A 144179-nucleotide genomic window follows, 5' to 3' on the forward strand; every position below is an offset into this window, starting at 1 on the left:
ATCCTTCTTTACACTCCTGTCTTACTGTAATCCTTTTTTTCTGCCTGTTTCCTAGATCATTATAGCTAAGTGCAAAAGAAGAAAATATCAAGTTTCTCAGCTCAGTTCCTGTTCCTGCATTTTGGTGCAACACAGCTACCCTGAGTGTGATACACTACAGACAAACCAAGCAGGAAAGAATCCTTATAGTCTATAAGGTGCCACAGGTTTCTTTGCTGCTTTTACAGATCCAGACTAACACGGCTACCCTCTGATACTTGAAACCAAGCAGGAAGGACACCCATTATATCAAAAGGGAAGCTGAAAGCCTTGAATGTCAAATAATAGAAAATTGTCTCTATTTTAATCATTTTCAAACTGAAGAGTGAAAATAATTTCAACGTACATTTTCTAAAAAGTCTCACTGTTCCAATTAGACCTCTTTGGGAAGTGCTAATAATTATTCTTTAAAGGAGGGAGAAAAGCTCTCTCATACTGTCATCACTAACCTTGATTAGTCCTTAAGATAGAATAACTGTTAAAGAAATGTTTTAGACTTTGGTTTCATACAAAATTAATTCTACTCCTAATTGGTAGTCTTTAATAATTTATAAGTGTTTTCTATTTTTAGTGTCTTTTTATTCTACTTTTTATTGACAAGAGCCAGGGATCAGAGTCTGAAGGTAGGCTCCCCTCATGAGTCTTATGACCAGAATTTTTTCCCCCTTTGCCAGAGCTGCCCTCGTCCTCTGTATAGAAGGCTTAAACATTAAGTCACCTTCTTGGGAAGTATAATTCCCTGGAATTACTGAGTAATAGACACCTCTTTATTGGGATGACTCATCTGCCTAAAGTCAAGAGTGTCTCCTTCATCAGGGGGCCTATTAATTAATGGACAGATTCTGAAACCCCTTGCTTGCAGCATGAATAAACCACTCACTGATGTGAGTATGGGGTTCAGAGCCTGGCTCAAAGAGGCAAATTCTACCCTGATTTAACCCTGTGAAATTCCTTTGAAGTTGGAATGGAAATGCATGGAATATAAGTCAGGGAAGAAAGGCCCTGATACTGCAAGCAGCTGTGTGGGCGTGGAGCTCTGTGCTTGTGTGGAATCCCATTGACATCACTGGGGATCCACAAAGGCACCGGGGCTGCCTGTTCTGAGCAGTTTGCAGGAGTGAGATCTTCTTGCACAATTCCAAATCTGTTTCCTATATATCAATATTATTTGCAAATGAATTGGGGCATTTTTGATACATCCTTTTGCAAGGAAAAAACAGGTTCTTCCTCATCTAAATGACAAATGTGTTTGTGAAACTTGGGGATTCATGTTGAGCCCTGAATGTACCAGCACTAGGGAGAATTGGGACTGTGTCTGAGTCTACGCACACCCCTAACTTCTGTCATCGTGATACAAAGATGTGGTTGTGGTAGAGTTTCTTAATGCTTTTAAAGGGTAGTCAGTAAAATACAAAAAACAAACAAAAATCCATTGTATGCAATGAAAGCTCTCTAAAGAAAACCAGCCAAATTAATCCATATTTACTTTCTTTGCTATTTAATTTAGGCAACATCACATCAATAACAAGATTTCAGCCATACATGGCTTTAAACATTGACAGTATTGTGATATTGCCTAAATTAAATAGCAAAGTCAGTAAACTTTGATTAGTACAGCTGACTTTATTAAAAGAAGGTGTTTGTGTGTGTGGCTGTCCATCTGTCCTAAATTGGTATGCTTTGTTTTTGTTCATTTGTTTCCAAAACTCTTCCTATATTCTTTTCCTAAGAGTCTGCTTGCTTTTCCTTAGTCTCCTTATCATGAGTAGATATTCTCATCAAGCACTATAAATGTGAGATTGCCTCATTTCTTTCCATTTGTTTAGACTTAATGGTCATTTGCGGAGAGCATACAGACATGAATGTCTTTCCAAGATGTATACTTTCTATTAGAATAACTTCAAAGGGGGGAATTGAGAAATATGTACATAAGAAATTGAACACTTTTAATCTCTTGGTCACCAGTTGAACTCCAGCTCAGTACAGTTGTGAATGATTATTTCTATCAGTGGCCAACAAGTCAAAAGGGGCTGTGTGAGTTCAGTTTCTATTGGACAGGTGCAATTTACTTGACAATGTATGTCTTGTCTATAGTCTCAAAAGAGAAGCTAAAGACAGAACGGGCATCTTTTCACCTCAGAGGTGCAATTCAGGATTTATGTACACTGGCAGGTCAGCATGGGTAAGCTTATGCTGCTGTTCTACCTATTCTATCCATAAATAAAATTATAGTCTCAGGATTTTCAACACAATTCACAACTGTAAAGTTTCCTGTATAAATTTGTATACATATTATATTTTTCCCATTAGTGAATATTTCATTAATGCATAAATTGTAAATGAACCAGGTTTAAGATGTGAAGAGTTTGCTTCCTTAAAATGTTTAAAACAAATGAGAGAAGAAGAGTGATCTTGTAGTTACAGTACTGGGTCTGAAGAGAACTGGATTTCATTTCCTAACAGGGAACTTGAGTGATTTTTGGGAAAGTCACTTATCTTGTTTCTCCATCTTAAAAATCAAGAAAATACTTCTTTCTTCAAGTAGATGTATCCCATGTATGTGTGTGCATGCCCAGCACATTGGAACCAAAGACATTTGCCTAGTGGTACTCATAGGGGGTGGGAGTGGGGTTAGAGTGGCTCTCATGTCTCATGGCCCATCCCGCCCTCAATTTCTTCTCACTGTCTGTGGCTGGAGTTGGACCTCTGTGTGGTCTTAACCTCACAACTTCTCAATTAGTTTTATTTAGTTTTTTCCCTTGTTGTATGCAGTTGGTAGTACCCTTAGTGTTAGTTAGAATAGTGTTAGTTGTAGTAGCTTGTTTCCTTGTGATGGCCTCACCGGGGTTTAAACATTGTCCTTTGTGTGGGGGAGCGATCCCCAACAGCAATCCCCTGTCTCTGAGGCCCCCATCTGTGTCTCAGTGAGGCCCACGTCAAAGGGCATTATGTGACCTGCAGATCATTTAAGAAATGGATTCAAGTGGCTTGGGACCTTCAGATGAAGCAGCACCTCTTTGAATAAGCCTTGCAGCCTGCTTTGGTCTAGGGACCTCATCAATTCAGAGATAATCCTTGGGTTCTAAGAGTGCTGCTATTTCACATTTCAGAGAAGGTGCCTCTGCAAGGAAATGGAGAAGGCATTCCCAGTTGACTGTGCCAAGGAAAAGGTTGCATAAGACCAATCAAAACTGCTCCAGATCTTGGGGTGACTTCTGCTTTCCCCAGGAAAAAACATGGTCTGGCATGGAGTTGGTGGCGGCACATGGGACGGTGCAGGTACCTCTAACCATTCCATTGTACCGAGTAGGGAGGTTAGAAACTCTGTATTGTTGACTCCAGTTCTGGCCTCTGGCACCTGTTGAGTTAAGTACCAATGAGGGAGATGCCAGTGCCAACTGTTTCTATGTCAGCGGCATACTGGGCAGCTACACACTTCTTCTTTGTCTTGATCCTGGCCTCTCCTTTGGTACAGGACTTTGCCTAAGCTGCATCATATATAGCCCTGGCAATTGAACAAGCTGCTGAATCCTTGGGTCTGTTGGGATGGCACCCTAATATTCCACTTCCACACATTATGGAAGCAGGTCTGGTACTGAGATTGGTATGGGAGACCTAGGACTGGGAATTTCCTTGGCACTGTACAGTCTGCATCACAAATGCTTCCATGATGGCTTTCACCATCCTTGATGTTAGTACTGTCAGACACTCCAGCAATGCTTTTGACTTTAGGGCTGACACCACTTTTGGCACCAGCATGCTTGGTACCGACAGTACTGCTTCCCTCGGCAGCACTGCTTCTTGGTTCATTCTGTTCTGCTCTTCAGGGCTCCCTGTCTGATGCTTTTCACTTCAGCTTGCAATTGGCTCTCCTCTGCACCTTTCCCCTGATCCTGCCATCCTCAAGCTCAAGGCAGATGATTGGGCCAAGTTCATTCTCATTGTCCCAGCATGCCTGAGTCAGTGCTGGTTCTCCAACCTTCTCATATTGTCTCTTCAACCTCCCATTCCGCTTCCTCCCCATCTTGACTTATTCACTCAGAACCAAGGCTTCACTTTGCATCATGTGCTCAGCTCCTTGCACCTCATGGTGTGGCTATTGCATGGCTGAAGGAAGAGATAGAACAATGTTCAATGGCTCCCAATAAGTCTTCCTTAACAGAAAAAAATCCTCCACAAGGATGACCTATTCATCAAAACAGAAGTGATTTTGGGTGTGGCCATTAGCTGTGGAATCCTATCAATGCTGGCCTTTATCCAGGATATTTTGGAATACCTGCTGCACCTTCAGTCATTGGGACTTGCATTTAGTTCACTGAAAGTGTATCTGGCAGCAATATTGGCATTTTATCCCCCAGATTCAGGGAACATTGATCTTCTCCATGCTATGGTATCAAGATTCTTAAAAGGGATCCTTCATCTACATCCCCCAGCTTCGGTAGAGCAGTTCTGCAGTCCTTGTACAGACTCTGAACCCCTCCTCCAAGGGGGTACTGCTAAGTAAAATACATGACTGACTGCAACTACCTGAAGAAGAAGAAGCAGTTACTTAGTGTGACTGTGGTTCTTTGAGATGTGATGCAGATATGTATTCCATGATCCACCCTCTGTTCCTTCTGCACTGAAGTCTTGTTTCTGGGCATTCATGCAAAGAAATGGAGGGAGGATCGAGGTGGTGCTGCCTCATGTATCTAGGGGAGGGGCAACGGCCACAAGGTGCAAGTGCTGCCTCTGTACTGGTATTGCTAGGTACATTTCTTTTGCTCTAGTGCGCTGGGCGCACACACAAGTAAGTGGAACACACATGTAGATCACATATTGAAGAACCAGTTAAAGTAAGTAATGTTTCTTCTCCAGTCCTTCCTTGTCTAGATTAAAATGTCTTTGGGACAAGGATTCTTTTGATATATGTTTGTACAGTACCTTGTACCAGTCTTAGTTAGGGTCCTATAGCTGCAAATGGAACACAAATAAAAGTAGTAAATTAAAAAACAAACAAACTTGCAGTACATAGAATCCAAAAAGGATTGTGTTAATACTATTTGAAAATGGAGATGTTCTGCATAAAATTAATGTGCTATAGAATTGACTTCAGTTTTTCCATTTCCCTTAATTTTTGTGAATGTCAGACATATCAAAACTTCTTTGTCCAAGAGTTGCTAAAATGACAGGGTGCAAAATGCATTTACACAGCAAAGATTCCTGATACTAACTTATGTGCCTGCAAATTAACATATAAAATTCAACACATTTAATTTCTCCTCACTTCAGGAAATTCCAAGTGAGAAAAAAAATACAGTTTAATGTCCCTATAGAGCCAGGATGCTTACATTATGATAATTTTTTGAAAGGTTACTGCAAAGGAATTTCCATATTTCATTTAACAACTTTCTCTTAAAACTTAGTTTAACCAATTTCTAATTTATCTGCACTTTTACAGCTTCCCAGTATAGTAAATTATATTTCAAGATTCAAAACTAATAAATAAAATGTGTCTTTCTAGAGGAATTAGGGAAGGTAAAAAGATGTTAAGAAAAATTAAATTAATTAACTATTACATTTGTGTGAGAAGTATATAGCTATACAACGAAAGTAGCTCACTGATAAATGAATGCATAATACAAGGATGTTCCCTAATCTAGAGTTCAATGCTAAAATTGCCTTGTCTGCAGCTCTCAGAGGTTTCTTCTACTCTAATGGTTTCTGTGTCCATGACAAGTACAGGTGTCCTGGGGAGTTACAGATGGAGAGAGCATCTCAAAGCTAATCTGTACCCACACCACTGAGACCCTTGAATATTAAAACCAGGACCTTAGAAGGACCTAGAGGTCAAACGCAAAACAGCAGATGGTAAAGGATGCTGTTGTCATTAGCTGAAGTTACCATGTGGTGGTACCTAAAAAGAGTCACAGATTCTAATTTTTATCTACCTTCCTAGATCTGGACATTCTGAAATAGTTTTCCTGTTGTCTCCTCTTGCCCCCCTACATCCACTGGCTAGTCAGGCACAATCTGACCCATTATAGGTAATATGGCAAGTAGCGAAGTAACCTTATTTAAGGCAAAATTGGCAACTTTAAGGGTGACCACTATATCTGATCATGGAGTAGAAACAACCTTGACTATAAGTAAGTGGGCATGCACATACAATACCATCATATTCAACACGATCTTCTCCAGTGATATGTCTGACACTCACAAAAATTAAAGGAATTCTTTAATGTTGTCTGTATTGGAAGAACATGCTTGGCTTGCTTTCAGGTTTAAATTTGGTAGTACAGGCAACAGAAGAAGAGGGAATTCAGACTCTGACAACGAAAAGAGAGCCGTGTGAACTTGCAAAACCTGCTTTATTTATGTGATCATATATGAGCATGCTGTACTGCAAAAAAAGCCTTTCAAAGGAACTGGTGGCTTATGAATTTGCAGTAAAGAGAATTGGAGAAGTTATTTGCTGCAGTAATATCTTTTTTGCTCACATTAGTAAAGGCTCTAGTAATCTCATTTTGCTTTCATGACTAAGTAGAGAGTTCATATTACCAGCTGCATTTATGATTCACATTTCTTTTTAAATTTTCAATTTCATCAACATTAATGCAGTAAAAAGAAAATAGACAAACTAGAGACAGAGAGTGTGTCTGTCTGCAGTGGTGGCGATAAGCCCATCCACAAGGGAAGAAAAAGTTTGTTGCTTTCTTTGAATGTTTGTTTTCATTAACTCTCAGAATAACACTTTAAAGTCCACGTCACCAAATGAAATGATGTTCTTTAACAGAGAAAGTACAAGAGACAGAAGAATCTGTGAGTGAAAGATAGAGATTCTATCCCTGATTATGGTCCCTATGTCTTTCTCCCATATAAAAACACTTAGGAAGAAATAAAGTTTTTGCACAACTCCTCAGGTCAATAGTATAGGTTTATTTTCCCTTATGCACCATCAGATCAACATGCAAATGATACAATTGGTGTTAGGGGCAATGCCTGTTAAAGTTTTGAACTGGAAAGAGAAAGAAGAGTCTCTCTATAAACAGCTAAAATTGGTTGAAAGACTAATTCCTAATATATTATTGTCATTAGAAATATGTTCACTTTTAAATACATAAGATGGTACTTGGCCCTGTTATTTCAGGATTTATGTGTAGCTCCGATGCATAGTACTTGTTAATCAGTATAAACAGAGAAGTGATAAACTATAGTTATCTCATTTAATGTATGTAAAATGAGCATTTTCATTCAATCATATATATGGGAAGAATTTATTTGGCCCCTCTACAATATGCATCAAATTGATAAAGCATAATAAAGAGAATTTTCAGAGAGGTAAATAATTCACGTCTCACTTGACACTAGCAACAGAAAAAGGTGAAGCGTAGAAAATTTACAGTGTTTTTTATGCCAAATTTTGCATCCTTATGTTGAGTTTGTAAAGGTCAAATAACATTTGGAAATATTTGTAGAAAGCGTGGTTATTAGCTAAAAGTCCAAAAGAAAAGAAATTTAGTATATAATTTTTCTGTTGCTTTGGATGATTTCAGGATTATACTAACATACTCTTATTTATGTTAGTCTCATCTTAAAATAAAATAAAATAAGATATAGAGAAGGGGACCAGACCTGTAAAGGTATTTAGGAGCTCAAAGATGAAGATGGGTAACTAGTGGAATATTCAAAAGTGCATATGTGCCTAACTCCAATCAAATAAATGAGCTTTAGGCACCTTGGCACGTCTGAAAATCACCACTCTGCACTTTAAGCAGGGAGGGGTTTGTCTGGCCGGCCAGGAGAAGAAGGCGATGCTTTCTGGCTTGAGGGGAGGAGGGGAGATGTAAAACTGCTGGAAGAGCAGTTGGCATGGTGGATGATTCACCCAGGGCTGGCTCCAGGTTTTATGCCACCCCAAGCAGCGAGGGAGGGGAAAAAAAAAAAGCGCCGATTGGTGGTACTTCGGTGGCAGCTCAATCGTGCAGCTCCATTCTTTGGCTGCCGTTCAGCGGCGGGTCCTTCACTCCCTCCTTTTTGGTGGCACTTTGGCTGCAGCTCAAAGAGGAAGAGAGGGACCCGCGGCCAAATTCTCGCCGAAAACCCGGTTGTGCTGCCTCGATAGCGGACGGAGTGCCACCCCTTTGTTTTGGCCGCCCCAAGCACCTGCTTCCTTAGCTGGTGCTTGGAGCCGGCCCTGGACTCACCACCTAGGAATGAAGGCTTTAAAAAGGTCAGCCTGGGCCTGGCCACTCTCCTCATCACTCGAACAAGCTGGGCAGCAGGCACAGAGGCTCCTGTGCATGGCTTGCTGCAGGACCACATGGAAGCTAGCATGTGAAGCAGCATGGGTCCAGGGGCACAGAGAAGGGTGAGCGCGACAAAACAGGCTGGTTACCCCCCGGCCCAGAGACAAGGAAGGGCAGGCAGAGGCAAACTACACAGAAAGGGGACAGTGGAAAGAAGAGGAACTAGCATCCCCCTGCCCCAGATACTTCCATCCACAGACAGGCTGGAAGCTGCAATTGGGGAGGGTGAATTTGCAGGCGATGCTAGTCAGCTTCTGAAACAATCAATGTGCATGGGGGGATGGGGTTGAAGGGGAAGGGGAAGGGGAGAAGGAGGCAAGGAAATATAATTGTTTCATGTACTAGCCCTGCTGCAAGTGGATGTGTGAGACAGCAGTTCTTTCTGGCTGTGAGCAGATTGCTGTTCAGGTGCCTGTACCTTTGCTTAAAAGGGGACAAGCAGACGCAGTGCAGGGCAGTTCCAGTGGAGCCCAAGGGCAGGAAAGGGACCCAGGGCAGACAGTATTGCAGCAGGGGTAGGGGGGCTCACAAGTATGAAGGCTGCAAATGCCCAGTGTGGTTTGTTTAATAACCCAAGGCATAACCCAGGGCAGCCTTTTGGACTGAGGAAGAGAAATGACCAAAGGGAAACATCCACGCATGCAGGTGGGCAGGCTGTGTGCATTAATGGGGTAGTCAGCAGAGCTGTGGATCAAATCATCAGTAAAATGGTTTCTGAGATTTTCTTCACAGCATCACAGTGCTTCCAAAGGGCACAAGATCACCCATAACCAGAATGTTCTCTTCCACGGAAGGCAAGGGATAGCGGGGTGAGTGTGATCTGAACCACACAGAGGGTTGGGGAGCATGGGTGGCAGAGGTGGTGTCTGGTCATGCTCAACCAGTTACTCAGTGACTTCACCTTAGGAGGTCAGGAGACAGCCTATTGGGGAAGTAAATACTCTGGGCCTAGCACTGGGAGGTCCAGAAGCTGCACCTTCAGTGGGGGCACTGATGGTATGACATGTGTGCTGCAAGCTAATTTGCATTTACTACAGCAGCTTCAGGCAGCTAGGTGTGCAGCGTCTGCACGGGATCACAGGGAAGGCCAAGCATGGGTTCAAGTTTGAGCAGCAGGACGGGGCAGGCCCCCAGCAAGGGTTGCAAAGCCCATGTTGGAAATGAAGCACATGGGCACTCATCGACCATCAGGACAGGTAACCTCATGGGACAGAGTAGACACTCCCGAGGGGAGATCTATGGGGGAGCAGGGCTCTGTGGAACTCCCTGCATGCAGTCCTGAGTACGATTATACCAGGGTGGCTGACCAGATGGGAAGTCACCTACTCAGTACAACTAAATATAAAATCCTGAGAAGTGAATGCATGGATATATTATCCCTAATGCACAGGGAGGTGTTGACAGACAGTAAACATGGGCAAGGCAAGCAAAATAACGATCTGCCTAAGAGGCCAAGGCCAAGGGTGCCAGGGGTTCGTTCGTACCACAACAAGTTCAGGAGGGACCCCAGGCACGTAATAGTATTTGCTGGCCATTTAATGATGGTGGTTGTTTTTGCAACCCCTGTAGATACAGGCATGTTTGCGAGACGACTACTGCCGGCAATTATATTTCAACAAGGCTATGCCCATGGGCTGTTCAGTATCCTGTGCAGCTTTTGAGAAATTCAGTATGATGTTGCACTGGGCAGTGGTGCGGTCAGCGGGACTAAACCAAGTAGTGTATTATTTGGATAATTTTTTTGTTCGCAGATGGACACATTTCAAGCTCTGGCTAAATAGTTGGGGATACCCCTAGCAGAGGAGAAAACATAAGGCTCTTCCACTACATTGACCTACCTGGGCATTCAGCTGGACACCAGGAAGGGCATATCTTGGCTCCCTCAGGATAAACTTTAGGAGCTATTGGGGTTGCTCCAGAGATCACTGGGGGCTTATAAATAAATAAATAAATAAATTTAAAAAAGCTCAGGCTGCAAGAGCTGAAATCTATTCTGGGGCACCTGAACTTTGCTTGCAGGATTGTTGCCCCATTTTGTGCCCTGCAGGCAGCAGCAACAGACAGCAGAGCCAGGCCACGCCATTACATACCAGTCACTAGACATATTAAGGAACACTTCAGGGTGTGGAAAGTTTTCTGAGTTGATTTAATGAGGTATCATTGTGGAGGAAGCAATGGTTATTACAAAGAGGGTTAAAAATCCACACAGATGCGACAGGGGGTGCAGGTTTTGGGATGTTTTAGTCTTAGAATAATATTTTTTCCTTTTGTTTGTTACTCCTTACACTTGTTATCACTTACGTGAATGACTTTTGTTTAATTAATTTCTTCAGTGCACTGATTGAAGGGAAGGGTGTATTAACCCCAGTTAAGCAAACAGGCTGCAATGTATTGTATTGTCTGTTTAAAAGAGCAGCAAATTCACTTATATGAATGTTCAGAAAGGGGGCTGGATGCTGCTGGGAGACATCTCTGGGGAACTCAGGAGTTCACTGTTAGTTACCTGCAAGGCAAGGCTTGGACTGGCAGAGTCCAAGGCAGGCTAGCTTATGTTCCAAGGAGTTGTCACATAGTTTAGCACTAGCAAAACTTGACTAACTTAAATAAGAGTGAGAACTAAATAAACACCATCTGAAACTGGTAAATAAAAATATATCTATAATATTCAGTATTTAACTGAATATTAACTTTATGTCCAGATGAATATTAATAGCATTTATTCAATCAGAATTGTTGCTGAGAAGTTGGATGTTTGGTGTTTACACCAGAGATTCTTCATCTTCTTTCCCAAACATAATGTACATCTCTACAAAGAGGACAGTGGATATTAATTGAGGTATACTCCTGGGACTTCTAAATATGTCTAAACACTGAGTGAAATGCTGACTTCACTGAAGTCAATGATAAAACTCCCATTGTCTTCAGTGAAGCCAACGTTTAATTCCAATAATATATTTGTACTTCAGTAGAAAAGGTTGTATACAGTTCAAGTTATTTGTTCATTCATTCATGTGTGCATAGGAGCTTGCATGCAAGAGACACTTCATCACTGGGTATATATTCACCCAGTTATAGAGCCTGGCATAAATTTCCCATGCTGTTACAATTACAAAAAATTGGGGAGTGGGAGTAAATTAGACACGCAAATACATGCACATATTTGCATGCTCATTTACACAATGGACCTTTTGAAAGTCAGGCCCACAAGCTCAGGTCAAAAACCAGGTCAACAACATGCTGAAAAAGAAAGAAAATAGAATAGGTAAAGTGAATCCTGCTTTTACTGGTAGGAGTCAAGCTTGAAGAAAAGAGAGCAGTGCCATGTACTTTAAAAAGGAGCAGTGGGCATCTGAGATGAGTATGTGTTCCAAATGGCAGTGTGTGTAGTGGCCAATTGATGACAGCCAGCAGAACAAACAGAATGTGTATATAGATATGCATACATATCTACACAATTTAATATTTAGAGAGAGAGAGAGAGAGAATTTCAATTAAAGCATGTTTTCAACCCTCACATATTGCATTTGCTAGAACATTTGATTGCTCTAGCTTAAGTACCCACTGCATGCATAAGAGCAAATTATGAGTTCAAATATTCAACTATTTCCCATAGTCTAACTGCAAATTGCACATTAAAATGCAGTATTCCAAAATAATTGTTTGTACTGTGTTGCTTAGTGGCATATGTATCACTAAGAAGAGAACTATGTGACAGGTAATTTAATAGCACGACACAAATTTCAAATATTTGCAAAAAATATATATACTCGGGAGCTATTCAGGGAGGACAAACCATTACTTGACAAAAATAACTGGGGTAAAAAGTTAACAAATCAGAGAATTGTGTACTCTTCTTACAAACAGAAAAGGCTGTGAAGTTCAATGAATAGATTACGTTTTATGAGTTATTTACTCAGCCCTACCATCCTTATCCACAACCCCTTCTGGTGAATAGGCATAGGTTAAATAATCTAGCCCTACTTTAGCACTATGAGGACTAGGTAAGAAGCCTACCCTACTACTCCTCGGGGACCAGGGTGATGCGAGGCGGCAGAGTTAAAAGAAATTTCCCATGCTGTTTCACTTTTGCAGCATCACAATACAGGACAGCATATGTCCCTTATTATGGAAAAATAGTTTTTTTTCTTTCAGTTTGGTGACCCTATTACAATTCAAACCATAACAAAGTTCACAGTCAGAAGACCATAACAGGTACACTATGCATATGACTGCAGAAGCATAGACCTTGTATGGGACACTGTTCATATTAATATGTGATTAAATTTGAAAATTCATGTGTTTTTTGTTATGTGCACAAAGCGGTGAACTACAGTTGTACATTGTCTTTAATGCTCTGTCTATGCCCCCTTTTCTCGTGACACGACACTCAATCTTCATTATATTTAGAGTCTGTACGATAAAACTTGTCCCTCACTACAGCCAAGCAGTATATCGCTACAGCACATTAATTGCAAACTACTGTTCTAGTGCCTATATTCTCAGCAGCAAGTGAGAGTATAGAATGACTTTCTATATTTTGCTGAATTATAAAAAAGGTGATTGAAACATGTTCATTTGTCTGATTGCATTCTGTCTGTTCTCCAGCGAATGTTTCAAGTGATAGATGCAGAGGTTGTTACAATGCCATGGGTCATGAAAACACTATTTTTACCACTGTATTACTGCTATGCTTTTTCATTTTCTGTTTCAAGGAAACAAGCTATTGCAGACGTAAGATATTTTTATTCCAATTACATTTCCCTATATGATTACTTAATTTAGATAATCAACAGCTTTATAAATGGTAATAGAAATATACCAAAATGATTATGTATTATGACAGTTTTTAAATGAAGTTACAAATGCATATCCAAATAAATAGAAAACTGTGCATGCTAAACATTTTAGGCATCTAATATATACATACCTAGTAGCAATTACTGTGTATCAGAGATTAGTTAGCAATAGTTATGAAAGAACTTTAAAGGGGCTGGGGTTTGTGCATGGTTCAGATGCTTATCTGGGGTCTGATCTTCAATAGTTGTTTTATCATGGCCTCATGCTTATTTAGACTACTCAAACTCCTTGGTTAAAATGATGGAGTTGTAATGATTGGTTTTACCCTTATTCCCAATCTCTCTACATAGCAGTCAAAATAACTGCAGCCCTTCATAGGGGAGCAGGTTATTTGTGGTATAGACTCATTAACAATGAGTCATGTTCCTTTTGTGGATGAATCCTATTAGACTAATACGGAAATCTGAGAGAAGAAAATCACTCATGAGATTTCTAGCAATTCTGCTTCAATTCCCAGAGAGAAATACTATAAGAAGACACTTTGTTGCAATATTGTGTCACATAGAATTCTGGCCACAAAAATAATCCAGAAGTGCAAAGGTGTAAGGAATGAAGAGAAGAGCAAAATAATTTCAAAATTTTAAAATAATGCAGAGTAAATTAGAGTTCAGTTCTTGAACTGGTCACAAATTTAATAGTTTATAAAGCCAGAAGGCTTTATCCAGTCTAGTTACCAATGTGATCATCCAGTCTGAATGCTTTCAAAACACAGGAATTAATTCAAGGAAGTCCAATTGTCTAATTGAACTACATCAAAACATCCAATCTTAATTTAAAAAAATCCCCCAATGGAGAATCTACCACAGCTCTTGACAAACTGTTCCACTGGTGAATTACCTTCACTGTTTAAAAACATGCAACTTATTTCTAAGGTTGAACCTATCCAGCTTCAACTTTCAGCTCTTAACTGTTGTAATACTTAAATAAGCTAGATTGAAAAGCTGTCTGTTCCTTTTGTAACTATTTACAGACTGTGATCAAGTTACACCTTAACAGTCTCTTTGATAAGCTAATTAGATTGAGCTCCTTGGGTCTTTCACTATGAGGCATGATTTCCAATCCTTTAATTGTTCTTGTAGCTGTTCTCTGAAACCTGTCCAATTTTTCAACATCCTTCAAATGTGGACACCAGAACTGCACATAGCATTCTAGGAGCAGTCATAGAATATCAGAGTTGGAAGGGACCTCAGAAAGTCATCTAGTCCAACCCCCTGCTCAAAACAGGCCCAATCCCCAGACAGATTTTTGCCCCAGATCCCTAAATGGCCCCCTCAAGGACTGAACTCACAACCCTAGGTTTAGCAGGCCAATGCTCAAACCACTGAGCTATCCCTCCCCCCCAAAAAGGTCATTGAGTCTAGCCCCTGCCTTCACTAGCAGAACCAAGTACAAATTTTGCCCCAGATCCCTAAGTGCCCCCCTCAAGGATTGAACTCACAGCCCTAAGTTTAGCAGTCCAATTTAACGCTCGTCTTGGGGAGAGACGGATTTGGCTGCTGAATAGAGAAAAGAGTACCTTGGACAGTGCAGTGCTGGGGAAGGGCGGGAGGAGCTGGGGAAGCTCCAGCCTTGCAACCCCCCAGGCAGAGGCCTTGCTTTCAGTGCTGGAGAAGGTACTAGGGCTGTGGGGAAGCAGCCAGAGAAAGAAGAGGTAGCAGGTCCAACCCCCTTGCTGATAATGAGTGGCCATTTTAGACTAACAGTTTACCCTTGAGGAACAGGGCTAGATTAAGACTGGCGGTGGGTCACTAAGGCGAGGTGTGTTTAGGGGTTCCCCAGGGAGGGGAGGACCCCTGAGTGTGAGGGCACTGCTGCCAGGCAGTACACCATAGAAGGGGCACCGCGGGCAGGGAGGGACATGGGGCCTGAAGTACAGTGGTGGAGATTGAAAAGAAGCAAGTACCAGTGGGGAGAGACAGCCAGCAAGAGGTGTTCCAGAGCTGGAAGAGCTAATCCCAGAGGTAACCAGCAGGAGGCGCCATGGTGGTGAGTGCCTGCTGTGCTACACCTTATCTCTGTCACCAACAAAATTTGATTCAATAAAATATATTATCTCACCCACTTGTGTCTCTAATAACTAATAATCTTTCCATTTTTCCAGATCTGTTTAGAATTCAGTAGGTTGGGTGAATGTAGTTGCTTGGATAGTGAATGCGAGATCATCTGCATATCCAAATGTCCACGACTGGATTGATGGCACATCAGTGAGATAAATATTAGAGTGATGATGCCAAGACAGACCCCAGTGGCAGCCCATTAGTAGGTGAGGTCTACTGGTCTGTTCCATTAGAAACAAAACTTGCAGTTGGTGAGCATAACTATCAGTTGGTGGTAGTGTTCTGCAATGAAATTTATGACACTTTGAAAAGGAGGCCATTATATGCCACTGAATCATATGCCAAGCACAGATCCACATAGGCCACTGCTGTTATGTGCCCAAGTTGAATACTGGCTTTGATATGGGTCCTTAGCACAATTACCTGATTGCAGATGCTTCATCCTCATATGAACCTGGATTGCTCTTTAAGAATGTAGTTCTCAAAGATGGGTGTAAGTCTCTGGAGTAGCATCTATGATGCTGACAGGCTAGATGCCAGCACATGCCAGAGTCTCAGAGCAATTCACTTTTGTATGATCATCAAAGAAATGTTGAGCATAGTAATTCACTTGAATGTTAATTTAGTTAAATGAAAATGTGACAGATATTGTTTTCACTTATTTATAACCTTTTGATTGCTATTCATTACATTAAGTATATTATCCTAGGTCAGTATTGCGATGAGAAACTTCATGAAAACTAATGAAGGATTGTTGTGGGCTATTACATTGCAATATACATAGTGTATATCATGGTAATTAAGTTTACTCATCAAATGTGATTGGAACCCTGGCAATGTAAATCAAGAAGATTGCTAACTTCAGAACAATGGGAATTCACAAACTCAATCAGCATTCCTCACACACAGCCAACAAAGTACAGAACTTGTCAGCTAGATTTTTGTGTGTGAAAAAGATATAAAAGATGGATTCAAAGAAAGATCCTTCATTTCTGGACTGTTTGTATTCTAACAGAGTGGAATAACTAAGTAAGAAGGCAGAGATCCTCAGCATTATCCTGGGTAACCCTGAACATCTTTGGAGACTGGCAGATGACTACATCTCTGCTATCATTTTGCACTTACTAAACTTAGACCCATTGGTGTATTTTACCTGCTTTAACATCTCAATAACTCTCATTTCTTTTTCTTGGATAATAAGCTTTTAGTTAGTTTACTAGAGAAATTAATTGTCAGCATTGTCTTTGGTGTGAGATTGAGAGTATCCATTGATAAGTGACTGACCTTTTGGGTTTGAGAGTAACCTGAAGTGATGTGATTGTTTTGGTTTTAATAACCTTTAATCACTAAGTATAGTTTGTATGGGCAGAAAGAAGGTTGGAGAGTCATAGGTGACTGTTTGTGACTCCATGGTAAGGCTAATATAGTGATCCAGGAGTGCATATTTGTTACTGGGTTGGTGAAATCCAATTACAGAATATACCACCAATTTGGGGTTTCTGCCCTATTTTCAGACACTGACTTGAAATTAGCACTCTCAGTTGTGAGCCACTCCAGACAGCATGACAGCATTCTTTCCAAGAACTTGTATGTTATTCGTAGTAAAGATATTGGCTGATAGTATTTGGATAGTCAACTGCTTTCCCTGATTTAAAGATAACAATAACCTTTGCCTTTTGCCATAGCTTGGGCATTTGGCTAAGGATATGCATATTGGTAAAGAAGCATGTGACAGGGTGGGTCACATAAACCCCTTTAGGACTGCCACCTGATGTGCCTAGACTACCTTTGAGCCCATTTTCCCTGCCAGCTTGGGACTTCAGTACCGTGCCTTGTTTGAGCCAGACACGCTTGCCTGCTGCAAACTCAGATCCAAGTCTGAACCACTTCCCCCACAAACTGCAGGCTTAACTGAAAACAGCTTTAGAAGTGCTCCTGTCTCTAGCACTCAGATATCCAGCTCCCAATGAGGTCCAAATCCCAAATAAATCCATTTTACCCTGTATAAAACTTATACAGGGTAAACTCATAAATTGTTCGCCCTCTATAACACTGATAAAGAGAGATGCACAGCTCTTTGCACACACACACCCTGCCCCTCCCAGGTATTAATACTTACTCTGGGTTAATTAATAAGTAAAAAGTGATTTTGTTAAATATAAAAAGTAGGATTTAAGTCATTCCAAGTAATTACCAACAGAACAAAGTGAAAAATTACCAAACAAATAAAATAAAACATGGAAGTCTAAGCCTAATACAGTAAAAAACTAAATGCAGGTAAATCTCACCTTCAGAGATGTTCCAATAAGGCTCTTTTACAGACTAGACTTCCTCCTAGTCTAGGTCCAGCAATCATTCACACCGCTGTAGTTACTGCCCTCTCTTTCAGTTTATTTCAGGCATCTCCTGGGGGTGGAAAGGCTGTTGTCTGTGCCAGCTGAAGACAAAATGGAGGGATTTCCCCAGGGGCTTATATAGTCTCTCTCTTATGGGTGGAACCCTCCTTTTCCTCTCCTATGCAGAATCCATCTACAAGATGGAGTTTTGGAGTCACCTGGGCAAGTCACGTGTCTATGTATGATTCAGCTCTTTACATGCTGATGCCACATTCCCAGGAAAGCTCAGATGTGGATTGGCATCTCTCAAAGTTCATTGTCAGCCTAAGTGTTTCTTGATTGGGTACTTACTGAGAATAGTCTTTTCTCAAGAAGCTGACCAAATGCTTCACTGAGGCTACTTCAAATCAAGCAAGTACATAGCCTATATTCAGAACTTTGAATACAAAAATAATACATACATACAAATAGGATGAATATATCCAGTAGTTCACAACTTTTGCAGAGATATGTTGCATGGCATATCTAGCATAAAACATATTCCAGTTATGCCATATTTTTATAAAGCATTATGGGGTGCAATGTCACAAAGCACATCTACTAGTCACAGCCATGCTGGCCTAGGTTTTTTAGAAATTCTGGTAACATGCTGCCTGGATCTGTAGCCTTGCCAAGTTTAATGAATATTATGCCTTGTCCACTACTTCTGTAGTGAATGGCTTTGATAGATTCAGTGTTACTGGGCAGTCTGAGAGCAAGGAAGCTCTTTTTTCACATTCTTTTTGTGTTTGGACCTTGGAGTTCAGGAGCATTTGAGTGGTGATGGTGTCAGCTGTGACAGATGGCACTCTGCTTTGGGGATGATTAGAGCTACCAAGATAATGGAGAAGTCTCCAGCCTTTGCTGCTTGACTGGGTGAAAATAGGCTATCCATGACTTTTGTCCATTGCTCTCATCTAGTGGAGTTCATGATTCTAGGGGTGCAGCTGCAACAACAAGATTACTTGTTAAGAACGTAAGAACAGCTATATTGGGTCAGACCAATGATACATCTAGCTCAGCATCTCATCTTCCAACAGTGGTCAATGCCAGATGAAATGCTTTCCTGTACTCCTTTAGTAGTGCTTCACACTCTGCCGATAAGCAAGAAGTGTATGCTTTTCTATAGTGATGGAGAATGTTCCTTTTTGTGGCCAGTTTAGAACGGTTGATAAACCTCTTACAGTCAGCTACGTTTCCAGGTATTTGGCAAACCATTTTTTCTGTTGTTTACATAAAGCTATTCCAATCAGCCTTTCTCAAGTTCCAATGTAACTTTGGTAATTATGTAATTAGGGGGATTTGGAGAACAATGTATAAGACAACAGAATGGTGTTGGCTATGCAGAAGAATTGTTGAGGACAGTTCATTCTGCCAGTAAAGGCATTCTGTTCATAGGACACAAAGCATAAATTCAGTGAGTATTCTTGTTTCCATCTTGCAGAATGGAAGGTTCTTGGGTGCTTAGGCTCAAAAAGTGGGTACTTGACTTGATTCTGACCCATTCAAGGAGCTGTTTGCCTATGGTATCATTGTCATTGTAATCCCAGGATGCATATTGCTTTTGACCTCGCCAATCCATATGGAAGAGTAGCTGTGATATGATAAAACTAGTATGGACCAGGCATTGTTTTGTGGCTTTTATACATTGGTGATCATCAGCTCACCGACTGTCATTGTGATGGCATATGGTGTTGAAAAGTTCAAGTCTATGTAGCAGATGTTCCAGAGCTCTTATGTCTCAGACATTGCCAGTCTATGTTTTGGGTGGTATTGGTTTGCTGCTGAATAGTACCCTGCAATGACATTTCTATGCTTTTTCATTATCCAGTAAGTGAGTATCTTGTAGTATGAGAACATCAGTCTTCTGGTTGCATAAAAGCTTGGACAAGTCATCACATTTTTCAAGAGAAAAGTCTTCTATATTGAGGTGGAATACAGGTAGGTACAAGCAACATTTCTCTTCTGATGTTTGCTCTGAAAAGGGCCATTTTGCTTGCGATTATCACTTGAGTTGCTTTTGAGACCAAGAAGCCATCAATTCTCAGTAACCCCATTGATGGCATTGGTTGTGCTAGAGAACTGAACAGGAATGACCATGTGAAGGTTGCCATCTTTTCCCCTGTTTACATGTGATTTCTGGTAGATGATAACTACTTTTACAGTCATTGCTTCCCAGGACAGCGTTTCTCATCCTGTAAGTGTGGCCTGCATTCTTGGTTCCTAGATGTACAACTTTACTTTTGGCTGTGCTGAAACACAGGTTGTTTGCTTGTACACAGTTTACCAAGGGACTCAGATTGATCTTTTCAGTGACCCATCCTCTTCATTATTTACCTCTCCCCCAATCTTTGTGTTATTTGCAGACTTGATCAGTATTAATTTTGGGGGTTTTGATGCTGATAATGTATCATTCTAAAAGCAGCAAAGAGTCCTGTATCATTCTAGTTTCCTAATCAAAATGTTATGCAGAACCAAGTATAATACCTTTCAGAAGTCCAATAATATTTTATTACATTTACCTTTGTCTACTGAATGTATAATGTAAAAATAAAATAAAATAAATACTAAATCTAGTTTAGTTTGACAGGATCTATTTCCCATAAATCAGAGTTGATTGGCATTCATTATATTAACCTCCTTTATTTCTTTATTAATCAAGTTATATATCAGACACTCCATTATTTTGCCTAAGATTGATGTCATGCTGACAGATGTGCAATACCCAGGTCATCCTGTTTACTCTTTAAAAAAATAATGGCACAACATGAGCTTTCTTCCAGTCCTCTAGAATTTCCCAGTGTTCCAAAATGCATTGAAAATCAACTTTAATGGTCCAAAGAGATTCTTTTAAAGCACTTGAATGCAAGTTATCAGACCTGTTGATCTGAACATGTCTAACTTTAGTTGCTGCTGTTTAACATCTTCCTGAGTTAGTGCTGGAAAGGAAAGTATGTTGTCATTATTCATGATACGAATACATCATCTGACTTGTTGCCAAATATAGAACAGAAATATTTATTGAGTCCATTACATTAGGCTTCATAGGTAGAATTTTCCCCTAATTTAGCAATACAACTTTGATAATGAGCTCTCTGATATCTATAAAGAAAGAGAGGGGTCTGACGAAGTGGATATTCACCGAGGAAAGCTCATACTCCAATACTTCTGTTAGCCTATAAGGTGCCACAGTACTCTTTGTAGCTTTTTGTAAAGAAACAGGTATATTTAGATGTTGTATATGTGTACATTTCTAAAGGACCATAAGAAAAGGCCTACATTTTAAAAATGTATTTGTGTGAATCTGAGAGAGAGATCTCTGGCTTGATTCTAGGATGAATATTGCAAGAAGTTTTTTAATGTGTTTAAATATATTAATCTGCTTACATTGTAAAAATCAGATAAAATAATGAGTAGCATTTCAGAAATTGCCATATTAATGTATTGGATAAACAATTACAGAAGTTTTGATTCCCACTAGCTTTACAAAGAAATATTGTTATGGAAACACCAGAAACAGAGGAAATAAAGGACTTACAGGTACCCAAGGTTTCCATAATATGACTAAGGACCTGGTCCTTAGTCCATTAAAGTCAAGAATCTCATTGACATCTGTGGGCTTTGAATCTGATTCTAAATCACTAGCACATTTCTGGCTACCTGTTTTCTGAGTCCCTGAGCCATAGGTATAAGGATATGGCTACGATGAATGCAAAGATTTTTGTCATCAAGTACATGCTTTTGATTCCCCCTGATTTCATTGAAATCTCCACAGGTGTATTGCTGAAGTCTGAATATGTCCCTAAATGAATGAATTTTCCCCAAAAATAGGAGTAAAATCTGCTTCACAGAAGTAGAATAAAAAACCCAGCATTACAAAAGTGAGAGGGTTTTGATTTGATTTGGTTTCAAATTACCTTACAGCTTATCCCACAATGAGTGAGTCTTAGTCAAAATATATGAAACTTGGCAAGTCTTAACGTACATTTTCACATACTAAGAGAGCATGAGACAAATACAAAGGCAGTTTTTATTTAGAATTTCATGGAAATGGCTTGCTTGCCAAAGATTTGAACTCTGACTAACAAGCCTATTCATGGTCCTGAGCTTGCACCCTGCGGTTTATTCATTACGCTCACATCTGGCTCACTTTACTCCTTCCTGCTGTTGAGTTTCTTTGATTGCTTCATTTGGGCATGAAATCAGGATGCAGCTGCAGGAATCGTCCTTGAGTGCTCTGGTCCTGCAATAAAAATGGTCAGTTAAAATCAGCATGAATAAGTGGCACTTGGTCTACAGAAACAGTGAATGGGGGAATGGATTTGTAGCTTGCCTGACTCTTTTATTTAGAATTTTATGTTGAGGAAAATATCTTACATCAATGATTGATAAATTTCTATGGGCTCAGTTAGGGCTTTGCTACAAGTCATGAGAAAATAGCAGCAGGTAGTGGTGCTGTCCCAGGAACAGACCAACAGTAGAGAGAAGGGACTAATCTATAGCCAGATTGCTTCCTGTGCACTTGCATTGTGCAGCACAGTTAGAAGAAGGAGACAGAACCAAAACTCTTCTAAATCCCTTCTCCTCCGTCCCCCCATCCCCAGAAGGGGACTCCTTCCTATTCTTTGTTCCTCTGTGAAGGAAGGTTGTGAGGCAAGTTGCAATCTCATTCTCATTACATAGAAACAAATACCAAATTACAATGACCACAATATTTAATGTAATAATTTTGTGTGTGTGTGGTTCAACTAAATATCTCTGGTTAAGGCAGTCAGTATTTAACAAGACGACAATGCAAATATCCACATTACACCAGTGTGTATCTTCTCATTTTTAAATGAGAGCAAAACTGTCACAAAACATTTCCTTTTAAAACTCGAAACATAGTCAGACAATATAAAACTATTTTAAACCGAACACTCAAATAATGGGAAATAATGACAAATATCTATGCTGCAGTCTTTACAGAAACAAAACTATTCATTTTTAGGAAGCAAGGCACCAGCTGTTGCATCATTGTATGTAGCACTCAGCTTAGGAGATCCACCATGAAGTAATTACTTTTCTTTTATGTTCATTTAAAAAATTCAGCACCTTCATGCTCAAGATATACATATTATCTTCTCTTCAACAATAGTATGAAATTTGGCTAGAAAAACTACTGGAGCCTTCTGGTCAGTGAAATATTTTCTGACCAGAGATTCAGGTTTGGCCATGAAAAACACTCTGAAAATTCCCTGCGGTTGAGGGAATCTTTATGTGGCTTAAAGCCACTGTAGTGGTTCTATACCTCCACTGTGAGGGATGTATCTTAGAGAAAGAGGATGTAATTAATGTGCCCTGCTAGTCCCCAGCTCTTAGACTGGTCCTTAGGCACACAATAGAATAGCCCATGGTCTGATGACATTGATACCAATTTTGCCTGCACTGAGTATGGTTCTGGTATGGCCAAAGATCTGGACCATTGTCTTTACACTCATATTAAAATTCATAAATAAAGGACCTGAAACATCCCTTCACTGTTTCTGTCTTGATAAGACAGTCATCTTGAAGATCTGCTGGTTCAAGGAAAGTAGAGATATTCACTACCTTGTTCAGGAAATCATGCAGAACACCAGTTGTGCAATCTCATTCACATGCTACTTTGTAGTTGGTTGGTTTGAGACAACCAGCCTGCTATTATGTCAGGTGCTCTCATAGATTCAACTGTGGTAGCAATAAAGTCATTGAGAGACCAACTGGTCAAAAAATGTTTTCACTGTGCAGTGGACTATTCCTACACATGATGGATAATTCTGTCTTTCGTGGACACATTTTTTAGAGAGTAGCAGATATTGTTGCTGGCATTGGATCAAATAATTGCTTCCCACAGTTCCTGAATTCCTTGATTTACTGTATTTTCAGACACAGAGTCAATCACTGTTCACTTTATAACAAGTGCAAGCAAAACAAGGTATCTCCTCCCTTGAAAAGATTTCACAGGAACACTGAACAGAATCAGTTATGTTCAGTGATTTATTACAACTCTGCCTAGTCATAAGAGGATCAATCAGCTGCTTTTTATGGTATGTCTGCAGAACAGCTGGATATGTCTACACAGCAGTGTGGGTAGACAGACATGCCATTGTTCTGCTTGAAATAGTGCACTGAAAACAGCAGTTGGCTGTAGCAGCATTGAAAGTGGTTCAGGATGGTAACCTGAGCACAAATATGCCTAACTCCCTGGAAATGTACTTGGGTGACTAACTTGAGCTACCACCTATGCTACCATGGCCACATTGCTATTTTTAGCGCACCAGCTCAAGCAGAACTAATGTGTCTCTGTCTACCTGCACTGGGAAGCATGCCCTGAGCTGCTTGTAGACATACCATTAAAGAGATTCTGCAACAAACAATCATACACTTACAACAATCTTACGGTATTACTTTTAACACAGATACATGATGATTGCACTAATTTAATTAATCTGGTACATGGTTCACTCAGTATTCATTTATTTCAGATGTTTGTATGATGCAGATCACTGTAATACCTGGGCACACTGCACATGGCTTGGATTTGAGGTAGTTCCAACATAAGGAGTTAATGATCTTGACTGATCCACAACATGAAGATCTAGAAAGGACAAAGATTAGGATGACATTTACATGAACGGATGGGGAAACTGAATTGGCACTTGATAGAGAACCTGGCCACATAAACAAGTCTTATGTTTTCTGAATGTGGTTTGGTCTGAGGCAGATTTTTGGCAATAGCATATTGCAGGAGCACAGGCCTGCCGCTGAGAATGCCATGATTCCAGCTGGCTTAAATGTTTCACATGGGATGGTTAGTTAAGTGCCCCAGATGAATGAGATTGGGCGGCAGGTGAGGAGAAAATATAGCCCCGAGATAACTTGCCCCAGGCCAGGTTTACTAGATTATAACTAATAACTTGGACTTCACCACAACAGAACTCAGGTACAGTATCCTCTTATCATCCCAACCTCCTCCACAGGGGAGCCAAATTCAGACCTAGTGAAAAAGTCTCATCCAAAAGGAAAAAAATCAATAATTATGATACTTGAAAATGTTAAATATGTTACTGAATATAAATGAATATGTACTATGTGCCAATTTGTCCTGTTTTAAATAGAGAATTGAATTTACAGCTCCCTTGAAAGTCCTTGCTTCCCTGTGCATTCACACCAAGGGCAGAAATGCAATTTTACACTTGAATGCAAAATGGCAAGCTTCAGTGCGGCATGACCTTTCACGTATGGTGTGTTTGAGGTCACATCGTGCGAAGGTTGCTGTTTTGGTATACAACATCATCCATGTGCATATGGAGGCTGGATGGAATCATCCTGTGGGCATGAAATACATGTCTTACATGCACACAGATGACATGCATTGCGTGCCCACAAAATGATTCCATCCAGCCCCCAAATGCAGGTGGATGATGTCATGTTGTATACCAAAACAGCAACCTCAGCAACGATGTGACCTCATACACACCAGAGGTTAATTCTCTGAGTCCAACTTCGTATTATAAGGCTGCCTTGCTACTAGGAAGTTTCAGTGCAGTGTCATTGTCCAGTGTGAGACCAGTCAATGGCTATAGAGAAAGTTAAACTTACTTTTCTGGGAATGAGAAAAGACGCTTGTGGGAGTTTTGCCATTTACTTCAATGGGGTAAGGATTTCACCCTCTGTGTTTTTCACTGGGAAAGTTGCCAAAACTGAGCTCAAATTCCATTTGTGTAAAACTGTCCCAGCTTCTAAGCACTCAAGAAGAATTTGGACTTCTAGTTGGATTAATTCCTCGATGGGAGAAAGATGTAAGGATGCAGACTCAAGATGATCTTTTGTAGTCTATTTTTATTTTCTTATTGCAAATATCTGAGGTTTTCAAAGGTACATAAGGAAATGAGTCACCCAACTACTATTGAAATTCAGTGCTGTCTGAGTGCCGAACACCCCTAAACTCCCTTGAAAATGTCACCTATAGTTCCTATTAGTATTTGGATGAAATTGGCCCCCAGCTGGAGACCCAGTACAAGATCTATGCACCACATAAGCCTTATTTTGAATGAGGTAAATATAATTTTGAAGAAATTTTAATAAAAATACCTTTAGTATTCCAAACCTGCCCTTCTGGTGATTTGATCCTGTTCATTTGAATGAGAATTATTTGAGAGCAGTAATAGCTAAATACCAAACTTCAGTAATCATCTTGTGTTCAAGGTAAGCAAATATTACATGTTAACAATACATAAATTAAATAGATTACTTGGCAGCAAGGTTCTTTCCTTCAATCAATGTATTCACTTGGCTAGATTTAATCTTCTACTTTCCATTTTTTCAGTTACAGTTAATTAATGTTTGGCACACTATGTTCTCAACCTAGGAGCTATCAAACCACGTTGTTTAGTATTGCTCATGCAATTCATTCACCTTGTAAGGAAAAGAGGACTTAGGAGCAAACTACTAACTCCCCTTTCACCAGGAATACAGATGAACTAGACACCAGATATCATCTTCGTTCAGTCAATTTAAATCCACTTGTGCTCACTGAAAATTTAAAATGTATGGATAAATTTAAAAGTTCTTTGTTACTTTAAATTTGTGTTCCAACTGAGACGAAGATGTCCTGAAGCTAGGAAAATTGTGTTTGTGCTGTGATGTCATCTCCACCTCTAGTGCAGATGTAAAGGGCTAAAACTTGCCTCTAAATACATGCACCACAAATGCAATGGTCAAACATATCTCTTTCTCTCAGAAAGCTAATTCCTATATTTGATGCACAAAAATCTGTCAGAAATTCTTTGTTAGCTCTTGCAGAAAGTACATATGTGCATTTGCTATTTTGAAGGCAGTAGAAACCTCTGAAAAACTTCTACATATCGCTCCATTCCCCCTCACCCCCACTGATATATACCTTGTTTTTCTGAGCAGCATCCCTTGTAAAGAGGCTGAATGACAAGAAGGGAAAGGGAACACTTGATGTGATGCCTTAATCATAATAAAAGCTTTTCAGGGAAGAAAAAGGTAAAAGACATAGTTGAAAGCCAATGCTCACCAAAGAACAGAAGTAAACTCTAAAACGTCTTATATTTCAGCAATCCAAACTATTCCTAAAGCTTATTATTAATAAATCGCATCACAGCAATGAAAATATGAGTATTCATAATAATTAATCAGGAGTTCTCATTTAAAATGCATAAGGCTCACTGTTAGCAAGTAAAAATACTAAGGGCCATATTGTGGCAACCTGCCAAACTGAACAAGTCAGGGGGCAAGGAGGTGAGGTAGGAATTTGCAAAGGCATAACGGTCATCTTTGCACTCTGTGCTTCTGGGGCACTGCATGCAAAGCCAATCTTCTGGTGTGAGTTATAGTAGCCTTAGGGCTTCTCTAATTATGCCAGCTGCAAATGGCCCAAATATCCATTATGGTTGGTAACCTATCCTGTCCATAACATTTTCTTTCGGTCACAAGCACTATGCTAAAGAGCTTTTTGCCAGTGCCAGACCATGAAAAAAATTATCTTCCGCTGGGTTGATCTTCCCAATCCCAAAATTGCTAGCTGTATATACAGATCCTACTTATAGGATCTATACACAAGGGTAGTGGTGGTCAGAGACTCTCTGCTGAGGGGGACGGAGGCGCCCATCTGTCGCCCTGACATTCCATCTCGGGAGGGATGCTGCCTGCCGGGGGCCCATATCCGAAATGTTACAGAGGCATTGTCGAGGATTATCCGGCCTTCTGACTACTACCCCATGCTACTCATCCATGTGGGCACAAATGATACTGCGAGGTGTGACGCTGAGAGGATCAAGAGTGACTACAGGGCTCTGGGAGTACAGGTGAAGGAGTTTGGAGCGCAGGTGGTATTCTCTTCGATTCTTCTTGTCAAAGGTGGGGTCCCGGGCAGAGACAGATGCATCATGGAGGTGAATGCCTGGCTGCGAAGATGGTGTCGCCAGAAGGGCTTTGGCTTCCTTGCCACGGGATGCTATTTGAGGAAGGACTGCTAGGCAGAGATGGTGTTCACCTTTTGAGGAGGGGAAAGACCCTATTTGCACACAGACTGGCTAATCTAGTGAGGAGGGCTTTAAACTAGGTTCGACGGGGACAGGTGAGCAAAGCCCACAGGTAAGTGGGGAACATGAAGACCTGGAAGATGAGTCAGAAACAAGAGGGAGCGTAGGCTATAATGGCAGAGAGGAAGGAGGATCAGGGCAAAACTGGGAGGCAAGATCAAACCAGTATCTTAGGTGCCTATATACAAATACAAGAAGTATGGGTAATAAGCAGGAAGAACTGAAAGTGCTAATAAATAAATACAACTATGACGTTGGCATCACTGAAACTTGATGGGATAATACACATGATTGGAATGTTGGTGTGGATGGGTATAGTTTGCTCAGGAAGGGTAAACAGGGGAAAAAGGGAGGAAGTGTTGCCTTATATATTAAAAATGTACACACTTGGACTGAGGTGGAGATGGACATAGGAGACAAAAGTGTTGAGAGTCTCTGGGTTAGGATAAAGGGGTAAAAAATAAGAGTGATGTCGTGCTAGGAGTCTGCTACAGGCCACCTAACCAGGTGGAAGAGGTGGATGAGGCTTTTTTTTAACAATTAACAAAATCATCCAAAGCCCAAGATTTGGTGATGAGGGGGGACACCAACTATCCAGATATATGTTGGGAAAATAACACCGCGGGGCACAGACTATCCAATAAGTTCCTGGACTGCACTGCAGACAACTTTTTATTTCAGAAGGTTGAAAAAGCTACTGGGGGGAAGCTGTTCTAGACTTGATTTTAACAAATAGGGAGGAACTCGTTGAGAATTTGAAAGTAGAAGGAAGCTTGGGTGAAAGTGATTATGAAGTCATAGAGTTTGCAATTCTAAGGAAGGGTAGAAGGGAGTACAGCAAAATAGAGACAATGGATTTCAGGAAGGCGGATTTTGGTAAGCTCAGAGAGCTGATAGGTAAGGTCCCATGGGAATCAAGACTGAGGGGGAAAAACAACTGAGGACAGTTGGCAGTTTTTCAAAGGGACACTATTAATGGCCAAAAAGCAAGCTATTCCACTGGGTAGGAAAGATAGAAAATGTGGCAAAAGACCACCTTGGCTTAACCAAGAGATCTTGCGTGACCTACAAAATAAAAAGGAGTCATATAAAAAATGGAAACTAGGTCAGATTACAAAGGATGAATATAGGCAAACAACACAGGAATGCAGGGGCAAGAATAGAAAGGCAAAGGCACAAAATGAGCTCAAACTAGCTATGGGAATAAAGGGAAACAAGAAGACTTTTTATCAATACATTAGAAGCAAGAGGAAGACCAAGGACAGGGTAGGCCCACTGCTCAGTGAGGAGGGAGAAACAGTAACAGGAAACTCGGAAATGGTAGAGATGCTTAATCACTTCTTTGTTTCAGTCTTCACTGAAAAGTCTGAAGGAATGTCTAACATAGTGAATGCTTATGGGTAGGGGGTAGGTTTAGAAGATAAAATAAAAAAAGAGCAAGTTAAAAATCACTTAGAAAAGTTAGATGCCTGCAAGTCACCAGGGCCTGATGAAATGCATCCTAGAATACTCAAGGAGTTAATAGAGGAGGTATCTGAGCCTCTAGCTATTATCTTTGGAAAGCCATGGAAGACGGGAGAGATTTGAGGAGACTGGAAAAGGGCAAATCTAGTGCCCATCTATAAAAAGGGAAATAAAAACAACCCAGGAAACTACAGACCAGTTAGTTTAACTTCTGTGCCAGGGAAGATAATGGAGCAAGTAATTAAAGGAATCATCTGCAAACACTTGGAAGGTGGTAAGGTGATAGGGAATAGCCAGCATGGATTTGTAAAGAACAAATCATGTCAAACCAATCTGATAGCTTTTTTTGATAGGATAACGAGTCTTGTGGATAAGGGAGAAGCGGTGGATGTGGTATACCTAGACTTTAGTAAGGCATTTGATACGGTCTCACATGATATCCTTACCGATAAACTAGGCAAATACAATTTAGATGGGGCTACTATAAGGTGGGTGTATAACTGGCTGGATAACCGTACTCAGAGAGTAGTTATTAATGGCTCCCAATCCTACTGGAAAGGTATAACAAGTGGGGTTCGGCAGGGGTCTGTTTTGGGACCGGCTCTGTTCAATATCTTCATCAACAACTAAGATGTTGGCATAGAAAGTACGCTTATTAAGTTTGTAGACAATACCAAACCTGGAGGGATTGCAACTGCTTTGGAGGTCAGGGTTATAATTCAAAATGATCTGGACAAATTGGAGAAATGGTCTGAGGTAAACCGGATGAAGTTCAATAAAGACAAATGCAAAGTGCTCCACTTAGGAAGGAACAATCAGTTTCACACATACAGAATGGGAAGAGACTGTCTAGGAAGGAGTATGGCAGAAAGAGATCTAGAGGTCATAGTGGACCACAAGCTAAATATGAGTCAACAGTGTGATACTGTTGCAAAAAAAGCAAACGTGATTCTGGAATGCATTAACAAGTGTGTTGTAAACAAGACACGAGAAGTCATTCTTCCGCTCTACTCTGTGCTGGTTAGGCCTCAACTGGAGTATTGTGTCCAGTTCTGGGCACCGCATTTCAAGAAAGATGTGGGGAAATTGGAGAGGGTCCAGAGAAGAACAAGAATGATTAAAGGTCTTGAGAACATGACCTATGAAGGAAGGCTGAAAGAATTAGGTTTATTTAGTTTGGAAAAGAGAAGACTGAGAGGGGACATGATAGCAGTTTTCAGGTATCTAAAAGGGTGTCATCAGGAGGAGGGAGAAAACTTGTTCACTTTAGCCTCTAATGATAGAACAAGAAGAATTGGGCTTAAACTGCAGCAAGGGAGATTTAGGTTGGACATTAGGAAAAAGTTCCTAACTGTCAGAGTAGTTAAACACTGGAATAAATTGCCTAGGGAGGTTGTGGAATCTCCATCTCTGGAGATATTTAAGAGTAGGTTAGATAAATATCTATTAGGGATGGTCTAGACAGTATTTGGTCCTGCCATGAGGGCAGGGGACTGGACTCGATGACCACTCGAGGTCCCTTCCAGTCCTAGAGTCTATGAATCTATGAATCTATAGTGGGTGCAAAGCAAAACTGCACTGGATTTGTACAGAAGGGAAGATCTTAATCCTGCAGATGGATCAGGTTTTTATTATTGTAGTAACTGACTGCTTCCCTTGTAAAATCAATGAGAATAACAAAGTCCCTAGTGGACTTAATAAAGTCGCCACACTTTTCCTTTTCAGAGTAAAAGATCTTTTTGAAGAAAGAGATTTAGCAAAATTTCCTAAAGATGTCAGAATCTGGATTTGCTGGATCTCTTCTGGAAACTTATTCCACAGTCAGATCCTGTTCAGTGAGAATGCTTATACCCGAGCTCTCATGCACTTTGCCCTTGGCTTTGTGACCTACACCATTGTTAAGCAGCACAGTTGTCACAATGGTTCATAGACAAACAATGTTTAATGTAGCTGTTACTTCATGCATTAATTGATTTGAAAATTAACTGACTGGGAGGTAGTGGAGAGACTTCAGCACAGACTTGATGTGCTTATGGAGGCCTAACCTACAGAGAAGGCAGGCAGCCACATTTAGTACCAGCTGGGGTTTGTGCATCTTCTTTATATTTCACTTTTGATACAATGAGTTACTAGTCCAGAGATGACAAATGCATAGATCCTAGTGGCTAGGTTCTTATGTGGGAGGAAGGGATGAAATTTCTTAGCAATCTGGAGATGAAAAAGACATTTTTGATGCTATATGGTCATCCTAGCTTAGTGAGGAGTCAAACAAGACTTCAAGGTTTCACACCATTTTGCCAGTATAGGCTATATACCTTCAGTGGAAGGTGGAGAGAAGGTCCCGGACAGTTCTTCAAAGTGTTTGCCCTTTACAACTATTATCACTTCTGTCTTTCCTGGATTCAGCTTGAGACAGCCATTCTTCATCCTACTAGTGACAATTGCTGCCTTCATTGAGACTGATATATATAGGTTGGTGTTGTTGGCATGTTGTTGGCAGCTGAACTCATGGCATCTGACTGCCTCTCCCAGTTTTATAATGTAGATACTGAAGAAAAGTAGGGATAGCAGGTGATGCCTTCAGAAAAGGGAAGCGCTCATCACCACCACTGTCCAAGTTCTGCTGTAGAGGAATGATTGGAGCCACTGTAGGGCTGAGCCATCTACTTTGGCCAGGTCATATAAGAAGGTCACCACTAGACTTTGTAGTCTTCTATGACAAAAACTGCAGAGGGGTTAATTAGTATGGGCAGCAGAGAGAGATTGTCTGTGTCCATGTGCATAAGAAAGTGATCTTTTAGTGCCACTAGTACTTCTCTGTCCTATGCCATGATCTGAACCCTGACCATGAGGCATCCGGGATGTTGGTTGATGTCACATGTTGTTGTTCTTTTGACTCTCCTTCATTAAGCATAGCTCTTGCTTTCCTTATCACATAGCAAAACCACAGTCCATCAAGGACAAAGGAGAAATATCATGTGACTTGACATGTCACTTTTGTGTAAGTGAGAGGGGAATTAGGCCCATAATGTGTGCTTAGGTAGGCAATGGAAAAGGTAGCATTAAAGTAACTGAGGTGCTGCTAATAGTATATTCTAATGGTATAATTGTTTGGAAATGCTGTTTAAATTCCAAACATCCTATATTCAGAGACTATGAGAGTGAAATCTATTTTGATGCCCTAGCAATATGAAAAACAAAGACTCCCTTTAATTCCAACACGCTTTAGATCAGGCCCTTGTGCAAAGGGAAATGTTGATTATGTGGCAACCTATTCATTATGGCTGTTGGGGAAAAAAACTAAAAATATAAACACATTGTAAAATATTCAAATGTAGTGAAAATCCTGTTTTTTGAATATATACAGCTCTAATTTTCATGTAAATTAAAGATGTTCTAACTATTGCCCCCAAAGCTTCCTTTTAAAATGCCATTCTAACTGTGAAGCTGTGGTTGGAAAAGTTGAAATACCTTTCTAAAGCCTCCTCCTTTTATGGAACCCTTTGTTTCATAAAAAGGCCAAAGCATCATCTGAATAAGAATCATAATTTTTTAAGTATAGCAAATCCACTCCATACATTTTGAAATAAAATCATTCAATATCCACTGTAAATACGATCACATCTTGGCTATGAAGAAGGGTCATCCCAGCCATCAAAACAATCAGAGCAAAATAAATTCCCCATAGTTTTAAATAGCCATCTAATGAAAGTGCTAGAAGTAAAAGTGCTTCTAACAATAACAGTCAGTGTGCTAAAGGGACCACTGATTCCGTGCTTCATTTCACAAGGATCATATTAGTTTCCTTAAATCTTCAAGAATGTTTAGTCTGTCACTGACTCGTCATTATCTGCACCCAAAGAGGTGTGCCACCAAATACTGTTTTGTTTTGCTATCTTGTAAACATGTAATTCTTGACAATAAAACACCTATTGCTTTTACAAGTTTATAAGGAAAATATGAACAAGCCAACACTAATACCTAGTGCATATAAAACACTTTATAGTTATTTCCTATTTCAGTATCTCTCTTTTTCTGAGCATGCTGTCTGTTCTGATATTTTGTTTTTTTCAAACCGCTTCATGAAACTGACTTTAATAATCCAGTTTAGATGATGTGTTTCTGATAGAATTCCTAGAATCAAACTCATCCAATTTCTTTTTAATGATAGTTTTCCTCTGGGGTGTTAGCTGGTGAGGTTGTGCAATATGTTTTAGAAAATGCATTGCTTGCTCAGGGAGCTGGTTTATTCATACGGCAATAACCAAACAGGTTTTATTGTCAAGCATTGCATGAAATTCATTTGTGGAACCTCTGCAAATTTCCTTTTGTACAGAGAATGAAAATGTGTCTTGCTGAAAGATCATGACTCAGTGGAGGTGGTAATTACACTGCTTCTGACAAGTTAGCCTTACAATTATGCTCCACTATCTGAAACTATATAATTTTCATTTTATCTCATTGTCATGACCAGAGTTGTTCAGTAAATTAGGGAGATGATGACATAAGGAATCTGCTGAATTTGCAAATGTTGAGAAAACTCATAAGGTCTCTCCCTTTCCATTAACCAGAGAGTATTAATATTAGATAACTGCTTTTCTATTCAAAATCAGAGCAGGATGGCCGCTCTGAATACTTAATTCATTTGTATTGGTGATTTCCATATTGTGGCATTGCTGCACATCATCTTTTTGGATGATGTGACAAAATATACACATTTTTGCACCTCATCAGAATTTTTGCAGATCTGTTAGGAAAGGTCATTTGAGAAAATCTCTGCTAAGCTTGATTAGTTAGTATCTCAGTACCCACAGAGCTCAGGTTATTACAGGACATAATACTATCCAGTCTTTCTTTTTCCATACTGCAGGTAATATCAGCAATTCTAACCAAGCTGATACTCTTGCAGCTCATCACATTTTGGGTGTAGCAGTTTCAACCAGAGCTCACTTCTCATGAATGAAATACTGTGCTTTGTTACGACAAAACCAAAGTATTTTATATTTACAGTGGGGCTCCAGTAACAACAACAATCTTGGGCTTTACTATGTGAGTCATCCTCATTTTAATACACTCATGAATCCCTGGATCAAAGGGTGCAAAAGCCTCATAGGGCCTCATTCTGATTTCACTAACATTAGTGTTGCATCTGTGTAACTCCATTGACGCAAATGGAGCTATTTTTGTTTAAGTGAGATCAGAAATGCCACCTTTGGCAAAACTCCATATACATTTTTGGCATGTGTGTGCAGCTCACTGGATTTTGTTTGTTTCATTTTTGATGGGAGTTTTTGTGAAAATGTATTCCTAAACAGGTAGCTATTTCAGAAGGTTACCTGAATAATTCACATTAAATATTCTAACAGTAGAATAAGGACAGTTTGATTTTAATGAAGATATGAGCAGTGTGTCCACTGAATGCTTTGTTTTAGCTTTGTTTTAATACATGAAAATATTTAAGAAATGTGGAGTTGAGCAATTTTTTTCCTTCTAAAGACCACTTTTGATTTTCTGTACTATACAATTATAGAAAATCAACACTTTATATAGAGTGTTTTACCACTGACTACCATAGGTACAGATACAGATATTCAAGTCAGTATTTGTTTAAAAAGACATTCAAATGTAATTTATATTGCTTTTACAAATGAATGTTAACATTAAAATGTCATTAATCAAAATGCTGTTTGTACAATAAACTTTGAAAACCAGCCACCCTAATTTATTCATTTCACAAACTCAGTTCTGTGCATGATAAACCATCCTCATTATGTAACAGTTATTTGAAACACTGAGCAACTTCCTCATGAATTCTGATAGGGCTTGCTCCTGAAAAATGGGTGGAGGAGATCACACTAGATGATCAGAGTGGTCCCTTCCTTCTGGTTTTAAAATCTACGAATCTATGAAATTGCTGTCTCCTGAAGGGTGTTGAGTCCTCCCTGGCTCCCACTCCACCCTCAGCTCCTTTGAAGTGACTTGGAACCGAGGATGCTCAGTACTTTGCAAGAAGCATTCAGTGCCTTGTATAAAAACCTTCAGAAATCTTTCAGAATCAGGCCCTATAGAAGGATGTCAAATTTAAGTTGAATTCCTCTTCCACTGAAGTCTATAGTTTCAGTGATGTCCAATGAAGTCCCCAAATTCTTTCCATCTAAAAATAAGGATGGTTATCCAATGAATTATTTCTTGGAATAGTTTACTAATTTAGAGTTTGTTTCACAAACTCTCATTGGCTTCAGTATAAGTTATTCCCATGGTAAAGCTTTAGAACCTGGTGTTTTGAATTAACCTCCTGATCTTACTCCCACAAAAGTTAGTAACATTATCAAGGCCTAAATCAGGTTTCTTCTACTTTGATGACATGCTGAGTAACTGATTAGGCCTAAGAAAGAAGGCAGCATAATTGCCATTCAAAAAGATAATAAAAATACCTACAGCTGGACCATCAGAATTTGCACATTCTGAAGATTTCAAGTCTCCTTCTAAACTGCTCTCAGAATCAATTTTTCTATACTCCAGAATTTATTTCCTCTTTGTTTAAAATAATTAAGTTTCTCGCCATTCTGGTTGTGAAAGCAGATGCAAAGTTGTCTTTTGGAGTCTGCTGCTGGGTAGATAAACAATAGTATTGTCATAAAGCCACCAGTCTTAGACTGTCCAAAAAATCTGCATGTTGTACGAAGTTAGCTCTTTTGACTGCTCAACTCCTATGCCCTGATGTATGAATACTCTTTTCTGAATAGTGCAGAAATAGCGTTTAGGCCTTAGGAGATAGTAGTCTGTGATATCATGCAAGTTAATGGACTGGGGCCAGGTTTTCATATGTGTAATGCAGACCAAATCAGAGAATATATTTTAAATAATAATAGTTTAACATTCAAATATATTTATAGATAACCAGTAGGCGGATTTTTGGGGAAACATAAAAGTTCACAAGAAATGGTATTACATTCTATCTCTTTCTCCAATATGAACATGACTGAAGCATTAAAAAAATTAGAGAGGTAGTACTATGCTATCTTCCTGTTAATGAAAAAGCTGAATGCTTTCCTAGCATGCACTCCTTACATGCCTGAAATCTATGCTTAAACATCTCCCAGCTACAGCGATAGCAGGCCCAGAAGCTCCAGCCCCAAAGAAAAAGATTGAAGAGAAATTTCAGGCCTTCCAACTAAGATATTTTGATACAATAACTCAGTATCTCCTTTTAGGAGGCACCTGTCTCTGGTGTTACCTGGTACATAGTAGCACCTCCCTTGATCATGACTGTGGCCAATATGAGGACATCTCCTCCTATGAGCCATAGCATGGTTAACATGTGGACCTTGTGAGCCTGGGCTGCTTGAAATCACTTGGAGTGCAGGTGCAAGATGCAGAAAAACTCTCTCAATCTGCAGAACTGCTATTTTTCCAAACTACAGAGCACTTGCCAATCTGCGTTACACAATTCTTAAGCAGGACAGCTTTCCTAATAGTGATTTTCAGCCATGGGGTCCAAGTGACCATGTAACATCCAACCCAACCAACCCCATATAACAACCAAAGTCCCTCTCTGGAGGTGCCACTATTGTCTGTTTCCTAGGATAAGAGATTAGGTAGCTATCTCTTATCTATAAATTATTAGGCAGATATCTAGCCATCTCCCAATCAAATGCTAGAAACAACATTAATGTTAAAAGTTGTGGTTTATTACAAATGTCTTTTTCCTTTGAGTGCTGTTCTTAAAATCTCCTGGTTAACTCATCAGCCCTAGTAAGGAAGATATGTTTCTCAAATGAATTACTATTTCTGTTTAAATATTTAAACGCATCTCTTTAAATATTTTAATAGAATTGTTATGTAATAGGTATTTATATTTAAATAAGATGTTTTACCATCAGCTAATACCATTTGAATCTCTTTTTCTCTATGTATGTGCACACATGCACATACAGCTTACATGAACTTAAAGTAATGTAATATTAAAGTTAAGAATTTAAATGGTTTAAAGTTAAGAGAATGAGAAAATAAAGGCCCCAGACTAAGGGGAAAAAATGAGGTTAACTTCTGCACACGGCACAGCCTTTATGCTTCTTGGAATGTATTTAAAAGTTCTTTAGGGGCACAGGCTGTCACTATATTCTTATAGTGCCTAGCACAATGGGACCCAACCATTTTGTAGCCCTTAGGTGCTACTGCAGTATTAATGATACAAATAATAATAATAATAATTATATTTGTAATAGGTAACACAAGAATTTATGAGCAACTGAAAATAGAGTTATAATGAAATTCCTGATATAACCTTAACTGCATGCTGTAATACATGAGAGTGACCAGATATCAAGTGTGAAAAATCGGGACAGGGAGTGAGGAGTAATAGGTGCCTATATAGGACAAAATCTTGAATATTGGGACTGTCCCTATAAAATTGGGACATTTGGTCACCCTAAATATAACAAATATTTTAGAGGCATCAGTTGGAGCTTCCAAGTTAGTACTGAGTTTAGCTTTGTCTATATCTATGCAATGGGCAGAAACTGACTGGTCAAAATATACTAGATTTAGTGCAGACCTGAAAGGAGGTCTATGTGGATGAACTTCTATTAAAGTAACCAGGGCTCCAACTTAAGTAACTGAAGTCTTGATCTGTACATTGTTCACTAGCAGTTGTTCCAGCTAATTGAAATGTGAAATGATTGGGACACCCAGGAATGATGGAATGTTTCTGTTCCCTGATAGGATGAGCACAACTCTGGTGTGACTATTTGTGATTACAGAACTGACATTCACTTTCTTCAATAAGTGATCAAAATTGACTGATTCTGCACTTATTCCTGCCAGCAGACTCAGTTGCACATAAAAGGGGTACACGTGATTTGAAAGTTCAGATGATTCTTTGTAGCATTTGTCTAGCTTTCCTTGCAGTTTACCATGGCAGAGCAAACAATTGAGTATAGAGTATGACACATCTGCAGAAACCCCTGAGTCTCAAACACCCACAATGAATTCAGTTAGTCACTCCAGGAAAGTTAGCACAGCCAGAGTCTAACTGCAGATAAATAAAGCTTTTGTTACCTTAGACAAAGTGACAAAATAAGTAACACTAGGATTTAGGCACTACCTGAGGAGGCGAGACACAAGAAAATTGAGTGGCAAGCATTCTAATTTAAAGGATCAGTAATAGGTCATATCCCTGCAGTTCAGTTTATTGTAAACAATTCTGGTGTCTCACTAGGAGATAGTATGCTCCTGTTAAACTACCTGGCAATATTTCTTGTGTAGCATAGAGAGAGGTGCCTCACCAAAGGAAATGCTATACTGTTTGTTTCAAGTGTATATGATGTATAATTTCTAAAGTCCTTAAAAGCTAATATGCAGACTGTGTTGACTAGCCATAGTCCTATAGGGACCCTTGTAGAAGTGCCCCAGTGGGAGCTCTGAATGGCCTGGCACCTCAGGGATAATAATATCTCTCATATAGCATGTTTTATCCCTAGATTTCAAAGCACTTTACAGAGGTGGTCAGTATCGTTATCCCCATTTTACAGATTGGGAAACAGAGGCACAGAGAGGGGAAATGACTTACCCAAGATCACCCAGCAAGTCAATGGTAGAAATAGGAATAGAACTCAGTCTCCTGAGACCCAGCCCAGTGCTGTCCGTTGGGCAACATCATCTCATTACATTTCTCAGAAGCATGGCTGTGCCACTCTATAGAAGTTTGTAGTATATGTTTCCCTCCTGTCAGCTTTGCCTTCTATCTACCTTCCATCTCCTGAGATGCTAACAGGAAGCAGCCCATGCTCTCAGACCACAGAGCTGTCCCCTGCAAAGAACATATAAGAGAGGGGACAGGTTTTACATAACAGAGAATGCAACCAGTCACAATCTAGCCTATAGCTATTGGCTAACCCAAGGTTATTGTTCTCTCTGTCAGCACAATATGTGGGCTGAAATTTCCCAGGGAGGGGAAAGGAAGATTGCGTGGGGATGGGCACAACATAATTACCCAAATACTGTGGACAGACATGTTGTTTTGTTTAAGTTAAGGATTTTGAGGGTACATAGCACATCATCAGAGTCAAGTGATAAAGAGTTGTAAGCAAGATGTTTCCAGGTTAAATGAGGAGAAAGGAAAAGTAGATACTGTACTAGTGGGAAACAGGCCCATACGCTATATATTGTGAGTGCCAAATTCAGGGGGCCGTCTGGGGTAGAGAGAAATAGTAACAAGTTAAACACAACATGGAGACATTTTTCTGCAAAGGGAAATAATAGGCTTCCCTGTTTAAACTTTGCGTAAATATTTTTTTTTCGAGTGGTTTGGGCCTTTCTTTATCATCTCAGCTTCTTTCACACGTCTGGATTGCTTGCTTTGGAAGCACACCTTCCTCTTTGTGACTGTTAATTGTTGTTGTTACTCTATGTATTTGTATTATGCTAGTGCCTAGGGGCCCCATCAAGGCCTTTCTATCCTCATTGCATCTGTGAAGAAACGCTCAGCCTCCCTCCAAAACTCTGTCAAATACAAACTCGGATCTGGATTTCATGGCTGAATTTCTCCTACAAGGGTCCCTATAGGGCTAACGCTAGTAAGCACAGTCTGCCATTTCATTAGCCATACCAAAACTCCAAATATGAATCCCACTGAATTCTGAGGTTTTAAAATCTAGATCTTATTTTTGCAGCTCAGTTTCATCATTAATATTTATTTCTGTAACAGTTTATAAAGTTTGCATTTGACGTTTATGATTATTGTGTTTTTGCTTACTAAGATGAAAGACTCACGTATATCCCAAATTCTGCAAAGAAAATGTATTTCCCTGGGATCAGTGTTCTGTTGTTGCATCAGAGCTAAAGGCTAATTTTGATGCATTTTGTCAGAGGCCTTTATTACTGCTTTAATTCCCTCATTAGAAATCTAGGAAAGCAAATAAGCATGTTCTTAATTTGAACCATGTGAGTAGTTGCAATTAAAGTTGATGGGACTGCTCATGTGTTTAAAGTTAATTGTGTTTAAGTACTTTGCTGGATTGAGGTCTTAAGTGGGATTGTTCTGTTGTTCCATTGTTTGCCTGGCCTTTTTGAGGGTGTGCAGGAAAGCGGAGGGGAATGTGACTTCATCTGGCCTTGCCTTCTGTCAGGTCTCATGATAAAAGATGAATTTGTTAAAACTTATTCATATACGTCATAGGCTCTATCCACCCCAGCAAGCCAGTCTGAGATCTATATCTGGGCAGTCTATTCTCACAAGCCATGGAGGTTTGGTAATTTAGCTCTCTAATCTGATTCTTCTATATAATATTTTGTTAAACCATAACCTATCAACTTCAATCATCCAACTCAACTGTTGAAAATCATGGCAACTTTTGATAAGACCTATATGGGCCAGATTTTCAGATTGTAAGATGTTCACCATATTGGGACTTGCACCAGATATTCTTATCAGAAATACAGAAATGCAAATACAACAGTACTGTGAGGACTTATACCTTAAAGCACCCCAGAGAGATTAAAGACTATTACGGGGCTACATAAATGTTGTAAAGTGATTTTAAAATGTGCTAGAGGGTTGCTGTGAACCACATCATTCAGATTTCATCTGAGATCAGTGTTTGTTTCAAATCATTCCATGCAGCTTTAGTACCTATGTGTATGCACTACAGCTGAAAACAAGCTCTCTTTGTAGATGACATTTTAAAAAATCTGACATTTAGTCAAGGTGACCACAAGCTGCTAACTTTTGAAAAATCAATAATGCAAATAGTGATCTGTTAGAAATACCAGTGTGAAGTCAGCTTTAAAAAAAGCTCATTTTACTTGCATCATTGCCTCTTACTATGGAGAAGGGAAAAAGTCACTGGTTTAATTAATGTCTATGCTATGTGATACTGAAGTGACTGCTTATATAGGCAATCTGCCAGTAAGGGCTGTTATTTTGCTTTGTTAATATAGGAGAAAGAATGGTCTAATTTTAAGCTTGTCTACTTGTCTTTTGTTAGCAACAAAACTGTCTGTAAAAGAGAGATGAAAGCAAGGAAAAGGATTTTGAAAAAAAGTACCTGAATCATGTAGCAGTGGGCATACTTGTTAATGTGGTTATGGAACCATTTTCTGTACACAGCAATTTGAGAGCTGGGATATTTTTTGTTTCCAGAAGTTAGATAACTTAGATGAGGAAAAAGTATAACTGGGACAACACATTTTCACATTTTGTATTTACAGATTGTATCAAACTCATATTTATATACAGAGAGGTTATTTGAATACCAATTTGTACTTTCCTTTAATACTATATGTGCACTGCTGTGGCATTAATGCTGGTCCATACTATCATGCCAATTTGGTTAGGGTAGAGTAGGTGATGTGGAAATTACTGACTGTTTATAATGCTCTATATGCAACCATTTAGATCAGAGGTGGGCAAACTGTAGCCCGTGGGACTGTCCTGCCTGGCTCTTGAGCTTCTGGCCCCTCCACCGCTGTCCCCTCTCCCTTGCAGCCATACCTCCGCATGGGCAGCGCTCTGGGCAGCGGGGTTGTGCGCTCCTGCTGAGCAGCCTGGCAGCGTGTCTGGCTCCGGCTGGGCGGTGTGGCTGCCAGACATGCTGCTCTTAATGGCATGATAAGGGGGCTGTGGCTAGGGATGGGGGATTGGATAAGGAGTGGGAGTCCCTAGGGGCAGTCAGGGGACAGGGAGTGGTTGGATGGGGCGGAGGTTCTGGGGGGTGGTTAGGGGATGGGGAACGTGTGTGTGTGGTGGGGTTGGATAAGTGTAGGAGTCTCAGGGGGCAGGGGTGTGGATAGGGATGGGATGGGGAATGGGGGTTGGATAGGCATGGGGTCCTGGGGGGCCTGTCAAGGGGTGGGGATGTGGATAAGGGTCAAAGTAGTCAGGGGACTGGTAGCAGGGGGGTTGGCTAGGTGATGAGGGGGTGGTTAGAGGACAAGGAGTGTGGGGGTTGGATGGGTTGGGGGTTCTGAGGGGGGCAGTCAGGAGCCGGGAAGTGGGAGGGGTCGGATAGGGGGCAGGGGCCAGGCTGTTTGGCGAGGCACAGCCTTCCCTACCTGGCCCTCTATACAGTTTTGCAACCCCAATGTGGCCCTTAGGCCAAAACGTTTGCCCACCCCAGTTCAGACTGTATAAAGTATATCAGTGGGCATCCTCTGAAACCTCTTGACTCTTTTTTTTTTGTGTGTGTGCATTATTGGAGTGGAAGAATTATGAATTGCAGGCATTACACAAGACTTAAGAAAGACAAATTTCAAACTGAGCTTTCTGAAAGTTCAGTATGCCAAGGATGCTCTTTACTTATGGAACAATCAGTTGAAATAGAGAGCAAGTGTGCCAGTCCACTGTTGAAATTACACCTGATTATGCATAATGAATTACTATGTCTTTTTGTGCTACATTGGTGCACAAAATCTCCAATCAGGATCAGAGGCCCCAACACGCTAGCTACTGTGCAAACAAATAACAAGTTACAGCTCCTGCCCTGATGATACTGCAATCCAAAAAGTCAAGCCATATGGAGGCCAGGGGAAAGGATTATGCATATGCAAATACAAAATATATGTGTATGTGATGGGAGAACTAACAAAACATGTACATAACGTCATTGTGTGTTTGATATCTCTCTTTTCCCCTTAAAGTGTACTACCCCTTAAAGAGTCAGACTGGAGCTCATAAACAGAAAATCTGGGGTGCAATTTAAGGAAACTCCCTGCTTGGCACAGGTAAGCTAATCAAACAGTAAGAGGAAACTAATTGGGGAAGGAATAATGGCACAGTGAAGGGCTAATGAATTCTTCCAGCAGTGTAAGGCTAGCCTAGACAGGCACAGATGCATTGTTTTTTATTTTTATTTTGAGAGATCCGCACCTGGGTCCTGAGCTAAGAACTTTTGATCTGTTAGTCCATGTACTCCTTCCCTGGGTCTTCCTTAAAGGACATGTATGTCTTTTGATTAGCTTATTTTGGCTTTTCATTGTCCTGATCTGTGAAAATGGTTTGATTGACACCAAGGTAAAGGGAAGGTAAAGTTGGACTCACCTGCAGTGCCAAACTGGGCCAAAAGGGAGGCCCATCCCTTTACACTTCCTGTCCTTCATACATTTTGACTTTTTGGATTATATATTCTTCAGAAGGCTCCTAACCCAACATAGCTGTTCGCATCAGGGTTTGGCTGCTAGTTCCAAAGAACGTGATTCAGCAAAGTTCTAAAACACAAATGAAACTCTGAGTACATCAGAAGTTCAGTTGACTTCAGTGGGGTTACTCTCATAGGCACATGCTTAAGCACCTTGTTGAATTGAGATCTGAGGGGTTTGGAGAGTGGTAGAATGTGTACTGTATGCATAGCACATTGGAAGAATCATGAACTCAGATCTGTATTAGAAACACTGTTCCTTGTAACATGATCATCATATACTGCGACTTAAGATGAGCTGTGAAGTAAGTGCCAGTTATGGAATTTGAAGCTGTTTAGTAAGGGCATAGACCTCTCCACACAATTTAGCTAAAATACAAATCAATGTGATTAAATCACTAAATTTTGTTATTTATGACACCTTTACCTCTCCACTGAAGTCTAGTACTTTTTAAGTCAGTGAGGTTGCATGATTGTTACTGATTGGTCTGTAGTCTGGACTCTTTTTATCCCTGAACTAACTGTGCATCATAGGATATGAGCAAAGTATTAGGTATATTGGGAAAAGAAACCTGCAAAATAGATAATTCAAGATCAATAAAGGTGAAGGGGACTGGTTCTGATCTTACCCTGGGGTAAATAAGGACTAATTTCCACCGAAGTGAAGAGAATTACATTAGTGTAAAACCTGTGTAAGTGATACTAGAAAAAAGCCCCAAGGATCAGAATATGGCTTGTAAGGATGAACAGGGAAAAAAAATTAAGAATAAAGATAGAGAGGCAGAACTCTTTGATCTTCTAGGGCTGTGGTTTTCAACCTTTTTTCATTCACAAACCACTAATATATTTCAAATGGAGGTGCAGACCCCTTTGGATATCTTCGACATAGTCTGAGAACCCTCAAGGAGTCTACGGACCTGTCATAACCTTAGTCCCAGATTTGGACCTTAGCGTCCAAAATATGGGGGTTAGCATGAAAACCTCCAAGCTTAGTTACCAGCTTGGACCTGGTACCTGCTGCCACCACCCAAAAAATTAGAGTGTTTTGGGGCACTCTGGTCCCTCTGAAAAACCTTCCCTGGGGACCCCAAGACCCAAATCCCTTGAGTCTCACAACAAAGGGAAATAATCCTTTTTCCCTTCCCCCCTCCAGGTGCTCCTGGAGAGATACACAGACACAAGCTCTGTGAATCCAAACAGAGTGAATCTCCCTCTCTGTTCCCAATCCTGGAAACAAAAAGTACTTTCCTATTCCCCCAGAGGAAATGCAAAATTAGGCTAGCAATCCAACACACAGATCTCCCCGATTCCTTCCTCCCACCAATTCCCTGGTGAGTACAGACTCAATTTCCCTGAAGTAAAGAAAAACTCCAACAGGTCTTAAAAGAAAGCTTTATATAAAAAGAAAGAAAAATACATACAAATGTTCTCTCTGTATTAGATGATACAACACAGGGTCAATTGCTTAAAAGAATATTGAATAAACAGCCTTATTCAAAAGAATACAAATCAAAGCACTCCAGCACTTATATTCATGCAAATACCAAAGAAAAGAAACCATATAACTTACTATCTGATCTCTTTGTCCTTACACTTAGAAACAGAAGATTAGAAAGTAGAACTACTTCTCCAAAGCTCAGAGAAAGCAGGCAGCCAGAAAAACAAAGACTCAGACACACAATTCCCTCCACCCAAAGTTGAAAAAATCCGGTTTCCTGATTGGTCCTCTGGTCAGGTGCTTCAGGTGAAAGAGACATTAACCCTTAGCTATCTGTTTATGACAGGACCCCACCCTGAAAACCACTGTTCTAGGGAAAAGTATTTAAAAATCACTTCTAAAAGAGTTAATAAAAATTGTAATGAACTCATGTAAATAGGAGCTGTGTGTTGTTCGTACTGCATATTTACTGAATTGCAGCAGGTGAGGAACTTTGTGGAAAGTTGGTTACTCTGACTAGCTATGTGGAGTTTGTTTGGTACTCTGATGTGTGTGTTTTAATATTGGAAGGGATGAATAGGAAATGCGGAGGACATCTGAATTGTCCTAGAAAAGCTTTTGTCTTCAGGGAAACCTCTTCTTACTGAGAGTTCCTGAAAGGATGAAAAAGAGAAGCAAGATTTATTCCCCCAAATTCTGAACAGACACACACAGTGTCTCCAAGGTGATGCAAGCATCTGTTAGAGACTATTAGAGACAGTTTTGGAAGGGAAGATTTGCTCAGACTCTGTGGTTTTGGTTGTGAAAGGTTAGCTCTGATATTTGCTGTATTCATATTTAAGGTTTGGGAATGTTGGGATCTAATGCATCGGTTTGGTCCAAATATATATATATATTTTGTATATGTATGTACAAAGGGTCTGATTCTGATCTCATGTATGCTGTTTTAAACTCATACAACTGCACTGATTTCAACAGAGTCAAAATTAGCCCAAAGAGCTTTGTCACCTTTTATAATGTTTATATTAAAACAAGAGTTCAGCTATATTTCTGTGTGGTTGATGGGGAGACTTTTGGAAGCCTCTTTGTCCCTGTGAAAGAGTAGCAGAATGAAGAAAGGTCACCGGTGGCCTCCTACCTCTAACCTCAGTGAGAGCAGCATCCATCTGACTGAAAAAAAGCCCATCTTCTAGTCCTTCTGATGTCCTCGCTTTCTTTTGTTATACGCGGTAGACCCTTTTTTGAGACCGAGATGGAGAGAGGATAACAAAGGCCCTATTGTGCAAACATCTGAGAGCTGTTAGACATTTATCTGAGACAAGAATAACTATGCACTAAGTAAAAGACAGTTGCCTCCTGCTCCTTTATGTACATAACTATCTTGTACCATTTACTGATTCAAGACATCTATGACAAAGTTTTCTAAAGCAGCTATATGACTTATGAGTTTAAGTCTCATTGTAAGCCCATGCGATGTTAATTCTTCAATATCTAAGTCTCTGAAAATGGGACTTAGGAGCTTAAGTCACTTAGGCATTTTACAAATTGTTGCTGCTAAAAGCAACCCCCCCCAAACACATTTTTTTTTCATTTTTTGAGCATCATATTTGAGGAGAAGGATTAGTTTGTAGTGTACTACTAAAGTACAGTTATTTATTTAGATATGCTTTTATCAGTTTTGTGTTTTCTTTTGGGTATAACTTGGCTCCCAAAATCCATAAACTGCTGAATGTATCTTTTTATTTCTTTGTCTCTCAATGCTGTTGATATTCAACACTGATACTTAGGGTATTTGAACAGTTTGGAGATCTGAGCTATTTTAAGAACATTCAGATTTACTTTTTCTTGGATTCTAAGTGCCCTGCTATCCTAAGTTACATGGTGATGCTTTTATAATGTAATTTATCCTTAGTATTCATGAATGGAATCATGTAGGATGGAGGAAATATCTTTAGATGTTTGATAAAATATGTGAATACAAAAGTTGATGGCAAGCTGAATTTATTTTGTCCCTTTTAATACATTCTGTGGTCTTTGTCTGTCATGAGTGGTCCATTGTTAGTAGTTTATTATTAACACATCATATTGTGTATCTATATAAATCAGCAGTCTGGAGTGTATACAATTCAAGTTTTATACCAGACATATCATTATGGTATCTAAGAGCCATTCAGAGTTTAAAATAAATATAATGAGTCAAGACATCTGCTGATGTAAATCAGTGTAGCTTCATTGACATCAGTGGAGCTCTGCCAGTTTACACGGGTTGAGGATTTGGCAGTGGCTTATATCAGTCAAGTGGGATTTCTTTCCAATCCTCATAGAAAAAAGACTTCTTGGTTTATTTTATTGTTGTTTTGAGGAATAAGATGAGCTTTGTATTTGGGTCAGAAAAGGGCAAGATTTGTAGCAGTTCTTAGCTCAGGTCTAGAATTTTGAATCAGCCTCCAAGAACAATCTGTCTCCTGCACAAATGAGTTTCACTCTTACTGTAGATAATTCTACAGAACCTGAGGAGTAGCATGACTGAGGATGGCGAAGGTACCATGGAGACAGATGACCTATCTGAGGCTCAAACTACTTAGCACCTTGCAAATAATGACTGAGGTGAGATTTTAAAGGTATTTAGGCACCTACAGAAGGAGATAGAGGCCTAGTGGGATTTTCAAAAGCCTAACTCACATTGATTTTCCTAAGTCCTTAAACTTGAAGCAAGTGCTTACTAGGAAGCTTGTGCAGTGAACGAAGCATAGGGACAATGTGTTATTGGACATAATATATTCATATTGTAATTAATAGAAATCAGAAGCTAGGAATTGTAGAAAATTGATAACAGAAGCAAAGCAAACAAGGAGAAATCTACGGCCAGCAGAGTCAAGGACAATATGAAGGAGCTTTTTAACTATATTGAAATGATAGAATTATCAATAATAATGGAAAAACAGCAGAAGTATTCAACAAATATGTGTCGAGGGGAAAAACAGATGGTAACACTCTTTCCTTTACACTAGATTCTTAGGAGGATGTTAAACAGCAGCTACTAAAATCAGAGATTTTGAAATTGGCAGGTCAAAGAACTTCAAAAGACCTAAGTGAGGAGCTTGCTGGTCTCTGATTTTCAATAAGTCTTGAAATACTGGGGAAGTTCTAGAAGACTGGAAGAAAGTCAACGATATGCCAGAATTTAAAAAGGGTGAATGAGATGACCCAGGGACTTATAGTCTTATCAGTCTGATGTTGATCCTGGGTAAGATAATGGAGCAGATGATATGGGATTAATAAAGAATGAGAGGACGGTCATATAATGCCAATAACATAAATTTATGGGAAATAAAGCCTGTCAAACTTACTTGATTCTTTTAAATGAGATTACAAGTTTGGTTGATAAAGGTAATAGTGTTGATATAATATACTTAGACTAAAATGGTTTGATTTAGTGCTGCACAGCATGTTCATTAAAAAACCTAGAATATAAAATCAACATAGCATAAGTTAATTGGATTAAAAGATGGCTAGTTGATAGGTATCAAAATGTAATTGTAAATGGGGAAATCATCATCAAGTGGCTGTTTTTTATGAGGTATGCAGGGACTGGGCAACTGTAATTAAGGCTACATTTTAGTCATGGGTATTTTTAGTAACAAAAGTTCATGGCCCATTACCTGTTAATGACATTTACTAAAAATACTTGTGACTAAAACTTGGGTGGAGGGCTGTGAGTGCTCTGGAGGGGTGATCCAAGGGTGCCCCCACTGGTGCTGGAGGCGGGGGAGGGTTGGCAGGGCTGACAGGGGCTTCCTACAAGGCTTCATGTCCCTGCAGCTCCTAGGCAGTGGAGGGACGAAGGACTCTGCATGCTGCTCCTGCAAAGAGCACCGGCTACTGCAGCTCCCGTTGGCTGTGGTTCCCAGCCACTGGGAGCTGTGGGGATGGGGCCTGTGGGCACAGAGCCAACGCCACCCCAGCCCCTCCACCATTGAGGAGCTGCAGGGCCATGCCAGTGGGAGCAAAGAAGCCCCCAACCCCTGAGGTAAGCGCCCCCCTGGCTCTAGCCCTGAGCCACCTCCCACACATCCAAACTGCTGCTGCTGGCTCAGAGGCTGCCCAGCTTGGGCAGCCTCTGAGCCAGCACCAGCCGTTGCAGCAGTCACGGAGGTTGTGGAAAGTCACTGAATCCATGACTTCCGTGGCAGACTCACAGCCTTAACTGTAATATTTTTATCAATGACCTGGAAGAAAACAAAATTCCTACTGGTAAAGTTTGCAGATGACCCAAATTGGTGGAATTGCAAATAATGAAGATGACAGGTCACTGATACAGAGCCATCTTCATTGGTTGGTAAGCTGTGTGCAAGCAGCCATGGTAGGACATATTTTAGCATGTAATCCTGGGAAGCAGTGATTTCTGAAAAAGATTTGGGGTCATAGTGGATGATCAGATGAGCATGAACTCAGAGGTATGCTGTGGCCAAAAGGTCTTATGTGATCCTTGGATACATAAATGTGGGAATATCAAGTAGGAGTAGAGTTATTTTACCACTGTATTTTGCACTGATACTACCACTGCTGGCATGCTGTGTCCAGGTATGGGGTCCACAATTGAAGAAGGATGTTGATAATCTGGAGAGGATTCAGAGAGGGGCCATGAAAATGGTTTAAAGATTAGAAAACATGCCTTATAGTGATAGACTCAAGAAGTTTAAGCTACACCTCGACCCTGATATAACGCTGTCCTCGGGAGCCAAAAAACCTTACCGCATTATAGGTGAAACTGCAATATATTGAACTTGCTTTGATCCGCCGGACTGCGCAGCCCTGCCCCCACCCAGAGCACTGCTTTAATGCTTTATATCCAAGTTCGTGTTATATTGCGTTTTTTTATATTGAGGCAGAGATGTATTTAGCTTAACAAAGAAAAAGTTCAAGGGGTGGCTTGATCATGCTATATAAGTACCTTCATGGGGAACAAATATTTAATAGTGGGTTCTTCAGTCTAGTAGAGAAAAGTAGAACACAATCCAGTGGCTAGAAGTTGAAGCTAGAAAAATTCAGACTGGAAGGAAATAAGGTGTAACATTTTTAACAGTGAGAGTAATTAACTATTGGAACAGTTTACCAAAGCTCATATTGGATTCTCTATCACTTTCAACTTTTAAATCAAGACTGGCTGCTTTTCTGAAAGCTAAGTTCTAGGAATTATTTTGGGGAAGTTCTAACTGCTCTAGCCTGTGCTATATAGGATGGCAGGCTAGTTAGTTGATCAGAGTGGTCCCTTCTGGCCTTGGAATCTATGACTATTGCTATGGAGAGGAGCCAGTATTTGCTGCTCTGGTCACAATTCTCAGGACTGGCACTTTAATCCCAGTAAATTGCATTGCTGTAATCTAGAGGAGAGGTGATGACAACTGATTAATAACAAGGAGAGAATTATATATGAATGAATAAATACAAATGAATAAATACACAGGTAATTAATGTGAGCAACATAAAGATCTATGTTTATATATGAATGAAATAGATTGTATACACACACAATTCCCATAGTCTGTGTAAATAACCATGAGATGGTTTGGGTGGAATGTACAGAAGCACTTAATGTTGGTTTAGCCCTTCTCCCACTAAAGTCAACGCAACTTTTACTACTGATATCAGTGGGAGTGAACTCAGGCACCTGTTGAGTGTTTCTAAAAATCCTTTGGGCAGGAGATATTATATATTTCCCCCATTAAAATCTTGTTATGTAGTTAAAACATATAATGGCTATTGTGACAGTGAAGCCTGTACATGCATTTTGTATTCAGACCCCCCCGGGTTATGCAAACCCAACTTACACAAATCCGAATTTTCAGAAAAAATTCTGTAAGCTAGAAATAAGAGGGGTTTTTGAGGGGGAGGGGAGGGCGTAATTGTCGGGTGTACATTTCTGACCTATGCAAAATTCGAGTTATGCAAGGTGTTCTCGAACGGAATGCTTGTGTAAGTCGGGGAGCGTCTGTACATAAAATATGAATGTGTGTGTGTATATATAGAAATTCTCTGGAAAGGAGAGATTATGATACCTCTGATGTTACATTACCTGAAGGAATGAGGCTAGACCCACATTGTCAAAATAATCCAATCAATTGTAATGCAGCCTCCGACAGTGATAGCTAGAGCTGGTAACACACAGGTCTATCCGCCCCACCCTCTACGCCCCCCCAAAAAAAACAAATTTATTTTCATTTTAATTTCCATTTCCCCAACAATTCTCTCAAACCACACCCACTTGCAACCCAGCTAATGTGGAAGGGGAAGCCTGCTACAATAACATAAAAAGGTGAAAGCATGACTAAAGATAGCACTAGAACCATGAGATCGGTACAGTCTTTTGAACAATTTTCTATTGTTGCTTGTGATATAACTTAAACATATAGAAGATTTTAATGAGAAAAAAATCTTGAGATTATATACTGTGCTAAAGGTCTCATAGAAACATTGCTAACTCTGAGCATTCAAAATAGTTTGTGGCCAAAATATCATGAGATTTTTTTTTAATAATAGATACTGGCTCTTTTTATTTGCTTTCTACCTTTGGGATGCACTCAGATCACATTTTAAAGGTTTTCTCACAAATCATAAGGATAGAAGCTTCCTTTAAAACAAAGAAACAAACAAAATGAAAACTTAGATTATCTGACTTCATATTCTCAATCCATGACACAAACTCAGTTGATTAATTTAAGTAATACTGAGCCTGAGCAGTCTTCTCAAGTGCACTGATGTCTTTTGGGAACTATTGTCAAAGCTCTTAATTACACTGAGTAAGACAGAATGTGAGTTCTGCAGTGGATGGGCACCCTGAAGGTCAGCTTGTCACACTAAATAAGACAACTCCACCACCACCACGTTAATGCCCATCTATATTTGCAGACATGAGCTAAAATTAGAATATTCTGAAAACTACGTGGTAGTGAAAGTTTAAACTCCTCCCTTCCTCCCCAACAGACGCTTAAAAAAAATCTAGGACACCAGGTTGGCAGAAATATTTTATCAAACTAATTTAATCAAAGTCTACATTAAAGGAGAAAAATTGTACCAAAATAAATAATAAAATTAGTTTGTTTTACACTTAAACTACTGATTCTATTTGAGGTTAATATACAATTCATAAATTTAAACATTACTAGCAATAAAGAAACTAGGACCGATTCTCATTTCTGCTCCAGTGCTTTTGAGTTTATTATACTCAAAGGAGCCAGATTCCAGTCATGACTATCCAAAGGTGAATTTCCCTAGAGGATGGCAATTCCCCATTGATAAAAATCCAGCAGAAGATAGGACTTACACCATTGTCTTTACCCTCTCGTCCCACTTCAGCAAGTGGACATTTCAGGATGAGGGAGAGTAGAGAGAGGGCATGTTTTAAGATGTATTATCTCCCTACTCTATGATGATATTGACACCTTTGCCTATTTAGCCCACAGTTTTGCTGATCTCCTTTGCTTCCATGTACTACTGAAATCTCATGTGTTGTCCTATATCAGGCCTAGGTCTATATCTGCATTTATGCTTTCCAAGTTTCTTTCTCCCATTTCATATTAATGTTCCAGATATTGGCATTTACTGCTTATATTAATAAATTTCCATAGGTCTATTTGCATTATTGCTATCTTCACTGGTATTTGCGATTTCTCCCAATTTCAGGGTAATTTTTAGGCCTCAGTCTCCATGGGTGGGTTTCCATTCACGTGTGTAAAATTTGTGTTTGTGCATGAAGATGCATTTGAATGTGTAAATTGGGTAATTAGGTGTGCAACTGAAGGCGTTAGAAGTGCATGTGGAAGTCAAAGTCCTGGATGCACCAAACTGCATGTAGTAACTACTTTTTAACAATTTAGGCCAAATAAAGCATTGGTAAATAATAAATGTAACTCTGATAATTACTATGTGATTTAGTAATGAAATAGAAAGCTACCTGCTGATTACAAATTACTACACATTAGCCCTGTAGTGTTCAACTTTTAATTAAGAAAACTTAAATTAAAAAACCCATGCCTTGAATATGTGATCATTAATAAATCATTTATAGTCTTTGTAGAGCAGTTTATTCCGAATTATAGGTTATAGTGCACATGCAGTTTAGAAGTTAGCTTTTAAACAAAAACGTCATTTCAATAAATAATACCCTGTTTGTACTGTGCCTGGAATGTAGTGTCTCCCCGCCCCACCTTTTGGACAGCTTTCTTTGCTCATTGCCCTAAATAATAAGTGGCAAGGCAAGACTTGAAGTTTAGTTAGGCCTGTATGGTGCAATTTTATATTTCACTATCAATGACTATTTTCAGCTGTCATCTGGAAAGAGATCGATGAGAGCAGAGGAGAAGAGAGTACATCGTTTGGTGTTTTTATCTAAACACCCAAGTTATTAATTCTGTAATTTGCAATCAATGCTTTCAATCATGAAGTTTCCTGGCTCTGCTTTGCTGCATCATCAACACAGTCATTCTCCCTCTGTCAAGCTCAGCATCAGTAAAACTGATTTTTAGTTACTGTTTCTTATAACATATTCCAGTCCAAAGGAGAAAATGTCATCCCTTCAGAACTGGAGGAAACCATAACAAATGTTGTCATCTTTTATCAATGGTAACAACAGATGAAATAAAAAAAAATAGCACTGGTTTGTTTGGGGATTCTGTCATGCATGTTGTAACTGTCTTTGACAGGCTAAACCTCAGGCTGGTACTGACCTTCTTCTTTTACTCCTAGAAAAGAAATAGCTGCAGCCTCTGTTGTTGCTACTGTGTTTGTAGGACAATTCATTGGGCCTTTTTTTTTTCTGTAAAACTGAAAAAATCAATGGGCAAATTCAGTCTTGGATCTGTTCCATAAATTTGGCCCTGTGTGCTAGAAAATCAAAGATGCTAATATTGGCCATGAATCTGATAGCATCTCTGGCATCTACACCTACATGAAGCCCCATTATAGTCTAACAGACTTCTAAAGGAAAAAGGTCTTATTTGGAACACTGCTTTTTGAGACTCCTTTTGTATATTAAAACCCAGTTCTGAGAACCTTACTTTATGAGTGGTCCCACTGAATGGGATTGCTTGTGTGAGTCAAGGCTTGCTCCCAAGCGCAAGGGCTTACTACATGGAGTCTCTGAGCTACAACAGAGTTTGCTTGGAAAGGATTCCCAGACTGGGCAGACCCCAGAGCATAGACTTTTCCCTTGTGTTGCCCAATGACTAGGGCTTGTCTACACTGCAACGTTGTCAACAAAACATTTGTCTTTCACGGGTACTTAAAAAAGGCCCCCTGCGAAAGACAAAAGTTTTGCTGACACAAGCGGCAGCGTGTGCCGACAAAGCTAACACCGCTCGCAGGGCTAGAAGCATTTTGTCGGCAAAAGTGCCGACAAAATATTGACAGAGTGTTCACACATGATGACTTTTAGCAACAAGGCTGTGTTGACACAGCCTTTCACTAGAAGCTGCATAGTGTAGACAAGCTGTAAGATTTGGACTTAAAGAGTAGAAGTGCAGTCCAACTGCCATTAAAGTCAATGGAAATATTCCTGCTCACCTCAGTGGGAATTAGATTGGGTTTATAGGCATGTCATTTATTTACAGGGATGGAAAATATCTATTCATTTTCCCTCTGATAAATCTGTCTCTATGCTTACAGTAATGTATGCAAAATGTGTGTAATGTATGTAAAACATAAAGCAGCCAGCCCATTTGATTTACTATGCAGTTCTTATTTATTTATTTATTTTAAATAACTGATTTTATGCACAAATCGAGTTTTGCTGGGCAAATTTAATGATTGCCTTAGCAATTTAGCTTCAAATACACAGAAATTCTACCTGCTCTAGGCAAAAAAAAAAAAAAGCTAAGTTCTATTTAAAGCAGCTGAACTGTGACAGCTGTAAAGTTAATATGAGGCTGGAGAAATGCCCTTCACAGATTTGTGTGAACAGATGAGCAGTTACAGCTAGTTTAGAAATCCTGTTTTCACCCTGATCCTCGTGACCTTTAGGAACATCACTTGCAATGAAATCATTACTCAGAGGACTTGAACCTTCTTTATGGATCGTAATTTTCAGGGGACTGCAGCATAGATTACCTCACCTCATTGTGCCACACGTTTAGAAGCTTGGCCATATTCTGCACTGGTTTATACAAATATTAATATTAATACTTCTATTACAGGAGCCCTTGGGGACACAATCTCAGTTAGGTTCTCTGTTGTGGCATTGAATAAATGTATCGGAGACAGTCTCTGCCTGAAAGTGTTCACAATCTAAATATGCAAGACTGACAAAAGACATGTTTCATTATCCCCATTTTACAGATGGGGGACAGGGGAACAGAAACGAGTCCAGCACCACATAGAGAGTCTGCCAAAGTTAGGCACTGAACCCAACTCTCACAAGTCCCACTCCAGTCTTTAACTACAAGTCTATCTTTCTTTTTAGGGTTCTTTTCTAATTCTGCTAAAAATCAATGAAAACAGAGTGGAGGTTCACTGCAGGGTTTGGCCCTTGCAATGGAGTGCTTTGCATTATCACTGATGGAGAAGCTGTGTGAGATGAGTGGGTTTATTATGCTTTTCCTTATGCTAATTCAGCTTCGTCTAACCACGGATGTCTGGAATCTGTTAGGCTCACTTAAAACCACAGCTCACATATTGTCTTACTCAACTGTAATATTATGCTAAATACAGTGTAGTCAAATCTCCTTCCTAATATATTTAAAAAAAAATCCAATTAATTTGTCAGCCCTAAAGTGTTTGTACCATATTGTGCCTTTGTTAAAATTTATGCCGTGCCACAATGGGGGGAAAAGATAAGACTGCTTCTGCTGGTTTTAGTTTGTTGTCCAGATTTTACTGTTTGTATTGTATTTCTTCACTGTAGCTGCATCAAATGTACATACATAATCTCAGTGGCTATAGAATGCTTGTTCAGGCTAAGAGATTTAGGCATTTAAACAAGAGAGTAAAAAAGACAGGGAGCAATATAACCTTGACAATTGCCTTTTGAATTTTCTAACTCTGTGTTTTTGGCAAATTTGAATAGTGCTCTGATTTGTAGATTCCTCATTAAAATACAAAACAAAGAAAGTTATTGGCAGAACTTCTGGGAAAGAAAAATCCCTTCAAATAAGTTTAGAGGGATAGGAGCTTTTATGCTTCTTTATGGACAGATTCTGATGCCTTTACTCACTCAGAGTCTTTCTACTTGAACCTACTGTTGATTTCTGAGCCTAATTGACTCATTGACTCAAGGAGTAAGATATTATTCAATGTAAATATCCAGTCCTTAGAGAGAGAGAGAGAGATTGTAAATTCTTTCAAGAAGGGATTATAATTCATGATATGTATAGTGCCTAGCTCAGAGGGGCCCTACTCTCATTGGTCCATAGGTGCTTTTACAATATAAATGTTACATAGTAATAACAATATTGAGAGATTGCAGAGAGAGAAATTACAGGTCACATCTAAGAAGTATATTTATCTAAATATTACATGCCATAATAAAATAACTAATCCTTCTTTTCTGATGTAAAAATGATAAGGAAGCACCATCCAGAGACACATAAAATATCTTTTCCTAGTGCCACTACTGAGACAACTGTAGTACTTACTTCTATTTATGCAATAGCTATCCTCACATTCCCCACTCTCAGCTATGATGATGATATAAAAATTATTAATAAGAAGTAACCATCAGGAACCAAAACTAGGGAGCCATCTTTTCAACTGAAGCAGCATCTAAAATAAAAAAAAGGAAGAACCTGATACCACTCAGCCACACTAGAGCTATTACTACAGCAGATCACTGCTCCAAAGAGAGAAGAAAAGTTACCTGGGTACACAATCACAGCTGGAGACTTGGATGGGTTGGTGGCATTTTGAGGATTTCTTTTCTTTTTTGAAATGAGAAAAAATGTCACATGCTGAGAAGGATTGTAGGAAGCATTTGAAGATATTCTTTATGCACCAATGAATGGGGCTTCTTCTGTGATGTTGAAATTGATCCAAAAGCTCTGCTGTGACTTTTCGTAACTTTGGGTTTTCAGCCTAAAAGGAGAAAATACACCTGAGTACTGGGAATAATAAAACTTTGAATAATAAAATTCAAAGCCCTCAGATGCACCATATTTAGTAAGATGTATAACTGGTAAAATTTGCTGATATCTTATAACATTTATATGCCCTTTACCATTACTTTGAAAGGATGTAGAATCCTATAACTTGTTCATTAGTGTTTTTATCTGAGAATTTACAAAGTAGCTGAGATTCTCCCCCTCCCCCCCCCCAAAAAAGTTTGTCATAAAAAATGAAGCAAAGAGTTTTGAGTGATGAAATATAGAAGATCTTACAGATATAACTATTGATAGACCAAGTAAGGAGATATTTGGGAAACCAGAATATATACATACTAGCCAGTCTAACAATACATACTCTAGGTTACTGAAGGAATTAGCAAATTTGCTAGCTAAACAACTGCCATGTTTTTAAAGAATCACCTAAAACCAAGAGTTACTAAAATCCTGAGGAAAACTTAGTGCTGATCTTCAAAAGGGAAAAGAATTGTGCCCCTGGAAACTACCCAAGGGCATAAATCTTGCCCCTGAAGTGCTCAGAGGAGACCCTCTATCAGACTGCTCTCTACTGCTCTTGCAAACAGGAATAGCAGTTAGTAAGAGATCATATTGATATAGGAAGGGATTTTCAAAAGCACTTCGCACTGGCAAATTCTGCACTCATTGAAGTCAATAGGAGTTTTACCATTGACTTTAAAAGGAGCAGAGTTAAGCCAGTGGGTAACATCCATTATGTTTTAACAGCATTAACACTGACATTAGTTATGGAGCCAACCTATGGCCTCATATTCTGGCTATATCACCCACAAATTAACATTGTATTTTTACCATCTTCTAATTTTGTGTGGAAACAATCTTTTGTCATTGTTCTGCTGTGTTGAGCCTTTTAGTGTATAGGCTGCTTTCATACAACACTCTTCTGAATATTAAAAAAAGTTACTGTATAACCTTCAGTGCAAGCTGGCTTGTTATGCATCAGTAGTGGTAGTGACAAACTGAATTTGTGTCAGCTAATCTGTAAAGAACTGTGTTTGAGCAATTGCAGCAAGACGGTAAATATGCATCAGTGAGCTTGCAGAGAAGTGGTGATGCATCTGTAAGTCTGTGGCAAACTGGTTATGGGTCCAGAAAGTCTGCACAGAACTGGTCATGCATCAAGTCTTCAGAGAACAATGAGTTTGCTGAGAATAAAGTGGATATGTACCATTGAGACACTTAGAAGAATATAATGTATGTGAGGGCTTATACAGAGAATAGTTTATGCTAATCCTCCTTTCACTATTCAGGTCACAGTCATTTTTTAAATTGTTTAGGTATCTTAAATTATATTCATGCATTTTTATTACTTATTGTTTCTTTAGATTTAAATAATTCAAAATGCCCATAGAAAAAGATCAAGGCACTCTGGAAAACAATTAGGTTTACTGTCCCAAATGGTGACCACCTAGCACAGAAAAATTAATCATATATAAATAATGAATTAACTCAGCCAGCCAATAAACCACCCCTTTGCCCTACCAAGAAACATTCCCTCACCTTTCTCCTAAAACCTTGTCAATGTGCTTAGATGGCCATCAGATTTGGGTCTATTTTGGACCAAGGTGGGGAGAAAATACCAGAGCTGGAGCCCTCCCAGAGAATAGTCTTACTGTCATAGTTAAATTTGTTGTTCCTGTAATTTAAAGAGAGCCACAGCAATTTTCCAAACTTGGCCACTCCTCACTCCCTCTCCCAGGGAAGAAAAAACAAACCACAAAAAACACAGACCAGTTTTGCTCCCTCACTGAAACAGAGCATGGGGATTTTCAAAAGCATCTAGACACCTGATTCCCAGGACTTCTAACTGCATCTTTATGTGTCTAAATACATTGAAAATCTAGCCCTTAGTTAAGAGAATTATTTGTTTGAATAAGGTTCCTCACAAGGAAAGTTTCAAAGGATTGGACCTTTAGATCCATCTAAGAGTGGAAGAGACACAGAAAATTATGTGAACATTCTTTGCAAAGCACTGCATCTGCCCCAACTTGAGTTTCTACAGCATTATTGCTAGAGTCAGCAAAATGGCTTGTTTAAAAGAAGAATCGATCAGGCCATTTGCCTGAAGCATAAAAATATTATTTTTCAAACAAAAGTGAAGTCTGCCTATTTAAAATTTCTCACACTCAAACTCCTCACTGTTCCATCTAAGAGCGGAAGTAGAGGAGCCAAAATGCAAAGGAAAGCTACCCTGTAGCATTTCTGTTTCGTGCAGCAACAAAAAAACTGTGAAGGTCTCACAAGAGAGTCTGGTATTCAGCACATTTCCAGTCCAGTGACAGATTGAAGGGGTGAAGCTAGAGTTCTGAGAAGGATTTTCACATGATGTCCCCCAACTGACCTTCTGAAACTTGTCAGGTTTATCCAGCACTAAAAATCAAGCAAAACACAAATAAACAAATGCATTTAAAACTTCTTAGAAGCCCTATACCAAACAAAACAGGAAAAACCTTATTTTAAACTTATGCAGAGTTTAACAGCCCTTTCAAAAGGTGCTTATCAAGTGCAAAAGCCTTCAAAAGTTTTAGCCGGTGTTAAGCTTTGTATAGTTAAAACAATAAATTAAAAGTTCAAAACAGCTGCTGGATGTAGTGTCACAAAGGGAATTTTCTGAAATATTTTTTATTTCTACAGGTGACTCAGTTTTGCCCATGTACTTTGCATTGTTTTATACAGAGTGTAAAGAGTTTAACTGCTTTTGAGGGCAGCGCAGGATACGTGTTGTTTCTGTTCTGTAACTTTGGGTGGTATGAATAAGTCCTTAAGAGCTGTCTGAAACTGACTCATATCAATGGAGGATCTGGAAAGACAATGGAAACCCCAAGGACTGAACAGTTGACACCTATCCATGGGAAACTCCAGCAGGCAGAACATGTGAACTCAGCATGGGTCTGCAAAAGAAAGACAAGGGACCAAGAGGTGAAAAGAGACTAGAATAAGAGCTGGCCTTAAGAGACGGACAGGAACGCAACTGAGACTGACAAAGAGCTGGAGATGAAACCAAGATGGTTCCTTCAGTAGCATGGCTGAAGGGAGCCCTGGCTTGGCCAGTGTGATCCATGTCTTAACCTTTGATTCTTCATGTTAACCTGAGGACTTCCTGATGCTGTGTTCCAGTTGACTAATACACTCTTTTCTATTTTGAAAAGGCTGCCTGGTGTCACTGCAAATACTTGCTGAGGTGCATTGATCCTCAAATTGGGGAAACAGTGGGATCCCTTTGGGGTCTGGCACACTGAATGGGTTCTTTCAAAGGACTGTGTAAAAGCTGGGTCATAGCATAGATCCATCACTATTGAAAACCATAGCTGATAAGCAGCTAGAGGTTTAAGGCTTGGTCTACACTGGGGGGGATCGATCTAAGATACTCAACTTCAGCTACGAGAATAGCGTAGTTGAAGTCGATGTATCTTAGATTGACTTAGATTGACTTACTTTGCGTCCTCGCAGCGCGGGATCAACGTCTGCTGCTCCACCATCGACTCCGCTTCCTTCTCTCGCCCTGGTGGAGTTCCGGAGTTGACAGGGAGTGCGTTTGGGGATCAATATATCGCGTCTAGATGAGACATAATACATTGATCCCCAATAGATTGATCACTACCTGCCGATCCGGCAGGTAGTGTACACATACCCTAAGTCAGGAGTGCTTTGTACTTGGCTTTGTATGTGCCTGCTAGTTAGAAATCCAATAATGATCACTACTGACAGATTTAGACTGGGCTTTTGCTTTTGTTTTGGAGTTTTTTATTTATAAATGTTATCCTCAAAACACAATCATGACTAAGTTGTTTTCTTTTACTTTAAATTTAGAAATGAGAAATTGCTGACTACAGGTGAGTATAACTGAAAACTATGGGCATCTGACCAGTTTTTACAATGTAGTTTGTGGTTTTTAGTACACACACAAATTCCATGAATTTTAAAGGACTGATCATATCTGGGTTAGACTTAGTCCAAACACTGCATTTAGATATGCTTTCTCTCCATCACATTTGTAGCTATTATTATCAGAGAGAACTCAAGAGTCAGCAACTGTGGACAATGGTGGAAGTCTGAACAACTGAATTAATAGCTTTATTATAAATTGTGTGTGGGGGTAAACAATGTGGCTACTGCTTGGGCCTCTCAAAGGGAGAGGGTGGCTCCTCCTCATATGGAGATTAGGCAGGATAATAGAAGTCAACGAGAATCCCTAACAAAAGTTATGTTGCCTATATTATTTATATATATAGATATATAGATAGAGAAAGCTATTGTTAAAGACAATCTTAATCCTGAATTACCCGGTTTGAATAAAAAGAGACTGTCTCAAATATCTTTAATATTCTGAATGAAAAATTGATGCCTATCTGTCAGGCAGTTACTCTAGTTATGTAAATTATTAGGAGGTAAACTGAGTTTATCCCAGGCTGCTAAGCAGTATGATTCTTCTGAAGCAGTAGACTAATGTCAATCAACACTTTTTTCTCATAATAAATTATGTCTATGAAAAAGGGATGCATTAAAAAAAAAGTTGAGGCAAATAAGAGAAGAAAGGCTAATCATACTGCTAGTGGAAGCAATGACATTATAGTACTGACAAATTATAATATCCGTTATGCTAATTCATTTGTGCAATTTTTGTAATTGTGAATCCTCATACACTCTTCTGGAAACGTCAGGTCATTTAAAATTGTTTGATCTATTCAGACCATTCCTAGCTCCCATCAACATCAGTGGAGCTGCAGATACACAATACTTCTGAAAATCAGGCCATTAGCTTTTCTCTGTCTGTTGCAGTTTACTAGTCTATGAAATAGGTAACACAAACATTCCCTGTGCTGATGGACTCAGACTTCCCTGGAAGGCACTGGAAGATTTAATAGCGTAGGGGAGACCTACATTACTATTTGAGTCACTTCTAGGTTACAGTTTACTTCTGGCAGTGCCTGGATCTCTCTTTGTTCCTTACTTCTGCCTGCACCACAACAGGAAATGATGTTAGAGTTGGGTGGAGCCTATCACAAAAGACAGCAGGAAGGGAAAGGGAAAAGAAGGGAATAACATTGGAATAGCCCCCAGAACAGAGCTGAACTGAGAGAAAAGGAAACAGAACAAGCAAGGCCATACTATTCTTGAATTGTCTGTCTGCCTCTCTTGCAGAAATACACATGTACACACCTGGCATGCCTCATTGGGACAGCTGTGATCATTTTCAAGGCCATGTGCAATTACATTTATCATGCAAGTTTGATTGCCTTGCCTGTCCAGCTTCCCCTTCTAATAGTCATGTAAATCTGACCGACACCTATTGGATAGAGGCTGAGATGAAAAACTTGGCCCCTGAATACGGTCCAAAGATGGCATCCAAGTAGGAATCTGTCTCACTACTTACATGACCTCCAGCACCATGGTACGCCAGCACCTTTCCCTCTCCCAGTAGCAAGACGTGGAAATGGCTTTTCACTTGTATATTGACAGTGGAGGCGCTATTTTTAGCATGACTCTTTAGTTTGTGTGTTTAGTCCCCTGGCTCTTGGGTTTCTAGTAAAATTTCCCAAGCTCCATATATGAGTGGATGTTTGCATTGTGCTGGGAACATAGGTAAATGTAGAAGTTGACAGGATGGAGTGGGGGGCAAGATGAAAGAGAGAGAGTTGGAGAGACACATACGATACCGAGAGAATTTGAGGAAGAGAAAGGAGAGACTGACTATGTGGAGGAGGTAGCGAAAACAATTTAGGGTGAGAAAGAGATATAAAAGAATGTATGGAAGAAGAGAAAAGGAAAAGAGAAAACACACACTTTGAAAATAACTGAGGCAAAGGCACACCAGGATCTATTACAGGAAAGGTAAGAAAGAAAAAAAAGGTGCAGTGAGAAAGGGAAAGATGGTTTACCAAAACCAGATAAGATGATAGACAATAGATTGTAATTAATGACCAAATACAGAACACCGATATTTTAATCTTTAAATTATAAGGGATGTGATTGCACAGTCTTTCTTTTTTGATTTGGATTTTTTTGCTCTGGCTAGTAGGTGTTGGGTAGATATTCTAAACTCTGGTAATGAGGCAGTGGCCAAGATTTGCAAAAGTGACTAATGATTTAGGATGCCTCCCTTTTTGAGGACACAGTTTAAGACACCCTATGGGTTTTCAGAAAATCTGTCAGTTCATTCTCTGAAAATCAAGCCCCGTTGAGGCATCTTAAGTTGAGCATCCAGAATGGAGGCACTAAAAATCACTAGGCACTTTTGAAATTATTGAGCAGCACACTGCACTTTCTGAATGGCTCACTATTTTCTTTTAGGCTATCAAAAACAGAGCTGGTGTTCAGTGGGGCATCAGTAAAATCTGCTCCAAGAGGAATATGCAGGAAGTGTATTACTTCAAACCTTTTCTTCTGCATTTTTTATATATTTGATAATACACGTTCCTGCCCCTTTTGTTCGGGTTTGAAAGTCCTTTGCCTGGTTACCATTATCAATACAATGAAGCTCAAAGTGTGAAGGAAGGAGGTGTTAACATCTATGAGGCTGAGGTTCTTCAGCCTCCCCACAAACACCCGTACATCAGATTGCAGTGCACCTTTACAAGGAGACTTTTATAGCAATGCATTGCAAAGTGCTGTATAGAAAACAACCTTTGGAGCTAGTTAAACAAAATTAAAAACTGGGGATGGGGGGAAATAGTTCTTTAGTCTACTTCTATACACAGACATGAAATGAGCTGCTGCTACAACAAATGTTTAGCTCAGCAATTCCTTTCAAGTGCAATTTATGGAGACTTTGACACCTACTGGCTACCATTTATATTTGGGGATTATTAATAAACTAAGCTACAGAGAACAAAGGCTGTAGAGGGTTTCTGAGTTTGTCAAATAAGTAAGGAAGAGCAAGGTCACGTAGGGAGTTACACATTAGAATAATCATTTTTAAATCAGTTTGAAACTTTACGAGAAGCCAGTGCTGAGACTGAAAAAGGGAAATGTGGTCAAGGCTTCTCTTTGTGCTGGTGATTAATCTTGCTGTAGGCATTTTGTGCTCACTGAAGTTTTCTCAAAGCATGTCCTGGAAGAAATATCAACAAGAAATTACACTAGCCAGTCCATACAATGACAAACACAGAAGAGCATAGCAGTCTGCATGTGGAGGAAGAAAAGGTTTTTGAATCTTATTTTCTCAGATGGCAAATTTTATTACAGCCAGATTCAAGTGTGATTCAAAAGATAGTTTGAGAGTCCCCAATAAATCCTCAGGTGCTCACTGACTGTTAATGATGACTAAAGAAAGCAAAGAAATGGCCAACGGATGTTTGTCCTGTGACAGAAGAACCTCTCCGAAATGGAACCATTCGCTACTGAGGATGAAGGAGCTGCCTGCAAGTGGTGAAATAGCTATTCAAGGGTTAATACAAAAGTTGTTATACTTTGATTAAATACCCTTTCAGTTAAACTACTAATAAAAAGTAGCTGCAGGAGTCATTTTACAGATCTGGTTTCCCCCATCTGTCCTTATGTTACAAAAAGAAAACCATAGTTTCATTCAGATTCTCCTCTGGATGCAGGAGAAGGGAGTGAGTAGCACTAGCTAGCAGACACTAAAGTGAGATGAGTGATGGATGTGACTGTTTAAAAACACCCACAGCTGATTTCACCTAAAATTATTAGCAGTGAAATAATTACTAATGCTGTCATTTAAAATGTCAACACTCGACTTCATATTTACTGTCACATGAATGGCGCAGTTCACACTTCTGAAACTGGTGTTTTAGGCTGTGTGTAAACTCAGGAATATAACACTGTTTTATTCATGTCAAAGCTGAGCACATGTGTTTGTTCCATGGAAGGTCTGTGATTACTCAGAGCTAGTAGCAGGCACACTCTTGTCACTGAGGGGTAACACAGACAACCTGCAGTCGCTGTTGCAGCCTAACTATAGTAACTGTCTCTGTTAGTTGAGGTGGTAGTGGGGAAGATGGCTAGTGGATGTACATAATCACAATCACTTGTTTCTCCCCATGCCTGCCCCAAATTCCTCCTTTGTGACAGTTTCCTCAGAGCACAGTTATTCATTGTGAAGGATGTATGTATGCTTTGAGGAAATCCTTGCATCCTGGCCCCTTGCACACTGGGACTGTAGCAGTTCCTGCTCTGTGTGGGGTTCTTCATATCTGCAGAAGAGGGGATAGAATTTGCTCACTATTTTTAATTCATATTTGTTCCACACTACAGAAGTCTCCCTATTTTTGTGCAGAATGCTGACACTCACTCAGATAGCTTTAAAGTAACTCTTGTCTTCTCTGTATTCTCTTTTGTTTATCTATTCAAGAAAAGACCTTGTGTAGGTGCAGCATCTCATTCACAGGAGAGTCTCTTGGAAGCAGCTAATATTGAGTTACCAGTACATTTTCCTCAGCTACATAACTGTTAACTGAAAGAGTTTGCGAGGTCATTGTGCCAACATGACACAAAACCCAAATGGGCAAATAGCTCACTTTTGCAGCATACTTGGTCGTAGGGGAAACTTGCCATTTTGATGCAAGTCTGTTTAAAATTGAGAGAGTAACTACAATTTTAGTATCATGAGAGGAAGAGGCTGTCCATCATTGTGATGTTCCTGGCATGTGGTGTGCTCTCTCTTATGTAATATTAGCACTGAGCTTTGGTAGAGTACATCTGCTTCCCCCAACAGACAGCTCAGTAATACCAGTACTCAGCATTCATGTCCTTAGGCTACTTCAGCCCTTGAATGTTGATTCATCTAGAGGGACAGAACAGTGCTAAGGCAGCCCTGCGGATCATTATATTGATTGGAGCGGCACTTGATTCTCCACTTTGGGCAAACTTTTTAGGGTTTATTCAGTTATTAGCAGATGTCGGAAACAAAATGTAATAACTGAAATCTATCGATTTAAAATACAAACAAAAGCAAGCTCCCCCCCATAGACTTCAGAACAGTTTCCCTCATAATATTAAAATGAGACAGAGTTTAATTAAATATTTAACTAAATTCTACATTTCATTGGCCAAATTCTTCAATCCTTGCCCATTCTCAGTAGCACAGAGAACTCTATCCAATGTCCACTGAGTATTTTTCATTGAGCATTAGATCATCCCCTTACTGATTGTGACTAGTCCCATTGACTGAAAATGCTACTCACTGTATGGGTTGTATAGTTGGGCCCAATATAAAGAGATGTTATGCATTAGCACCACAGCGTTTAGGGGGAGGAAGAGTCCTGTGAGACAATCACTCTGTACTACTATCAGAGGGATGTGGGGGATGCAGAGACGCTCTTGATGCTGTGATTATATCTGAAGTGTTAGCCAGTGGCACCATAACAATGGACACTGCTTTAAATTAATCCCAGATTAGTTTTTACTAGAGAGAGTCTGGATGTGACACCTTACAAATTATGTAAATCCTATATTTTGTCAGTAGGGCCCATTTCTAATTTCTACTTAATTTTTATTGCTCCTGTTTCTTAAATAAGTCAGTTGATATGTTTAAATGTGGCAAAATACACATTTGATTTTATTCATTTATGTTTCTTAATGAAGTAGAAAATTGATTTCACATTGTTGCCAGGTACATGCTAGAGCACTGCTATGGCTTCCTTATATTTGTTCAGTGGTGGTCATAAAAATTGGATATTGCTTTTAAGTGAGGCATTCTTCCATAACTTTCCACCACTAGTGCACAGTGCTCATATTATAGAAAACTTAAATGACCATTTCTGTTCCAGCTGAGATAGTAACATCAAAATTAAAAAAGGGGGCGAGGGGTATTATTTTGCCTTAGCAGTCTTTAATAAGTAACAGACAATTGTTTTTCACTATGATCCCTTGAGGAAAATAAAGAATAAAGGGATAAACCACAATTTATTGCCATGCATGGCTATCTGTGCTAACTGTATGATACTAGGGGAAATGTTACATGGTTTAATGAAATAAGAAAACAAGGCAATTAACTAATGGAACAAAAAATAGTGGCAGAAGAAGCTGTGTTAGATGCAGTGCTGATTTATAAGAAGCAGAAAAATATGCAGGAAAGCTTAGAGCAAGGCTTACACACAAGTGTAAATAGTTTTAATTGAAAAAAGTGGTTTTTTTAACTTGCAATCTCTCTCAGATATATATTATATGTCACAGAAAATGTGACTCAGGCTCTGTGCATATCAGCTTCCTGATGGTCCCAGCTTCCTAACGTTTGCTGCATCTTTTCTCATATTTCACCTCCATCTTCTGCTACAGCTTGTCAAACAACAATTAAAATTACTCATCAATATTTGACTCATCAAGTGATAGGGGAAACAGAGGTGAATAAGTTGTTTGGCTAATAGTATTTAACCATTTATAGTATTGGTCAAATAATGAAAGAAGGTGCCTGTGGCATATATCTAATCTCCTATTGGCGTGTTATGCTTTGATCTAATTTTGGGTGTTGGGTTTAGTGCTGGGTGATGTTGGTGGCCTGTGATATAGAGGAGGTAAGACAAGGATCTGGTGGTTCTTTCTGGCCTTAAACTCTACTCACTGATTTTTCCTCATTCAATGAGGGTAGTGAGGGAAATAACTGCCAAACTATTTGAATGCTGTTCTAGACTAGATGGAAATATCACAATCAATCCTCTACAAGGGCTCTACAAGCTTTTGTTGTTGTTGTTGGTTGTTGTTGTTAAAAGTGGGAAACATTTTTTTCTAAGCTAATTGGAAACTGCTAATTTTGTTACCAAGCTAACTTTTCAAGTTTAGACTTTGAAATCATAGCCACCAAGTCAGGAGAAATGTTTGATATACCAACCTCATGTGCATGAATTTGTCAGCAGAATCAGATTGTTTGGCATAATTTCTTTTCAGTCTATTAAGAACTGAAATTAGAAGATACAACATGGTTTAACACACATTGAACCCTAATATGCAACTTTGTATAGTGTTTAGTCATCCATAGATAATAATATTGGAAATAAATCATAAAACAAGTTATTTTTCCTGTAATATGTGAAATAATTTTCTCGCATGCTTAGTATTTGTCTGATAGTACATAATACTGTGTAGTTAGAGTACAATTAATATAGAAGTAATGATGATGGTATTTATTTTAAAAATAGAGATTGCAACAATATTTAGATAAGATGGTGGTTTATGACACTCATACCGGTTGCAGTTATAGGTGAATCATGGAACCAATAGTAAATTTTAAGAGATCCACACCAGTTTCCTATAATCTCAGTATTATTTGCTGAGAAACAAGTAAAGAAGATGTGTGTGAAGGAGGTGAACAAGGATGGCATAGAATAAGTGAGGCAGCAGACATGGAAAAAACTGCAAGACGTCTAATACAGAGAGGCCAGTGATAAAATTTAATCCATCTTTCATTTAGAAGAGACAGTATCAGTTGTGTGGCACAGAAATTACTGTGCCTGAATGTCACATTTTGGGGTGCAGTCTAGACCAGTAAGGGGTTATGTCACTGCCTGCCGTTTAACCCTGGTGTCTTAAATGCTGTGTTTCACAGCCCGGACACAAAGAGCAGTAGACAAGCATGCAGTATCCTGAGTGTCTGTGTGCTGTGCAGTCCTGGTTCAGCACTTCTGACCTCAGCAGCCTGCCACAGTCCAACAGTTTCACTCTGGTTTGCACAATCTTTGATTACACCTGGCAAGATGAACAACAGACTTCCAGACCCACATTTCTCCAAAGCCATCTGCCCTGAAATGTCCAGTCCTTTCCTGGACCACTCAGATATAATAAGGTTCATTTGCTCCTGTAAAGAGACGATACTCATCAGCTTTCCACATTAACTGCAGTTAGCAATTACTTTAGTTCAAACCCAGCACTGAGTTGGTTTTCATTAAAATAAAACATGTTTACTAACAACAGGACATAGGTTAAGTGATACCAAGTAAAGGGAAAAAAGGTAGAGACGGTTATAAGCAAAAGAAATGAAAACACACATTTAAAGATCTAAAACTTCATCTAACAAGGGACAGTCTTTGTTTCAGATGGTTTTGTTTGCCTATTACTCTTGGTCCAGCATGGCTGACAGTCTGTCAGTCAGGACATTCCAGAGAAGGTGCTGGTATCCCTTGTCATTTTAGGAAAGATAAAGATGCACTCTCTGTCCCTTACACTCCTAAAAGAATTGTCTTTTGTTCTCAAAATTAGGAAGGCCTCCTGGGGATTCAGTCTCGTGTGTCTCTTTGGGGTATGCTCATTCTCTGTGTCTCAAATTCAGGCTCAAGACAGCCCCCACTGGCTTGCTTGATAGTTTGGTTTACAGATAATAAGAAAACTGAAGTAAATCCACATTGCTTTGTCTGTGACAGACCTATATATCACCTTTCCTAGTATAGGCTGTGTCATGGTATAATTCCCCACTCTGAACCTTAGTGTCCAAAAGATGGAGTACCACCATGAATTCCTCTAAGCTTAATTACCAGCTTAGAACCTGTAGTGCTGCCACCAACCAGGAATTCCAGTGCCTGGTACACTCTGGTCCCCCCAAACCCTTGCCCAGGAACCCCCAAGACCAGACCCTCTGGATCCTAACACAAGGAAAGTAAACCCTTTCCCTCACCGTTGCCTCTCCCAGGCTTCCCCTCCCTGGGTTACCCTGGAAGATCACTGTGATTCAAACTCCTTGAATCTTAGAACAGAGAGGAAAATTCACCTTTCCCCCTCCTTCTGTCTTCTCCTCTCAGACTCTCCCTGAGAGAGAAAGTAATCCTAACACAGAGAGAAAATTAACCTTTCTCTCCCCTTTCCCTCCTTTCTCCCCACCAATTCCCTGGTGAATCCAGACCCCGTCCCCTGGGGTCTCACACCAGAATAAAAATACAATCAGGTTCTTAAACAAGAAAAACTTTTAATTAAAGAAAGAAAAAAAAACAGTAAAAATTATCTTTGTAAATTTAAAGTGGAATAGGTACAGGGTCTTTCAGCTATAGACACTGGGAATACCCTCCCAGCATAAGTATACAAGTACAAATTAAAATCTTTTCAGCAAAATACCAATTTGAACTCCTTTCAGTCAAATACACATTTCAAATGCTTCCAACCAAATACAGATTTGCAAATAAAGAAAACAACCATAAGCCTAACTCGCTTTATCTACCTAGTACTCACTATTCTGAACTTATAAGAGCCTGTATCGGAGAGATTGGAGAGAAACCTGGTTGCACGTCTGATCCCTCTGAGCCCCCAGAGTGAACAACAACCAAAATCTAACAGCACACACACAAACTTCCCTCCCTCAAGATTTGAAAGTATCCTGTCCCCTGATTGGTCCTCTGGTCAGGTGACAGCCTGGCTCACTGATCTTGTTAACCCTTTCCAGGCAAAAGAGATATGAAGTACTTCTGTTTCATTAACTCTTAACTATCCGTTTATGACAGGCTGTCTTCTGAAATGCGATCTAGTAACATTATGCAAACAGAATGCTTAACTTCACACGTAACTTTAACACATGCATGTTACCATTATATTAATGGCCAGTGTGGTGTTAGTTTTCAGATTATACCATATAAGTCATATTTTATACAAACATTATCACAGTAATGTGTGGGGTGAGAATTTAGGGTTGCTTAGGGTCAAACCAATACACAAATAAAGGTAAAATCCAGAGGTTACATAAATCAAGAGCATCTGCAACTGATGTAATACATGTGGCAAACTGCAATGATTCTAAGAAAAACACTAGCCTGTAACGCAAGACAGTTCAGTTCTCTGAAACCTATGGAGTGGAAATGTTGCATGTTTTGTCAAGAAGAGTCCTAAACAGAGACTCATCTCTGTTACTGCATTCAAGATGAGTGAATAGATAATGAAGGCTGCTCTATTTAAACACCAAAATAAAGGTTTATTTAGCTGGAGTAAATGACCTCATAACTACTGATGGCAAATATTACCTATCTTGTTACATCCCATTGAGCAGGTCTGTGATGAAAGAGAGAGAGGGCACCAAAATTACTAGCACAGCAATACTTTGGCTTCAAAGTGAGTTTCAGCATGCAACCAGTCAAGGCCATCTTTGGGAGCTATAAGAGGTTTGGCTTCCTTACTGTAATCTTGCAAAGGTAACTGGCAGCACACTTCTACGGCACAGTCCTACATCAGTTGTAGATATTAATTCAAGAAAAATCTCCAGATTCTCATTGGATTTACTTCATTTCATTTCATTGCCTGATCAGTCTCCTGCTCAGTGACAAATATTCTTAAGTTCCATACAACTATAAATACGTACCCATCTCATAACTGACAGATTTTTGCCAAGATGAGACCACCATCCCCTTTTACCATCTCAGGAAGAGTTATTTATGCCACTGGTATGTGTTGCATTAAAAATTCTGGGAGATACTTTGTCAGACCCTGACCACGAAGGTTTCAATGTCATAGAGATTTATGTAGCTGCTTGCATTCCAGACAGCCAGTACATGTTTCTCCACCTTTTGCATGAAGGGAGATGCTGCCAAAAAGAATCTCGTGAAACAATCAGTGAAGTTCAGGATGCTTAGTGAAGCCCAAGTTGTCATATATGATGTGAGTGGTGGAAGAAATGGACAACAAAACATGTTGATATTGGGTGCACCCTCCATTAGACAATGTCAAAACAACTTGTTTGGCTTTTCCATAATTCTGTATTACTTATGACAAAATCCTAAATGTGGACACAGCCTTAGCAGACAAAACTCTACAAACTATGAATGCTGAGAATGATGGTACTGTTCTTCCCAACCTGTTTCCCAAGAAGTTTATTCACCATGCAGCTGACAATGTTGACGTAAATTATGCTTTTCTTGACATCAGTTTGTACTTTAAAGACCTTGAAATCTCACTTCCACAATTTGTGACCAGCAAAGGTAAAAAGTAGTGTGAATTTCAGGTTTTGGTGGCAGTGCATGGAAGTGGTGGCCCTCCTGAGAAATGAACACACAAACTATACATGGTGAGGTGCAATCTATATTGCAGAAATGCACCAGGTACTGGCTGAAGTGCTCAAGAGGTTCTAGCAAGGGAACTTAGTTGTCAACAGATAATGTCAGAAGTACAACCACATGGACCTGAATCACAGCTGAGAACAGCTTAATGATATAAGAAAGAAAGGAAGTGTAATTGTAGGAATCACTAAGACTCACTCAGTCTTCATGGATGGGCTTTGTCTTACAAACTAACGTCCCATATTGCAGCAGACACCAGAGCCATGTTCCTTTTTGGTTTCACAATAAGTCAGAAAAGGCAAGAAAGCAATATGACAGTAAAGGTGAGGATGCATTGCTCTTCCAGAAAGTAAGGATGATCTTGCAATGTTTTTAGCTGAGCAACTAATACAAGCATCACATAATAAAGCCATTATTCTGGCTTGCGGCTTTTAGGATGAGACCAAAGTATGGTGCTTGACAGCAACAGTTGATACCAATCAGCTATATGTGCTTATCAGGAAGAAGTAGACATAAGAATGTTTTTACGTTTTGTCCACAGTGATGTGGACTGTGCAATTGATGCAGCCAGGCACGCTGGTGTGCTTGTTCTTTTGCTGGCTCACTACAGCAAAATGACATTTGCTGCTTTGGATGAAAGCCGGTACGTCAAAGGAACCAAAGTACTTTCCCGTTCTGGCCATTTGAAGGAGAAACAACAATATGGATTCACTGTTCTGAAAACTACTCTCATTTCATGTCCTGATTGGTTGTGATGCCACCTCCTTTAATGCTGACATAGCAAGAGGATCACATGGGGAAAAAAATCAATGACACCATCAGCTTCTAATGCACCTTGGACAAGGTGACCTGCACTTGGAAAAGGTGAAAAGTGCAGAAGAGTTTTTGTAAGATGCATGGCTTTCCAGATGTCCGCAGCACTGAAATAAACACATGCCATTTTGTTCACACTCTTGCAGTCATGTGAAGCTCCACCCCTAACATGTGATGCTCTTTTCTTCCATAAACAGAGAGCTGATTACGAGGCACTAGTCTGGAGATAGGCCCACTGCCCAAATCCAGGTGCAGGATAGAATAAGTCATTTGTACAGGAGCATGCAAATATAGAGAACTGGAACATGTTGTGTCAATGTACCTGACACAGTTGTCTTAATAAGTGACTTAAGATGTTGGTTCAATATGCTACTGTATACCAAAGTTTCTTGCAATAGTACAACATTAATATGTGCTTAAATTGTGTGCATTAAAACTTTTAATATTTAGTCAAGAAAATATTTTTACTTGTTTTAAAAGCAGGTGTTTTCAGACGTGTTATAATTCTCATAGTTAAATCAGCTTGTATAGTTTTGATTCAAGATGCTAGTGTTCCAGTTATATAGGTAATGTAAAGATGTTCATTTATGGTTGTATAATATATTAAAATATGATAACACTTCTTGCAAATATGAAACAAATTCAATACTTTTACAAAAAGATTGTGCATATTATTTGATCTCTTTTATTATATCCTACAGCTCATTAAGATTCAACTGAAGTGAAATGAAAAAGAAAGACAGAATTACACATCAGTGAATTCCGTGTATTACTTTGTTCTCTTTGTAGTGGCCTCTATACACAACATACAAATTGGAAACAACTATATTTGAATTCAACACACCATAATTATCTTGAATTTAAGTGTTGTTACCAACTTGTAACCAAAATAACTTACAATTTACTTCTGAAAACCTGACCAGCCTATTCAGCTAGATCTTTATTTGAGACTCTCATAACCATGTCCTTGGCTACGCAGGTGCTCTCACTGCCTCCTACTTTCCTTCTTGCTACCTATGCTCCTTCCAGTTCTGTGTCTTAACTGGCCCCCCTTATCCGCTCAATCTTGTTTTTTCATTTCTTTCCTATTATTCCCTACCTACACTTGGTGAGGTCTCCTTTATTGTACACCAGGGTCTCGGTTCTGCTAAGTACTTGAGCATATGTTATTGTGTACATGCACATGTTCAAGTTCCATTTACTTTATTAGGACTTCAGGACTTAGTTCATTGCTTTGCTGGCTAAAGATGACCTTAAGCACATACTAAAGTCAAGCATGTGCTTCAGTGTTTTGATAAATAGGTCCCCAAGTGCCCTCTCTCTGTCTTCAAATCCCATCTTAAGACCCACTTCTTTTTCATGATAAAAATATCACAACAAATAATATTAAAAATGAGCTTCACTGGTTTTCACACAGTTTACATCTTTTTTTAAAAATATGAACAGAATAACTCCTCTCATTCAGGACACCAATAGCTACAACTTCATTTTATTATGGTATATCAGGCAAAGAATGCACACAGATTAGTAGAGAATTTTTTTCACCTGTGGGAGTGATCCAAAGCCCAATGAAGCGTAAATGAGAGTTAGATAAGTCCCAGGTCTCTGAATTTCTCTATTCTCACTCATACATGTGTTCATTCTTTGTTACAGTGGTTTTATATTGTCTCTTCCAGTTGCCTTTGGTTGTTTCTGAGGAAAATTAAGTCTATAAAAACCTCCAAAATCACTACCATGACATTCCCCCACTTCCACCTCACCAGGTGCTCACCAAAACATCCAAAAATCCAGTATTCAAATAACCATAGGAGTGTTCAACTAGAGCTCAAATTTTGACTTACTTAAATTAATTGAATGCTTACTTCTGAGGCATCTTACACTGATGAGCAACTACCTGGCTCCTGGGCTTTCGATGGGTTGAGAGATACTCATCTGTGTGACAAATTCAATCTGGTTTTTTTTTGGTAAATCTTATTACACATCACATTACAAAAACCTCTGGCATTCGACCTCAGTTTCCTAACTTCTACAACAAAATAGAAGAATTTTGCTGAGTATTTTTATTCATTTAGCAGTTACTTGTGTCAACACTATATGTGCCCCCAGAATGCACTATTATTTATAGAAGACTTGCAGAGAACCTGGATATTTCAAAACTTTAAATGTTATTAATCAATCCTGATACTTTAGTACTCAGTATCCAATTTGGCATTCTAACTTGTGAAAGACTTGGAGCTGAAAGTTTTGGGCAAGTTCCTTGGCTGGTGCAAATTAGCATAGCTCTGATGTAAATGGAGTCATGTCAATTTACACCAGCCAGGATCTGGGCCTTTAAGTTTTGAGACATTATATTCTGTAAGCTTTTAGTGCTTCATAATTTTTAAATTAAAATGCATTGTGACTCAAAGTCCATCTTTAAAGAAAAACAAGATGGACACGGTTAATTGGCTAAAGTGATTCTGGGATATATCAGGTAGGGAAGATGTATTCAAGACATTGGGGAAATGAGAGAAATGATTTAGGATGACTTGGTCAAGTGCTGATTATGTGCACATTACTTTCTGAATTCCAGGATGCTTGAGACTACATTTGAAAGTAAAACTGTGAAATAAAAATATCTCGGTCTGTAATTAATTGGGCATTTTCTGAAAGTGTGATGTTGTGACCGAGGAGGTGAACCAAATGATTAAATTGACTTTACTTTGACTAGATCCTCAAATGTATTGTTTTTGTTTGGATACAAGAGTGAGTTGGGTTTATGCAGTTTAGGTTTTCCTGGAGTTACTCAAAGACCTTTGAGTGAAAAACTTTGCTCTTTCTCATTTGACCTAAAGAGAAGAGTATCCTATAAATTTTATCCTGATTGAGAACTGTGCTGGTGAGCATTGTCCTTGAACATCTATGATTTGTATTTTGTCTTTCCTATCTTTAATAGCATCTAGTATTTAATATTCAGATGGGAAATATGCCAATGTTCATGAGGAAATTATTTTTATTTGAATGTATTTTGTTGTGTGGTTTGACTTTGTTGTCAGAATCTGCAAAAATAAATACAAAAATTTTAAATATCTCTTGTGCACTGTCAGGCATGCTCACAAAATAGGCGATATCTACTCTCACAACAATAGAACTTGAAGCCCAAAAGTAAGTCAGAAAAATAACTCAGTTTATCAAGCAAGTAGCTGAACTGCATGTATGTGAGGTAAATATTCTAGGTTTTCCTACAGAACTTCATCCACACACCTCTCCAAAGGGATACAGAGACATAGAACATTCAACCAGTGAACTACACAGCTAAAAATATCACTTCATCATTGCAAAATACGGATAAGGTATATCACTCTTCCTAAAAAACATTTTCAAATTACCCTTATCATATGTGTTGGATATACCATGCTACTCAAGATAATTATGTCTAATCAAAGAGCTTGGTGGTACAAAAGAACAGTGTGCGCATTGTAACTTATATTCAAGGAATGTGTCATAGTCAGAGAGAACTTGTCTATATGGCATGCAGTGTGAACTAAAGGGGCATGAATTGCAGAGTACTCTGATGTGTTGTGCTCTAACTGCTCCATATAGACCCTTCTGGAATGAAGGAAAAGATACCGAATGAACATTAATGCTTATTCCTACCCAGTTACCCTTCTATCGAGCCTCTGAATGTACTGCTTCTTATACCAATATCTGGTCCTAGAGAGAACTTATTGGGAAGAGCTGATTTCTGTTCCTGCTCTGAGTCAAACAAGTTAGCACAGAGAGAAGCAGCACAGATACTTGAAGGACTGTCTGTTCTCTTCTTACAAAATGTTACAGGAAAGACTCCTCTTGAGACCCATAAAGCAGGTAAATGGATTTAAAAAAGCCATTCCTGAGTGTTGGGGGAATTCTGGCTCAGCCACAATGGTGATATAAACAAATATAGAAAATGTCCCTTAAAAACTGGGGATACATTCTCCTTTGTTTAGGAGAGAGAAATATTTTAAAACTAAACATAGCTTCAAACAATTCTACCTATTAAAAAAACCATTAAACCTGGAAAAGCAAAGAAGCATATCAGGAACAGCTGTTCTCAGGAAGTATTCTGTGGTAGGAACTATTATTGGAAATTGAAGGTCAACTGGAACAATCGTGTTCACTTGATTTTTTTCTTATAAAATGAATAGGGCTTTATTCTTTCTAAATTGATCAAACAAAAACACTTGGGAATACACACTTGATTCAAAGTCAATGTGACTACAATTTTTATGATTGATGGCCTCACAGTACATGACTTAAAATGCAGTCCATATCACATGCCTCCCTATGGATATCCACTTCATCCAAGTAAAGTGAAAAATGTGATTCTCGTCATCCAATTTGAAAAGGTGGAAATGGATCTTTTTTTAAAATATAATTTTGTATCTTAAACAAAAATATTTATCCCATAAGAGACTTGTATATGTTATGTTATTGATTGCATAACAGTAGTTGACCAAAATGCAGCCTTTGGCTTTGCTTTGCAAAGAGCCTAAAGGAGTTAGGCACCCAACTCCCATTGACTCTCATGCATTGAATAAATTTTAATGATTTGGCTGCCTAACTCCCTTAAGTTCATATAAAAATCCCAGGGTTAGCAAACAATAATATTCTCTAGAGTGAGAAGTGAAGAATTCTTCAGAGCAAAATGTAGTTTTGTTTCGTTATTTAAAGTATGATCCTATGGGTCATTTTGAAATTGTAATATTCTAGTATGCTTCATTGGTGTATTCTAAAACATGACATATTTCAGAAAACCATCATATAGGATACAATTTTCTAAGTGACTCAGAAGACCATGTCCCATTTTCAAAAATAACCCATGTGCTTAGTCACTTAGATACTTTTGAAAATGTTAACCATAATCTGGGATATTAAATTCCTAAATGAGTCTGAAGTTCTTCTTAAAATAAATGTAAAGCGTGAAATCTTGACCCCTATGAAGTTAGAAGGGAACTTTGCCACTCACTTTAAAGGGGCCAAGATTCCATCCAAGTATAAAAGATCAGACTCTGACCAGTAAATTAAGTTATTTCATTGACTTACTGAAGTGCTTTTCCTATGATCTTCTGGATTTGCTCCCTTTTCTCACAATTCTGACTCTCCAACAGACAAGGATGAGGGGAAAAATACACATTTAAAAAAAAACAACAGTGACCCACAACTCCTTTACTTTTTATCTTTATCTTCAAACCAGCTTTCCACACAGCCTGTCTCTCCATTGACCACTGGTGTTTTCTCAGTCCAGAGCAAAGCATTTCAGTTGATAATAGCTCATGAGAAGTAAAACATGTTCTAGAAGGTGATATTCCCTAGAACAATTAGAAACCTCTCCTATGTAGCTCCAGTTTCCCACACAAGAGCTTAATATAAATAAGAAGCATTTGTATAGCACTGTGATACCCCTGCCTGATGAACATTTAGTGTACAGTGTTTCCGTAAAAATTATGTATAATAAAGTTCTCTGAATTTGACTTTATATAAGAGATGAAAAGTTAAGCCTTCTGCGCTTCTTTCTTTGACTCAGAATCTGCTTCCAAAAGCTAGAACTAAAAATTCATTTCAGTTGGTTTCCTTATTTTACTAAAAGGATTATTTCAATCTGCCATGTTCTTGTAGATAATATTTTCAAAAGTGGCCTCCTTCCTAAATTTTACACACAAAATAGTGCATACTCATTTGTGTGTGCAAACTGGCATTTGTGTATGAAACTCTAGTAAAGCAATTGCAAAGTTAGTCTATTATTTGTATACACTCATATTTAAAGTTCGCATTTATGAATGTCATACATATACACACTTACTAAGATGTGCACATTTCTATATTTAGTTTAAAAATGCTTTTATAATTGTTTGAATCGTTTATATAAAATCAAAATAAATGTTGATACACCAATTTATACCAGCTAAGGAACTGGCCCATAAAACATTTCAATAAAGCTTTAAGTGCCAGTAACTTTTTTTTAAAGGTAAAGTAAATTATTTCTCTCCATGATCTGTCTGTCTATTTTTTTCCTTTCACATTGTAATATTCAGAGAGACAGCTCCTGGCTGATCATATTTACTTTAAACAATATGGTATTCTGTTACTTTCATAAACAATTAACTTCATTTGATTTTCCCAAAGTGTTTTATTTTAAGTGAATATATTACTCCTAAAAGATGCCAGATTGACAGCCGTAGAGAATGAACTCTTCAATCAGTAGGACAGGTATAGACAAGAAGCAACAGTACAAGCTTTCTCACATAATACCACTAATATACCTCAATTCAAGCTGGGTAGGATCACTTGTAGTGACATGAGTAGCTCATTCTCCATGCCTGTGGACAGGATTGACACCAAATATTCCCATTGTGACAGGGATATCTGTGATGAGGACACATCTAGATTTCAGACTAAAACCCTCTCTTTCTGTCATCTCCCAGCTCACCTTAAGCTCATTACCCACCAAGGCTTCCCTTTTCCCTCTTTTCTTAATCTCCATGGACAACACTGCTCTCGTCCTGGACCCTCTGTCTTGCACCTTGGACCTCCTCTTCAATTCTGCCTTCTTCAGCTTCTCATATCCAGGCTGTATCTGACTCTTCCTGATTTTTCCTATGTAACATCTCTAACATATGGCCTTTCTTCTCCTTCCATACAGCCTAAACTCTCAATCAAGATATCATCTTGCATCTAGTTACTGTAGTATCATCTCTTCTGCCCTTGACAAACCTCATCTGCTCAATTAATATCCATTCAAAATGCCACTGCAAAGATCGCTTTCCTAGCTCATGACTTTGACAATGTGTGATAGGGTAATCCTCACACTGGCACAAGAAGGGTTAACTGGAGTGAGAGAGCTCAATTAAGGCATCTGGCTGCACCTGGATTGTGGGCCAGGGCCCATTGAGGATGAGGAGCTGGAAGATAAAGATAAGGGAGGAAGCCCAGGTGAGAAGGGGACTGCAGGGGGAGAAGAGAAGAACTCTGCAGGTGCTCTCTGTTGGTAGAGAGTGAAGAGAGGCCTAGAATGAGGCAGATGTACAGTATGCACAGGGAAGAGTTGTGGGAAAGGTCCTAAAGGATGGTCAAGATAGGAAGAAATCCAGGGAAACAGTGAGGAGTCTGAGCCTTAGCTGCTAACAACAGGCTTCCTGGACTGGAACCCAGAGAAGAGGGAGGGCCTGGGTTCTCCTACTGTCTACTGAGAAAGGTGATGTGGAAACCCCATGACACAGGGCAGGAGGACTGCTGAATCTGGAGCCAGGCCTCCAGGGAGAAAAGCTCTTAGCAGTGTAGTGAGCTTGCAGATGACACCTAAGTGCGAGCAGCCAAATCCTGGAGGATCAATGGCCTAGAAGGCCAAGCAACTGGATGATTCCAAGACAGCTGGGAGGAACTGAGGGGGACCGGAGGGGCCATCTTGGCAGAACCATGCATTAGGGGCCTTGGTGGAGAGAACATACTGTGTTGTCCTGGGTGTGGGTGTGCAAGAGCCTGGGAAAAGGACTGTAATGGACACAAGTAGATGGGTGAACACTTTGAACGGACACACATGTGTCCTCAGGGCAGGGAAAGGATGAGGAGCAGCATCCCACTGGGCCGGAGGTCCAAACTAAGTAGCCTCTGTGCAGTGTACCTCATCAAGCTAGCACATCTCAGCTTTATATGGACCACTGCTGGGATTGGATTCCTCAAAGGGGGTGGGTGTAAAGATTTGACACCTCTGGAGATGGGAGGAGGGATTGTGCTATTGCTTTTCTTTTCTTTTCTTTTCTTTTTTAATTTTTTCACTGTTGCTATTGAATTACCTTCAGTTCCAAACCCATTTTTGGCCCATTGGGCTGTACCCATTCCCTTGCCTAATATTCTTTTATGTAAATTATTTTAGAACTCCTCTGCATGCAGCTCTTTTTTTGTGTCAGGGACTTTCAGATCCATATAAGCAAACAGAGTTTATGCCAGTCCAGAAGAGCAATAAATGCAGGCATGCTACATTAGCAGATCTACCAGCACCTGTTTCTAGCACAGGTGGGTTAGGGATGGGATAATAAAGAGGCATCTCTCCACATAAGAGCAGGAGGACAATCCTGCAGAGGCCAGGAAATGCTGAGGAGTCTGTGGTGCAATGAGCTTTGGGTACAGATGAAGAGTTATGTTTGTCTGAGTTTAGTTTATTAGACTCTTTATTTATCTGGGAAGGGGTGGGTCTAAAACATGATGTGGCTGGAAGACCTAGTCACAAGAAGAGGTGGTGCGTCACAGGTCCAGAGCAATCATTGGCAGGGAGTGCTAGAGGCAGGGAGTTAGCTATGCCACTCCCAGACACAAGGGGACACTCCAACAATAAGTCAACTCTTCTATGCCAGGTGAACCCTCCCTTTGTATCCCTCCCCCTTCGCCATCATATCAAACACAAGTTACTTGTCTTTACTTTCAAGGACCTTTATGGCTTATCCCCATCAATAGCTAATTATCATTTCTCATAAATTATTAAGATGCTGAATCTTGCCTCTGCTCTGACAATAATGACCCACTTCTGTCACAGTTACGTGGCTAGCTGCTCTTCTGCCCCTTTTGTGGTCTCCAAGAGCACACCCTCAGGTGACAGGCCAAGTGCCTTTATCTAACCTGGAGTGGAATTCTGCAGTTTGCCCACTCTAAGGTTGGACTCTCTGCTATAATACTCTGTGTCCCAATCATGATTACCTAGCAGGTCTTGACTGAGTGTGGACACATGCAGTTCTTTCCCTTGGCAGTCTGTGACCAGCGGTATGTAGTTTTAAGAAGATTGGTCAATGTGGAATATATATTTTAACAGTAGGAACAAAGCTTTTTGCGGAAAAAGCATTTGAAAACAGTCTAGCTGACCTCTCAGCTTACTATCTTTTTTGTTCTATGTTTGTACAGTGCCTAGCACAGTGGGGTTCTGTTCCATGACTGAGGCTCCCAGGTGCTACCACAATACGCATAATAACAAAAATAGTGTTTTATGAGTAACTAGGCTGATATTCAATTCACTGAATAGCCCTTAGGTTGAACTGACTTTAAACTATCTTGGGGTGAATTTCAACGGGAAACCAGCTGTGTATCTGATGGCTTTGCTAATCTGTTGAACAATCTTATTCTCCTCAGGGGAACAAGAAATCAAACTTAAAACAATGCCATAATAAAAATGTGTTTTGTATCATTAAATCATATTTCTCAAAAAAAATTACAGATTTTAAACCTTATGAAATCTCTCTTATTTTTTAATGTTGGAAGATTGAAATTGGAATAAGTTTTCATATCAGTTTATTTTATCCATCATTGTATATACTTTTTCATCAGTTATATATTTCTATGCTTGCTGCTGCCCCTCTCTCTGATTGTGGCAAGTGACTATGAGAACATAATATCTGTAATCAAGATTTCTGCAGTGCCTGCCTTTTCTCTATCAGCTTCAATTCCAGGTGATCGCTATCTTCAAATCTTATACTTCACTCTCTATATATCATTGCAACAGTAAAAATGGGCAGGGAGGTTCTAGCTGTTTATTCTTTGGTTTGACCTGTTCTATTAATTTAGGTGGAATAAATGGATCCAAAGAGTCAACATGACCCTGACATGTAAAGAGTGTTAAACAAAGTTTGGGGTTTGGTATACAGAGACATCAGCCTACTTGGTACCATGACAAACACATCATTAAACATCCTTATATTAAAATATACTAGGGAAAACAAAGCATGGGGTGGAAGGTTAAAGAATTACGAATTTAAAGTAGGAAGTGAGACTTTCATTTTAACAACAGGCTTTGCTGCCTGTCTCTCTAGTTGAAGAGAGTCTTCAGATGGAAAAATGTCATTTTGGGAAAAAGAGAAAAAATTAGTTGAGATGGGATGGAGCTGGAGCTGTTGCCCTTACTGCTGTTGTGAAAGTCTGATCCCATTTCCTAAAACACAAAGCAAGACAAACACACACAAAGATAGAAAGTGCAGCTTCTTTTTCTGATATTGATTCCCTTGCTACATCTCTGGAAAAACACAGGTGAAACTGTCTTATCCACTTCTCTGAGATCTGGCAACCTTGTAACAACAACAGGCTATTTAGGGTATTGCTTTTAGCTGTGATTCTGGTCACAGATTCTTGTTAAACAGAAGGAAAAAGGAGTGGGATAGGAAAGAGAACAAATGAGATGTGGAATGAGAATGACACGAGGGAGGGAGGGGAAGTGACAAAGTCTTGCATCCCAGGTGGTGGCTGGGATTTAGCCTGAGCTGATGGAGATGGCAACATCATCTGGATCCCTGTTTCAGGGCTAGTTGGGTCAAGGCATCTCTTAAGATCAGGGCAACTAAGGCCCAATGGTTTAAAGGTAGATCCTGGGTTCCCAGGAGATGGTGAGAGTGGCAGCCATGATGTAAAACTCACTGGAGCAGTTTTTTGAATTTTTTCTCTCTGCACCCTTCCTCTCTCCTACCTTTCCAAAAGGCAATTGATGGGAAGAATAGCTGATCTTCTTTCTTTTGGTCACCAGTTAAGCCTAATTTTTGATACACCGATTTGGTCCATCTATTTCTGGTCCCACATTTCTCTTGTTTTCTAATCATTATCTTAACACAGTTTTTTAATTCTATGAGGAGGTCTTTTTCTTTGTACGTATTTGCTTTTGGGGCTGGTTTACACTAAAGTGGTAAGCCAATCTAAGTTATGCTACTTCAGTTATGTAAGTTATGTAACTGAAGTTAACGTAACTTAGGTCAACTTACAGCAGTGTCTACACTGTGCTGTGTCGATGAGAGACGCTTAGGGTGACCATACAATCCATTTATTTGGGACACTCCCTTTTTTAAACCTTGTCCCAGCCATCTCAACTTTTTTCCAAAAGGAGGCATTTGTCCCATTTGCTCTTGTTGACGTAATCAGTTCGCAAGAGAAAATAGGACAAATGCTCACTTTTTTCAAAAAATGGGGTGCAGTATGGAGGGCGCAAATGGAGATACCAGCCCCCTGGCAGTGAGGAGGCAGGTCTTGGGGGCGGGTGGCAGCATGAGGATCCCTGCAGGGTTCCAGAGACCAGGCAAAAACCTTGCGTGGAGGTGGAATGTCCCCCACAGGGATATAGGGCTTCTTACAGTGTCCTTCCCATGCTTGTGGCATACAATGGATTCTCCAAGCACACAAACAAATAGGTTCCTTTCCCTCTTCCTATTCTGGGAGATGCCAAATCAGAATAAAAGAAGATGTCAAAGGTGGGCAGTATCTTAGTCCCTTTCAGGTTCAGCATATATACGGGCGTTAGAGTTCTTGATCAGGTTTAGTGTCTTTCACCAGTCTGTCCTTTTGGTAAGTCCCACTTTATACCTGGGAGACACAGTCTCAGGGGCAGCAGGGTCTGCAACTGTCTATCCGTTTGCTCATCTATCCCTGAAGTCAGTTGTCAGCACCCACTTTCTGTGGCAGGCTTTCCCTTTTTAAGGTTCCTCCCTCCAGGCAGAGCTGGCATTACAGGTGTGTCTGGTTAGGACTGGCTGAGCCTGTAAGAACTCATTAACCTACTCTCTGTTAGAGTGATGGTGTGCCCTTTCACACAGTAACAGTCTACTTTCAAGATATCCATTGGGGATAGTTTTTGAAAGTTTACAAATAAGTATGTAGCTTCTACAGTGATAGTCTATTTCAGAACGTTCACAAATGCCACTGCCTTTTATTATATGTTCCTCCTGAAGAACCTTAAAAGAAAAATTATCTGTGAAGTTCTTTTCACTCATCTACTACTACTACTACTACATCTGTGACTCAGATATATTGAATGAATCATGAGGGGGACAGGGCTTTTCTTGTGCTAATTTATACCCACAGTGGTCTTTTTGAAAATAATGCTATTCATTCATTTTTAAAACTTCGAGTCATTCAAATTACACTAAAGAATTCCCTCTCCATTAGGAAAGTACAGATACTGAGCAACCAAAATACAGAGGGTTACCGCTGGCTTACACCAGCTGAGGAGCTGTCCTAGGAAGTGTGAAATTAAAATGAGTTTACTGTAATAGTTTAATTGACTGTCACTATTGAAGGCAACTGGGTATTTCCATTAAAGAGAACAAAAATACCACGCTTCTATTGCAAAGTTGAACCTTGGTAGGTAAAGCTCTGACACGGATTGTTGTTATACATTTTTTCCACTACACTCCAGAATTCAGATATGTACCTTACAATGATATAGCAAGCTGTCAATAAGCAGTCAACTGAAAAAAAAAGATGAATAGTCTAGATTGTCTTTATTTCTGTTTTGGAATACATTAAGTTAAATGCATCCTTTCATAAAGAGTTACTTGCCAACTGAGAAGCCTTGAGGATTTTTTGGCATTTTTTCAATCCAATGTCACAGTGTAAGAATGTACAGAGAACCTTTTTTATAATCCCTTTTGGTAAATTGTGTTTTCAACTCAAGCAGAGGTATGTAAGCATATTTGAACTGCAAACAAAAACTAGTGATTTTTGGCTCTTTATATAGGCATTTATTTAAAAAAAATCAGTTCTCCCCATTATTATGTCACAGAAAAATAGGCATTAAATGAAACCACCTTTTTCTATTTATAAAATATTGAACATTTTAGGAGGTTAGATGGCTCAGTGGATTAGTAGTGGGAACCTGGTAAAATTAGGATGTTATTTCTAATCCAGTCCAGCTTGAAAGTGATTATATTAATGTCTCATTGCTATTCAGTGGTGCTTATGAAATGACTGGAGTTAATGATCCCAGTCCAGTTCCTAATGGTCATGTGTCATCTTCATTCATATGTTTCTGACTGCAGGTTGACTTCTGCAGAAAGGTGGGTTATACACTGAAAAGACAAGAATTCATTCTATTCTCCTCTGTTAAATTATTCCACAGACTAGGATTCAACTTTGTTTCTAGCTTCCAAAATGGTGTGCTTGGGCATTAATTGTTTCTATGTCCCTAATGAACATAGTTGTTTTGTTAGGTCACAGATGGAAAGGTGATATCAAAGACAGCCTGGTCCAAGAGAATTGAAGACTCTGAAGACTAGGATCAAAGTCTTTGAACAAAATACACAATGGCCAGGCAGCTTGTGGATAGCATACATCACAGCTGTGGTGCACCATCGAAAGCTAGTCCCACTCTAGAGGCAAGCTGCTGCGTTGTGTACAAGCCTTAGGCAGAGGAACTTGTTTTGACAAGAGAATGTTACAATAGTCCTCCCTTGAGGTGATGAACACATGGATCGCAATAGCTAGAGTCTTGTTTGGAAGACATGGACATAGGTCGAGGCCGGTGTTTATTGCTAATGGACCTATTGATTTATAAAAGGAGCAAAGATCTGTAGCGTGGCAGATTCTCCATTATACCCATGCCCCTCCCCCACTTGCATATAGTACTTTCCCACAGACAATTGACTTGAAGCCCCAGCATAGCCACTTGGGAGCCCACCCGCACAGGAAAATTTGCACAGGGGAACTGCTCTGTTTCTTCTATACAGGGATTCTCCACCCTCTGATAAATGGTGGGGGGTTGAGTATCAGCCTGAAAAGAACAAAGCCATCTTTGGAGGAAATATGCGATTGAGGGAAGGGTGACTGAAACTGAAACAGTAGCAATGGTGGCATCAGCTTGATACCTAAACCACTCATCTAGAAAAAGTCAAATATCTATGTTGAATAAATATGTAAATGAAATTAGAGGGAGCCTAATAAGTTGCTACAATGATTGCCCAATTGTTTTTGTTGTGTGGAGGAATTGTTCATGTTGTTAATATATTCAAGTTACATTAATCTGTGCATCTAAAGTTTGTTGCAAATGTATTCTAATCAGTGTTATTAGAATGAAGAGTGTTGCAATTTTTCTTGTTTCTTAGTAACTAGAGTCTCTTTTAATAGGATAAAATCAATTCCAAGTAATCATCCTAAATGCAACTTCAGCGACTATTTTTCTGAGATGTTTATGATGACTGCAACCTCCACTGATCCATTTACTCTGATATCAACAGAAGAAAACCAAACATATATTAAATAATATAAATACTGAATCACAATGATAAAACGTCACTTTGACTGTAGCTTAAACCTAAACAAGGGGCCACATCCTGGCCTGTTGGACAAATTTTGCAATACTTTGCAGGTGCAAAGATGTTCTCAAGCCATCTAAAATGATAATAGGGGATCTCTCGAGCCTAGCAGGAATCTCAGTGGAACAGAATGACCATAGCAGTACCTACGTTACTACATTCCCCGTTTCTGGCAGGGGAAGCATGACTAGGGAAAGGAGCTGTGGTCAGAATGTCCTTGTGCACTATTAGACACAGCCACCATAATGGCTGCTTGGAACTGCTGGCATGTAGTACAAATTAGAATAATTCACAGGCTCCTCAGATTTATTCCTGTGGACTCGGTAAGCACAGAACAGCTCTAGGATCATGGGAGTATACAGTTGTTTTTCTTCAGTTACTCTGAGGTTTTTTTTCAATCATGACTAAAGATCTGAACTAAAGACACTCTGGCATAGATTTAAGAAAGTATTAAAGAATATGTACATTTAAGCATGTTGTTACTATTATCATCACTCATTTTTGTATTACCCTGGCACCTAGGAGCTATAGGTGGATCAGGACGAACATCTGTGGACCAGACCCCCATTAGGTGAGGTGGTGTGCAAACACAGAGCAAAAAGATGGTCTCTGCCCTGAGACACTTACAACCGAAGTCTAAGACAGGAGACAACTGATCAATACAGGCTGATGGGGGAGTACAGGTAAACACTGAGACAATATTGGTCAGCATGATAGATAGTGGTCTTTGCACACCAAAAGCCTAACCATTGATAGGTATTTTGTAGGCATCACAGAAAAGGAGAATTTTTGAGGAGGGTTTTGTAAGTAGATAACAAGATGTCCTCTGCAGATACTTATGGGCAGTTCTTCTCAAGTGTGAGCAGCGGCATGGGAAAAAGCACAAAGGTGTTTAAGAAGTGGAGAGTGAAGGTTGGCACCATAGCTGATCAGAGGTGAACAGTGATAGCTTATTAGTGAAGGAAAGATGACAGGTAGGGTGTGGATTGACTGTGAAGATCCCTGGAAGCAACTAGAAGTAGCTTATATTTGACCGTGTCACCCTTCTCACTGAATTCCTCCACTGGCTCCCCTTTCTCTGTGATGGGCTAGGAAAATGACCTTTACAGCTCTATTTGGAGTGAGACAAGCTTGCATTTGTCAAACCAGAGAAAGGGATGTTGCAGTAATCAAACTGAGAGTTTTAGTTGTGTGGATGAATAGGAAAGGCTGTATCTTACAAATGTTATGCAGAAACAATCTTCAAGATTTATGCATAGCCTGGATGTGAAGCTTTAGAGAGAGGTCCAAGCCAAAGTTGGTGCCCAGATTATGAGCCTGAGTGACAGGCAGGATGGTGTGTTGTCCACAGTGATCAAAAAATAAGGTAGAGGTGACTGCTTGAGGTGAGGGGAAGATTAGGAGATCTGTTTTAGCCATATTTAGCTGTATAAGATGGCTGGGTCATCACAAGGAGATATCAACAGACCTGTTGACTTCAGTGAGATTACCTACATGCTTAAGGACCATCCTGAATCAGGTCCTTCAGGAAAAAAAAAAGGATATAAACATGTATGGTGTTGACAGCAGCACTGGCTTTGAGTTTTGTTCTGGTTCTCTACTATTTACAACAATGTGTATTGTGGTGTATCGAGATGATGCTTTCTTATGTTTATATAGAAATGTGTTGAAACGAGTAGGCCCAAAAATCTGTTTCTTAAAAATAAACTTGACAATAGTCAAGTGAGGCCTGATAAAATATGAGGAAAGTGAAGTGAGAATTCAGAAGCAAGCTGGAGATAAGTTAGGGCATAAGCCTGTTGAGTGGTATTAGTTTTATATTTTATTTTATGGACATGGGCTGATATCCCCTTTTAGGCCCCAAACCAGACCTAGCTAACAGAAAGAAAAATAGGGATCTTAGCTGAAAACACCAAGGCTGTGCTAATTAAAACTATCTTCCCTGTATCTCTATGTAAAAATTTACAAGGACAACTTGCTAATTGTACTAGCACATCCCCAGACAGAAAGTCTGTTCTAGGCGGTGATAAGAGCTGTTGTAAAAACAACTGTACTCTAGAATTGGTCTTGCAGAACTCCCTACCCTCTCCTTTTATTATCTGACTTGTTTTTCTACTATTGTATCAAAGAACTTAAGTAGATTGTTTGAAGTCTGTCACATCTAGAGAATAGAATTGTAAAATAAAAATGTTAAGGAAGAGGAGGTAGTAAAATAGAAGTGTAAGATGTGACTTAAAGATAATGGATGTATATGAATGAGTGCATGTAATGCAAATAAATAGAAAATCAAAGGTGCCAGCCTAAGAGTTATAACTGTGGTATCCCATGTCCAAAGAATGCGTAGCGTGGAGATATTCAGATGACCCCACAGAGCAAGCCAGAATCCACCCAAGTGCCCCCCCGGATGGAGGGCTGAAGACTCGAAGAACAAGATAACACTTAGCCATCAGGAATGTGCCACCTGCTGATTCATTATCACTTCAAACAAACATCAGCATGATGAAGCGATTCCCATAGACTTGTATAAGGACAAAATACTATAAGAACAGAACCAAAAGCCTAGACACTTTGAGTCTGGTTCCGCTACCACCCTCCAGGAGCATCGGATGCACATCTGATAATGACTCGGTTCCACCCTTGTGTCCATGCTACCCTGGCCAGTAATTTAGTGTGAGCAAACTCTAGCCTGGTAACTATAACAACTTAGTTTGCAGACCATGTGTGTGAGTGGATGTGTGGATGTATGGGTAAAGGATTGTAGTTATAGATGATTGCGTTCTGCTTTCCTTCATGATTTAATTTCTGTTTTGTATTTACAATAAATGTGGCTTTTTTGCCTTATCCCCTTTACAGAATCCTGTTGGTCTTTATTGATATAAAAATCCCAGGTCATGAGGTACATAAGTTTTGCTCCTAACTGGTTTTTACAAGTATTTTAGATAAAATGTTAATGTTTTGGAAAATGCTATCTATATTGGTTGTTATAGGAATGGTACTTATGCAGATATTAATTAAGATGATGCTTAATGTTAAATAGCCAATGAGTAAGTAGACAATATTTAATTATGGTAAAAAGGTAAAATTAATGTATTTAATAATTAAGGGACATTATTATAACTGATTATAAAAAGCACACTGATTTTTAGATATTAATGCCCATCCGATTAGGATACCATTAGAGAAAGAAAGAATTGACCTGTTCCCCTCGTTCAGGGATTGATCTACCGCTGGAAACATCACTGCATCTTAAAGTGTGAGTATTAGTTCAGTGTATGATTATGTTACAATGCTGGTTTGCTTAATTAACTATTTTATATTATAAAATATAATATGATTGATATTAATTTTATCAATCATGCTCTCATTCACAGTCCTCCCCTAAATTATGTGTCACTACCTTGGAGGCTTGAACCTTAACAAATTCAGTTTGGTTTTATTCCTTATATTTAAATTATTAATTAGGAATTCACAAATTACATGTTACAGTATCACCAAAAGCCACCTTCCTCAAAGTGAATTGTTAGAACTGGCTTAAAAAGCAGCTGTACTGACTTCAGACAGTGTCTTTGAATCTTCTCAATGTATAGGCAATATGGAGCTCTCAGGTTAATGTTTTCCCTTCTTTTTTTCTTTAAATAAGAACTCTAAATGCAAATGCTAACACTCAGGGAAATTAGGAACAAGCCTGAAAAGTGTGGAGTGTCTCTTCAACATGCAGATATCCCTCAGCTCCATTGAGTCATCTATGTGGAGTTCCTGTGTCTCTGCACTATGTTATGGCTCACCAGGGCCTATGTTCATTATATATTTCTGACTCCTGCTGCCAAAGTCCCAGACGTTGTGGTTCTTTGAGAAGTAGATCCCCCAAGCAAAACAATGATGATGACATCTCTGATATCTTACAGTGGAAATTCCTGCAGGGATTCCTTGGAAAATGATTCCATAGAGAGTAATTGACCTCCAAGCTTCTCCTCTTTTCTTCTGTAAACTACCCCCTCACAATCTGCAGAGTCCAATTGCTGCGGTGTCCCACAGAGCTGTGACAGAAGTGGAAGATGATGTCATAAGGGTGGCACTTTCCTACTTCTCTCTCTTAAGCATATTTTGATAGATCTGAGGCCATTCAGTCCAAAGAAAAAAATGGAATAAGCAACCTCCAGTCATTTAGTTTAGATAATCCTCGGTCTGAGTAACAGGCCAGATTCTCTGCTGAAGCTGTGCTCATGTACACAGCTGAAGATCTGGACCAAGGACAAGAATATTTACAGGAAATTTTTTTTTCCATCTTAACAAGTTTCTATTTGGATTTGTTTTGACTCACTAAGTGCCAGATATTTCAATCTTCAGTCATGTGAACTACACTGACTGCAGGGTCAGGCCACATTCAAAATGATGTGGGTTTGGGGAAGCACGAATATTAAGTTTTACCCTCAAATTAATTAAATTGTTTAATAGTTTCCAAAAAATGGAGGGTAATTAAGGAGAGGGAGTTTCCCCTTTATCAGTGGCTTCACAATTGCTTCAGTAAAGGGTAAAATCCCCTTACTGATTTTGATTATCCTCATTTTCATTTGCACTTGGGTTCCTTCCCTTAGTCATGTAGGAACGTGGTGACATAAATTAAACTGCTACATGTAATGAAAATTGCTGGAAGATTCTTGGAATTAATTCCAATAGGACCTAGGCACAACTGAAAAACCCTGTACGTACATAGTACATACATAGCACTTGCTGGTTTTTCTATTTGTACCTTCTTAAGAAAGCACAAGAATACAGGACCATATCGACAGAACTACAATTTACACCAGGTAAAGATCAGGCCTTGCTTTTTCTTAAAAGGTTATACATTAAAATACAAGAAAAATCAGTTTGTATGATTGAATTGTTAATGTTTTAAAGAAGCTTTTGCAAACACATTACAAAGTGTAAGTGATGACTTGTTGGTAATGTGAGAATCAATGGTCTTGTCAAAATGGCTATATATTAATGTGCATTAATTAGACTAAACTCTTTTTGTTTCTTTATAATACTGCAATTTGAACTTTGCATTTATAGTCAGATTTTCAGAAGTGATAAGCTCCCTTTGAAGCCAGTGTATCGATATGTTCTTATGATGGAATACATAATCTCATTGATTAATCATGGCTTAACAGGAGCCTGAGTCCAGTTAGAGCATTGGGTGACACCTGGAGAGATATTAGGCAGAACTGGTGATCAAACGCAGATGGGGAGGCAATGGTCTTCATAAAGAAAGGAGGGCAGGGAAGAAGGGCAGGGAGAACACCCAGGTGAGAGGTAGCTGGGAAGAGTTTGTATTCTTGGGCTAACACCTGAGAGAAGTCTTATCAGTCTGAAGTAAGTGTGGAGTCAAAACTAGAAGCTCCTGAGTCAGGGAAAACCTGGGAAGCTGGGGGTAATGAAACCTGGGGAAGAGAAGTACTGTTGTGAACTAGGAGGAAACCAGAGGCAGTAATTCCAAAAGGCAGTGAATGTAAAGCCTAAGTGGCATTTGGAATGAAGTTTTGAAGGGCTATAAGTAATGAGATTAGAGCTCTGCAATCACTTTCTTAGCACTAAATAGTGGAGAGACCTGTGTCAAACAAGAAGATTCCTTCAGGATGAGGATGAAGCCTGGGGATGGAAGGAACCCAGAAGAGACAGGACTGGAGCAAGCTCCTGTGCCAGTCACCAGGATAGGAATCAGACCTCCTGAGAGAAGCCGTGGGAGAGTTGTCTCATTATGGAGAACTCAGGAAAAGGGGTTGGACAAAGGCTACAGGAAAGATTATTGCATTGTAGTTATGCTTTTATATCTGCAATTCATATAACTGGAACTTTTTTTTTGACACCCATACTCATAGTGAGCAGCACTAGGTTTGCTTTTGCTGGGTGGTTGAAATGTTTCTAAAATGCCCAAGTCCCATTATTCAGCGTGAATAAGGCTTTCATTATCTGAGCCATAGTTTTGCTCAATTTCTCTGATAATCAAGACTTGATCTCTGTAATTTATGAGCTGTATAATGCAAATGGCATGTCTTTAGGTAAAGCCCTACTAATATGTCACTTAGTATCCATCAGCAAGCTGCATATGGATTGTTTTGTATGTTTTCCCCCGTCTAAAAACAAATTAAGAAAGTAGAATGGTAATGCTCCATTAACATTGCACAGTTATGCACTCAGAAATCCAATAATGTGAAAGCTAAATTAGAAAGTGCAACTTTAACTCTCCCACCACTGCCTTTATGCACTCTGCCAGTCTTTAGTTGCATAATTACAGGTCATCTTAGATGCAAAGCAGTAGAAAATCTATGCTAATATTTTGTATATGACTTCTATTTTTAAGGGTCTTGTTAATGTACACTAAGGCTAGTCTATGGGATTAGGTCAAATTTAGCCACATTAAGTCGATTTAAAAATGACTGCATCCACCTAACCAACCTCATTCCGTCGACCTAAAAAGCTCTTAAAATCGACTTCTGTACTCCTCCCCGATGAGGGGAGTAGCACTAAAATTGACTTTGCTTGGTTGAATTTGGGATAGTGTGGAGGCAAATCGACAGTATTGGCCTCCGGGAGCTATCCCAGAGTGCTCCATTGTGACCATTCTGGACAGCACTTTGACCTCCAATGCACTAGCCACGTACATAGGAAAAGCCCTGGGAACTTTTGAATTTCATTTCCTGTTTGTTCAGCGTGGCAAACTCAGCAGTACTGGTGACCATGCAGTCCCCCCAGAATCGCAAATGAGCTCCAGCATGGACCAAAAGGGAGACACTGGATCTAATTGCTGTATGGGGAGAAGCATCTGTGCAGGCCGAACTCTGATCAAAAAGAAGAAATGCAAATATATTTCCAAAATCTCACAGGGAATGTTGGACAGAGGCTACAACACAGACACACAGCAGTGCCATGTGAAAATTAAGGAGCTCAGGCAAGCCTGCCAAAAGACAAAGGAGGCAAATGGTCACTCTGGGTCAGAGCCCCATACATGACACTTCTATGATCAGCTGCATGGCATTCTAGAGGGGGACCCTACCACTACCCCACCACGGTCCGTGGACACCTGCAAGGGAGGAGGATTTTGTGGATAAGGAAGAGGAGGAGGGAGGAGGAGGAGAATGCTCAGCAGGCAACTGTTCTCCCCAGCAGCCAGGACCTTTTCATCACCCTGGAGCCAATACCCTACCAAGACGGGATCCCTGACCCTGAAGCCAGAGTAGGCACCTCTGGTGAGTGCACATTTGTAACTACAGTACAGGGCTTAAAAGCAATAGTTTTTAATGTCTGATTTTCCCTGAAGAACTGGGATGCATTCGCGGCCAATACAGCTACTGGAAAGGTCTGTTCATGTGTCTGGGAATGGAGCAGGAATCCTCCAGAGACATCGCCATGAAGCTCTTCTGGAGGTACTCTGAAAGCCTTTGCAGAAGGTTTCTGGGGAGGGCTGCCTTATTTCATCCTCCATGGTAGGACACTTTACCACCGCAAGCCAGTAGCAAATATTCTGGAACATTGCAGCACCAAGCATGGCAGCAAATGGTCCTGGGTTTTGGTCTCATTCAAGCAACAGTAGGTCTATATCTTTGTGTGTTAGCCGCAGTAGAGTGATATCATTCATGGTTACCTGGTTGAAATAAGGGAATATTTGAAAGGGAACAATAAAAGTACCCCATTCATACTGGGCTGTTTGAGCATGGCTAAAAGGGATCATCCCAGAGCCCACACGGTGGAGGGGAGAGGTAAAGAGATCATCCTGGAGAATAGCCATATGGCAGGGGGAGGGGAGAAGGGATCATCTCAAAGAATAGCCACACAGTGGAGTGGGAGTAGGTGTGTGCTGCACATCCATGCAAAAACCACAGCCCGTCTTTTTAAGTGTGAAACCCAACCCATTGCTTGCTCTGGGAAAGGAGGGCGCTGCAGTTTGAAAACATTCCCACATGTTATGAAGGTGTAAGAAGCCAACCCCGCATACCAAAAGGCTTACTATGGCTGCCTGGAAACCGAATTCTGTTGCCCAGCAGTGTGTGATGTGTCAGCATACCGGCAGGTACGCAATAAAAAAGTCAAAATGTGACCTTGTATCTAAAGCACATGTGCTGTCTGCGGTGAATTGCTTGATTCACTGTGAAAGAATCTCGATTTTGTTCTCAGAAATGTATCATCTTAAATTTTCCTCTCCCTTTTTCTCTTCCCCCAGGTTCTAATGTTTCTACGCTCCCCCTATCATCTCTGTCCCTGAGGATATTGCAGATTAGAAGGCAAAAAAACCACACTCTCAATGAGATGTTTTCCGAGCTCATGCAGTCCTCCAACACTGGTAGGGCACAGCTTAATGCATGGACACATTCAGTGGCAGAGACCAGGAAATAATTAAGTGAGCATGAAGAGCAGTGGCAGGATGTGATGCTGAGGCTAATGGGGGAGCAAACGGACATGATGAAGTGTCTACTGGAGCTGCAGGAAAGCCAAGAAGAGCACAGGCCCCACTGCATCCACTGTGTAACTGCATGCCCTCATCCCCAAGTTCCATATCCGCCTCACCCAGACGGCCAAGAATGTGGGGGGTGGCTCTGGGCACCCAGCCACTCCACTCCAGAGGATGGCCCAAGCAACAGAAGGCTGTTATTCAAACAGTTTAATTTTTAATGTGACAACAATAAACAATGTGGTCTTGTCCTTCCCTCCTTGCCCACCCCACCTAGGCTACCTTGTCCCTTATCTCTCTCTTTTTTAAAAAAAAATTAATAAAGAAAGAATGCATGTTTCAAAACAATAGTTACTTTATTTCGAAGGGGGAAGGGTGGTTGGTTTACAGGAAATTAAAATCAACAAAGGAGGTGAGTTTTCATCAAGGAGAAGCACATACAACTGTCACACCAAAGCCTGGCCAGTCATGAAGCTGGTTTTCAAAGCCTCTCTGATGTGCAGTGCGCCTTGCTGTTTTCTTCTAATCGCCCCAATGGCTGGCTGCTCAAAGGCAGATGCCAGGTGATTTGCCTCAACCTCCCACCCCACCATAAATGTCTCTCCCTTACTCCCACAGATATTATGGATCACACAGCAAGCAACAATAACAATGGGAATGTTGGTTGCACTGAGGTCTGACCTACTCAGCAAACAGTGCCAGTGAGCTTTTAAACGTCCAAAGGCACATTCTACCACCATTCTGCAGTTGCTCAGCCTATAGTTGAACTGCTCTTTACAACTGTCCAGACTACCTGTGTATGGCTTCATGAGCCATGGGAGCAAGGGGAAGGCTGGGTCCCCAAGGATAACTATTGGCATTTCAACATCTCCAACAGTAATTTTCTGGTCTGGGAAGTAAGTCTTTTCCTGCAGCTGCTCCAACAGCCCAGAGTTCCTAATTATGCAATTGTCATGCACCTTTCCTGGCCATCCCACATTGATATTGGTGAAATGTCCCTTGTGATCCACCAGTGCTTGCAGCACACTTGAGAAGTACCCCTTGTGGTTTATGTACGCTTTGGCAAGGTGGTCCAGTGCCAAAATGGGGATATGCGTTCTGTCTATTGCCCCACCACAGTTAGAGAACCCCATTGCAGCAGTGCCCTCCAGTATGACCTACACATTTCCCAGTGTCACTACCCTTGATAACAGAACATCAGTGATTGCATTGGCTACTTGGATCACAGCAACCCCCACAGTAGACTTGCTCACTCCAAATTGACTCCCGACTGCCTGGTAGCATTCAGACATTGCAAGCTTCCTTAGAGCTATCTCCACTCGCTTCTCAGCTGTCAGGGGAGCTCTCATTTTGGTATTCCTGTGCTTCAGGGTGGGGGAAAGCAACTCACAGAGTTCCAGGAAAGTGGCCTTATGCATGTGAAAGTTTTGCAGCCACTGTGACTCATCCCATACCCACACCACTATGTGGTCCCACCAGTCTGTGTTTGTTTGCTAGGCCCAGATTCAGTGTTCCACTGTATCAACCAGCCCCACTGCCACCACAGTGTCCTAATTGCCACAGCCCATGCTTTCAGGAACATCTGTGTCCATGTCCTCATCAAAATCCTCTTTGTGCTGGCATCTCTTAGTCCAGTTCTGCATATATTCCAGGACAAAGCATGAGTTGTTTACAATGCTCACAACAGCAGTGGTGACGGTGAGCTGAGTGGGTTCCATGCTTGCTGTGCTATGGCGTCTGCATGGGTAAACCAGGAAAAAAGGTCTGAAACGATTGTCTGCTGTTGCTTGCACGAAGGGAGGGGCTATTGATGACATGTACCCAAAACCACCCATGACAATGTTTTTGCCCCATCAGGTACTGGGAGTTTAAACCAGAATTTCAATGGGCAGTGGAGACTGTGGGAACTGTGGGATAGCTACCCACAGTGCACTGCTCTGTAAGTCAATGCTAGCCATGGTAGTGCGGATGCACTCTGCTGACTTAATGCGCTTAGTGTGGACATACACACTCGACTGTATAAAATTGATTTCTAAAAATCGACTTTTATAAAATCGACCTAATTTCATAGTGTAGACATACCCTAAGGGACATAACTGATGCGCTGGACCCACCTTTACAGTAAGTTACACAGATCAAGTCTTAGGCTATGACTACACTACAAAGTTAAGTCGACTTTTTGAAATGAGGCTCTCACAGCTGGATGTGTGTCCAGCTGTGATTGTGAAACCTGTCCCTAAAGATGTAGTGCATTGGGTACTGTGATGGCCCAGGAACATGTGAGGAATGTGGGTGAGGAGTTTGGGGAGGGCATGGAATGCAGTTTGGTATGGGCTGCAGGAAGGTGAGCACAGATGTGTTCTGCCTGCAGTGCTATCAGGAACCTCAGCATGTCAGTTTGGTCCTCGAGCAGCTGTGTCATCTGCTTCTGCCACTGTTTCCTCTTCTCGCTATCCATGCTCAGTTTTTCATTGATAGCTTCTCTCCATGCAGCACCTCCCTGAGCATGTCTTCCTTACTCCTCTGGGTTTGTCTCCTTATCAGATGGAGCTGCTCAGCTGGTGTACAGGAGGAGACCCTCAAGGACACATCTGCATAATGTAAAGAAACAATAGACAGTGATCCTTGATTCATGCAAGTTATAGACACCACTTTCTCACTTTCCCTTGATAAGCACACAACATGGTGAGAGCCCTAACCATGGTGAGTTCAGCCTGGGGGTTGAGGGAAATGGACAAGATGGGACAAAGGGTTGGAAGTTCAGAGGGAGATCACTACAAGCACCTAGGGATGCTATTCTGAATACTGGCACCATTTTCCAGAGCCTGGGGGAGGGGGTTGAAGCTCATATCTTGCTCCTGAGAGTAACCATGGATGCAAGGGTGTAGCTCTTGCATGCATGTGGCAACAGACCAGGTCCACATGCTCCTTGTTTGTGTGCTGATTTAGTGCCTGCAGAAGTAATTGCCAATTGACACAGCAAAGTTTCCTACCGTGAGGGGAAGAAACAAGGCAGCTTTCCCAAGGAACCTTTGACAGAGGATTGCAGAGTACCTACTGGAAAGTTTCCTAGTGACCTCTGTGGAGAATTCCTGGGATATCCCACTGTGCACTGACAAACTTTTCCACAGGGCCCTCTCTGTCTAACTGCACAGGGGAACAAGAAGCAGATGCAAACAGTCCTGGCGTTGATTATCTCTATCCCTCTTCCCTCAGGGGACAAATAAAAAAGCTCTACCTCATGTCTCCCTGCAGTATCAAATCTTCTCCCTGAAGTATCAAATCACTACTTAATGGAGCTTCCTTCTCCTGCCTCAGGTGTGCCTCAGCTAGAGTGCTGGGACTGGCTAGACCGCTTCGGTGTTGAAAAGCAGTCCTGGCTCGCCACACCAAAGGTTGACTCTGTCACCTGTCCCCCATCCTCCTCCAACTCCACTTCCTTATCCACCACTTTGTCCTTTGGGTTGACTCTTCTGGATCCTGGATCCAAAGGGCTCTTGGCAGTGGAGGGAGGTTGCTGCCTAGGAAGGTATGCAACTCCTTGGAGAAGTGGCATGTCTTTGGTAATGCACCAGATTGATGATTGGCCTCACTTGCCTTCAGGTATGCCTGTCTCAGCTCCTTGATCTCAGCACAGCATTGCTGCATGCCCCTTTTGTGCCCCTTCTCCTTCATGCCACAAGCAATCTTCCCAGACATAGCAAAGTTCCTATGGCTGAAGCAAAGAGGTGACTGCACAGCCTCTTCTCTCCATAGACTCAACAGATCCAGCAACTCCAGTATACTCCAGGTGGGAGCACATTTGCTTCCTAGAGCCACCATGGTCAGCTGGACAGACGCTATGTGAGTTCTCCATGCTGAGCAAACACAAAGAGGAATTTCAAAAATTCACTGCAGGGCAGCAGACATCAAAAAGGTTACAAAAGCAGTCATAATGGGCATTGCAGGACACTCCTAGAGACCACTTAGTGTGCTGTAAGAAACAGAGTGTCTACATGGATACTGCATCACTCTAACTTCATTGCAAAAAATTCTATGTGTCTCATCCAGGTGGTTTTATTATGTTGGAGTAGCAGGTGAGTTGAATTGGTGGGAGGAGCATTGCAGTGTGCACACCTCCATTGTTTTGTTGATGAAAGCAGACTTTTGTTGACAAAACTGTGTAATGTAGACATGGCTTTAGTTATCATGTGGAGTTGCAGTAGCCCAATCTGAAGACAAAGAATGCATGGGTCACTGTACATTCTTGTCCAAGAGGAAGGGAAAATGTCCCTAGAAAGCTAAAGGTGAAAGATAGTGAAAAAAATGCCATTAGGTGCTAGCTGACTTTCTATGCATAGTAATGAGTAGAGCATGACTCTGAGGCTTTACCAGCATCAGAGCCAATATGGCAAGTCTTGTAACCAAAGAATGCGAGAGCACTGTTCAAACTTGAGCAACTAGATTACTGTACTGAATTCCTAATCCATCACTCAGATTAGCACTCATATGCCCAAATACCTATATTACGCCCTTAAATGTGAAATTGAGTGCTTGCCTCAAGCCAACTTCCATTGAAATCACTGGCAGAATTTTCAGTTAGATTGTAATGATCACTGTATTCAGTAACTCCACCAACAGATGGTGCAGTTGCTCAGGCAAGACAGACACACTGATGTACAGCTTTGGTTCTCATGGAAACTTTCTGGCACTGAGGCTTGCAAGAAGTAAACCAGCACATTTTAATTTGTTTTTGCGGCTAAGTTTAATTGTTTTTAAAATGCTTGCAATGCTTTTGCAATTTAAATGACTCCGATTTCAAATATTTCATTGAAATATTTTAGAATTATTTCACTTCTGGGGAAAAAAAAAGTCTGATTCATTTTTATTTTTTCAATCTTCAGCCAGTGTGGTCTCTCATTAACAGAATTTTTGCATGTGTGGGTTTTTATAGATTTGGCAATGTGATGTGTGTTTTGCTTAATGTATTATTATTTATATTTTTAGACAGTTTCTTTGGAAGAAATTTCACTGTTTTGTTGTATTGTTTCAGTCTCTTTGCTGAAGTGATCTGAGGTGTTTTGGTTGTGTTTTGTGAGGGGTGAGTCAAGTTTGAAGGTTCCCTTCAGACAGATGGATATGCTGTGAAGAGTTTCATGCCAAAATACCATGTGCTTTGGTCACAAGAGGACATCACATTTTTCCAGCTATTGACCTCCTGAGGAAGCAAGGCACCATGTAATCTGACGGACTAATGGAGCTATTTTAATGTTTACAATTTACAATAAACAGTGCCCTAGTTCTCAAGGTTTTTGCAAAAACTATTTTTCTTGTCTCTCAGTAGTAAACAAAAGCTATTCCCTTGGTTTTGAGAAGAAAAAGAAAGCCAATCCTTCTTCCTTCAGGGTACTGGAAACATTCTATTTCCTTGCTTTCGGGGGAGTTCAACCAATGCTGGCCCTGCGCTTCCGGGGGTAAAAGCAAAGAAGTCTCTCTTCTTTAAGGGAAATTAAATAAAGTAGTATATCACATTCCCTTCTTTCACAAAAGGTAAATGAAGTGAATCTCTAGCCTTACCAGGATCAAAGCATATGTTCTCCCTTTTTGGCAGGGTCCAGGATATACTCTAGCCCTTACATTCTAACCCAGGAGAGATGGCCACCTTTAGGGGAAAAGTTATGCTTGTCCCATATAGAACAAACCCAGCACCAAGCCAGCTCCCAACTTCAAACCTGCTCTTAATACAAGTGCAAGCTTGTGCATAGTGTCACCATGCATCTGTGGGTCACAACTGAGAATACAAAATTCAGGACAAACTGCTGAGAAATAGGGCAGACACATCCCGAAACTGGTGGTTATTCTTCAATAAGATATACCAAACCAGTAACAAAAGTAAACTTCTGTTTCACCACACCAGCTAACAAGAAGTCAGAAAAAGTCTCCTTAGGCTTTCCAGTCCTTGTATCACCACCAGAAACACTAGACTTAATGATGAGTGGTTATAAAAACAATTTCACTAAACAAAAGAGGAGTTCTGATCCCAAAGGACCAACCACATATCTAGGTCAATATATAACTCAGATCTTACCCAATAAACATTGTTGCCAATATTTTAGTATCTAAAATCTAAAGGTTTATTTATAAAAAGAAAGAAAGAAAGGTGAGAGTTAAAATTGCAAAGTTCTTGGTTCAGGCTTGTAGCCGTGAAGGAATAAACTGTAGGCTTGTTAAGTCTGCTGGTTTCCAAATCATTCGAAGGTCCTCAGTCCTTTGGTTAGAATGCTCCCATTAATACAAGTTCAAGGTCCAGAGTTTTGAGTAGAAAAGATGCACAGAGGACTTGTTTCCAGGGCCTCATATAGCTTCTGCCAAGTGAAGGTAAATCTATTGTTCTCACTGTGAAAACTACAGGTAACAAGATGGTGTTTGGAGTCACATTTCCATGCATGATTTCACTTACTCATAGCAAAGGCCATCAGAGAAAAGTCCATTAAATGTATATAGGCATCTTTCATGGCCCATTGTGAGTTAAGTGTTCCTTGATGAGCCATTTAACTTGAATAGTCCCTTCAAGATGTGAAGGCTAAATACCTTGTGGGCATTACCACAGGAACAAACATATTTGAAATACAGGTATAGAGCCAATACTCATAACTTCAAATACAAAAATGATACATGCATACAAATAGCATAATCATATTCAGCAAATCATAACCTTCCACAGGCACCTTACTTGACATACTTTGTACAGGATTTGTTGCAATTATATAACGGTGGTAGCAACAATGATCTACATGGTCATATTTTATCAGATAATATCATACATACCATCTTCCTTTCCTCCAGCTCCTTATTTTGCTCCATGGAGAGATGTCTGCTTTCATGAAGAACCCTTTCACAGTGATCAAGGTTCTACTTTCTTGCCATCCAAAGAAATGCCCAGAAATGACAAATGGTCTTACTCCGTCAACACTAGCATCAAAGGCAGTCTGTAGGTCATTATCCACTATTACCTACTCTTCTCTATCCCCACTCAAATTGCCCCTGATTCAAAAGAGTATTTAAACACATGCCTATCTCACATTGAAGTCAAGGGAACATAAGCACAAGCTTAAAGTTAACAACATGCTTAATTATTTTAGTGCATTGGGTTCCTGCTGCTTGCTGTATCCCCTTTCTCGGTAGTGCTATCAACAAGGGGCTCTATCTGGCCTACATTCTCTGAAGGGTGATCCCATCTGGTTGAAAAATAGCATACACTTCTGGACTCAGCTTCCTTGGTGGCAACAAAGATTCTTCCAAGGTGAGAATTCCCACTCCTTACTGTGTGCACACAGCTGGCTAGCCAGTCCATCCTTGGCCTGGAAGTGTTTTCTGGCTAGGACAGCCCTGCTGCCTCTCCTGGTTGTGATGCTGATAGTAATGTGCAATTTCTCCATCACCTTATTGCTGCTGCGCCTATTTTCAATTTTTCTCCTGCACCTCTCCAGCAACCTCACTCCTGCCCTTCTCTGACCCTTCCCACCCATAGCATGCTGCAGAAGCCATTCTAGTGTGAATATTCCTGCAACTATTAACATGCAAAGATTTTTCTGTGTATGTGTGTGCATGTGTGCACACACATTTTTTGTACAAAATTTTGCAAAATATATGAATACTTACAAGGGGTGAGGAAACAAGGACCTGTGAAAACCAGCAAAGTGTATTTGTCTTTTCTATAAAAGTATGTATTTGAATTAGCAATGGCTTTTATAGGTGATAAGGAATAGATACACATAAAGCTGCTGAAGACAAGAAAAAATGCACATCCTCCTAACATGCACACAGTTCTCTGCAGGCAGTTCCAATTCTGATATCCTGAAAGAAACTGCAAAACGCAGTGAGAGACACTTTCAGGTCATGACTTCAGATCTCTCCTGCTTCTTGCTGCCTGTCTATGGGCCTTGAGATAACCTGAAATATCCTTGAAATCATTCCAGAAGTACACCGAAGACAATAGAAAAGAAACATACATGTAGCATATTGGAAAACAACTCACAAAGAGACTTGCTTTCCTCTTTAATATTTGTCCCTATAACCTGGTATAGCTTCTATAACAAACACAATTTGAATACATTTTCTTCTTATCTATAAAGTATAAAGCAACCTGGGGGGACGAAACAGAAAATTTCAAGTTAAAATATGCAGACCTCTGGGTTTACTGTGTAACTGACAAGCAAAAATAAGAAGGAAAAGTAAATGAAGTTTCAGATTGGGACTCAAAAACATATAGTTGACTTAGTGATATATGAATATTTCAAAAAGACAGAAAACACACTGAGAATTTTCCTTGTTAACTTACAAAGAGATTGTAGCACAGTGGCATATCCTTTCCCATTATTTCAGCAGTGCAATATCAGCACTATTGACTCTTTATTTTCTCTGAAAAATGGGTAATGATTGTCAAGCACATCTACCAAAGGGAGTGTGAAATCTGCATTGAACATTTGATGCATAGAAATTTAAAGTAGAACAAAGGTTAAAAAGTCATGAATTGGGTCAAAGCAGACCTGGTCATGTTCACTGAACTAATTACAAATGAGGGTTCAGATTCAAAGAACTGAGATGTTACTTTTGGAGAACATATATAAAACACATTAGAACCACATTTAGATCATGAGATACACATAAAGTCTAGAAATAAACCATGTCATTGACCTACATTCCCGATAATGAGGAGGTATGTTTTAGCTCATGCTTTGCGTGAACTTTTTAGGTGCTAACAGGAAATATCTTGCAGGCTGACTATTCTCTCTAATTTTTCTCTGGTCACACTGCAGGCACATAGCTGGATGACCATGGCAGTGAGGAAAGTAAATGTTCTCACCTTAAGAAGGCATCTTCTGCAACCACCTTGGAAGCTGGTTCTCATTTCCAGCATGTGCTGAAGTTCCAGCTTCCTAGGATATGGGTTCATTGCAACATTTCATTCCTTTGAATTTGAGAAGGTAATGACCATTTGAAAGGAATCGTGGAACATGGGAATCCATGTGGCTGACTTTATCTTATCAGCCATGCTTGAAGTATAGGCTGTACTGGTTTAGCATCATGACCAAAGAAGGGCTTAAGCTACAAAGTTGGGATCTGAATATGGAGTTTAGCTTTCCAAGTAGTCAGGGTATACTTGGATCTTGGGGAGTATGGGTGTTAATTGAGGCTCATCTCTGTAGGTAACAGTTTACGATATCACCTATGGTTCAGGGTTCTCTGAACTTTAATTTAAATCTCAAAACTACTTTTGGTTCTCTTTCCCTTAAAGAAATAGCTTTTTTTTTTTAAATGCATGGCCATTGGGGTCACATTAGAATAACATATTTTTAAAAGCTCATTCCTTTATAACTTTGTTATGAAAATGATTACTAAAAACACAATATGAAAAGATTTCGGGGTGAGTAGGGGAGCAAAAAAAGGGTATAAAAGAAGCTTTGTTCAGCTGTATGCTATCCTGGTTATAGCGAGCATGAGAGTTGTCATTTGGCAGAGAGCTCCCTTCCATAGCAGACCCTTCTGTCACAGATATGTCAGTCCACGTTGCATCTTGCAGCTCCAGTGAAGCAACAATCCAATAAACAATTTTAGAAAATTGAAATGAGAAATTTCAGATTTTGTGCTCAAGATAGATCTGCCTAGGGTATTTATTAAATTGAACCTTATTTTTCCACTGCTTTTCATTGTATATTTTTAATGCAGTCCTGTTTATCATCAGTACTGTAATATATGTGGTGTGTGATGTGCATGCTTCTCTGACTTTAAACTGACATCAACTATTCTGTTTTATTTTTCGTTCACATGTGCTTCTGAAATGCACAGTTGTGTGGGCTCAGAGAAAATAAGGACCTGATCCTGCATACTCTTATGTGTGGACTTAGATGTACTCATGTGAGTAAAAGTAAGTATATGTGCAAGTGTTTGTAGGATTAGGGCTTAAATGTACTTTGTTTGGCAAAGCATGAGCTAAAACATACCTCCTCATTATCAGGAATGTAGGTCAATGACATGGTTTATTTCTGGACTTTATGTGTATCTCATGATCTAAATGTGGTTCTAATGTGTTTTATATATGTTCTCCAAAATATTTAAAATTGGGACTCATGCATAAAACAGATGTAAAACACATCATGTCATATGATCTGCACAGACTTTACATGTGACTTAAATTTTAAACACACTTGAATAAGTCTCTGAGGCATCAATATTTGACTTGATCTATGTATTATTATACACACACAAAAATATGAAATTATCCCTTATTTTTTCTGCTTGCAAATTAGTTATGAGGATACCATGATTTCTACAAATGTATTAATTACTGTTAATGATCTGCAGGATATTTTGAATATGAAATTTTCAGCCTTTCAGTTCATGAACTGCTCATTTTGATTATTTGCTATTCATTATTTTATGCAGTATAATTGGTCACTGAAGAGACATGGATAGCTTCTACCTCCTAGATAATTGAAACTTTTCAAACAGGTGATAATGCACAGAGAATAATGCACATGAATAATAAATAGCTAATACATTTGTTAGCACATTAATACCCTTGTTTGCTTGCATATACAAGTATGCATATGAATAGGGCCCTACCAAATTCACAGCCACAAAAAACATGTCACGGATTGTGAAATCTGGTCTCCCCCTGTGAAATCTGGTCTTTTTTGTGCTCTTGCTAAATACTATACAGATTTCATGGAGGACACCAACGTTTTTCAAATTGGGGGTCCTGACCCAAAAGGGAGTTGCAGAGGGGGGTCACAAGGTTATTTTAGGGGTCCAGAGGTTGGCAGCTGTTGGCTGAGTACCCAGCTCTGAAGGCAACACCCCACCAGCAGCAGCACAGAAGTAATGGTAGCAGTATCACAACCCCCTCTACAGTAACCTTGCGAACCCTCACAACTCCTTTTTGGGTCAGGATCCCTAAAATTACAACATTGTGAAATTTTGGATTTAAATAGCTGAAATCATGAAATTTATGATTTTTAAAATCCTATGACTGTGAAACTGACCAAAATGGACCATGAATTTGGTAGGACCCTACCTATTACCAACCATTCCCCTAACATTCATGAATACAAAGATGATTATTATTTAGCTCTATTATAGTACACCTAGAGGCCCCATTTATGCCAGGTTGTACAAACTGTGATCAGGGCACTATACAAACATAATGAAGAAAAAAAAAAGTCCTCATCGCAAAAAGCTCACAATCTAAGTGTCAGGTGAGGGACAGTAGTCAGATAAAACAAACAGATGAGGGGTACAATAAGAAAATTACAATTAGTATTATACACAGTGCTCACTGCACAACTACATGGATGTTTATACTGATCAAGTCATAAGTTGGTCCTGAACATGGAAGAATTGTACATCAGGTCAGAATATGAAGGAATGTTTGCAAACATGTCTTTGTAGTATTTGAGCCACTCTAATATACTTACATGTGGCCATCTCCTGTCTTGGCAGCTGTAGAGAGGGGGGATACAGATGCTGCCTTCTGCTACAGAATTGTTTCCAGCCAGGTTAGATGTTATCATGGTAGGCTCTGATAAGGGAATAATGTGTCTCAGTAGGGGGTCTGGGGTTCTGCCTCAGGGTCAGAGCATACCCCAGATGTGATTGGTGACCCACAAGAATCACTGATCAGACCTGATTGCTACCCACACAGCTACACAAAATATTTTCTCTCTCTATGCTAACAGTGTCCTTATGATCAAATCTCAGGGCCTCTGGTCCATCCTCCTCCTCCTTGTCCACTCTGCTACTTTTGAAAGAATTCCTTCTACTATCATTTACAACACCTGTACTTCCTTGGCTTCATGATGCTGTCTTCTCTTGGTTCTCGTCTCCCCTCAATAACTGTTTCTTAGCATCTCAAAGAGCAGTTACAGCAGGGCTGGCTTGGTGGTCATACTACCATCCTATATTACACTCATTCTCTGTGACCTCTCTGGTAGAGTTGGAGGGTGCAAGAGCAGAGTTAACGTTCTATTAAATTGCATTAACTATACACTTCTGGGATTGCTTAAGAGGAACAACATAAAAGCTCGTTGACATTTTTTCATCTAAACACTTTTTCCAATGAAAAAATGGCTTTTAAACCAAGATAAGTCTTCTGTGGAAAAAATGTTGCAGGAAATTAAAGACAAACAAACAAAAAAACCTTAGATTCTCAGAAAATTTCTGAAATAATAGCATTTTAACCATCTCTAAATAAAAGATTGAGCTGAGCAACTGTTCTCCGGGCTCCCTTCCCCTCTACCATGGGTACACAAAATGATTTTGCAGAGGAACTCGTCTCTGTTCCACAAAGTAGAGGAACTTCCCATTTAGCTGATTTCCTCCTCCCTCCTTCTATATGTCCTGAAACCTTTCTGTGCAATTACCATATTGTCTTCAACTATCACTGTATCGCAAAAGTGATCATAAGACATATTTTTTTCTGTCTGTTTCTTATGAAACAGGGAATTCTAGGCCTGGTATGATGTCTGCAATCATGTTGAAAAGTCATGCAATGGTCTTAAAACTTCTTTGTCATAGCCTCACTGGATTGCATTCTGATCTAAGATTACACTGGCTAAAATCACGAGTTAGTCCACTGAAACCAATATACTTTTATGAGACTAGAATTAGGCTCACTGTTGGCCTTTGGCCAAGTCAGTCCTGTGAACTGTCTAGTTAATAATGTTAAAGTTGAGACACAGAACAACAGAAGCCAGAGCATTTAGTAAGTCTGAAGTTGTATCCTTATGACTAATGTCATGTGGGGATCACCCTGCCTGCAAAATCACCTGGAAAAAGTGCATGTAGCCACAAAGTACATGAAAAAATAAACCTATAAAATTACAGTGTGTGCTCCTTGATAGTTCGTTGACTTTGAAACTCATTCTCTACCTTGGTCCAAAGACGACTGAATATTTAGACATTCAGGCCATGCTACAAAGCCCGTCTTTTTCAGCAAGCCTTTAGCGATGGCTAAGATGACTGGAAGCACGTTGCCTTTGAGTATTTGAAAAGAGGGAGATTCAGACTGATTTTTTAATGTTTTTTTCAACCTGGAAATAATATGTTTGGGGGAATGTGCTGCTGTTCTGAGTCTGGTAGTGTACTTAAAACTGATGGCAAGATCAATTAGAGTCCAGGATGAGCATTCTTTTATATGTGTCTATTGAAATCTGTATAAATAAAGTAAATACAAATAAATTCAATTGTTGGTGTAGAAATGCTAAAGCAGATCTACTTAAAGGAATATTTCGAAGATTTAATACTGCTAAATACTAATTAGAGTGGGAAATTCTGGTATTTTGACATTTGTTTTCATCCCAGATAATGACAAAGTCAAAGTACTTAAATCCGGGGGAGAGCAAAATGTTTCAAATAATTTCAATTCCAAAATGATAAAATATTTCATTTCAATGATGTGATTGACGTGAACTTTTGACATTTTAAAATACTGAAATATCAACTTGGACCAAAACATTTTGTTTGGAAATGTTGATTTGAAACTAAATATTTCATTTTGAATTGACATTTCAATTAAAAGCAACAATTTGAAACAAAAACTTGCAGTTTGAATCAACCTTTTGAAACAAAAGAAAGCATTCTGGTTTGAAATGACTTTTCAGAAAAAAATAATTTAAAAAAATGCTGAAATTTACATTTACACAAGGAAAGTAAGAACAGTTTAAACGAAAACACAATTTCTGACAAACTTTTTAGCTTTTATTTTTTGGTTAGGTCTATTCAAGATTAATCACCTCTATAATATCATTTAAAAGTCAGAGGCTGTGTGGGTGAAATTTTGAGCTGACTTACCTTGTTCAATCAGTTACATTTGGTGCAAATCAGCACAGAATTTGACACTGCTTTCAGAGCACAAAAATAAGGGGAAATTCGCTTTCAGTGTACTTTTGGATCTTTAACTTAGCTGTTTTTAAGTTAGAATTCTTTGTTTTTTACCATTGTTTACAAAATCTTAACATAAAAAAAAACAGATTCCATAACAGTCTTGGCTTTTATGGTATGAACTTCATAGCTGTACTTTGCAGAATAATTTTATTTTAAATAAAGTGCATTGTGGCAACAGCACCAGTAGGTGGCAAATTTTAGAGTGTTCTAGAAATACCTTTCTGGATACCACCACATAAAAGGCTGTTACTGGGACAAACTCTTACCTGAGATATGCTAGTTCACACTAATATTATCCCAGCAAAACATTTTCGACCTCAGATAGAAGTCAAATAGCGCTCTGTGGGACGTGGCCAAGAGGATCCTTTCACTTTGAGAAATTTCATAAAGTATTAATTGTCTTCAGGCTTTCAGCTAAATTTCACTTTATGTAAAGTTTTACAGACACATGCATGGGACCTGTTCCTCCTCTCACATATCTGAGAAAATAGGGAGTAACTCAATGTATTTACAGCAGTGTAAAGCTGGTGTAAGTGACCTGGTTTGTATGGCCTTATTTTAGAAGGAGATCAAAGGAAGCTACTCTCAGTGCCAGTAACATTGCCAGTAATGAAGACCAGTAGAATTAGCATGGGATTGGAAACTCCAGCTCACTGCCACACAATGTATTTGAACAGTGCCAAACATCATCTCCTTCAGTGCAGTAAATTAAGTGTAAATACTGGGAAACTGCTTGTTACAGAGTGTCTAATACAAATGACTATCCTGCTTCAGATGCTAGTTTTTAAGAGGGAGGGAAGAGTCATGCTTAGTTTGATATAGAGTGCCTGTACTGAGATCACCATACATTTCCTCTAATGACTTGGCATAGGGATGAAGCAGGGCTTCTGATGTTCCACCACTGACCCATTCAATCAGTATGTCAAACCCTCTATTTGGCCTACTATGGTATCCTGAAATGTTGGCTCCATGATCAAATAAACACAGCTACCCATCACAATGACAGATAGTCATTTGAACAATGATAGCAGCTACGTTTTGTTCCAGCTTTAGGGGTAAGATGCAGTAATAATGGAAGTCAAAAATAAGCAAACTGTACCTTTGGGTTATACGGTTTGCAAAAACAATCCCCTAAAGAAAAAAAAGGTTCTTGCCACATGAATAATATTAAACATTTATAAAATGCATGAGAATTTCAGAGCACTGTGTGCACACAATCACTATTTTTCATGACATAGTTTGAGTATTATGAACCAAATTTTACAGACAATAAAACCATAGCAGTGAGTTTAAGCAACTTGCCCAAGTCCACAAAATGAGTGAGTGTTTGAGGTGGGAATAGAACTCAGAAGTCCCTGACTGAAATTCTGGCACCATTAATGTCAATGAGAGTTTGGCCTTTGACTTCAATGGAGCCAGGATTTTACCCTTTCTCTCCCTTCCTACACCATATTCATCCTTGTAGACCCCATACCCTCTCAAGATTAGAAAGTTTATTGAAAATCTAAAAAGCAATAAATGGGGATGTAGAGTAAGATAGATATATAAAGGGTTAAATTAGCTTGGATAAAGAATATATATGCTTTGATTGTGTAAAGAACTGATGCTTAGCAGTTGTGGGCAGGCCTTGAAAGATAGGGTGCCAAACTGGAAATACTGGACCCGGAGTGTGGCTGACAAGATAGAACAATCTTTGAAGAAAAAGCCCCAGTTATCAAAGGTGGTTCTGAACTGGTTTTACTAGAGAACTGAATTCAAGAAGCAGTGACTATTATCATGTAGGTTCCGATAGATAGGGTATAAAAGAGTAAAGCTTTAAAGAGTTTGTAGCTAGTACCTGTCCATCCATTTGGAGCCAATCAACATGGGTTTGAGCAACCTGGGGCTAGTCCTGTTGTAAGCACCTGATCAATGTTCATAACTGCAGTTACTGTATGGATGTGACGGTTGCTTAGGCATTTAAGGCACATTTGGAGCAGCTGTAGAAAACACCATTCAACCTACTGGATTTAATAAAGGATTGTATGGTTAAAATGGTATTGTGGTGGTATCCTATATTAGTAATAATAATTCCAACAGGCAGTGACAGCAATCAAAAGAGAGATCTAGTTTGGAACAAGAGGAGAGGAAGGTTGTTTCTGCAATGCTGATGGTTGCAGGCTTCCTCTCTTCCTCTTTGAGTCCAAGCAGAGAGTTAATCCAATAGGAAATGGCGATAATGACGGACACTAATATTTGTATTCATTTCAGAATCCTTGAGCCCAAATGCAGACATAATATGTTTTAGATATCAATCATCTCGCATCATTTACTGTTTCTTACCTAGTCAAATCCATGCAAGATATCTGAAGGCCCAAGTGCACCTGCCCAGTCCATAAAAACAGAGCGAGAACAAACTTTTGTTGAGTGTATGTCCCTGCATCCAGCCTGGCATCTGTATCCTCACACAGTTTTGAACCCCCAGACTTTCCTAAGGTAGAGGCCTTGTTGCTTTGTATTACAGCATTGCTTAGAGGTCCTAAGAGATTATGGCTCTGTTGTGTTGGGTGTTGCACAAATACATAATAAGAAACTGTCCCTGCCATAGACAAGACAAAGAATGGGAGGGATCACAGGTACAGATAAATGAAGTAACCTGCTCAAGATAAAACATCAAATCAGCAGCAATAAAATCCAAGTTTTCTGATTCTTAGTCCAGTGCTGTATCCAAGATCCAAGAGAAATGAAATACACAGTGAAGATGGCAAGAAATACGTTATATTTTTAAATGTTTCTGGTTCCAGTAACCCAAACTGTGGTTGGTCATACACTATCTCATTAAAAACTACAAAATATTTATCATCCTGCTGTAAATTTGTTTGGACTTCCAAGTAAAAATTGCAGCAGAAAAATATATGCTACTTTGGCAGAGCTGTGAGTTTATATTTTCCAAATTCTATGCATTTTAACTGACTGGGTCTCCAAACTCCTTTTCTGTTTGATGAAGGAATCTGTTAGCAAACAGCTGTGGTGCCATCAGTCTTTAAAGCAGCCCAGAACAGCTTTGTTAAGAGCATTCTGTTAATTTTTTAAAAATTTTATTTTAAACCTCTCACTGCTATATTTTGACAGTGAACTGCTGCTATGTTTGTTGTTCACAGGGACTACCTCAGGTTGAGCTAACAGTGAATCCTTTGCTATATTAGCCCTGGAGCCTGTGTAAATGCTTCACTTTCTGAGTTCTGCCTGTCAGAAGATAGGCTGGAAAGATAAAATTTACCTAAAAAATACTGCCTCTGAAAATACGTGGACTGCTCTTAATAATTGAAATCAGAGGTGAATATTAGCTGCTTCAAAAACAGAAACCAATGATATTGTGGGAATAGTTATATAACATCTAGAACAGTTTGGGACAGATCTTTTGCTTGTATGAATTGATTTTGATGAAGCTACACCAGTTTTCCCTAGCTGAGGATCCTAGGCACTTATTCCACTTTCTGGAAGAAGTAAAGATTTGGTTGTGTGCTCAAAGAGCAGGCAGAAGTTTATTAAATTTGATTACTGTAGCATATCTATGGTAAGTATTCAAGGTATCTCAATGACAGTATTAAATCGTGACTGTTCATCTTGACTTTTGTTGATTTACATGCTTTGCATTTAGAGAGTCTTTTTGCACTAGCACTGTCAAGACTTTAAAGGATGGCTTGCAATAGAAATGACATGTTGATTGGAATCAAGAGGCATATTGATCCAAACCATTAGAATTGGTAGAGGAACTTTTTATTTATGCCAGTGCAAAAATGTCTGTGTATGGATGTAGCCTACCGCTAATCTACTGAATTTAATAGACCAGGGTGAAGGTGCTTAAAATACCAACATTATCAACAGGAAAATTTTAGTGCTGAGTCTACAATCAGGAGTTCTAAAGTAGAAAGCTTCAACACTGTGGATTTATTAGAAGCAAATTCTTCAAACCCAGCCAGATATTATAATCTGAAGCATAGCATATACGGTTCTCTTTGTTGTATGGAAGAGGGGGAAAGCATTTTCATATGCTCAGCACAATTTTGGAGTGGAGGGGAGCAATCATCAGCACTACCAATACTACTACCAGCATTTGGCAATTCCTCTGCACCCACAACATTCAAGTTCATCTCCAAGGAAATATGGAATTGCGGTGCCAGGGTGGGGCATTAGCGACGTGTGTTGGAGGATAGGAGAGGGGCTGGGGAAGTGGCAGGACTACTGAGGAGCCAAACCTTCCCCTGAAGGGGGAAACACGGACAGTGACATACAGAGGACACTGTGGTTCTGGAGCTGAGAGAGGAGCTCTAGGTGGGAGCAGCAACAGAGTGCTGATGTGAAGACCACGAAATGGGCATCAGCCTCAAGAAAATCTCCAGAGTGACCAGGAGTTGGCGCAAGACCAGTGGTGAGTGATGCACATCATGACAACAACATCTAATCTTCAGTTTGCTCTGACTATTTGGTACAACAAAGGATGGGGAAGGGTGGGGAAACAATTTATAAGATGATGATCAAAATTTAAGTGCATCAAAGAGGCTCATTTAAAATGGATCAAAAATGTATCTCTGTCCTTGCTAGATCTCTGTATAGATCGGGGTTGGTAAATGTTGAGCAAAAAGGTAGCAGGTGTCCATGAATTGTAGAGTTTATGATACAGTTGTATCCATTGTGTAACAAAATGATGTTAAGTATTTCTAATGGACTAGGCTGCAGCTTCGTAACATCAAGGGTGCCTTCCACTCAAATCTCTAGATTTAAGAAAGCTTTCACCCACCCCTGGGAAGCTACTTCCTCTGGGTGGAATCCAGCCCTCTGCAGAGGACCATAACGAGGCCTATAAATCACTTAAATCCCACTTTCATCTTCAGAAAAGGGCATGCTAGCCCTCTGCATAGATATGATTTTCATCATCTGTGATTGTCCATTCCCCATGGAACTCCTTAGAATGGGTTTATCTTATAGGAAACTTTCCTAGCATGCTTTTCCGGTAGCCCGTCTTTAAAATTTTGCAGAGTCACCTCTGAAACCATAAGGTGGTCATTTTGCATTAGGCTACTGCAGATTGTTACTGTCTTCTTCAGATGGCATAGATAGTAAGAATATATGGGTTTTTCCTTGGTTTTCCAGTCTTATGGAATGTCCTCACAATCTGCTTATCCTTTGCTTCTCAGTGAACAATTTGTTACCTTTTTATGAAGTTCTTAGTAATGTTATGGGAAGGGTTGTACTTTCCAGAAGGTACCTTCTGTGAGTGACGACATCAAAATAGCAGGAATCACCATTTCAGACATACAGGGCAAGTGGAGAAAACAATCATCCCATGAAGTCAAGCCTTTTATATTCATATCTACCTTCTGAAAATATATTGTGAAAATATCTTGGTGCTCTTATATCTTGCTAGTTATATGAATATCTGAGCTATATGCCATTTTCTAACAATTTAAAATGCACGTAACAGTCAAATACACAATCAATCAATTCTATATGACGTTTTTATATTAAATGTTAACTAAGGAATATTTTGCCTGTCACTTATCACTTCAGAAGCAATCTATCCCATAAGATTTAGAGATGATTGCTTGCAGTCCTTGCCACAGAATCAGAAAACCAGGGTTGTGCTGTAGCAAACAGATATGAGAATCAGAGAGAAGGTATGTCCAACTATTATTTTTAAAAAACTTAGACATGGTTTGGTTTCATTTCAAGAATTGGGTTAAGGTCTGTGATATCTTCTCAAAATAAGAACTAGTACAACTTGGAGGCTGGGTTTTTTTCAGAGTTGCTGGCCACTCACAGCTCCCACTGACTCTAGTGGAAATGAGTGCTTAGCACCTCTGGAAAAAACAAGTCAATTTAATTTAGATGCCATTAGGCACCCAATAGTAAAAATTGTAGTCAAGTTCTATTGGCATTCACTAAAACACATATGCGGTGGGCATGCATAACTTTAAAATGATGGAAGCAATTTTCTTCAAATGCAGCTTATCTGGTAGAGCTCACTGTGATGTAGAGAAACTAAGCAGAAACCTCAGCCAAGTTTGAAGGATATTGGTTTAGCAGCTTTAAATGTATGAGTATCTAAAATCAACAAGACCTGAGACCACCCTAACTTAAAAAGGGTTATGGATCTGATCTACCTTGCACTGAGGTCAATGGAAAGATGTCCATTTACTTTGTTGGGAAATGAATCTGGCTTGCCATTCACTACATAAGTATGTATTTATATACTTAGCTAGAAATTCTAACAGACACTATCAAGAATCAGAGGGGTAACCATGTTAGTCTGGATCTGTAAAAGCAGCAAAGAGTCCTGTGGCACCTTATAGACTAACAGACGTTTTGGAGCATGAGCTTTCGTGGGTGAATACCCACTTCGTCGGATGCATTCGAAGTGGGTATCCAGCCACCAAAGCTCATGCTCCAAAACGTCTGTTAGTCTATAAGGTGCCACAGGACTCTTTGCTGCTTTAACAGACACTAATAAGACTTTGGTTGACTGGTGCCTTCAAGTCCAAAAGAGGGAGAAATCTTATCTCTCTCTGCTCCCCTCCTCCCAGCTCTGCTTCTAAGGCCATGCTTGTGGTATCACTATGACTGGATGAGGGTCAGCCAGGCTACTTGCTGCCAGCATTAGGTGTGCACTCCATACAAGCTATGGATGTCAGCTCCAGGAGGCAAGTATCAGAGGGTAGCCGTGTTAGTCTGGATCTGTAAAAGCAGCAAAGGATCCTGTGGCACCTTATAGACTAACAGACGTTTTGGAGCATGAGCTTTCGTGGGTGAATACCCACTTCCTCAGATGCATGTAATGGAAATATCCAGGGGCAGGTATATATATGTGTGCTAGCAAGCAAGCTAGAGATAACGAGGTCAGTTCAATCAGGGAGGATGAGGCCCTGTTCTAGCAGTTGAGGTGTGAAAACCAAGAGAGGAGAAACTGGTTCTGTAATTGGCAAGCCATTCACAGTCTTTGTTTAATCCTGAGCTGATGGTGTCAAATTTGCAGATGAACTGAAGCTCAGCAGTTTCTCTTTGAAGTCTGGTCCTGAAGTTTTTTTGCTGCAGGATGGCCACCTTAAGGTCTGCTATAGTGTGGCCAGGGAGGTTGAAGTGCTCTCCTACAGGTTTTTGTATATTGCCATTCCTAATGTCTGACTTGTGTCCATTTATCCTTTTCCGTAGAGACTGTCCAGTTTGGCCGATGTACATAGCAGAGGGGCATTGCTGGCATATGATGGCGTATATTACATTGGTGGATGTGCAGGTGAATGAACCAGTGATGGTGTGGCTGATCTGGTTAGGTCCTGTGATGGTGTCGCTGGTGTAGATATGTGGGCAGAGTTGGCATCGAGGTTTGTTGCATGGATTGGTTCCTGAGCTAGAGTTATTATGGTGTGGTGTGCAGTTACTGGTGAGAATATGTTTCAGGTTGGCAGGTTGTCTGTGGGCAAGGATTGGTCTGCCACCCAAGGCCTGTGAAAGTGTGGGATCATTGTCCAGGATGGGTTGTAGATCCTTGATGATGCGTTGGAGGGGTTTTAGCTGGGGGCTGTATGTGATGGCCAGTGGAGTCCTGTTGGTTTCTCTCTTGGGTTTGTCTTGCAGTAGGAGGCTTCTGGGTACACGTCTGGCTCTGTTGATCTGTTTCCTTATTTCCTCGTGTGGGTATTGTAGTTTTGAGAATGCTTGGTGGAGATTTTGTAGGTGTTGGTCTCTGTCTGAGGGGTCAGAGCAGATGCGGTTGTACCTCAGTGCTTGGCTGTAGACAATGGATCGTGTGATGTGCCCGGGATGGAAGCTGGAGGCATGAAGGTAGGCATAGCGGTCGGTGGGTTTTCGATATAGGGTGGTGTTAATGTGACCATCACTTATTTGCACCGTGGTGTCAAGAAAGTGGACCTCCCGTGTAGATTGATCCAGGCTGAGGTTGATGGTGGGGTGGAAGCTGTTGAAATCATGGTGGAATTTTTCCAGAGTCTCCTTCCCATGGGTCCAGATGATGAAGATGTCATCAATGTAGCGTAGATAGAGAAGGGGTGTGAGTGGACGAGAGCTGAGGAAGCGTTGTTCCAGGTCGGCCATGAAGATATTGGCATATTGTGGGGCCATGCGGGTGCCCATAGCAGTGCCACTGATCTGGAGATATATATTGTCATCAAATTTGAAATAGTTGTGTGTAAGTATAAAGGCACAGAGCTCAGCAGCCAGTTGTGCTGTGGCATCATCAGGGATAGTGTTCCTGACAGCTTGTATTCCATCTGTGTGTGGGATGTTTGTGTAGAGAGCCTCTACATCCATGGTGGCTAGGATGGTGTTTTCTGGGAGGTCACCAATGCATTGTAGTTTCCTCAGGAAATCAGTGGTGTTGCGGAGATAGCTGGGAGTGCTGGTGGCATAGGGTCTGAGTAGAGAGTCCATATATCCAGACAGTCCTTCAGTGAGAGTGCCAATGCCCGAGATGATGGGGCGTCCAGGATTGCCGGGTTTGTGGATCTTGGGTAGTAGATAGAATAACCCTGGTCGGGGCTCTAGGGGTATGTTGATTTCTTCTGGTGTTAGTGTAGGGAGTGTCCTGAGTAGATGCTGTAGTTTCTTAGTACATTCCTCAGTGGGATCTGAGGGAAGTGGCCTGTAGAATTTGGTATTGGAGAGTTGTCTGGCTGCCTCCTTTTGATAGTCAGACCTGTTCATGATGAACAGGAGGCTCCTCTGTAGTGGTGCAAGAGAAGGATTTGAAGACAAAGTGTATGGAGGATGGAGGAATTCTAGTCCATTCTCCTATAGACCAGGGATGCAAGAGCAGTGGGCATTCTAGCAGCCTCAGTGCTTCAGGAATATGATATGATATGATCTCTTGGTAAACTGTTTCAGAGTGGTATCCGTGTTAGTCTGTATCAGCAAAAAGAACAAGTAGTACTTATGGCACCTTAGAGACTAACAAATTTATTTGGGCATAAGCTTTTATGGGCTAAAACCCACTTCATCGGATGCATGCAGTGGAAAATACAGTAGGAAGATAGATAGATAGATAGATAGATAGATAGATAGATAGATACACACAGAGAAAATGAAAAAATGGGTGTTGCCATACTAACTCTAATGAGACTAACCAATTAAGGCTATTATCAGCAGGAGAAAAAAAACTTTTGTAGTGATAATCAGGATGGCCCATTTCAAACAGTTGACAAGAAGGTGTGAGTAACAGTAGGGGAAAAATTAAATGGTGGGATGGAAATTGTTGAAATCATGGTGGAATTCCTCAAGGGCTTCTTTTCCATGGGTCCAGATGATGAAGATGTCATCAATGTAGCTAAAGTAGAATAGGAGTATTAGGGGATGAGAGCCGAGGAAGCGTTGTTCTAAATCAGCCATAAAAATGTTGGCATACTGTGGGGCTATGCGGGTACGCACAGTAGTATACATTGTCCCCAAATGTGAAATATTTGTGAGTGAAAACAAAGTCACAAAGTTCAGCCAACAGGTTTGCCATGACATTATCGGGGATACTGTTCCTGACGGCTTGTAGTCCATCTTTGTGTGGAATGTTGGTGTAGAGGGCTTCTACATCCATAGTGACCAGGATGGTGTTTTCTGGAAGATCACCAATGGATTGTAGTTTCCTCAGGAAGTCAGTGGTGTCTCGAAGACAGCTATGAGTGCTGGTAGCGTAGGGCCTGAGGAGAGAATCTACATAGCCACAATCCTGCTGTCAGGGTCCCAATGCTGTCAGGGTCCCAGGATGTCCAGGTTTATCGATCTTGGGTAGCAGATAGAATACCCCTGGTTGGGGTTCATGAAAGCTTATGCCCAAATAAATTGTTAGTCTCTAAGATGCCACAAGTACTCCTTGTTCTTTTTTCTTGGTAAACTGACCTCTCTTTACCATATGAAGAGAAAGTTACTAAATCTGGGCTATGGCTGATGAGCATGACAAAGGAAGAAATGTTTTTGACCCTTATAGTCCTATGCTGGACCCAAACCATTTACTTTAGAGTTGTCCTTTCTCCTCATACCATGTTATCGCTGGAGTGCCCGCAAAATAGATGACAGGAAGCTGAGAGCACTGCATTCTTTGTCAGGGCACTTCAACTCTGGAAAGCATTGTCTTGCCCTTTTGGTCTGCCACAGACCAGATTTAGAGTATGGCTATACTTGTAGAGTTTTTGTACTGTAAGTTTCACCAGTGATAGGGAACTGGTGAAAGTAATGTGCTGGTTTGTGTACTCACTCAATTTCTCAGGCATCAGAGAGTGTTTACACTAGCAGCACTTCCATCGCGGATGAGAGCAGCACTGAAGGACAGCTATTCCACAGTGTAGCTCTCTCAATAGGTCTTGTGGGAAGGACGGGGTGAGCGGAAGGCATTCTGGGTCCCTGCTCAGTGCCCTGTGCTGCCCTGCTTCATGTCCCAGAAGCCCCTTTACTGCCTTGTTTCTTTCCTGGCATTTTTTGTAACCCCCCCAATGTCTGGCTGCTTTCCCTGCCATATCTACAAGCAAAGGGAAAGGGAGTTTCAAACTTCCTGAGGCTTACAGTGGGAGGGGCGGACATCCGTTTACCTTGCATCAGAGCAGTGGAGATGCTGGACAGAATGGTCACTTTGGAATTGTGGGATATCCTTTGGAGACCAAAGGTAGTTTACGCTGGTAGAACGTGTCTTCACTTTCACAGTAGCGCAAAAAGAACAGTGATAAGAACCTATCAAGAGAGCTGCACTGTGGGATAGCTGCCCTTCAGCGCTGCTCTCATCAGCAATGGAAATGCTGCTAGTGTAAACACTTCTGAGTTTCACTGCAACAAGTCATTAACAAGTGTAGATGATCCCACAGTTTTAGCACAAAAAATGGACTTTTTGCCTTTAAATGTAAGTTTAGACATAGCCTTAATAACTTCCAAACACACAGTGAAGCTCCCCTTTTTTCTCTGCCAGTTGTGGGGGCAGGGAGAGACAGGATGTGGGTTAGACAGAGTTGTTTGTTGAAGTAGCATTATGGTGTTGGTGTGAATTATGATTGCATGGGCAGTTGGCAGTGAACTGAAGTGCATTGTAATTATAGCTTATTGTGGGTGTCTTTAATATTTGAAGCTCTTCTCAGATACACAACAACCGGCTAGCATGATTTTAAAGGTGATGATCATCCAATTTACACTAGCTGAGAATCAGTCCCACAATACTTACTGCTTTCCAAGACCATGCTAACCATTTACAAACATCCCATTTGCTTTATACAATCCAGGCTAGAAATGCTGCATTAATTTAATATGATGTCTTAGTTCTCATAAGTAATTCTCCCATTTGACTTGATAATGAAGCAAAAAGTGTTAACCATACAGTGGTGTCTGACAGGAAAAAGCAAACAAACAAACAAAACCTTCATAAATTCGGTTAATTTGATCATGGCAATAACTACAATACTGCAGTGACAATCTTGAATTGTACAACCTCTGGAGTTTATCAATCTACTGAAACATCCACATTTTTTCTTTTCTTTTTCTAATTTTATTTTAAACCCATAGAAAAAAAACAGCTGAATATTATTTGTGGGTTTGAAAGCTAAATAGATTTCTGCCTGCATCTCCTCAGAAGCCAAAATCTCACTCACTTTCATCTGGACTGTATAATATGAGCAGCACAGTTGGCATGTCTATATATTGTTTTGTACAAGATTCAGAGATATAATTTTTCCAATGAGCCAATTCTGAGGCAATCAGAAAGGAAATGTTTATAACCTTTTTCAAAAAAGTTTTGGATATGTTAACATTATCAAATTTCTATATGGCCTCATCAAACTTTTCCTTTTGATGGTAGTTTGTATTTATTTGGATAAGGTGGAAGTTTGGATAATATATCAGAGACCAGCTGCCAGGATTGCAAGGAGGAGGATGAACCCTTGGCCCTGGGGGATGTCACCTTGCTCCAAATGGCTTCTGCAGCAGGGCAGAGAGTCCTCTGCAGCCCCACTGTTACACAAGTGAGTGAGTCAGGCCATGACATCAGAGATGCAGAGGGCTCCCTGCACTGCCTCAGGGCAACTGATCCCCACAGGTGCAAAATACAGGGAAGGCTGTGATCCTGGTGGGACAGAACAGAGTCCTGCCTGGGGGTCTCTGCTCTGCCCCGCCAGAACCACACACACACACACTCATACACTTTGCACCTGCAGGGATCAGATGCTACTGTCCTAAGAGCAGTGCAGGGAATCCCCTCCAGATACCCTCCCATGCAAGATGGCTGCTGTTGAGAACAGTGAGGGGCTGACTGCTCAAAAAAGTAGCTGCAGCCACCCACAAAATTAAAGTTAGTCACCACGCTCCAACAGCATCTGCTCCTGAATCCTCCTTGCGGCTGCTATGTGAGAGGCAGAGGTTAATATTTCCTCAGTAGAGGATCAAAGGCAGGATGTAACTGCCCAAACTGAGAAATGCTTCAAGGATCTAAAATTTAATTAAATGTAAATTGGCTGATCTAAAAGGCAGATCACACAGAATAAAATGTTACAATTGTAAGAGTCCTTGAGAGAAGCAGAACAAGAAAACCTCTAATTTATCCCCAGACTTTTAATGGAAATACTTTTTCTACCTGAGGACTTTCCATTTGATATAGAAAAAGTCCACTGGTCTGAGGGATTGAGGCCTGCCCTGGGCTAAACCCAAAGCCCTGTTATTGAAATTCTTGAGATTCACAACCAAAGTAACCATAGTACTGAAGGCAAGGATAAAACAAACTTCTCTGGGCAGTTCCTCCTCTGGAATAAAGCTTCTTCCAGACTTAGCAAGGGAGATTGTGGAATAGAGTGTGGCTTTGGATAGACGGGATACTGGCAAAACAAAAAGGGCATAAGTATTACATGAGCTTTCCTGCACTGTTTCATTTAATAGCTGGAGAAAATACTCATTCATTCCATGAAGCTGAGAGCTTCATAACTAACCAATAACTATCTACCTTTGGTGTGCTTTCTTTCTGATGACTCCAACCCCTGGCATTGTTTGTCTTAACAAAATGTGTGGCTCCAGCTAGCCTCCACTTCCAATGCCTCAGCCTCCACCATCCTCATTCCTCTCTCCAGATCTTCCTAACTTGATGGGTGTCTTGGTCCCAACACCATTAAGTCATTCCAACAGGTGAGGTAGGGGTTCATTCATGCCAGTGCCTTATCTCACTCTTCACTTACTTACACACACACACACACCCCTCCCTCTCTCTTTGGAGGCTATCCCACTGTCTGGCTGCTTGTGTGATAAAACTAGCTACACTAGATATCTGGGAAACAGTCAATGTTCTCTCCCCCAGACCACCTCCACCCAGCCTGGGAGTTTCTGAAAAGAGTGCAATGCATAGGGCGACAGAGGTATACCTTAAGATCTCTTTAAAACCCCTTCTAAGATACTAATGCCTAAACTGTACTACTGTGGCTCTAAACCATAATCTAATTTCTTGCAATCTTAGGTGATTTAATACCCCCCATTAAATGTCGGAAAATTTATGCCTTGTTGAAAAAGGCCAAGGTTGACATAGTGTTTTTACATGAGACTCATTTAACTGTAGAAGAATCTCAGAGCTGTTCCACAGAAAATGGGCAGCGAATGTTATTGACATTACCTTCAATACTCAGAGTAGGTTTCTCATACCCAGCCACTTTAAATGGGTCTGAAGTAATCCTGACTAATCTCTATGAACTCAGTTTGAATACGCCTGGGACTTCATAGATTCTTTGCCGAGCCGTACAGAGATACACATGTTCCCATCATGACAGCAGGCAGCTCTCTAATGAGATTCTACACCCACTAATAGAATCTGCCCCCTGCTAACTGTAAGCTAATCAAGCTCAAAATCCAGGATAAATGATCTGGGGCTATGTGATGTGTGGAGACTCATGCATCCAACAGAAGGAGATTATGAATTTTCTGCTCTGTCCAGAATACATTTTCATGGATTGACTTTTTTATAATCTCACGGGAACTAGTCCAATCTGTATTCAACTCCTCAATTTGCACAATGGCGATCTCTGACTGTACACCCTTTTCTTTATAATTTGCTCCTGATACATTGGTCAAGAAACAAAATAGATCTATGGTTAATACCACATTGCTTTTAGACCTCCATTTTGAAATGCTTATAAAGAAGGAAATTGACCTGTTCCTGGATAGCTAGAAACCTTCAACTTCCTCTAGCAATCTTTTTTGGGGAAACTTTTGAGGCAGAATTATTAGCTTTGTTGTGGCTTAAAAAAAGAGAGAGAGAGAGAGAAAAAGAGAGAAGGAACAAAGGGGAAACATAACGTTCTGTGAAGGGAAAGTCAAGGAGAAGGACCAGGAATGCACTATAAATCTTTCCTCCAAAGTGTTTGTAGCATAAGTGTTGTATCAAGCAGGCAAGGTACTAACAAGCTTCAACAGGACTTTATTTTTACAGTGGAAACCTTTTTACCAAGCTGCTGCTGCACCCTCTGTAACTCTCACTCAGCCTCCTCAACTCCTCCCCTATCCCTCCTGTTTTCTGTCCTTTCAGACTCCCAACAGCCAGTGCTCCCAGTTCTAATCATTACAAGCATATCTAAACACCACACTAAGCAGAAACAGGTCTGAGCTCCATAGGTTGCACACAGCCCTGTATTAGGCTATGTCTATACTAGAGCCCTTAGAGTAGCACAGCTAAACTGCTGCAGCTGTGCTGCTGTAAGGTCTCCTGTGTAGTTACTCTATGCCAACAGGAGAAAGCTCTCTTGCCAGCCTGATTAAACCACCCCCAATGAGCGGCACTAGCTATGTCAGCAGGAGACATGGCACTGTTCACACCGGCACTTCTGTCGATGAAACTTATGCCGGTCAAGGGGATGTTTATTCACACCCCAGACTGACAAAGCTTTTACTGACAAAAGTGTTAGTGAAGACCTAGCCTCAATCTGCATTTTTTCAGTTAAGACAAGACTTCTGAGAGTCAGGAGAAAAGGCAGGCAGACTGTCTTAAGCAAAGAATGGTCAGGGGATCTACTACAGAGATAAACGTAATACATTATGCACCCATGTCCTGAGATACAAATAAGCAATTCTTTTGTAAAAATTAAAGTCCATACAATCCTTCACACAAGGCCCTGGAAATAGTAGCATAGCTAGTGGGGTGCAGGGGAAGTAGCCGCTTCCCCTCAGCATATTTCCCCAAAAGCAGCACCTTAGTTAGGGATTACCATGGCGCCAGTGGGCGGGGCCCATGCTCCGCTCTGAAGCTTGTCCTGCTGGGCTGGCAGAGAGAAGGCAGTGGCAACAGCAAAGGTTACTGGGCATGCTCAGTTCAGGTGAGCTTGCTCAGTACACTCAAAGTAGAGAACTGTGAGCAGGAGCTGTTTGTTTCGTTGCACTGGCACCAGGCTCCTGCAGGCAAGGGGGGGTGGCACGGCTGGAGGAGCCATTGGGGGGTGGCGCAGCCAGAAGAGCGAGGGGGGGCACAGCATGGCAGCCCGCAGCATGGCTGGAGGAGCCATTGGGGGGGGCAGCGTGGCCGGAGGAGCCATGGGGTGGCGGCGCAGCCAGAGGAGCGAGGGGGGGGGTGCAGCATGGCAGCCTGCAGTGCAGCCGGAGGAGCCATTGGAGGGAGGTGGCGTGGCCGGAGGAGCCAGCCAAGGGGAGGAGGAGCGGAGCGGCCGGAGGAGGAGCCAAAGGGAGGGCTCCTTTTTGATATTTGCTCCCCCTGCTCTTAGAATCTGGCTATGCCACTGCCTGGGAACCTTTCTTTGCTAAAACACAAATGCCTCAACTCTCTGTGGCCCAGCAGGAGAGCTTAGATGCCTCATTCCCATCAGAGGCTATTGATGCCTGAAATCCATGAAATTGGGTAAGGCTTCTGACCCAGATGGCTTCCTCATTGTTTTTTTAAATAAATATTTGGTGAACCCCTTGCAGGCAAAATGCTAGCCCTGTTCAATAAGGCCCTGGAGGAGGATACTCTTCCACCCACCCCCAACCTTGAAGGACGCCTGGATTTCATTTATTCCCAAATCATACTGGGTACTCATTTCATGCTAGAAATATAGATCAATCTTCCTCATTGTTAGTGATATGAAAATACTGGCCAGAATTTTGGCAGCTACTCTGGAGTAAGTTATGCCCAATATCACACATCCAAACCAGGTGAGGTGCTTTAAAGGCTGCTATGTCTTGAATAATTTAAGCCAGTTACTAGATATAATAGCATTGTGTCGTGGTGACTCCCAAGTCTTTCTTACTTTCTTAGATGTGGAAAAGGCCTTTGATCACGTGAAATGGGAATACATGTTATTTACCCTCCCCAGTGGAAATTTCATAGATAGAGGCAATTTAATATTTGGGGCTCAAAATGCCAAGGAATCTTGAAACACTTGCAGAAATGAATTTAGAACCTGCCCTTTACTGCTCATAGAAGATACTAATTGGTGGCAAGTGCTTTCTCTGAGCCTTTGTGGGAAAATTAACACAGCTAAGATGAATGCCTTACCTAGATTTTTGTTCATTTTGAGTTCATTCATACCACCATCCTATTTTAATAGTCTTAATAAGATCATCATTCTTTTTAAATGTGGTCCAGGACAATACCCCATCTATCTTAAAGGAAGTTTCAGCTTCCCATTGATGGGGTGGGTTTCAGAATCCCAGGCCTTCAGAACTATTATGTTGCCTTTGTTATGTCCATGGTTTCTCACTGGTTTCAACAATAATAACCCCCTGATGGGTGGAGATTTAAAGAGAATTAATGACACTTAGTCCCCTTTTCATGCTCTTGTGATCCTCATCCTACCCTATAGATAAAAACAGAGTACCCTTGGAAGCGGCCACAAGGAAAGAATGCAGCATTTTTGACAATTGATTCCATCTCTTCCTGATATAGTACAAGCCACCATCTGGGGTAATTCTGACTTACAGATTTGCAACCAATCACATAAAGAGTTTAGAGAAAGAGGACATTATATGCCTATTTGAACTGGTTGATTACGAGAGGGTCATAGTTCCACTCCAGGTCCTACAGCATCAATATATTCTCCCAGCCACAGCAATATAGCAACATATAGAACTGAAACACTTATTAAGCTATCACTTTGGCCCAGATGCCTGGGATTGCCTGAAACCCTTCTCCAGTACAGAAGATAGTAGATGTTCCAAAAACTCCCCAGTTCCATGTTGTCATCCAAGTATGCCTTTTAATGAAAAATGACTTTTTGAATCTTGGTGATGTTACTAGAACCACAGATCAAGAGCTGAGGTATCCTTTAAAAGTTCTGTGGTGGTCAATTGTATTATGCAATGCAAAATATCTATTTATATTTATTCAACAACAAAAAATGATAATGTATTGGACACCATAAAAACTACACAAGATTGAAGCTCTTCCTTCAGATACATGTTGGCATGTGGTAAAGATAATAGCATGCTTATGCACAGGTTGTGGCAATGTCCTCTGGTTAAACATCTGAGGAGAGAAGTTCTTTGAAAACTCATTGCAATCGGGGCAGGTCCTGGATGACTGGGCTAATGTAGTGCTCATCTTTAAAAAAGGGAAGAAGGAGGATCTGGGAAACTACAGGCCAGTCAGCCTCACCTCGGTCCCTGGAAAAATCATAGAGCAGATCCTCAAGGAATCAATTCTGAACCACTTAGACGAGAGGAAAGTGATCAGGAACAGTCAGCATGGATTCACCAAGGGCAAGTCATGCCTGACTAACCTAATTGCCTTCTGTGAGGAGATAACTGGCTCTGTGGATGAGGGGAAAGCAGTGGACGTGTTATTTATTGACTTTAGCAAAGCTTTTGATACTGTCTCCCACAGTATTCTTGCTGGCAAGTTAAAGAAGAATGGTCTGGATGAATGGACTATAAGGTGGATTCAAAGCTGGCTAGATCATCGGGCTCAACGGGTAGTGATCAATGGCTGCATGGCTAGTTGGCAGCCAGTATCAAGCAGAGTGCCCCAAGGGTCGGTCCTGGGGCTGGTTTTGTTCAACATCATGATTAATGACCTGGAGGATGGCGTGGACTGCACCCTCAGCAAGTTTGCAGATGACACTAAACTGGGAGGTTTCAGAGTAGCAGCCATGTTAGTCTGTATCTATAAAAAGAACAGGAGTACTTGTGGCACTTTAGAGACTAACAAATTTATTTGAGCATAAGTTTTCATGGGCTACAGTGGTAGATACGCTGGAGGGTAGGGACAGAATTCAGACCTAGACAAATTAGAAGATTGGGCCAAAATAAATCTGATGAGTTTCAACAAGGACAAACGCAAAGTCCTGCATTTAGGACGAAAGAATCCCATGCACTGCTATAGGCTGGGGACCAACTAGCGAAGCAGCAGTTCTGCAGAAAAGGACCTAGGGGTTACAGTGGATGAGAAGCTGGATATGAGTCGACAGTGTGTCCTTGTTGCCAAGAAGGCTAATGGCATTTTAGGCTGTATAAGTAGGGGCATTGCCAGCAGATCAAGGGACATGATCATTCCCCTCTATTCGGCATTGGTGAGTCCTCATCTGGAGTGCTGTGTCCAGTTTTGGGTTCCACACTACAAGAAGGATGTGGAAAAATTGGAAAGAGTTCAGCGGAGGACAACAAAAAATGCATAGGGAGCTGGAGCACATGACTTATGACGTGAGGCTGAGGGAACTGGGATTATTTAGTCTGCAGAAGAGAAGAATGAAGGGGGATGTGATAGCTGCTTTCAACTACTTGAAAGAGGTTTCCAAAGAGGAGGGATCTAGATTGATCTCAATGGTACCAGATGAAAAAACAAGGAGCAATGGTCTCAAGTTGCAGTGGGGATGTTTAAGTTGGATATTAGGAAAACCTTTTTCACTAGGAGGGTGGTGAAACACTGGAACGGGTTACCTAGGGAGGTGGTGGAATCTCCTTCCTTAGGTTTTTAAGGTCAGGCTTGACAAAGCCCTGGCTGTGGTGATTCAGTTGGTGATTGGTCCTGCTTTGAGCAAGGGGTTGGACTAGACGACCTGCTGAGGTCCCTTCCAACCCTGATAGTCTATGATTCTAAATTGTCACTCTAATTAAAATTATTTGGCGATTTAGCACTCAGACATTGGTGAGAACTACATATTAGGACTGGGGTTGGAAAACTGCAGGCCGGATCCAGCCAGTCATCCATCTTAATCCAGCCCTCGAGTTCCTGCTGGGGAGCGGGGTCTGGGGCTTGCCTTGCTCCGGCACTCTGATGCTTCAGCCAGGGAGTAATGTCATGGGCCACTCCACGCGGCTCCCGGAAGTAGCGGCATGGTCCCGCTCCAGCTCCTACACGTAGGGACAGCCACGGGGCTCTGCCCTGCACGCCGCCCCCGCACCTCTCATTGGCTGGCAACTGCAACCAATGGGAGCTGCAGGGCTGGTGCCTGTGGACGGGGTAGCTTACAGAACCGCCTGGCTGAGGCTCCGCATAGGAGATGGAGTGGGGACATGGCCGCTGCTTCCAGGAGCCACTTGAGGTAAGCGCTGCCTGGAGCCTGCATCCCTGAGCCTTTCCCTGTGCGCCAACCCCCTCCCTCAGCTCTGATTCCCCTCCTGCCCTCCAAACCCCTTGATCCCAGGCCAGAGCACTCTCCTATACCCTAAACACCTCACCCGCAGCCTCACCTCAGAGCCTGCATTCCCAGCTGGAGCCCTCCCACACCCTGAACTCCTTATTTTTGGCCCCACCCCACAGCCCGCACCCCCAACCAAAGTCCTCAACCCCTCCACCCCCCAACCCCAATTTTGTGAGCATTCATGGCCCGCCATACAATTTCTGTTCCCAGATGTGGCCCTCGGGCCAAAAAGTTCATGGTTCCAGATAAAAGCAGCAAAGATCCAGACTAACATGGCTACCCCTCTGATACATGGTTCCAGATAGCAGCCATGACCACAAAGCAAATGATTATACAGAGGTGGAAAAGTAAATCAATGCACAGAATAATAGTATTCTGACCAACTAGTCCAAGAATGGATTATTTCCCACCGCAGGGATCAACCATAGGATTTGGAAGCAATCTGGGCTCCACTTTTAGAAACATTTCACTAAGGAAACCCAGTGGCTGATCCAGACAGACTTCCTCCTTCTTCTTCTCCTTTGAATCTTCCCCTTATTCCCTCCCCCTACATTCATGCTTACCCTTCCTGTATTGCCTGTGTTGTCCCCCTATTAAAAGTTTTTTTTATTTGATTTTATAATTTAGTATTAAAGTTGGTTAAAATTATTTTTGAGTATGTATGTTAATATTATGCTGTATATTGTCTTAGTAAATTTAAGTTTAAAATTTTTATTCTTGTAGAGGTTTGCATTCGAAGGCAAAAATTAATTAAAAAAATAATACAAACTTAGAAGTTACGATTGATACTTTAGCTTCATTAAAATTCCTCTCTTAACAGTTGCTATTTTTGGAGTCTTATTTGTTGTTGTTGTTGAATGTTTATATTGTCAAAGCACCTAGACACCAGCAAGGTTGGCCTCATTGTGCCAAGCTTTGTACAGACATATAGTAAACATGTATGTGACGTTCCTTTTGTGGAGTCAATGGAGTTTAAGGTTTTTTTATTTATACATTTATTTGTGACATGTAATAACGAAAAAAGGTAGCAACAAATACAGAATCTGAAAGGTTATAGGGGTTCCTAAGTGCCTTAAGGAAGTTTGATTTTATTTTTTCATTTAATAAAACGTCAAGTTTACTCTCAACACAGCTATTTCATGATCCTTAGCTACTAATATGAAAGGCTTGAAAGCAACTTAGTGCTCTCTTCCTTCCCAAGTTTGCTCTTCACACTAGCCTCTTTGGCATTTTAAAGTCTTGAGAAATATAGGCCTGAGATAAAAAGTCTAAGATTCTAGTAGAATCACCCAGAATGGTCTATGGCAGAGGTTCTCAAACTGTGGTCCATAGACCACCAGTGATCCACGAGCTCCATTCAGATGGTCTGCAGATAGCGGCCACAAACATGAAAGGTCACCTACCTAATTAGTGAGTCATGCAGGCATGGCTCTACTAATTAGATGCCTGGACCCTGGAGAAGGAATAGAGAGTAGGTAGGAGGGAGCACTGGGGTGAGAAGAGGCAGTGGGGGGAATTAGGGATGTGCAGGGCTGCAGTGTCCAGAGAAAGTGGTGACTTTCCCCAGCTCCAGGACTGTGGCTGCTGGGGATAGATGGCCCTCCTTTCCAGCCCCAGCTCGGGCTGCTGAGGCGGGGGATACCCCGCCTCCTTCAAGCCCTAGTTTGGTGGCTGCTGCAGCAAGGATGAAAGGGCACATCCATTGCATTAGAAAGGTAAGACTGCTGATATTAAAAAAAGATGAGTTGTGTGCTTTTACTTGTAGAACAAAAAACATTAATTATTATTAAGGGTTTTTTTATATAGCACTTTTATCCAAAGTGCTTTACAATAGTTAGCTAACGGTACAAACAACATTTGGAAAGATCATTAAGTGGTCCGCCGAGACCCTCAGCAATTTTCAAGTGGTCCATGAAAAAACAAAAAGTTTGAGAACCACTGGTCTATGGAACTGAAATTGCATGTAGTAAGGTAAACATTAGGTAAATGAAAAGGATAATGATAGCATCCACTGAAATGAGGATCTTTTGAGAGTTATATTGAAAAGTTCTAACGTGAATAAGAGTTAATTTGTTTGTGTTTTTGTTTCGCTCATGATAAACCAACTATCTGTGCCCTGTAAAATAATGGCCTCGGATGTCTTTCTCTAAGAGCACAAGTGGGAAAAACTTCAAAAATCCTTTATTTTCATAGGAAGGTGATGGCTTTTAACATCATGCAATAGTAGTACTTAACTCTTCATTCCTTTTTGTCAGATAATAAGCTACGGAAATCAATTCCTCATAATTGCTATTATCTGTTCTATCTTCATATATATGAAAAAAATCCAAGGCCAAATATCCAAATAACAAAATCAATTGAGTTACATAAAAGTAATCAAGAATGTGTACATTAAAAATATATTATAAATTGTTACAATCTTTTTCCTTACCTTATCCACTGTCTCTTGTCACTTGTGGTTATATGGTGTTGACCTCTATAGGAGGTCTAGTCCCTCAGGGATCAAAATTGCAATCTTTTCATGTGATTAATCCTTACTCATCTAAATACTCTTACTGAAGCCAATGGGGAGTATTTACATTAGAAATTCTTGAGAAAGTAAGAGTTGAAGGATCAGGTCCTTGGGCCCTAATCTTGCATTGAAATCTGTTAGCAAACACCTCTGTTTCTGTGGAGTAAAATTTTATGTATAAATGCTAGGGCCCAAGTAGCAGTTTCCAGTGCAGAATCAGAGCCTTTACTTGTCATTACCTCTTCATGGTAGGGAAAAAGACACTCACCATATGCCTTCTCCTCCCCCTGCCCACTGCATGAATCATAATAATAGCAAATAAAAATTCAGAATAGGACAAAGGCAAGAGAACTGTGCAAGGCTCACATATCAATTAGACGTGTTGTCATAAACAGATGGTTAAGGGTTAATGTCTCTACCTGTAAAGGGTTAAGAAGCTCAGTGAACCTGGCTGACCAGAGGACCAATGGGGGGACAAGATACTTTTAAATCTTGGTGGAGGGAAGTCTTTGTTTGTGCTGTTTGTTTTGTTTGTTGTTCGCTCTTGGGGCTAAGAGGGAACAGACGTGCAACCAGGTCTTTCTCCAATCTTTCTGAAACAGTCTCTCATGTTCAAAATAGTAAGTACCAGCTAGAAAAGGTGGATTAGTCTTATGTTTGTTTTCTTAACTTGTGAATGTGTATTTTGCTGGAAGGATTTTTACCTCTGTTTGCTGTAATTTGAGTCTCAGGCTAGGGGGGAGGGAGTCCCTCTAGGCTATATGAATCTGAAAACCCTGTAAACATTTTCCATAATTTTTACTTTTTCTTTCTTTAATTAAAAGCTTTCTTTTTTAAGAACCTGATTGATTTTTTTCCCTTGTTTAAGACCCAAGGGGATTGGGTCTGAACTCACCAGGGATTGGTAGGGGGGAAAGGAGGGGGGGAGGAAGGTTAATTCCTCTCTGTTTTAAGATCAGGAGTTTGGATCAGTGTAGCCTCTCAGGGTAACCCAGGGAGGGGAAAGTCTGGGAGGGGGAAAGGAGAGGGGATGGTTTATTTCTCCTGGTTTTAAGACCCAAGGGGTATGGGTCTTGGGTTCCCCAGGGAAGGTTTTGGGGGAACAGAAAGTGTGCCAAACACTATATTTTGGCTGGTGGCAGCGCTATCAGATCTAAGCTAGGAATTAAGTTTAGAAGGGTCCGTGCAGGTCTCCACTTGTGGACGCTAAAGTTCAAAGTGGGAAAAATACCTTGACACCTGTGAATTCAGAGTAATTCTCTTCTCTTCAATGAAGGTACTCGAGAATTACAGCAGTGGAAGTGAGAGCAGAATTTAGCTCTCAGGTATCAACGTCTGTATCATTCAATTCATAGCCTTTAATTAGGAATATTTTTTCAGCACAATAAAAAAAATAGGGAGTGAAATATCCAGGACCAGATTTTTTTTAAGTATTTTTTAAACGCTTTGGTTTATATCCTAGTGGGATTTTCAAAAGCATCTAGGATCCTAACACCCATTGATTTCAATGGAAGTTGGATGCCGAGATGCTTTTGAAAATCCCATTAGGTGCCTACATACCTGTTGGAGACATGGCCGTTAGTGTTTCTATTATTGGTAACAGGTTAAAAATCAGATTATCTTCTCATCACAGTGAAAGCTTACTCCAGAGCTAATCATAGAAGATTAGAGTGGAAGAGACCTCAAGAGGTCATCTAGTCCAACTCCCTCTCAAAGCAGGACCTCAACTAAATCATTCCAGCCAGGACTTTGTCAAGCCAGGCCACAAAAACCTCTAAGGATGCAGATTCCACCACCTCCCTAGGGGTACCCATTCCAGTGCTTCACCACCCTCCTAGTGAAATAGTGTTTCCTAATATCCAGTTTAGATCTCCCCCGCTGCAACTTGAGACCATTGCTCTTTGTTCTGTCATCTGCGACCATGGAGAACAGCTGAGCTCCATCTTCTTTAGAATCCCTGGGGCACTCCGCCTGATAGCAGCTGACAATTAGATATCGAGCCGTTGATCACTACCCATTGAGCCCAACAATCTAGCTAGCTTTCTATCCACCTTATCGTCCATTCATCCGATCCATACTTATTTACATTGCTAGCAAGAATACTGTGGGAAACTATATAAAAAACTTTGCTAAAGTGAAGATTTATCACATCCACTGCTTTCTCCACATCCACAGAGCCAGTTATCTCATCATAGAAGGAAATCAGGTTGGTCAGGCATGACCTATCCTTGGTGAATCCATGTTGACTGTTCCTAATCACCTTCCCCTCCTCCAAGTGCTTCAAAATGGATTCCTTGAGGACCTGATCCATGATTTTTCCAGGGACTGAGGTGAGGCTGACCAGTCTGTAGTTCCGAAGATTCTCCTTCTTTCCTTTATTAATGATGGCCATTATATTTGCCTTTTTCCAATCATCCGGGACCTCCACCAATCACCATGAGTTTTCAAAGATAATGGTCAATGGCTCTGCAGTCACATCTGCCAACTCCCTCAGCACCCTGGAATGCATTAGATCTGGCCCCATGGACTTGTGGATGTCCAGCTTTTCTAAATAGTCCTTAACCTGTTCTTTCACCACTGAGGGCTGCTTACCTCCTCCCCATACAGTGCTGCCCAGTGCAGCAGTCTGGGATCTGACCTTATCTATGAAGAGAGAGGCAAAAAAAAACATTGAGTACTTCATCTATCACTAGGTTGTCACCCCCATTCAGTAAGGGTCCTACACTTTCCCTGACCTTCTTCTTGTTGCTAAGATACATGTAGAAACTGTTCTTGTTACCCTTCACATCCCTTGCTAGCTGCAACTCCGATTGTGCTTTAGCCTTCCTGATTACACCCCTGCATGCTCGAGCAATATTTTTATACTCCTGCCTAGTCATCTGTCCAAGTTTCCACTTATTGTAAGCTTCCTTTCTGTGTTTAAGCTTATGGAAGAGTTCTCTGTTAAGCCAAACTGGATGCCTGCCATATTTGCTGTTCTTTCTGCACATCAGGATGGCTTGTTCCTGTGCCCTCAATAAGGCTTCTTTAAAATACATCTTGATGCTAGCATGTCCTTAAACAGTGGGTGCGGGGGAGGGTATAAGGAGGTTTTTTTCCAGCTTGCATGGACCAAATAATGGTCATCTCCTGTCAGTTAAGAAGCACAAGGGCTGATCTGTTCATATCTTCCTAGACATGCCAGGTGCTCCTAGATCATCAGAGATGGTCAGGGAAGAGAGAGGGCAATGTCTCTACCCCTCCTATGTGCAAGTCAGTGGAGTCTTCTGGCTGTGACAGCAAAGGAGGGGAGATGAGACCAGAGTAATCTGCCTTCTATTAGCAGGTACTCAGTTCCCAGAAGCTCCAGGAAGTATCACCTGTGACTCCACATTGCCCCCAAGGCAGGGCTTTGCCTAAATGGCACAAATGAGTCCCTAGAGAGTAAACTTTAGTGTGGTTAAATAGTACACAATAGATTGTCAGCATCACATTTTACTTTTTTACAGCCCTTGACAGTAGTATATAGGCCCTCCTATGCTACATATTAATATTCTGGATCTCCTGACCCTAAGAAATTGATTATCCTAAAACTATGAGGTAAGATCTATTTGGTGAGAACTAAGTTAAAAGTATTGCATGCTCATTAGAAGCAGGTTGTTTATCTGCTTCTAATATCTGCTTGGGATATTTGTCTTTATCCCAAAATACCTTTATTATATTGTAACACAGCCAATGCTACAAGTTTTACAGTAGTCCGGCATTTAGAGACAGCTACTCTATATTCAGAGGATGCTGATACTTAGCAACTTGGTTACACTAAATGCAGAATTTGACAATTTATTATTTAAGGTCAACCTTATTTTTCACTATTATGAACTTCAAAAATAAATAAATACATTACATACATTAATTGACCTCAAAGGGATAGGAGAATGAGAATGTTGGAGGGTGAAGTGCTTAATTCTGTTGATTGGAAGCTGTCAGGCTAAAATGTACTGCTCTCTTCCTTTATGCTACTACTCCGCTAATACATTTCACCTGTCTTATATGTTTGTACTGCTATTATCACTTCTTGCTGGATGTGGCCAGAACTCAGGGTTTTTGGTTTGTGAGATGCTTTGGTTTATAGGAAGTTGGTTTCCTTCTGATTTGAAATAAAAACAAATTTACCAAAATTTCTCATCAACCAGAAAGTCGGAATTTTTTTTTTTTTTTAAGGATCTCTGAAACCTGCAGTACCTAAAATGAAATATATGAAATAGACATTCTGGTCAGTTTCATTGCTCTTTAATTGCAGTGGTAAAAATCACAAGAATGTCCTTTCCACTCAGAAGCTTCCAGGGTCTGCAGCTCAGGGACTTCAGGGGGTTCAGACTCCCAGGGCAGTGGACTTCCTGGGGCTGCCCACTCAAGGCCAGCTGCTCTGAGTTCAAGCTGGGGTTCTAAGGGTTTCCAGGCTCTCTGCTGTTGATCCAGAAATCAAGCCTAGCGAGGGTGACACACAGAGCTTTTGGGCTCCAAGCAGGGATCCTGGAAACACTGACATGCTGGGGCTGCCCTAGAGTCCAAGCTGGAACCTGGGTTTTCAGAGTTCAAGATTCCCCTCTCCACAGAAAGTACCTGGAAGCACTGCCATTGAATGGGGCCCTACCAGCCCTGGGAAACCAAGCTTCCTTCTTACAGAGCTGTGGACCTGGAACACAGGCTCCCTGGCAGTTATCCAGTGGAAACCAGCCAGGATTGTCCTTGTGCAACCAGTCCATGTCTCCAAGGCTACAATGCTATTTTTAGTGAGGTAGCACCTCCTGCTTACAGTGTAGACATACTCTGTGTTTGGACAGAAATTGCATTCCATCTGTAATAGATTCTCCTTTTGCTTCATCAAATTGGTGTTTTCTGACAAAACTAAGTTTTGGTCAAAAATGTCTGACCAACTCTATTTCTCCAAAAAAGAAAATCTGATGTGATGAAAAATATAAATATCAGGCAACTAAATGTTAAACGATATTCCTGCTTATAAGCTATGGGTTACATTTTTTTATTGCATGATATTCAGATAAAAGCCTTATTCTGTATGTATTATCAAAGGTGGATTTGTTTGAAGGCAAACCCATTTGATTTAGTCTGTTAAGCAGGGCATTCTAAATTGCTCTTCAGCTTGTTTCCAACGAATTACATTTCTGTGGTTTCTTATTTCTTAATTTATCCAAAAAATGAACAAAAAGTCTAAAGAGAAGATGACTGATGCTGTCATGAAATTGTGAGTTATGTGTTGTCTTTCCATGAAATCAATGTTTAGTGTTAGCTATACTTATATGAACACTCTTTAGTTTTGTAGCAGGCCACTGGGGTGGCTAATGGTAAAAAATAATGACATGTGAATACCTGGTCTGAATCAACTGTCGCTTCTTGGAAAGCACATAAACTGAGTTCCATGCACTTGGGTTTTGATCCAGAACCTATTTAAGTCTGTGGAAGGACTGCCATAGACTTATTGAAGACTTTGGAGCAAAGCTTTTGTGTTGCACTGGTCTTCGGGTGAAATTTTAAAAACTCAAGTCCTGGTGCGTAATGTAGAATTTAAAATGTGGTTCTAGTCTCAGAGTAGGCCGGAGGGGGGAAAGCACCTTCTTATTCAATTGTTTTGTTCCCTGGATATATTGAAAATAATGGGCAATACTGATGCAATATGCTTTTGCTGATTTTTCCATTCTCTGTAGAGCTAACACAGGTAACACCAAACTGGATTCTATTCTCTCTTGGCTGTAAATAAAATTTAGCAAGCTTTTAACATTCATCCTGAGTGTTACAACATAAAGCTCCTTCACCAACTGTAGGAAGAAATCAGAAAGGCTAGGGTACAAAATGAGTTATACCTAGTAAGGGATGTACAAGGCAATAAGAAGATGTTCTATAAACGTACCTGGAGTAAAAGAAAGGTGAAGGAAAGTGTAGTTCCACTACTTAACAGGGAAGGAGAGCTAATAACAGATATCAGGAAGGATCAGGTGTTTAACACCTATTTTGCTTCAGTCTTCACTAAAAATGTTCATAATGAGCAGATGCTTAACACAATTAAAATTAACAACTAGGGGAAAGGAACACAAGCCGGACTGTGGAAAGAACAGATTAAACAACATTTTTAGATAAATTAAAAATATTCATGTCATCAGATCCTGATGAAATTCACCCTATAGTATTTAAGGAACTAGTTGAAGCAATCTTGGAACCATTAGTGATTATCTTAGAGAACTTATGGAGGACAGGTGAGATTCCAGAGAACTGGAAAAGGGCACACATACTATCTATCTTTAAGAAGGGGAACAAAGAGGAGCTGAGGAATTATAGACTAGTCAGCCTAATTTAAACACCTTGAAAGATACTGGAACAAATGATTAAACAATTAGTTTGTAAGCACCCAGAGGTTAATAGGGTGATAAATAATAGCCAACATGGATTTATCAAGAACAAATCAACCTAATTTTCTTCTTTGACAGAGTTACTGGCCTGGGCTGAGGGGGCGAGGGGCGGGAAAGAGGACAGTAGACTTGATTTTAGTAAACCTTTTGACACTGTCTCACATGACATTCTCATAAGATAACTAGGGAAATATGGTCTAGTCCCCTGCTGATTTGGTGGAGGGTATTACAGATTATTTATACAGATTCTTTCAATAAAATATTCAGATATTGCTTTTCAAGCTTCCTTGATACAAAACAATGTAATTTTTGCAGTTAATATAATGTTATATATATTTCTTAAATGATCTTTACCAACATCGTTCAACCTTTAATGAGGTCCCTGTCATGTGATAGAAATGCCCTGACTAATTTCACATCAGGGACAGAAATCGTTCTTGTAACAAAATACAGAAAATACCTTCAATATGTTATCTACATGGTGCCACAGAACCTCTCCATAGCAATGAGTACTGATTTGGTCTGAGATTATTATCTAGATCATATTTCCTAGTTTCATTATAAGAATGTCATGTGGGCATCTTATTATCTATAAAGAATGTCAGATTTTGTGTTTGCATGCTATCCCTCCCTGGTTTTTGCATACCACCTTGTGAGTGGGCAGATTGTCATCATGACAGATGGACAGTGTAAAGATGCTACAGAACTGGCATGTACACCAAATTAGAGATTAGATTCCCATCCAAGTATATCAAACTAACTATATAGGCAGAGCTCCCACACCTGTGACTAAAGTGATATGCAAATTGCTCTTTGGTTCAAACTTTAGTTAACTTAGAAACCAGAACTGTCAATTAATCATAATTAACTCATGCAATTAACTCAAAAATTGTGATTAAAACAATTAATTGTGATTAATCACAGTTTTAATCACACTGATAAAGAATAATAGAATGCCAATTGAAATTTATTATACATTTTTGGATGTTTTTCTACCTTTTCAAATATATTGATTTCAATTAAAACATAGAATATAAAGTGCACAGGATTCACTTTATATTATTATTTTTAATTAAAATATTTGCACCGTAAAAATGATAAACAAAAGAAATAGGATTTTTCAATTAATCTCCTACACATACTATAGTGCAACTGTAGTGATAAAGATATCATGAAAGTGAAATTTATGAACTTAGGGGTTTTTTTTGTTACATAACTGCATTCAAAAACAAAACAATGTACAACTTTGGAGCTTACAAGTCCATTAACTTCTGCTTCTTGTTCAGCCAATCGGTAAGACAAACCAGTTTGTTAACATCTATGGGAGATAGTGCTGGCCACTTCTTATTTACAATATTACCTGAAAGTGAGAACAGGCATTCACATAGCACTTTTGTAGCCAGTGTTGCAAGGTAGGTATGTGCCAGATATGCTAAACATTTGTATGCCCCTTCATGCTTTGGTCACTAGTCCAGATGACATGCTTCCACACTGATGACACTTGTTAAAAAAATAATGCATTAATTAATTTGTGACTGAACTCCTTGGGGAAAAATTGTATGTTTCCTGCTCTGTGTTTTACCCGTATACTATCATATATTTCATGTTATAGACATCTCAGATAATGACCTAGCACATGTTGTTCGTTTTAAGAACACTTTCACTGCAGATCTAATAAAACGCAAAGAAGTTACCAATGTGAGATTTCTAAAGATAGCTACAGCACTCCACCCAATGTTTAAGAATCGGAAGTGTCTTCCAAAATCTGAGAGGGATGAGGGGAGAAGCATGCTTTCAGAAGTCTTGAAAGGACAACAGTCCAATGTGGAACCTACAGAACCTGAATTACCAAAAAAGAAAATCAGCTTTCTGCTGGTAGCATCTGACTCAGATGATGAAAATGAACATGCATCAGTCTGCACTGCTTTGAATCATTATAGAGCAGAACCGATCATCAGCATGGACGCATGTCCTCTGGAAAGATGATTGAAGCATGAAGGGACATATGAATCTTTAGCGCATCTGGCATATAAATATCTTGTGATGCCAGCTACAACAGTGCCATGCGAATGCCTGCTCTCACTTTTAGTTGACATTGTAAACAAGAAAGAAGCAGCATTATCTCCTGCACATGTAAACAAATTAGTTTGAGCTACTGGCTGAACAAGAAGTAGGACTGAGTGGAATTGTAGTCTCTAAAGTTTTACATTGTTTTATTTTTGAATGTAGTTATTTTTGGTAAATAGTTCTGCATTTATTAGTTCAAATGTTCATGATAAAGAGATTTCACGACAGTACTAGTATTAAGTGAATAGAAAAATATTATTTTTACAGTGAAAATATTTGTAATAAAAAATATAAAGTGAGGACTACACTTTGCATTCTGTGTTGTAATTGAAATCAATATATTTGAAAATGGTATTCTATTATTGTTTAATGGCACGATTAACATGTTTTAATTGCTTGACAGCCCTAATAGAAACTTAAAACAAAACAAAACAAAATAAGACAGTCAAGTGATTTTGGGTAGGGTTTTTTTTGTTTTGTTTTGTTTTTCTCTTCTCTTCCCTTCTTCTTCAGTGAATAAGTTCTATTGAAGTGTGGGGAGAAGTATTACACTGTTAGTTGTTTCCATCTATCCACAGAAAGGCCTGGTCTACACTACGCATTTAAACCAATTTTAGCAGCGTTAAACCGATTTAATGCTGTACCCGTCCACACAACGAGGCCCTTTATATCGATATAAAGGGCTCTTTAAATCGGTTTCTGTACTCCTTCCCAATGAGAGGAGTAGCGCTAAAATCGGTATTACCATATCGGATTAGGGTTAGTGTGGCCGCAAATCGATGGTATTGGCCTCCGGGTGGTATCCCACAGTGCACCATTGTGACCGCTCTGGACAGCAATCTGAATTTGGATGCACTGGCCAGGTAAACAGGAAAAGCCCCGTGAAATTTTGAATTGCATTTCCTGTTTGCCCAGCGTGGAGCTCTGATCAGCACGAGTGGCCATGCAGTCCCAAATCCAAAAAGAGCTCCAGCATGGACCGTACGGGAGAAACTGGATCTGATCGCTGTATGGGGAGACAAATCTGTTCTATTTGAGCTCTGTGACAGAAGATGAAATGCTAAAGCATTTGAAAAAAATCTCCAGGCCATGATACAGAGTCCACAGCACAGTGCTGCGTGACAAGCGTAACGGAAAGCCAGAGAATCAAATGGACGCTCATGGAGGGAGGGAGGGGGGTACTGAGGACTCCAGCTATCCCACAGTCCCCAGCAGTCTCCGAAAAGTATTTGCATTCTTGGCTGAGCTCCCAATGCCTGTAGGGTCAAACACATTGTCCGGGGTGGCTCAGGGTATAGCTCATCAATGTACCCCCTCCCCCCACCATGAAAGAAAAGGGAAAAAAATCCTTTCTTGACTTTTTTCAATGTCACGCTATGTCTACTGAATGCTGCTGGTAGATGCGATGCTGCAGCAGTGAAGAGCAGTATCTGGTCCCCTCCCTGGTGGCAGATGGTACAATATGACTGATATCCGTTGTCATAATCAGCCCGTGAGTGCTCCTGGCTGGCCTCAGGTGATGCTGGCTGGGGGCGCCTGGGTAAAAATAGGAATGATTCCTGGTCATTCCCAGTAGATGGTACAGAACGGCTGGTAACCGTCCTCATCATAGCAACTGGGGGCTGAGCTCCATCAGCCCCCTCCTTTTCATGTGTAAAGAAAAGATTCTGTATTGCCTGGACTATCATAGCAGCGGGATGCTGGGCTCCTTTCCCCTGCACCACTTAATGTCCTGCCTGGACTATCATAGCAGCTGGAGGCTGCCTCCCCCGCATTTTATCTCAGTAACAAGTCAATGTTTTGTATTCCTGCATTCTTTATTACTTCATCACACAAACGGGGGGTGGACACTGCCACGGTAGCCCAGGAAGGTTTGGGGAGGAGGGAAGCAACGGGTGGGGTTGCTGCAGGGACACCCCCTAGAATGCCATGCAGCTCATCATTTCTGCAGGATCTGACACGGAGCGGATGTGCTTTCTGGTTCTCTGATACACTGGTTCTCTAGTACACTTGCCTCATATTCTAGGCAGGACTGATTCTATTTTTAGATACCATAAAGGAGGGAATGACCCGGGGGGTCATTCCTATTTTTGTCTTTGCGTCCCCGGCCGACCTCAGCCAGGGGCACCCATGACAGCAGCAGACGGTACAGAACAACAGATAACCGTCATCTCATTGCCAATTTACAATGGCGCAGCAGACGCTACATAACGACTGATAACCATCTCTGCTGTCATGCAAAGGCAAATGAATGCTGCTGTGTAGCGCTGCAGTATCGCCTCTGTCAGCGGCATCTAGTACACATACGGTGACAGTAAAAAAAAGCTGAACGGGCTCCATGGTTGCCATGCTATGGCATCTGCCAAGGCAATCCAGGGAAAAAGGGCGTGAAATGATTGTCTGCCATTGCTTTCCCGGAGGAAGGAATGACTGATGACATTTACCCAGAACCACCCGCAACAATGATTTTTGCCCAATCAGGCACTGGGATCTCAACCCAGAATTCCAAGGGGCAGGGGGAGACTGCGGGAACTATGGGATAGCTACGGAATAGCTACCCACAGTGCAACGCTCCAGAAATCGATGCTAGCCTCGGACCATGGACGCACACCACCGAACTAATGTGCTTAGCGTGGCTGCGTGCACTCGACTTTATACAATCTGTTTTACAAAACCGGTTTCTGTAAAATCGGAATAATCCTGTAGTGTAGACATACCCAAAGTGTGGTGCAATTGAGCAAAATGCGTTTGTGGACCAGCTAAATATTTAAGCTGGATATAAAATCCAAGCTGCCTTACAAGATACCCACAATACTGAAGCCTCTGTATATATCCTGTTGAATAGAACTCAGACACCTAGTCTATGAGATTTTCACTTACAAACTTCACATACAATCTGCACTTTGATCTATTTGGAAAGTTTTGCTACTGGTGTGTATCAGGGCACCCTAGCATCAGCACAGTTATTTGTTTAAAATTGTGGGTGGGGGGCCTGGTGATTGGGACTTTGTAAGGTCCCACAGGGTTGTGCCTGAGAGGAGTGTGAGAGAAATAGATCTTGTACCATGAAGGCTGCTCAGATAATCCCTGGAGTTCATCAGAGAGAATCTCTGCTGGGACAAACCAGAAAGGATCTGAGTATCACTGCACCAGAAGGAAACTTGTGGTTTAAAGGTTTATGAGCTCGGAAGATGCTGCTAGTTACATGAGTAAGGAATATATTTTTAATATTAAAAGAAATAAATCTTCACTGGGACTCTTTACCAAGCCTGCATTTAGCTACCATAGAGGCAGTGGTGGCAAAATGAAGCAAATGGGCTCATTCTCAGCCCACTGCACACATAAAAAGTATACATATACAATGAATCTTGGTGACATTATATAGTGCTGCCTTGGTTGTAATTTTTTCCAACACGTATGGTAAAAGCTAATTAAAATGCCAATAGTAGACAAGCTCCAGTAAACTAAAAATCTCACAATCTGTCAACAATTAATTTAAATGCCATAGTTTCAGACAAACAGCAAACAATTCATGAGCTGCAGACATGAGGTACTTATGCTTTTACATTGCAATTGATGATGAAAATATGATAAAATGTGCAAATGAAGTTCTTTGTTATATTACTTCCCCGATAGGGGCTGATAACAAACATCTTTACTTGACTGACAAAGACTATTCTGATAAATACTACCTTACTACTTATTTTAGTTCCGTTTTTTTGTTTTCTATTATATTTTAGAATGCCAACTGCTTTGACAGCTTTGGTACATAGACTCAAGGTTGATCTAGTCCAGGATCCTATCTGCAGCAGGGGGCAGTACCAGATGTAAGAACCTCACAGTAGTGCAGATTAACCCATTTCTGCCTCCACATAGGTCTTATCCTGATCTCTAATAGTTAGAGATTGGCTTAAACCCTGAAGTCTACATCCCTGCAAAAATTGTTATAATTAATTATAACAATTCTGGATATTTTTAATATCCCATCCTTTCTGCATTTTGTTAAATACTTGTCCTCAGTGACTTCCTGTGGCAATGAGTTCCAAAGTTTAATCACATGTTGTGTGTTCCCTTATGACTGTTTCATGGGGTCTTGGGAACAGAAAGTGCTGCTGAGCTTGGCTGAAGGAGCCATGAAGAGGAACCAGAATTAAAGATTTATCTCTTTTCTGTTTACAATGGCAGTCCTCCTTTTATCTACTTGTTAAGGACTATTGTCAGCCAAACAGGTGCTGTATTTCAAGTGACAAAATTCCAAGTTATTTTTTATTAAGTGATAAATCCTTCCATATTGGCCCCTTTTCAGTGAGGTAAGAACCAGTGGGGTTAGGTTTATAGCCAGGGAGAAGCTAATAAAGGCTGGAAAGACAGATAATCAAATTGGAGGGCATTATTGGGCTCAAGATTTTCTCTAGTACTGTTAACTATTGAAAATGTAAATTTTAACTTTTACTCTTTACTATCTTTTTTAAATGTCATAGCCATACCTTTAAGTGATTTAGACTCCAGTCCAGCAAAGCATTTTTGCACATTACTTCAATGGGCATACTCACAAACCTAAAGTTAAGCACAAGTCTAAGGCCTGGTCTACACTACGTGTTTATACCGATTTTAGCACAGTTA

This window comes from Gopherus flavomarginatus, chromosome 7, assembly GCF_025201925.1.
Source record: "Gopherus flavomarginatus isolate rGopFla2 chromosome 7, rGopFla2.mat.asm, whole genome shotgun sequence".
NCBI lineage: Eukaryota > Metazoa > Chordata > Testudines > Testudinidae > Gopherus > Gopherus flavomarginatus.